Source organism: Nyctibius grandis, chromosome W (genome assembly GCF_013368605.1).
Source record: "Nyctibius grandis isolate bNycGra1 chromosome W, bNycGra1.pri, whole genome shotgun sequence".
Classification (NCBI taxonomy): domain Eukaryota; kingdom Metazoa; phylum Chordata; class Aves; order Nyctibiiformes; family Nyctibiidae; genus Nyctibius; species Nyctibius grandis.
In genome coordinates this window covers 4038257-4182435 of record NC_090694.1, presented here as the reverse complement: position 1 = coordinate 4182435, position 144179 = coordinate 4038257, and the positions used below count along the sequence as shown (strand labels likewise).

Here is a 144179-nt window from a genome sequence, read left to right as displayed (position 1 = left end):
CTAAGGTATTTACATCATCCTCCTTGTTCTTGGGGCCCCAACCATTTCATTGGTCTTCCACATTTCCCCCTTTTTTGTTTATTTCGATGACAAGGGTGGTCATGATGTGGGTTTCGGCTTTTTGGAGTCCTCTGATTGCAGACCAGGTAAAGTGAAAGACCTCAGAGTCCGCATCTCCGGCACTGGGCCCTGGCCACAGCCTCCCCAGCCCATGGCACGGCCCCACGTATCTCGCAGGTAGCCAACGAGGACCTGTTGGGAGTAAAACACAAGCATATCCCCTCCCCCATGTCAACAATTCTACTGGTCCACGCCAATCGGTCGGGCCTGGCAGATCTTTATACCAAACCTTAGGATTTTGTGTAAAGGGAACTTTACCCTGAAAATGTCATTCCACTGCCGTGGTATCTAATCGAGAAGATGACCGATTTAGAAAATTTAAAGTGAACACAGACATATCTAATTGTTCTTGAGGAGTTGTGGCTACAGGTTGGAAAGTTAAAACAGTTTTAATAAACTATAATAATGCAAAAGAGTATAATAATAATAATGGAAATAATTAAATATACACAAATATATACAAAACCAAGATCGAGCTCCCCTGATGTCGGTCACGCCACTACCGGCACTGCAGGGCAGGCTCCGGGAAGGCCCAGACTGGGCCCAGCGACAGACAGGAACTGGATTCAGGGATGCACAGATCGGGATCGGGGGCAACAGGAAAACGGACAGAGTCCTCTTCGGACATCGGCCGTAGCAGAAGGGGCAAGACCCTTATGATCCCTCAGCTTTATACTGAGAATGATGTGTATGGGGTGGAATACTTCGTTGGTCAATTTTGGGTCACCTGTCCTATCCGCTCCTCCCTGGAGGTGCGACCCTTCTATGGCTCTTCACTCGTAATCAGTGAGGAATTTAACAGTGACCTTGGTTTCTCTAAGAATAAGTACAGCAAGAGCCTTTCTGCATAACATCCCTACCGGTGCCTCAGTGATAACTACAAACTTCAAGCGTTATCAGTTCTGGAAGCAGAGACTGTCTGCAAAACATGCAGTTAGTTTCAGAAAGTGCAGTTACTTAGAGGAGACTTAGCTGAAAGTAAAAATCACTGAAAGGAAAATTGGCCTGTTTTAGTCCAAACCAGGACATTAAGGAAGATATTTATGCTTGATCTTTGATATGTTGCTTTTAATTAATAGCATTCTATCTTGGAACCAGAAGAAAAACAGATTCGTGCATCCATTTTAGACATGGTCCACTGTATAAGAACCTTCACAGAAGAAATCTCAGATTATTCCAGAAAATTAGTTGGAATTGTTCAGCATGTAGGAGGAGAACAAATAGTTGAAGATGGAGTTGAAATGGCCCATAGTGAATGTGTGTGCTTTTTTTTTTTTTCACATACACTGACTAAATGCTTTTTGTAATAACCAAGATGTAGTGTATGAGGTTATTTTTAATCTTCTAACAAATGAAGAATTTTTCAGGGCAGTAAATTATAACATGCCTTATTACAATGTGTGCCATTTTAAGGAATTTCTTTGAAAATGATACATAGGTTTTGTAAAACAAGACCTTAAATTCTTATCTCTGCCAAGTCGGTATTGAGGCTTAAGACAGCAGATAGAGGGGACCTTGTAGTCCATCACAATGTTTTTAGTCTATATGAAAATAGAGAGGCAGTAGGGAAATCTGTGTAACTGCAAGTACAATATTGAAGTACTGTGACAGATTACACATCTGTTCTCAGGTGCTATGATACTATTGAAGTGTTTTTCCTTGGTCATTTCTACTAAGGTGTGTATATATACAAATAAGCTACTTGATTATTGGAGTAACTTCTTGGAGGATCTTGGTCCTGGACTTTCTGTATAACTGGGACTTGAACTGTGAGGTAGCCAAGCATAACTTCTCACTCTTTCTCATTCCCAACGATTGCTATTCCTGGAGCAACCTGCTGCAACTTTGTAGCTAGGTATAATTTTGTGTGTTTTGTATTATCATTTATATTGGTTTCTTTATTTTATTAAATCTGTTTAATTTCAACCCAAGAGTCTCCCTCCTTTTCCCAAGTCCCTTCCTTGGTTGACGAAGGGACACTGGGTGAGAGAGCAACTGTTATTGTTTAGCCCTGGGTGTGGGCTAAACGTAGACAGGCTTAGACAACAGCAAGAAGACATGATCATCCTCTTGTCACAGGTTTCAACAGCTTGCCTTCATTGTGAAAAGACTTTACAACAGGTAGGTTGGCAAGTGAGCCGTAACATCAGGCAAGATACGTGGAACTGCAAATTAAGTTTAGGCTGCAAACAAAAAGGTTAAATGGTACTCTGCATTTTTTTTTTCTTTACAATGTTAAACCAATAATGATATAACATGAGATTGGAAGTATTCATTACAAGGGGGTGTTAGACAAGGATAATCAGTACAAAAGCATCAAGTTCTCCAGTTGCTGGAAATCCTGTGGTGTGACTCTCTCTAGTCTGGAGTAATTTCTGGTTATTTGTGAGGTTAGTGGGAAGGAGAGATAAAACTGAAGCAAAAAACCTACAAGATTTATGGGAAGGATTTTATAGTTACAGTTACAAGTATAAGTGTTGGAAGGTAGTTGTCATGTGAGGCTGTTAGGAAAAAATGTGTTTGGACTAAATAACTTCCTGTAGCACTTGCAATGCAAGTAATTCAAGATCATATCAAATGCGTGAAGAAAGTGGTATCAGAGTATCTGGTTGGTCCATTATTCATTTGATTGAATGACAGCAAAAAGTAGATAGTATATGTAGTGAACAGTTGTATTTGGTTTATGTGGCAAGGTTTTGGTAGGGGAGGGAATGCAGGGGAGGCTTCTGTGACAAGATGCCAGAAGCTGTCCCCATGTCTGATAGAGCCAGTGCCAGCTGGCTCCAAGACAGACCCACTGCTGGCCAAAGCTGAGCCAATCAGCTACGGTGGTAGCGCCTCTGTGATAACATATTTAAGAAGGGGAAAAAATGCTGTGCAACAGCAGCCAGGAGAGAGGAGTGAGAATAGGTGAGAGAAATAACTATGCAGACGCCAAGGTCAGTGAAGGAGGAGGGGGAGGAGGTGCTCCAGGCACCGGAGCAGAGACTCCCCTGCAGCCCGTGGTGAAGACCATGGTGAGGCAGGTTGTCCCCCTGCAGTGCATGGAGGTCCATGGTGGAGCAGATATCCACCTGCAGCCCGTGGAGGATCCCACGCCAGAGCAGGTGGATGTGCCCAAAGGAGGCTGTGACACCACAAAGAGCCTGCACTGGAGCAGGCTCCTGGCAGGACCTGTGACGTGCTCCCTAGAATGTGTGGATGACAGCTTCCTTCTCCAAGTGATAGAGGAGCCGACGAGGAGAGGTGCCATGCTGGACCTTGTTCTCACCAACAAGGAGGGGCTGGTGGGGGACGAGAAGCTTAAAGGCAGCCTTGGCTGCAGCGACCATGAAATGGTGGAGTTCAAGATCCATAGGGTAGCAAGGTGGGCGCGCAGCCAGCTCACCACCCTGGACTTCAGGAGAGCAGACTTTGGCCTCTTCAGGGACCTGCTTGGGAGAGTCCCTTGGGATAAAGCCCTGGAGGGAAGAGGGGCCCAAGAAAGCTGGTTAATATTCAAGGACCACCTCCTCCAGGCTCAGGAGCAATGCATCCCAACAAAGAGGAAGGCAGGCAAAAACACCAGGAGGCCTGCATGGATGAACAAGGAGCTCCTGGATAAACTCAGACACAAAAAGGAAGCCTACAGAGGGTGGAAGCAAGGGCAGGTAGCCTGGGAGGAATATAGGGAAATTGTCCGAGCAGCCATGGACCAGGTTAGGAAAGCTAAAGCCCTGATAGAATTAAATCCAGCCAGGGATGTCAAGGACAACAAGAAATACTTCTACAGGTATGTCAGTGATAAAAGGAAGACTAGGGAAAATGTGGGCCCTCTCCAGAAGGAAACGGGAGACCTGGTTACCCGGGATATGGAGAAGGCTGAGGTACTCAATGACTTTTTTGCCTCTGTCTTCACCAGCAAGTGCTCTAGCCTCACCACCCAAGTCGCAGAAGGCAGAGGCAGGGACTGGAAGGATGAAGAACCACCCACTGTAGGAGAAGATCAGGTTCGAGACCATCTAAGGAACCTGAAGGTGCACAAGTCCATGGGACCTGATGAGGTGCATCCACGGGTCCTGAGGGAACTGGCGGATGAAGTTGCTAAGCCGCTATCCATCATTTCTGAGAAGTCGTGGCAGTCTGGTGAAGTTCCCACTGACTGGAAAAGGGGAAATATAACCCCCATCTTCAACAAGGGAAAAAAGGAAGACCCGGGGAACTACAGGCCAGTCAATCTCACCTCTGTGCCTGGCAAGGTCATGGAGCAGTTCCTCCTGGAAACTATACTGAGGCACACGGAAATCAAGGAGGTGACTGGTGACAGCCAGCATGGCTTCACGAAGGGCAAATCATGCCTGACAGATTTGGTGGCCTTCTATGACGGGGTTACAGCACTGGTGGATAGGGGAAGAGCAACTGATGTCATCTACCTGGACTCGTGCAAAGCATCTGACACTGTCCCGCATGACCTTAAAGATCATCTAGTTTCAACCCCCCCTGCCATGGGCAGGGACACCTGTCCACTAGACCAGGTTGCTCAAAGTCCCATCCAACCTGGCCTTGAACACTGCCAGGGAGGGGGCATACACAGCTTCTCTGGGCAACCTGTGCCAGTGTCTCACCTCCCTCACAGGAAAGAATTTCTTCCTAATATCTAATCTAAATCTACCCTCTTTCAGTTTAAAACCGTTACCCCTCGTCCTGTCACTACTTGCCCTTGTACAGGCCCCCTTCAGGTACTGGAAGGCTGCTAGAAGGTCTCCCCGGAGCCTTCTCTTCTCCAGGCTGAACAGCCCCAACTCTCTCAGCCTCTCTTCATAGGAGAGGTGCTCCAGTCCTCTGATCATCTTCATGGCCCTCCTTTGGACTTTTTCCAACAGCTCCATGTCCTTCTTATGTTGGGGGCCCCAGAGCTGGACACAGTACTCCAGGTGGGGTCTCACGAGAGCAGAGTAGAGGGGCAGAATCACCTCCCTCGACCTGCTGGCCACGCTTCTTTTGATGCAGCCCAGGATAGGGTTGGCCTTCTGGGCTGCAAGCGCACACTGCCGGCTCATGCTGAGCTTCTCGTCAACCATCACCCCCAAGTCCTTCTCCTCAGGGCTGCTCTCAATCCATTCTCCGCCCAGCCTGGATTTGTGCTTGGGATTGCCCCGAACCACATGCAGGACCTTGCACTTGGCCTTGTTGAACTTCATGCCGTTCACACAGGCCCACCTCTCAAGCCTGTCAAGGTCCCTCTGGATGGCATCCCTTCCCTCCAGCGTGTCGACCGCACCACACAGCTTGGTGTTGTTGGCAAACTTGCTGAGGGCGCACTCAATCACACTGTCCATGTCACCAACAAAGATGTTAAACAGGACTGGTCCCAATACCGACCCCTGAGGAACGCCACTCGTCACTGGTCTCCACTTGGACATCGAGCCGTTGACCGTAACGCTTTGAGTGCTACCATCCAGCCAATTCTTTATCCACCGAGTGGTCCATCCGTCAAGTCCATGTCTCTCCAATTTAGAGACAAGGCTGTCATGCAGGACAGTGTCAAATGATTTACAGGTAGACGACATCACTTGCTCTTTCCCTATCCACCAGCACTGTAACCCCGTCATAGAAGTCCACCAAATCTGTCAGGCATGATTTGCCCTTCGTGAAGCCATGCTGGCTGTCACCAGTCACCTCCTTGATTTCCATGTGCCTCAGTATAGTTTCCAGGAGGATCTGCTCCATGATCTTGCCAGGCACAGAGGTGAGATTGACTGGCCTGTAGTTCCCCGGGTCTTCCTTTTTTCCCTTGTTGAAGATGGGGGTTATATTTCCCCTTTTCCAGTCAGTGGGAACTTCACCAGACTGCCACAACTTCTCAGAAATGATGGATAGCGGCTTAGCAACTTCATCCGCCAGTTCCCTCAGGACCCGTGGATGCACCTCATCAGGTCCCATGGACTTGTGCACCTTCAGGTTCCTTAGATGGTCTCGAATCTGATCTTCTCCTACAGTGGGTGGTTCTTCATCCTTCCAGTCCCTGCCTCTGCCTTCTGCGACTTGGGTGGTGAGGCTAGAGCACTTGCTGGTGAAGACAGAGGCAAAAAAGTCATTGAGTACCTCAGCCTTCTCCATATCCCGGGTAACCAGGTCTCCCGTTTCCTTCTGGAGAGGGCCCACATTTTCCCTAGTCTTCTTTTTATCACTGACATACCTATAGAAGCATTTCTTTTTGTCCTTGACATCCCTGGCCAGATTTAATTCTATATAGGGCTTTAGCTTTCCTAACCTGATCCCTGGCTGCTCGGACAATTTCCCTATATTCCTCCCAGGCTACCTGCCCTTGCTTCCACCCTCTGTAGGCTTCCTTCTTGTGCCTGAGTTTATCCAGGAGCTCCTTGTTCATCCATGCAGGCCTCCTGGTGTTTTTGCCTGCCTTCCTCTTTGTTGGGATGCATTGCTCCTGAGCCTGGAGGAGGTGGTCCTTGAATATTAACCAGCTTTCTTGGGCCCCTCTTCCCTCCAGGGCTTTATCCCAAGGGACTCTCCCAAGCAGGTCCCTGAGGAGGCTAAAGTCTGCTCTCCTGAAGTCCAGGGTGGTGAGCTGGCTGCACGCCATCCTTGCTGCCCTATGGATCTTGAATTCCACCATTTCATGGTCGCTGCAGCCAAGGCTGCTCTTGAGCTTCACGTCCCCCACCAGCCCCTCCTTGTTGGTGAAAGCAAGGTCAAGCATGGCACTGAGGAAGACCATCAGCCTGAAAACAGCTGCGCTTTACTTAAAGATCAAAGGATTCGCTTAAGAACACTGCATTGCGAATAGTTCTTGCTTGCTTTTAAGATAAAGGAGCCGTGACCAGTTCACAGGGCCCCTTGAGGCATGAAACAAGTAAACATGTGCTGAAGGTCATGTTCTGAAGACAGAACTGACAACAAAGAACGATTGTTGATGTTTTGAGCTGGGAACACTGTAGCTCCTGCCAGACTGGGTGATGTGTGCTTAGCCTGTGAATGTTGATGTTATCTTGAACTGCATAGTCCGGCTCCTGCTTTTAGCGTTTAAATAGGGTAGTAGAATAACAATAAATGTCTTTGCTTCCTTGAGCAGCAGATTCCGTGCCTTCTTTTCAGTTCGCCTCATGGCACCTCTCCTCGTCGGCTCCTCTATCATTTGGAGAAGGAAGTTGTCATCCACGCATTCCCGGAACCTCCTGGATTGCTTGTGCCCAGCTGTGTTGTCCTTCCGACAGATATCAGGGTGGTTGAAGTCCCCCATGAGGACCAGGGCTTGTGAACATGAGGCTACATCTATATCTGTCTATAGAGGGCCTCATCCGCTCCGTCTTCCTGGTCAGGTGGCCTGTAGCAGACGCCCACTATAATGTCTCCCGTCCCTGCCCTCCCTTTAATCCTGACCCATAAGCTCTCGGTTGGCTCCTCCTCCATCCCCAGGCAGAGCTCTGTGCACTCAAACTGGTCATTGACATGGAGGGCAACACCCCCTCCTCGTCTGCCCTGCCTATCCTTCCTAAACAGCCTTTCTCTTGTGATGGATTTGGATTTTATGAAATCTTCTGAAGTTTAGATTCTAAATTTCAAAGGTGCCAAAGCCAATGTAATTTTTCACAAAAACAGCAGCAGCCATGAAAAAATAAGGTGAAAACAATTATTTCAGTCTCTTACTTTTTAATGTTTCCTCACTTCTGATAAAGTTTAAAGTTCTATTTCTACACAATGTTTTTTTTTTTGTTTGGGTTTTTTTTTTGAGTACTGCTGTGCTGATGACCACTGTTGTGACTTATAGTGAGGCTTGTTGTACCTGAAAGGTCTGTGCCTGGCAACAGATTTCAGACAGAAATAAAATGGGATTTATCATCAGATCAAAAACTGTAAACTGTTATTATATCACTGAAAAAGTCTTTCTCAGGATCTCTCATGTGCTGAAGGCTGCATCCATTATAAATTTAAAAAAGCATTTCAAATAGTACCAGATCAAAGGAACATGACATTTCCATATCTGGTGAAGGTTATGGACTCAGAGATTTAAGGAGGGGAAGAAGTCCTTTTCACTATTCAAAATTAGTAGGTTTTATCCACATTGATTCACAGATGACATGAAAAACATGAATAGTGCTGTTTCTTCCTTATAAACCATCATTTTTTTTACTGCTTGATAAAGATGATAGTGAGAGATACTGGATTTGATTTTTTTTTTCTAGTTATGGTGTCTGCTCTATTGCAAAAGGGCACCTTCAAATGTTGCTCAGGATTTTTTTCTGGTATTAAAATCTAAACAGTGCTTTAAATTGTATCCAGAAGTTTACAGGTTCACATGCATAATGTGGTCAGCATAATGGCCCGCATAAAACAATACTTTTTTCCTGCCTCAAAGAGAGAAACTAGGCTTTGAAAACCTGTTAGAAAGGCTAGTTTTAGAACCTGGCATTGTGCGCTGCGCCATCACGCTGCAACACAGAAGCCCCTGCATTAGCTGGGATGGGGTCCTCTCATTCTGCATTGCTGTGACCCACAGTGAACATCCTCTGTCTCCGATGGGAGGGAAAAAGAGAAAAGAGGCGGAGGTGACTGTAAACCATCCTGTTCCTGTCCTGCAAAAGGAAGTAGCACTAGTTCTCGGCACTCTCTCATTAAAAATGACATGTCTCATTTTATTACTAATTCATTTAGCAGTGAAAATATATGCAGTGCTTTACAAAAAAAAAGCATGAGCATCTCTTGCACATTGCCTGCTAGGCAACAGAGGACTACCATTCCCTGTTTTCGAATTGTGCTACACGAGATAAGAAGTGCCAGATCATGAAACTGTACTTTCAAAAATGTTATCAGAAGTAAAAAGTTGATTTCCTCATTGCAAAGTGTCCCGTTCTTTGACTTCTGACTCTTTTTACAGGTCTCAGTCAGACGGACTGGACGAGGCATCTGTGTAAAAAGGTCACAATCAAAATCATGTAATGCCAAAAGTGAGCAGCTCTATCACAATATAGTTTTCTAGATAAAAGGTGTATATATGTGTATTTACTCCCTATAGTAGCTGAATAATTTATCTTCATTAAAAAAGATGCTTAATAGTGTGAAGCAACATATTATAGAAGTATTATGTAGCATGTGCAATATACAACAAAACTGAGAGCTGACTGCTCTGCAGTTGGACAATGCAGGTCTTTTTGCAGTCAAAATGATTGCTTTTTAATTACTTGTTGTCAGAGAAAAGGGGAACTCATCAGTTTGCACATTTGTGTATCAAAAATCTAAAAATATGGGGGGATCGGATTTTTTTTTGAACACCATCTCAGAAGAAACTGTGATTCTCTGATCAAGGGAAATGCCACATATAAAGCTCTGAAGGGAGGATTTGAAGAATTCCAGGACAAGACTCTGAAAATCTTTCATTAAATATGTTAGTATATAATATTTTTTCCAAATATTGTTAATATTTTTTCCAGTGGATCCTTTTTTACATATGCATTTATGAGGACTTTGATCAAATAGGGTTGAAATCTCTTCATTTATTTAGTTTGTTGGCAAGGAAATGGCTCCTTAACTAGGAGTGTGATCCTTGTTTGAAGAGAGAGATTGCTGCTGTGTCCTGGTCAAATGAGAGCAGTGGCTATGGAGTGTTATATATAGGAATAGCAATTGGTCATCCTAAATATTTGTGTATACATACTGGGGAGAGGAAAACCGATTAAGAAAACAGTACTTGAGACAGTAAAGAGCACTTATCCCTCACTGTTAAAGCAAGTATGGGAAACTGCTAACCCTTACCAATACCAAGAGTACCCAAGAAGACAGTAACCTAGCAGAGGGAAAGCACTTAACACAATCTTTAATTAAACCTATATACAGCTTTTGTCATGTCAACAAATTTCTTAACAGGGACAAAGGTCAAGGACAAAAAGCAAGAGATTCCAGCTGTTGTGTGGATTTTTCTTCTGCAGTTTCTGTACTGAGATTTAAGAAAGTACCAACAGTTATACTGAACAGAAGTCACACATGTTTTTAAGCATGCTATCAAGTTATGCACCTGCCAGAAATATAGACATGAAGGGGTTCTACTGGTCAGATTTTTTTAAATAACACTTCTGATTAAAAGTGCTGATATAGTTGATGAAGAGATTTTTTTAACCTGTCAATTTCTAGCTGTTATCATCAATAGTTGGTTATCTCTGACTTGTAATACAAGTGCTACATGTTGTTTTCTGAGTAGAAATTTGTCTTGCATAGTTCTTCCTGAAGTGACAGACCTACTCACACAAAAAGTGGAAATTTGATGTCTATTTCAGATTGCATTTTGATTCCTTTTGAGAAAGTACAAACATACTGAAACAACCTTTTTTTCGTTCTAAACCTTACAGAAAGCAAACTGCAATAGGATGGCTAAAACTGACAGAATCATTCATCTCCACTTCCCTGATGCTTTAAGCTGCCCAGGCTAGCACTGCCTCTGCCCTCCAGCTGTGGGAGCTATAGAGGTGACTGGTGCTTCTAGTGAAGCCCTGAGAGGATGGCCAGGCTGGCTCACTGTCAGCAAGCTCTGGCCATAGCCAGGGTGCCATCTCCAGCAAGAAACCAGTACCTTATCTCTATTCAGAACTGTCTCTTCTCCTTCCTCCTTCCTTTCAGGTACAGAGAAGAACTGGGGAGCTTCATACCCAGAAATTTTAGACAAGATCAGAACTGAGGCGTGAGTGTGAAAAGGGTGCTGGAGGCATGGCATTTTTTAGGTTCTTCAGTGCCTTTTGCATACTTCTTTGTGTTCTTTCTCTTTGCCTGCACCTTTCCTGCTGATGTGCTTGCCAAGAATCTGCCTGCAGGTTTTTCTTCTCCATAAGGAGATAACCCTTTGTGATAACATGCTGTGTTGCAATGTTGTCACTGAATTTGGCAACTTCAGCTCTGGATCAAAAAAATCTAGAAATTAGAGGAAATTTGTTAAAAAGAAAATAAGTCTCAATGTTTTATTTTCAATATCTCAAATATTCAACTAGTCTTTTGGTTTTGGAGCATGTGTCTTGTGTAGTATCGAAACTGTAGTGCTGATACTGCTCAGCTTGTATGAGGAGAAGGAACACGCCTCCACACAATCCAATGTGAATCAAAGTGAAGACGCTTTATTAAGCATAAGCTGTCCCTTTTATACATTTTGTACTTTCCCTGGCTGTAAGCATGTGCATTGCTACTGGTTAATATTACTAAACATACTCTTCTTTGATGTGTTGATTGGTCACTGCTCTGCCACTGGTCTTTTCTTAATTGGCTCCATCAGTTCTTGTTTCTTTTCCTCTGTGTTCGGCTCCCACCGGCTACTCCCTCAATTCTTGTTTGCTCAGCTACTGTTTTTCCTCATCTCTCCAAGGTCGGCTTGTTGACACTAGCTACATGAATCTTGTCACGCAGCTAGGCCCTCACTCCATACTCTCATACTTCTGGTTCATTACATGACCATTCTCCTCCAAAAACCCCTCTACACTTGTACAAGTTTATTTCAACAGATTCAAAGCAAATAAAGTAGGTTTTTCACAGCAGTTAGCTTGTAGAGTTCTATGTCAAGGATCTTCTGGGCCCTAAACGTCTGTGGTTTCAAGAAGTAAACAGACAGATGCATAGATGAATAATACATTAAGATCTGTTAGTTGCAGAAACTGCACTGTTGGCTCAGGAAGTCCATGAGCTGCGAGCTGATAGACACAGGGAGGGTATTTAGGGGAGTTATCACTATATGCTTTCCCTGTTCCTTACTTTCACATATGTTAATCATTACCCAGTTTCAGACAACATGCTATATTAGATGGACCTACTCCCTTTTTTTTTTTTGAAAGCAGTTTCTCAAGGTGTTTTTACTCTCTTTGGAGATTGCAATAGCATAAGGTCACTAAATTAAGCTGTATTGATTATTCTGGCAGTATGCTGCTTAATCTGTGACAGAGGGGAGAATGGAGTTGCACGTCATGATGACATACATCCAGCTATATAATGGATCCTCTCTCTCTCTGTCTTGTCACATGATGCAATGTTTATACATCTAGTCACACTGGTGCATATTGGTCTTGTACCAGGAGAGATTGTAGCATTTTTGCACATGATAAATAGCATTTCTAGTGCAAGAAGAAATAAAAAGCTGTGTGGGGTAGACACAGCTTTTCGTGCATTGCCCAGCACAGGTGCTGTCCAGATTTTGAAAGAAAACAAATACCTTGCCACTTAGTTCTGATGATTGAAACTCTGGTGTTTCATCAAGATAGCATTTCTAAGTACTTCAGAAATATGTTTCAGGGATACACGGTAATCTTAGCCCATGCTGTTTGTTTTACAGTTTACGTTTTGCTGCCTTATATTAGTAATGCCACTTAATTGCATTGTTAGCCTCAGCTCATTCAATACTCATGGTAGCTTGGTCTAAACTACAAATAGGAAGTTGATTTTTCTTTCCTTGACTCCAAGCAACACTTGGGGGGTTTTGTTTGTTTTTCTTCACTGTTTCAAATTACTGCTTAATGCTAATAATGTTGCAGTTGTAATGTGGTAAAGGATTGGAAGTGGCTTGAGGTGAAGAGGTGTAGCTATGGAGACTCCAGCAAGGAAATAATTCTGTAGGTGGGGGCATTAATAATGTGACAAAGCATAGTGGAAAAGCTACAAAAGCAACAGAGAGTTCTTTGGTCAGAGAATTCTAACTAATTGCTACAAACAACTCATCGTGGTGTTTGAGCCAAGAATGATAAAAGAATTTGAAATATTGTCAAGTACTAGCATGAAATTAGCTGTCTTTCTAAAAGAAATGTGATAACTCAGGAAGGAGTTACAGGTTCACTACAGAAATTCATAGAATCATAGAATGGTTTGGGTTGGAAGGGACCTTAAAGATCATCTAGTTCCAACCCACCTGCCATGGGCAGGGACATCTTTCCTCTAGACCAGGTTGCTCAAAGCCCCATCCAACCTGGCCTTGAACACTTCCAGGGAGGGGCATCCACAACTTCTCTGGGTAACCTGTTCCAGTGTCTCACCACACGCACAGTAAAGAATTTCTTCCCAAGATCTAATCTAAATCTACCCTCTCTCAGTTTAAAACCGTTCCTCTTGTCCTATCACTACATGCCCTTGTAAAAAGTCCCTCTCCCGCTTTCTTTTAGGCCCCCTTCAGGTACTGGAAGGCTGCTAGAAGGTCTTCCCGGAGCCTTCTCTTCTCCAGGCTGAACAGCCCCAACTCTCTCAGCCTCTCTTCATAGGAGAGGTGCTCCAAACCTCTGATCATCTTCGTGGCCCTCCTCTGGACTTGTTCCAACAGCTCCATGTCCTTCTTATGTTGGGGGCCCCAGAGCTGGACGCAGTACTCCAGGTGGTGTCTCACGAGAGCAGAGTAGAGGGGCAGAATCACCTCCCTTGACCTGCTGGTCACTGTCACATTATGGGTACAAGTCTGATATATGTGGCTAAGGGGGGGGAGGTTATGGATTTGACATTTGTCTGACAGAGCCCCTCCAAAGGCTTTCACTGAGACCATTTCGCAAAGCCAAAAAAATAGCTACTCGTCAGAATCAACATTTGCCTGTCAGAGCCCTCTCAAGGACTTTCACTGAAACAGCTTCCGCAAAGCTGAAAAGATGATTTATTAAAGCAACAGATACAACAATTTCGGAATTGCTGTTGATAAATGCACTTACTGCAAAATTAAACTCGAGCTAACAATTCAGCGCTTTTACTAACAATATTCTCCCAGGAAACATCCGATGTTGTCGGAGGTGCAAACTTTACCAAAGAGGCCTCCCTGCTTGGGGAAGAGAGAGTTCCAGGCCCATCAACCTGTCCCATAGTCAGTGTTCTCATCCTCAAAATGGAGGCTTCCGAATGCCAGATTTATATTCTTGGTGAAGTGGGACTAAGTCAGATATTGTGTGCCGATTGGCTCTTAGCAAGGGCTGTTTATTCTAGAAAGTTCCAACATTTCAGCATGGGGTGGGGAGTGCAGTACACATGTTCAGGAGCGGGGGAGGGTCTTTGTGGCTTTACTGAAGCAACATAGGGCTGTGAGGCCTCTGCCTTACCCCAGGTGTCACTATTTGAGCATTAGACCACAACTCATCTGTAAGCATGTTGCTCTAGTCAAACCCTGCTGCTCCCTGCTGACTCACTGTGACCTCTGCACTCGGCACCAACAAGCTCAGACAAGTCTGGTGTCCCACAGTCACACTTCTTTTGATGCAGACCAGGATACGGTTGGCCTTCTGGGCTGCAAGCGCACATTGCTGGCTCAGGTTGAGCTTCTCATCAATCATCATCCCCAAGTCCTTCTCCTCAGGGCTGCTCTCAATCCATTCTCCGCCCAGCCTGTATTTGTGCTTGGGATTGCCCCGACCCACGTGCAGGACCTTGCATTTGGCCTTGTTCAACTTCATGCGGTTTGCACGGGCCCACCTCTCAAGTCTGTCAAGGTCCCTCTGAATGGCAGAGGGATATAGTTATGGATATAGTGGTTTTAGCTGAAAACAGACAAGGTGCAGCATTCCAAAGTTTGCATAGTGAGAAGTAGTACTTGCCAGGTATGAACTTTAAATAGTACTTGAAATGAAAATATTAGTTAGCAACTTATAAAATACTACAAAGTTCTCCAACTTGTGACTTGGTATTGCAGTGTAATATCTAGTCATAGACTAGATAAACTGCTTGATTCTGAAAATATTGTTATAAATTATGTTGAATTGGCAATTCACGCTCTCCTGTAAATCCTCCATAGTTATTTTCAAATTTAGAATGGAGTTCCTCTTCGTAGAATCATAGAATCATTTTGGTTGGAAGGGACCTTTAAGATCACCAAGTCCAACCGTTAACCTAGAACTGCCAAGTCCACCAATAAACCATGTCCCTAAGCACCACACCTACACGTCTTTTAAATACCTCCAGGGATGGTGACTCCACCACTTCCCTGGGCAGCCTGTTCTACTGCTTGACAACCCTTTCGGTGAAAAAATTTTTCCTGATATCCAGTCTAAACCTCCCTTGGCGCAACTTGAGGCTGTTTCCTCTCGTCCTATCACTTGTTACTTGGGAGAAGAGACCAACACCCACCTCGCTACAACATAGGGATGACAAACATCAGTTTATGTGCTCCATTTTGTGCGTTATTTCAGCCTTCATTGCAAACTGAAACATTTTAAATTGCTCATCTTTTCAGACTTTTAAAAATTGTATTTTGGGGTTTCTGTTGTCTTCTTAAAACTTATCCTGCAAACACCAGTAGCATAGAATCATGTCTGCCTTGAATTTTAAGTTGGAGAGAAAGTCTAAGCAGTTACCCTGGTGCATACCTGCAGTAAGTTTTGTTTAGTTTTGGTATTGGGGTTTTTTTCATTGCAAAAAGCATGAGTTTAAATTCTGTCCTCTAGCTCTGCCTACCTGACTCTCCAGTCTTTCTGGCATCTTGGTTACTCTCTAGTGGACAGTAAAATCTACCACTGCTGTGTCGGGTCCATGGGAATCTTCTCTGGATTGTGTAGTCTGTAGCTCAAGGAAGCTGTGCCAATTTGGTTGAACCTGTAGATTTTACGGCCAGTTAAGGGAAATTGGAACAGTCGTGTGGGAGTTTATTGAGCATAAATGGATCAAGAAATGATTTAAACTGAGATACTCAATCCATACATGGTAAACCTGGTTTCAGAACTAAGCAGTTAAAATATCACAGCCTTTATGTTAGACTGTGCCAAAAAACTCAGACTTTTTTCCCTATTTTAGGATGAATTCTAGATTTTTGTCAAAAGTATAGAGGTATGTAAGGCATTTCTCAGTCTTCCTGGAGCTGAAATTGAAGTTATGCACTGCTGAGAAACTTCACATAGAAGGCTGCTAGAAAAAAAAAATGTTAGTTGAAAGCTAACTTTACAGAGTTCATATTTAAATGTAAAACATTTATTTATTGCTTTTTCTTTCATAGTAGTAGCGTTTGTTGTTGATAGCAGTCACAAAGACAGGGTCAGTGAAGCACACAGTGAACTTGCAAAATTGTTAACTGTCCTGGTTTGGCCTAAACCAGGCCAATTTTCCTTTCAGTGATTTTACTTTCAGCTAAGTCTTTTCTAAGTAACTGCACTTTCTGAAACTAACTGCATGTTTTGCAGACAGTCTCTGCTTCTAGGACTGATAACGCTCAGAGTTTATAGATATCACTGAGGCACCGGTAGGGATGTTATGCAGAAAGGCTCTTGCTGTACTTATTCTTAGAGAAACCAAGGTCACTGTTAAATTTCTCACTGATTACGAGTGAAGAGCCGCAGGAGGGTCGCACCTCCAGGGAGGAGCGGATAGGACAGGTGACCCAAAATTGACCAACGAAGCTATTCCATCCCATACACTTCATTCTCAGTATAAAGCAGGGGGATCATGAGGGTCTCACCGCTTCTTGCCCTTCTCGCCCCTTCTGCTACGGCCAATGTCCGAAGAGGACTCTGTCCGTTTTCCTGTTGCCCCCGATCCCGATCTGTGCATCCCTGAATCCAGTTCCTGTCTGTCGCTGGGCCCAGTCTGGGCCTTCCCGGAGCCTGCCCTGCAGTGCCGGTAGTGGCGTGACCGACATCAGGGGAGCTCGATCTTGGTTTTGTATATATTTGTGTATATTTAATTATTTCCATTATTATTATTATACTCTTTTGCATTATTATAGTTTATTAAAACTGTTTTAACTTTCCAACCTGTAGCCACAACTCCTCAAGAACAATTAGATATGTCTGTGTTCACTTTAAATTTTCTAAATCGGTCATCTTCTCGATTAGATACCACGGCAGTGGAATGACATTTTCAGGGTAAAGTACCCTTTACACAAAATCCTAAGGTTTGGTATAAAGATCTGCCAGGCCCGACCGATTGGCGTGGACCAGTAGAATTGTTGACATGGGGGAGGGGATATGCTTGTGTTTTACTCCCAACAGGTCCTCGTTGGCTACCTGCGAGATACGTGGGGCCGTGCCATGGGCTGGGGAGGCTGTGGCCAGGGCCCAGTGCCGGAGATGCGGACTCTGAGGTCTTTCACTTTACCTGGTCTGCAATCAGAGGACTCCAAAAAGCCGAAACCCACATCATGACCACCCTTGTCATCGAAATAAACAAAAAAGGGGGAAATGTGGAAGACCAATGAAATGGTTGGGGCCCCAAGAACAAGGAGGATGATGTAAATACCTTAGACACTTGACTAACCTAGTTATATAAATAAACAAAGGGGAGCCTTTATAATTTAGATGGCTATATCTCACTTCAGACAATGGGGCCTTGAGAAGATAGTTTTTAATTAGGATGGCTGTATTTCACTTCAGACAACTTGGCCTTGGGAAAACAGAGGCATGGAAACCTAAAGATAAGGGAGTTGCAACAGCTGCCTCGAAGGACATGGCCTACATGGTCTACGTGATCCCCGGACTGAGTTTGCGCAGAAGCAGGGGGTCAGTCAGCGAATACAGTGAGGAAGACTACCGGCCTTCATCTGAAGACCCCTGACGACCACCAGAGAAAACGACTGCACATGCAGAGCAGACATTTGCATATCTCATGGTTATGTACATGAATTCTCGGAAACCCTATGACTATGTATAACTTTACGGTATATAGTCTCTGAAAATCTGCCAAATCGGTGGAGCACTCATGGTGGATAATCCCCAGTGCTGCCCAGCGCTGCCATAAAGAATGCCTGCTTAATAACTCTCTAGTGTTATTGAGTTTTCTTTCGGACTCTTTACCCAGCCGCACCTAGCTTCCCACTTCGGTGAGGAAAGTTAGAAAGCAAGGGGGTTTGGAGATTTCCGATTTTTGTATCAGTTTTGGCGAGCCAGCCAGGAGACTGTCTGGCTGCAGGACCCCTGAGTCGGAGACTCCCTTGGCCGGCCCCAGAAACTTCTCTGGAGGAACTCCCCGATTCAGCGGATCCGTGCAGGGACAGACAAGGACCACTGGTAAGAGAAGGCATTCTTTCTGTTTTTGTTTTGGGACCGGTCATTTGAAGCTACTCATAAGTCACGGTTCGTAAGAACCCCGCCGGGTGGCATACATTTGCATGTACGATTTGTATTAATCATCCGGTTAGTGCGATCGTTTGTTTGTGCATTTGTATTTGATTTTGGTTTACATTTGCACGTATGATTCGTATTAATCTTCTGTTTAGTGCGATCATTTGTTTGTGCATTTGTTTGATTTACATATGCGTAGTAATACATATATGTTTGGTATACGCGTACTTGAAAATCTTTGAATAACCCATGTCGACATTTGTCATCTGAGGAGTAGCAGCTGTTGTTGTTAACTTTGTAATCTGTGTACCTTTGTTCATCTCCCCGAGGTTTTGGGGGGGGCGAGTGAATGTTTAGAGGAACATTTGGATTTAACTTGACTTTGTATCTGAACTTGTATGATTGTGTGAGTGAGACGTACAAATACGTACGAAGCGAGTGCGGAGTCCGGATCCGCGGTTCTGTTATCCCATGAGGGAAACAGCCGGAGAAGGATGAAGTGATTGATAAATGTGGGAACCTGAAATACTGTGTCTATAGTAATTGTTAATTGTTGTCTCTGTGTGTGTGTGTAAGTGTTCGGGCCCCAGTCCCTGTCTTTGTGTTTTATAAATTTTTTGAATGGGAAACCAAGAGGGTGGAGTTTTGAAAAAGAGCCCTTTGGGCTGCATTCTGGCTCACTGGAAAGATATTGGGGGACCACCTGGAGGAAGTGTGAGCCGTAAAACTTTGATAAAATATTGCAATCAGTGGTGGCCTTTATACAAGTTAGATGATGGAAAAAAATGGCCTTTTAACGGAACTTTGAGTTATAATACTTTGTCACAACTTATGTTATTTTTAAAGGGAAGGAAAATGAGATGAAGTGGTTTATGCAGATATGTGCTTTAATCTGTGGAATCACCCAGAGTGGCAAAAGGAATGTGGAATTAATTTAGCACCCTAGGACTCTATGGTCCTGGCAATAGAAAAGGAGAAAAATAAGCAAAATAGGAAGTTAAAAGGATGTTGCTCGGCTTGTAGCATTGGACAAAAGTGTTTAAAGGTTGGTGCACAGAATGGGAGATTAGAGGATGGGATAGAGAAGGAGATGCTGTGGGGAGTTATCGGGATGATCCTGAAAAGGTTGCTAAAGGATTTGAACTAATTGTGAAAACCCAGGATCCTGACTGGGAGGATGTGGATGCAATGCTGGATGCGGTGTTTAGTGAATCAGAAAAGCAGATGGTTGTGAAAGTAGCCAGAACCCAGGTACAGGCTCTGATTCTGGCTGGAACTCTGCCGGGAACAGTGGATATCTGTTTTTGGGACAATTGGCAGATGATATTAGGAGAAAGCTACAGAAAGTGCAAGGAATGGATGCGAGAGATTTAGAGAGGTTGCTGGAGACTGCATGGCAGGCGTATCTGAATGGGGAGACTTGGAGGGGGAGAGTGAGGGCGGAGCGGTTGCCGGTGTGGCAGTGGCTGCTCTGTGCACCACAGGGGGCCAGAGACCCTCTTGGAACTTACCAGGAAATAACCCTAACGCTGTGAGACGAAGTGCAAGTGCCTCACCGAGGGGAAATCACCCCCCCCCCCCGAAAGATCAGTGTGTGTATTGTAAGCAGATGGGGCATTGGAAAAAAGGATTGTCTGAAACTGAAATCGGTAATGGTTTCTGATATAGGAGCTGACTGATTGCAACCAGGGGAATCTTCCCTAGCAGAACCCTTGGTAAAAATGCAGCTAGGGAAAGGAGAGAAAACTGGAGAATTTCTAGTAGATACAGGTGCCACATTTTCAGTATTGAATCAGACCTTATTGCCAATAAGCAAACAAAATGTTAACATTGTGGGAGCAACTGGGCAGGTTGAGAAACCTTTCTTTTTGAATCCATTAGAATTCAAATTGGAAAAAGTGTAGGAATTCATAAATTTCTCTACCTGCCTGATGCTCCTAGACCACTTTTGGGAAGAGATTTATTAGAACAATTGAATGCTGAGATAAAATTTAAAAATGGAAAAATTGAGTTTAAAATACCAGGAGAGAATCACATATTGAAATTTTAAGTTTGGCTCTCACTGAACCCCAAATTAGGGGAAGAAGAAATTATACACGAAATCAAGGACCAGGTATATCCAGGAGCGTGGGCCTCAGGAATGCCTGGAAAAGCTAAAAATGCAGAATGGGTTGTTGTTAAACTTAAAGAGGGAGCACGGCCTGTTAGGATAAAACAATATCCCCTGAAACTGGAAGATAGGCAAAGAGTGAAAAGTATTATAGAGGACTTCATGAGATTTGGATTATTGATTGAATGCTCTTCAGAGTATAACACACCTATTTTGCCTGTTAAAAAGCCTGATGGCAAAACTTATCAATTGGTGCAGGATTTGCGAGCAATAAATCAGATAGTTAAAGATTTGTATCCAGCAGTGGCAAACCCATATACTTTGCTGACCAGTTTAAAGGAAACCTTTAAACTGTGACACTTAACAATCTTTTTTATTTTACTAAATATTTAAAAAAATATATTTTTTTTAGGAAAGACAAATAAGAATTTAAAACCATCTTGCAATTTAAAATGCAATCAGGAGTTACAGATTATGCTGAGACTAAGATAGGCTCTAGCAATTACACAAGTAAACACATGAACTTGCCTATTTCCCATAATCACTTATAAAAAAAGTAGGGTGGTTGGACTGCACTAGATTGTGTGAACCTAGTGTTTGCATGATGAAAAAAATTTTCAGACCTGGTGACTCGATGCTGTGAGAAGTTCAGAAAAGCATCAAATAAAGGGACTGTCCATCTTAATATCTAAATAACTGATTGTGGTCTTAGAAATAATGGGGTTTTTTTTTCCTTGTAATTTTACCATGGCATTAATCTGAAATGAAGGGAAAAGGAAAGAACAGTATGAAGTTACTTCTATAAAGACATATCAAGAATCTACCCTCCTTTCTTGATAATAATTTGTACTTTAATTGGATAAATAATTATGCAAGCCACTCCCATGGCATGACTAGAAACAGGTTCTTATAGCAGTACCTTATGACCTTGATGCTTCCCATATTCTTTGCAGAGACAACACATAAGAAGACTGGCCTGACAGCCCTCTTCTAAACAAACAAACTCAATAGCATGCACTTGGTCTTGGGAGCACATGGTCTTCCCATGAGGCTTATAAGCAAGAGGTATACGCCTGTCTTTTGCTAGTGTCTTTGTAGAATGAGTAAGCTGGGAACAGTCTACACACAGGTGAGTGGCACAAACAGTGCAATAAACAGATGCAATGCAGGCATCTTCATCGCAACGAATGATATTCTAACAACAACAACAAAAAAGACAAAACTGAAGTTGTTTCTTAATATTTGATCCCAAAAACTGGGGGAAAATCAGAAGACCTGCCACCAATATAAGCCCAAAAATACACTTTCCTTAAAAGTTACACGCTAATAAATATTTGGACTACTTTGAAAGCTTCATTTTAAGTTCTCAACAAATTTTAAAAAAATAAAAGTCAGTTTCCTTTACAGTCAAGTCCAATAAATTATTCTAGAGGTGTTCAGTGATTCTATAAATCCAAACTTCAGTGGAAGTTGTAAAGGTTTGGAGGCTAAAATAATTCAGGCTCCAGTCATTTCCTCCAAACCAGGCACTACAGAACAAAGAATTACAAAGTTACAGACAGGCAAAACACCAATGGACAAATATGCACTTAGGACAATTATCTATTCCTAGAATGGCACTGCATGATACTTTTTGCATACCAGTTGTTAATACTGAGATGATTAAAGCAGCCAGATTTGATAATGAAGTGCTATCACATGACGTAGTGATATCAAATGACTATAAAAGGCAACTACTTGGGAAGAAGAACTGAAGCCTTCAGGAAGAGTTTCCAAGAAGTTTTAGAAAACTATCCTTAAATCACTATAACTAAAATATCCAAATGAGTAACCTTTTCTAAGAATCTTAAAAGCTTAAAAAAGGGGAAAAGAGTATACATGCTTGGCAATACCTTTTTATTTTTATTTTCGAGACCATCTAAGGAACCTGAAGGTGCACAAGTCCATGGGACCTGATGAGGTACATCCACAGGTCCTGAGGGAACTGGCGGATGAAGTTGCTAAGCCGCTATCCATCATTTTGGAGAAGTCGTGGCAGTCTGGTGAAGTTCCCACTGACTGGAAAAGGGGAAATATAACTCACATCTTCAACAAGGGAAAAAAGGAAGACCTGGGGAACTACAGGCCAGTCAATCTCACCTCTATGCCTGGCAAGATCATGGAGCAGACCCTCCTGGAAACTATATTGAGGCACATGGAAATCAAGGAGGTGATTGGTGACAGCCAACATGGCTTCACTAAGGGCAAATCATGCCTGACAAATTTGGTGGCCTTCTACAACGGGGTTACAGTGCTGGTGGATAGGGGAAGAGCAACTGATGTCGTCTACCTGGACTTGTGCAAAGCATTTGGCACTGTCCCGCATGATATCCTTGTCTGTAAATTGGAGAGACATGGACTTGACGGATGGCCCACTCAGTGGATAAAAAACTGGCTGGATGGTCACACTCGAAGAGTTACGGTCAATGGCTCGATGTCCAAGTGGACACCAGTGACGAGTGGTGTTCATCAGGGGTCGGTACTGGGACCGGTCCTGTTTAACATCTTTGATAACATGAACAGCGGGATTGAGTGCACCCTCAGCAAGTTTGCCGACAACACCAAGCTGTGTGGTGAGATCAACACGTCAGAGGGAAGGGATGCCATCCAGAGGGACCTTGACAGGCTTGAGAGGTGGGCCCATGCGCACCGCATGAAGTTGAACAAGGCCAAGTGCAAGGTCCTGCACATGGGTCAGGGTAATCCCAAGCACAAATACAGGCTGGGCGGAGAATGGATTGAGAGCAGCCCTGAGGAGAAGGACTTGGGGGTGATGGTTGATGAGAAGCTGTCTCCATTTAGCCCGCATTCAGGGCTAAACAATAACCAGTTGGTCTATCACCCAGTGACCCCTCCCCAGCTGAGAAAGGGAATTGGGAAAAGGAGGGAGACTCATGGGTTGAAATTGAAACAGATCTAATAAAATAAGAAAACCCATATCAATACTAATACTGATACCAGACGGTTTAGTAAAAGTAAGCCTCAAAACAGGCCCTAAAAGGCCTACTCTGTATAACCTTTAGACAGAATCAACTTTTCATTCAGCAATTTTCCTTTCAGCTAAAATAACAGTACGTTCTCTGAAGCTAACGGCATGTTTTGAAGACAGGGTCTGCTTCTGGGACTGATAACACTTAGAGTTATAGTCGTCACTGATTCTTGCTTGCGCTTAGTCTTAGAGAATCCAAGGTCTCTGTTAAATTCCTCACTAATTACAAAGAAGGGCCAAAGATAAACAAGACTGTGAACAACATCTTTGTAGTGTCTAAATTGACTTGATTCACAGCTCTGGCACCAGAAGAAGAGATAAATCCTGTAAGAACCAGAACAGTATCTTTTCCTTGGAGCCACCTGCATGTGTCAACAGAAAGGCACCAACCACACTTGTGCAGAAGCGGGGTCATACAGCAGACAGCATAACTGTGGGGGGATTACGACCACCAGAGATCACCCAAGACCCCTTACCCAATTTAGTACACATGCGCAAAGACATTACATAATGTATTAGCATATTCATAAGGTTTCTTGGAATAGGTGGGCTTTACTCAGAATTGTATGAATATTCATTTTTCTATAATGTATATAATGAGTGTGCTTTTGTCCCTATGTGGACATGTTAGGTGGAGTGATCCCCCATGTCCCTTGGCCAAATAAAGTAATGCCTGCTCGTTAATGCTAAAACCTGGCGTTAAGGAGTTTTATTCCCCACATCAGTGACAGGACTAGAAGACTGAGGGGTGACCTCATTAATGTTTATAAATATGTAAAGGGCAAGTGTCATGAGGATGGAGCCAGGCTCTTCTCAGTGACATCCCTTGACAGGACAAGGGGCAATGGGTGCAAGCTGGAACACAGGAGGTTCTGCATAAATATGAGGAAAAACTTCTTTACGGTGAGGGTGACCGAACACTGGAACAGGCTGCCCAGAGAGGTTGTGGAGTCTCCTTCTCTGGAGACGTTCAAAACCCGCCTGGACGCGTTCCTGTGTGATATGGTCTAGGTAATCCTGCTCCGGCAGGGGGATTGGACTAGATGATCTTTCGAGGTCCCTTCCAATCCCTAACATTCTGTGATTCTGTGATTCTGTGACTAGGATTGGATCCAGTCACACCTAGACTCCTCTCTGAGGAGGAGTTTAGAAAGCAAGGGGGTCCTTTCTGAACCTCATGACTCAACAGGAGGGTCTTCCTTATTCGTTTCCCTTTTCCCTCTAACCCTGCACACTCCCAATCTCTGTATAAACCATTCTAACCCAATTCTACCCCAATTGCTCCTTCCTAGTACGTAATAGAGTGAACTTTGCCAAGTTGCAGGGAACTGACTTTCATTTTTTTAATCTAAAGATAATTTTAAGCAAATGTAAAAAACTTCTTTGCTTTTTTTAAAACTTACTACCTCTCCAGACAGACCAATGGCTGCTTCTTTTGTCCCACATTGCCAGCAGGTCCATTCTGCAACCATTCCAAGTGTTCCAACAAAGCAAAATTCTTTTTCAAGCCCCGGACACTAGATTCTCCTATTTTTGAGGAAGAGTTAAATGAAGGGGAGGAGAGGAAGAAAAACCCCAAGCAAATACAATCATGAGAAGCTCCACAAACCACAGGTAAGATTCTGACAAATATTAAGAGGACATTAACTACAGTGAGATACAACTACCACTTTTTCTATGTAAGCTCACACTACCTTTCCATCCTCTTCCTTCCTTCCATCACGGAACTATTTAATATTTATGCAGATTTTCCCTACTTAAAAGATGCCAAGATTATTAAGATTTACAAAAACTCAGTAAAAACACTTATACAATAATCTGTGATACCTAACAACTAAGGAAGACAGGGAATACACAAACTATAATGTGTATCATAAAAATTAATGCATTTTGCATAACTATGTACAATGAACATTTCTACCATACTAACAGAAGCTGTGAAGAATTCACACTGACAAACCTCATATTCCCTGAATCACAGGATGCAACACCTATTGCAGTTCTCAGTCCAGTAAAAATCTGAATAAGAGTTTGTCCTGGTTTGGACTAGGACAGACTTTTCAGTTAAGTTTCTTTTAAGTGACTTTACTTCCTGAAGTTGACTACATGCGCTTGTTGCTGTGGAAACTAGGGTCCCTGTTGGGTCTGTCTGTTCCACAAAGGAAAAGACCGTAAAACTGTTGCACCTGCAGAGAGGAGCGGACAGGACAGGTGACCCGAACTGACCAACAGGATATTCCATCCTACCCACGTCATCCTCAGTATAAAGCTGAGGGACCAAGAGGGTTGCGCTCTCTTTCCCTACGGCCAACAGCCTGGGAGGACTCTGCCCGCACTCCTGCCTTCCCTCCTGAATCCCGTTACCACCTGGCTACCGCATGTGCTCCAGGACTGCCCATCACCTGCCCTGCAGCATCAGCGGTGATGTGGTCGTCATCAGGTGGAGCTCAGTAGCAGTTTTGTATATAGTTCATTATTTATTATACTCTTTGTTTTTCTTGTTATTGTTTATTAAAGCTGTTTTAACTTTCCAAACCATAAGTCTCCCTCCCTTTTCTCTTGTCCTTTTCCACTCTGGGGAAGGAAAGGGTTAATAGAGAGCATTTGTCTTCTGCTTAACAGCCCGCTCAATCTTAAAAGATGACAGATTTATTGGCACCCAATGTGGGGCTTGAGGACTCTGACCAGTTGCCTGAAGAGTTTGCATTCAGGCTCCAGTAGGAGGAGACCCAGACAGCTCAGTTGAGGGAGTATCAGATTTCTTCCTTTGAGAGTCTCAAGGGGCTGGAAATTAAAACAGGTTGCAACATGCTGATTTCTTTGTCATTGGGCACAGTTCTTTATCATGTTTTTGTAGAGCTTTGTTCTAAGTGTCTTAATATTGCCTTACCTGCCGTATGGGTTGTTTACTGGCCTTTACGTGGGGTTTGTCAGGGCTGGGTGAAAGGCATTGTTTTGTTATGGATTTTTAGTGTTGATCTACTCCGTGATAAAGTGGGCCATTATCATCTCGATCACTTATCTCTATGGAACAATGACACACAGCACGGAACACGAGGGGGTAGCAGCGGCTATAGAGGGGTACTTTTGGAGGCACCTGTCAGCCATTTTTAATAAATACACTTCCAATTTTACCTTGGGGAATCATACTTTTCCTTTTTCTGCCAAGCTAATTCTGCCAGATTTTGGGAATTTTGGATTTTCTTGGGACCATCATAGCACCGTGCTCCTATTACTGGTTTTCCTAAATGTTTTTCAGGTGGGGTATAAAATTAAGTATCAGTGCAGGTGTAGGTGTTGTGAAGCCACCTCAACTCCTACAATGTGTGCTGCCTCACCAACATGCACCACAGCCACATCAACCCCCACAACGGGCACTGCCACTACCCCAACTCTAGCAACGGGCACCGCAGCTGTGCCAACCTCAGTGACAGCTGATATGGCCACCCCTACTCAACCCATGCCAGTACCAGTCACCCTTGTAACTAGGAGAAAGCACACAAAAGAAACACAGTTCATGTAGCAGAGGAAAGCGAGGATGGAAATGAGGGAGAAGGTCCTTCTCAATCAGGGCCATCACAGGATGAAGAGGCAGAGGTAACAGTCCACTCCCTGTCCCTGAAGGGGTTACAGAATATGCAGAAGGATTTTAGCTGCCATGAAGCTGAGCCACTAATCATTTGGTTGCTCCGATGCTGGGATAACAGGGACAATAGCTTGGACTTGGAGGGTAGAGAAGCCAAGCAGTTGGGATGCCTAGTGTCTCCATGTAGCCCACATCCAGGGCTAAACAATAACCAGTTGATCTATCACCCACTGACCCCTCCCCACCCGAGAAAGGGGGAAGACTCATGGGTTAAAATTTAAACAGCTTTAATAAAATAAGAAAACCAATATCAATACTAATACAAAACACACAAAATTATACTTAGCTCCTAGAGTGGTGGCAAGTCCCTCCAGGGACAGTAACCATTGAAAGAAGAGAGGAGGAGAATGAGAAAGAGGGAGAGGAGAACAGAGAAGAAGAAGAAAAAAAAACAAACAAAAAAAACAAACAAAAAAAACCCACCCCAGCCATCCCCAGCAAGCTCTCCAATTTATAGTGAACTTGATGTTAATTTTATAGAATACACCTGTGGGGTAGCCTGGGTCAGCTGCCCTGGCTTACTGCTAATGGCCTTGATCACCACAGCTGGCCACAAACTGAAACAAAATGTAACAGAAAATTGATTCTATAAATTTTATCCCTGCAAAACCAGGACACCTGGCCAGAGAAGGGGACGTTGATAAGACACTTGGGAAAAAGACAAACACTCTTAGCCTCTGGAGGCGACTCTTGTCAGCCGTAAAGATCAGATATCCCTTTAGGGATGATCTCGTGCGCCGCCCAAGTAAATGGACCAACATGGAAAAAGATATCAAGTTCCTGAGAGAACTGTCTGTGCGGGAGATGATCTATAGTGACCCACAAACAATTGTAGATCCTGATGAAATGCCATGCAGCTGGCCTATGTTGCACAAGTTGGTGCAGACTGCCCCATCGACATATGCCCACACGTTGTCAATATTAGTTTGGGGAGGAGAGGGAGAGATACCAACTGTGGGCGATGTGGCTAACCAAATATGACAGTATGAAGACAGTCTCTCCCCTCCCCTACAGGCCTGCATCTCGGCTGTGGAAAAACTGACTAAGAAATCTGAGAATTTATTTGGTAGACTGTTTGACAGATTGTCTGAGATGGAGAATAGATCCTACTTGCCACCTGCATGAACTTGCATCACAGCCATCAAGAGAAGATGCCCTCCCACATGATGGGCCCAAGAGAGATAGAACACGCCACGAGGTGACCTGTGGCATGCCCTGTGTTACTATGGAGTGGACATGAGCAGATGGGATGGAAAACCCACTGCTGCCCTATGGGCACGGGTACGTGAATTGCGAGGTAAAACAAACACAAGGGTTTTTTTTTTTCCAGGAAGGTGGCTGTACCAGTTTCTGGTGGGCAGATCTCCAGTCAGCGTGGATGGGATTCTAATCCCTCCCTACCAGGCACAGGTAAACAGGATTAGAGGGGCCCTGCCTCCAGCCAGGTGGAGGAGAGGGATAACCGAGTTTACTGGACTGTGTGGCCTGGAATGTCAGAACCAGAAGGGTATAAAGCCCTGGTAGACACTGGTGCACAGTGCACCCTAATGCCGTCGAATCATATGGGGACTGAATCCATCAGCATTTCTGGAGTGACAGGGGAATCTCAAGAGTTAACCGTATTGGAGGCCGAAGTGAGTCTAACTGGTAATGTGTGGGAAAAGCACCCCATTGTGACTGGCCCAGATGCTCCGTGCATCCTTGGCATGGACTACCTCAGGAGAGGGTATTTTAAGGACCCAAAAGGGTATAGGTGGGCCTTTGGTATAGCAGCTGTAGAGACTGAGGACATTAAACAGCTGTCTGCCTTGCCTGACCTCTCAGAGTATCCTTCTGTTGTGGGGCTGCTGAATGTTGAAGAACAACAGGTACTAATTGTTAACACAACGGTGCACCGACGACAATATCGCACCAACCGAGACTCCCTTTCCCCATTCGTACACTGATTTGACAATTAGAAAATCAAGGAGTGATTAGCAAGACTCACTCACCCTTTAACAGTCCTGTATGGCCAGTGCAGAAGCCTAATGGAGAATGGAGATTAACTGTAGACTATCGGGGCCTGAATGAAGTTACACCACCCCTAAGTGCTGTCATGACAGACATGCTAGAAATCCACTATGAACTGGAGTCAAAGGCAGCCAAGTGGTATGCCACCATAGACATTGCTAATGCGTTTTTTATCTATTCCCTTGGCATGAAAGTGTAGGCCGCAGTTTGCTTTTACCTGGAGAGGTATCCAGTATACCTGGAATCGATTGCCCCAGGGGTGGAAACACAGCCCTACCATTTGCCATGGACTGATCCAGACTGCACTGGAAAAGGGTGGAGCTCCAGAGCACTTGCAATACATTGATGGTATCATCGTATGGGGTGACACAGCAGCAGAAGTTTTTGAGAAAGGGGAGAAAATAATCCAAATTCTTCTGCAAACCGGTTTTGCCATAAAAAGAGGCAAGGTCAAGGGACCTGCACAAGAGATACTGTATTTAGGAAATAAGTGGCAAGATGGGCGTCATCAGATCTCAATGGATGTGATTAACAAAATAACAGCCATATCCCCACCAACTAACAAAAAGGAAACACAAGCCGCCTTAGGCGTTGTGGGTTTCTGGAGAATGCGTATTCCTGATTACAGCCAGATTGTACGCCCTCTTTATCAAGTGACCCAAAAGAAGAATCATTTTCAATGGGGCCCTGAACAGTGACAGGCCTTTGAACAGATTAAACAGGAGATTGTGCATGCAGTAGCCCTTGGACCAGTCCGAACAGGACAAGATGTGAAAGTGTGCTCTACACCACAGCTGGGGACAATGATCCTACCTGGAGCCTCTGGCAGAAAGTACCAGGGGAGACTCAAGGTCGACCCCTATGATTTTGTAGTCTGGGATACAAGGGCTCTGAGGCCAACTACACTCCAACTGAAAAAGAAATACTGGCAGCATATGAAGGAGTTAAAGCTGCTTCGGAGGTAATTGGTACTGATGCACAGCTCCTCCTGGCTCCCCGGTTACCAGTACTGGGCTGGATGTTCAAGGGTAAGGTTCCTACTACTTATCATGCAACTGATGCTACCTGGAGTAAATGGATTGCATTAATTACGCAGAGGGCTTGAATAGGAAACCCTAATCGCCCAGGAATCTTAGAAGTGATTATGGACTGGCCATAAGGTAAAGACTTTGGACTGCCATTGTTACTGGAAAATAGTAACCAAGAAAACCCTCCAAACCAAATGATAGTTTAGAAAGCCGACATTGGTTTATTGCAGCGCTGGGTCCATGGGAGATCTCTCCTCCTAGCATGCACACCAAGGGACAAAAGCACACTCATTATATACATTATAGAAAAATGAATATTCATACAATTCCAAGTAAAGCCCACCTATTCCAAGAAACCTTATGCATATGCTAATATATTATGTAATTGTCTTTGCACATGCTTACTAAATTGGGGAAGGGGTCTTGGGTGGTCTCTGGTGGTCGTAATCCCCCCACAGTTATGCTGTCCGCTGTATAACCCCGCTTCTGCGCAAGCATGTTCGAGGCCTTTTTGTTGACACATGCAGATGGCTCCAAGGAGAATATACTGTTCTGGTTCTTACAGGATTTATCTCTACTCCTGGCATCAGGGCTATGAATCAAGTCATTTAAGACACTACAAAGATGTTGTTCAGAGTCTTGCTTATCTCTGGCCCTTCTTTGTAATTAGTGAGGAATTTAACAGAGACCTTGGATTCTCTAAGAATAAGCACAAGCAAGAATCAGTGACTATAACTCTGTTATCAGTCCCAGAAGCAGATCCTGTCTTCAAAACATGCTGTTAGCTTCAGAACGTGCTGTTATTTTAGCTGAAAGGAAAATTGCTGAAAAAGTTGATTCTGTCTAAAGGTTACACAGAGTAGGCCTTTTAGGGCCTACTTTGAGGCTGGCTTTTACTAAACTGTCTGGTATCAATTCCCCCCTTTGGAAGTAGTTAGATTTATTATCTCACTACTTCCATATATTTTTCTCAATGATTCTCTTAAAACAACCTATGCAGATCCCTATAATAACTATAACAGTATAACTACATAAACTATTCCCTCTAACAATGTGGCTAACCATCCCTTTAAAGACAATCCACCTAGTTCTTGAAGGATTTTGTGGAGCCAATTATTTTTTTGGAATCCCTTTTGAGTGGCTCTTGACAAAGAGTCTATTTGCCAAGTCAAATCTTTCTATTAGCATCCGATTTTCTAAAGCCATTAGTCCTGGTAATAGAAAACTTTTAAATCCCCATTCAAGTTGTACATTGAGGCACCTCCAATTAGCTCTGCTAACGTTATAAATTGGTTTCATGCTCCAATTAAAGCACCAATCTATCTTGCCTATATATTTCCAATACCCTCCCAGAGATGTGGTCCAAGTTTTGAGTTTCCTTCTAAGGTTAGTACATTGCAGAGCAGTGGTCACATTAGGCATCACGTTATCAGTAACACAAAGTCTCAGTAACCCTATAGCTTGTCTGCTGGAGGCTGCTAATGCAGTTTGCAAAAACTGAGCGTTTAAGGGTTGCCATCCTCCGGGACACTGTTCCTTTGCACCCCTCCTGAATACTGTCCTGTTATCTCCTGATCTCCAATGAGTAGCATCTTGCAAAACATCACTACCTTTTTGTCTACGCTTATTCTCTCTGTCTAAATAATAGGAAGCATTAGCCTGTTTAAAGGCTTCTGTGATGTTATCATAAGTTTCCAATAAGGATGAATTTATTGGTATGATACCCCAGGGGATAAGCTGACTAACCAAATGAGGAATTGGGATACATGCTGTAACACTAGTAAGATTGCGCATCATACCGAACCCTTGTATCAAAGTTAGAATTAAGTTATCATCTATGTCTGTGTGGGCCTCCCCATCTGTATCAATTTCTGCCCTTCCTGACATCACTGCAAGAGATAACACCCAGAACTTTGTGATCCCCGAGTTAATCTTAAACGTAAAAGTCCTTCTTGTTTGACAGTCCATTCTGGTGATGAGGCTGGTTTGATCCTGCTGTGATGCATCCACGGAGTGAATCCTTCAGTTGTGTAGGTGGTGAGTAAAATCTGGAAAGGTCCTTTCCACTTCTCCTTTAACGGTTCGTCTGCCCACGCCCTCAGGTACACCCAGCCTCCAGGTTGGTATTGATGCACAGGCACGTCCAGGGATAGTGGTGCGCTCACAGTGACGTACCTGTGGAGAGAGGACAGAACCTTTCCTAGAGAGACAACATATTCTTTAATGTTTCCCTATGATCTCAGGATTAACTCCTATTTCTGTCACCTGATAGGGTTTACCATAAATGATTTCAAAAGGACTAACCTTTTCTTTAGTTTTAGGATTCGTAGCAAAGCTAAGGGTAAAGCACCTGGCCATTTTATCTGAGCCTCTTGGCAAATTTTACTCATCTGTCTCTTTAAGCTTTGATTCATTCTTTCTACTTTCCCACTTGATTGAGGCCTCTGTGGGGTATGGAGGTCCCATTTTGCCCCTAACACTTCAGCTAAATTTTGAACCGCCTCTGCTATGAAGTGTGGGCCCCTATCTGAAGATAGTCCTATAGGTGCCCCAAATCTCAGTATTATTTGCTTAAGTAATATTTTTGCTACTTCTCTTTCCTTGTTGGTGCGACAAGGGAAAGCTTCTAGCCAGCCTGTGAAAGTATCTATCATTACTAAAAGATACTGATACCCATTTTGCTGGGGTAATTTGGAAAAGTCTATTTGCCAATAGTCTTCTGGACTGTTTCCTCTCTTTGTTACTCCTGATAAAGGTCTCTGCTGGAGTATGTTTGTTCTATTGCCTGCAAACAGTCATTAGAAAGGTTGCTGGATTCAGGATCATAGTTATTTTGAGCTCCACAGCATCGTGTTCCAAAAGAACGGCTTGATATTTCAGCATCTGGCTTGGTGACAGCCAGTGTCCTTCTTTTTGTTCTAGAACAGTTGTAACTGCATGGGGTCCAAACACAGTTAGCTTTTGCCCAAGCATCAATTTTCAGGCCTCTTGGATCAGTAATACCGTAGTCAATCGGAGACATGATGGCCATCCTTTACTGACATTGTCTAGTTGTTTTAAAAAGTACCCCACAGGTCTTTTCCACAATCCCAGTCTTTGAGTCAACACTCCTAGGACAATATGCAGTCTTTCAGGTACAAACAGTTCAAATGGTTTTTCTAAGTTCAGGAGGCCTAGAGCTGGAGCACTCATTAAGGTCTGTTTTAGTTTTGCAAATGAATCTCTGCACTCCTGAGTTCAAACAAGGAGGTTTCCTTCCCTTTGTACAGCTTCATATAAGGGTTTGGCAATGAGTCTGAAATTCATTATCCACAGGCAACACCATCCGGCCATCCCGAGAAATCCTCTAAGCTCTTGTTTCGATTGTTTCCATCTTACCGGTCCGGCATTTGGTTTCGACTGGATGATTACCGGTTCTGCCGCTCAGGATCGTCTTGGTGTTCCTGAAGCCCATACAAGCAGTGTCACAGCGTTTTCAACTTCTCCTGGTATCTCCTGTAACTTGGCTTCCTTCTGTAATATAAAAACCTGGGCATCCAAAGCTTTATTTTCAAGAATATGAATTTGGATTTCTTCCTTTTGTAAAAGTAATTTGGGCATTCAATTTACTTAGTATATCCCATCCTAATAGCGGCATAGGGCAATCTGGTATATAGAGAAATCGATGGGTTAACACCCTTTTCCCAATTCCAAAATTCAAAGGCTGGAAAAACGGCCGATTTTCTTTCTGCCCTGTGGCACCAATAACTGACATGCTTTGATCACTCAAATTACCCTTGCATGTATTTAATACTGAATAGGTAGCTCCCATGACTACTAAAAATTTTACTTTCTCATTTTCCAACCTTAATATAACCAGGGGTTCTGTTGGGGAGGGTTCTGATTCTTCCCCAGGTCCTCCTCAGTCTGAATCTAACGTCAACATGTTATCAGCCTGCCTCAGCATTTCCTCAAGGCCCTGCTGATTTAATTGTGGACACTCCCTTTTCCAGTGCCCTTTCTGCCTGCAGAAAGCACACTGATCCTTTTCTAATGGTATTTCGGCCCTTAGTACTTCACCAGGAAACCTTCCCCTCGGGCCCTGATAGCTCTGTCCCCTGACCCTACCAGTTTCCTGGGCTATGGCTACTGCCAGTAGCTTATCTTTAAGCTTCTCTTTTCTCTGTTTTTCTTCTTCTACCTTTTTTCTATTGTTGTATACTTTCCAGGCATTTTCTAATATTTTATCCAACGAGCGAGCATCTGCCCCCTCTAACTTCTGTAATTTCCATTTTATGTCTGCACTAGATTTTCCCATAAAAATGTGGATCAATGAGACAGCATCCACCTAATTTTCTGGATTCAAATCAGTATATTTTCTTGCAGCCTCCGTTAGTCTTTCAAGGAAAGAAGAAGGATCCTCGTTCTTTCCTTGAATGACCTGATATAATTTAGACCAATTCTTTGACTTTGGATTAGCATTCTGGACACCATGCAAAACCAATCGTTGGTATTCGGTTAATAATAATCTTTGAGCAGGAACGTTGGGGTCCCAATTAGGGTTATTGGGAGGAAAATATTCATTTATCTGTCCTGCTTATGCGGCTTGAACATGCACTCGTTCCACCTCCTCTCTAGCCTTGGCCAAAATAAGTCATCTTTCCTCGTAAAACACTAAGTTATTTAAGATAATTTGCAGATCTTTCCAATCTGGATCATGATTTTCAACTATAGTTTCCATAACCTTTGCTATTCATTCAGGGTCCTCCCTATATACCCCTGCCATCTCCTTCCAGGATTTTAAATCCGATACCGAAAATGGCACCTTTACCCAAACTGGTCCCTCCAGTCCTGCCGCTTGCCTGAGAGGGGCTTGTATATTCTGAGCATTTCTCTGCCTAGTCCTACCTGCTACCGGACTGAAACCTTCCTCGTTGGAACTATCCGAATCACTATTCCTTTGTTCTCTCTGCTCTCTGTTCGCCCCCCTTTCATCCTGCGCTGCCCTTTCCTGTTCACTTCTTCTTGCCCCATTGCCCCTTCTCGGTCTGACCCGCATCTGAGGCACTTTCTTATTCCCTGCCTCTAAGGCTAATATATCACTTTCACTTGCCATCAAACCACATTCCTTACGTACATCATAATCATCCTGTAATGCAAAGGACAAATTCACGTACGGCATCTCATCCCACTTTCCCTCTCTTCTACAGAATAACATTAATTGCAATACTGTGTTATAGTTTATACTCCCAGTCTTTGGACATTTCTCCTTATCATCTAGGATATACAAAGGCCACCATTGATTACAATATTCTATAAGCTGCCTCTGGGTGAGAGAATCTCCCCCCCACACCTTTTTCCAATGTTTCAATATACATCCTAGAGGAGATTTTTCAGAATCCCCCTTCCGCTGAGGGTTTGTTACCCATTGCAAAATAATATCAGAACATAAAAGCAGTGTTAAAGCACATGAAGACACAAAAGCAATGACTTAACACAAAATAACAAGATGCTGGGGACTTGAACCCCTTATACCATTTTCAGTGGGACTCTAACCCACCCCTTCATCAGACTGTTTGTTTCCCATTTTACAAAGTTTCAGAATTAACATGAATACCCAAACAAAGTTTCACAGTTACCACAACTACAAATAAATCTGTCATGGGTCAAAGCCAGACTGGCTATTAAAACGGTGGCAGACGTTTCTCCCCCCCCGAAAAGGAAGGAACAGAGAAAAGGGAGAGAGACTCACAAGCTGGAAAGTTAACAGTTTCACTAAGCAACAAAGAATATATGTACAAATACATACAAAACCAATATCCAACCAAAATCCAGACTCCGGGCGTCCCCGTAGTAGCATACGGATTACCACAATTGTGCACACGAAGTTCCAATACCAATAGCTTAACAACGCATACTTAATTCAAATACGACTTATTTGTAAGCAACCAACATTTATGACCAAGTTCAAATACTGATACCCATACTTACAACCAATGTCATTAATCTCCCAGATAGCTGTCACAGAAACTCACCCGACCAGGGTATCGGAGGGCCTCCCCGAAAATACTCTGGTGCGCGCTGGAGTCCTCATGATTCCTCTGGTCTGCCGAGACACCGAAGAGCTTGTCCCATCTGGGTCGCCAAATTCTGTTACCAGAAAACAGTAACCAAGAAAATTCTCCAAACCAAATGATAGTTTAGAAAGACGGCATTGTTTTATTGCAGCGCTGGGTCCATGGGAGATATCTCCTCCTAGCATGCACACCAAGGGACAAAAGCACACTCATTATATACATTATAGAAAAATGAATATTCATACAATTCCAAGTAAAGCCCACCTATTCCAAGAAACCTTATGCATATGCTAATATATTATGTAATTGTCTTTGCACATGCTTACTAAATTGGGGAAGGGGTCTTGGGTGGTCTCTTGGAGTCTCTAGTGGTTGTAATCCCCCCATAGTTATGCTGTCCGCTGTATAACCCCGCTTCTGCGCAAGCATGTTCGAGGCCTTTTTGTTGACACACGCAGGTGGCTCCAAGGAGAATATACTGTTCTGGTTCTTACAGGATTTATCTCTACTCCTGGCATCAGGGCTATGAATCAAGTCATTTAAGACACTACAAAGATGTTGTTCAGAGTCTTGCTTATCTCTGGCCCTTCTTTGTAATTAGTGAGGAATTTAACAGCGACCTTGGATTCTCTAAGACTAAGCGCAAGCAAGAATCAGTGATGACTATAACTCTAAGTGTTATCAGTCCCAGAAGCAGATCTTGTCTTCAAAACATGCCGTTAGCTTCAGAATGTACTGTTATTTTAGCTGAAAGGAAAATTGCTGAAAGAAAAGTTGATTCTGTCTAAAGGTTACACAGCATAGGCCTTTTAGGGCCTACTTTGAGGCTTACTTTTACTAAACTGTCTGGTATCACCATCAGAAGAGGAGGTGACACATGCTGAAGAAGCCCCGCCGTTTAATGACCTACCAGAGGATGAGAAACAGTATGCCCTGTACACCGATGGATCCTGCCATCTTGTATGAAAATATCAGAAGTGGAAAGCTGCAGCATGGAGTCCTGTACAATGAGTCACAGAAGCCATAGAAGGACAAGGTGAATTGATTCAATTCACAGAGGTAAAAGCCATCCAGCTGGCTTTAGACATTGCTGAACGAGAAAAGTGGCCAAGGCTGTATCTCAATATGACTCATGGATGGTAGCAAATGCTTTGTGGGGGTGGTTAAAGCAGTGGAAGTGAAGCAACTGGCAGCGCAGAGGTAAACCTATTTGGGCTGCTGAATTGTGGCAAGATATTGCTACTCGGCTAGAGAAACTAATCATAAAGGTCTGTCATGTAGGTGCCCACATACCTAAAAGTCAGGCCACTGAGGAACAGCTCAACAACCAACAAGTGGACCAGGCTGCTAAAGTGTTTCAAATAGATCTGCACTGGGAACAGAGAGGTGAATTATTTCTAGCTCAGTGGGCCCATGAAACTTCAGGTCATCAAGGAAGAGATGAAACATATAGATGGGCTCGTAATCGAGGGGTGGACTTAACCACGGATGCTATTACACAGGTTATCCACAACTGTGAAACATGCGCCGCAATTAAGCAAGCCAAACAGTTAAAACCTTTGTGGTATGGGGGGGGCGGTGGTTGAAATCTAAATATGGGGAGGCCTGGCAAATTGACTATATCACACTCCCTCAAACCCACCAGGTCAAACACCATGTGCTTACCATGGTGGAGGCAACCACCGGATGGCTGGAAACATACTCTGTGCCCCATGCCACTGCCCAGAACACTATTCTGGGCCTCAAAAAGAAAATCTTGTGGTGACACAGCACTCCAGAAAGAACTGAGTTGGACAATGGGACTCATTTCAAAAACAATCTCATAGACAACTGGGCCAAAGAGCATGGCATCGAATGGGTATATCACATCCCCTATCATGCACCAGCCGCTGGTATAATTGAACAGTATCATGGGCTGTTAAAAACTACCCTGAAAGCAATGGGGAGGTGGAAGTTTTAAATATTGGGATAAGCACTTAGCACAAGCCACCTGGTTAGTTAACACCAGGGGATCTATCAATTGAGCTGGCCCTGCTCAGTCAGGACTTCTGCATACAGTAGAAGGGGATAAAGTCCCCGTGGTGTGTGGAAGACGTCTGTTGGGAAAAACCATCTGGGTTTTTCCTGCCTCAGGCAAAGGCAAAGCCATTCATGGGATTGCTTTCACCCAAGGGCCTGGATGTATTTGGTGGGTGATGCTGGAGGATGGTGAAGTCCGATGTGTGCCTCAAGGGGACCTAACTCTGGGTGAGAATACTCCATTTTTGAACTGCATGATGTTAATCACTGCATAATACTAACAGTGTTCAAGAAGTGTCTTCCAGGTTAATGCAGTAGTGATGAGACCGGAGCTAGCTTCATCAAGTGGCGTCCAGTAACCTCTTTGATGTTGAAGTCTTTAACCCGCATCCTGTGGGTACAAACTGTGACAAATTTCATACCATCTCTCCTGCCCTGAGAGACTGCTATGCCAGATGGAAACCCACATTCATAGACTAGTGATATCTGTATATATATTTGGAAATGAAAAAAAAAACAGTACTGAACTGAGTATAACATAAATGGTATGGAATAAGGGGTGGAATGTCCTGGTTTGGACTAGGACAGACTTTTCAGTTAAGTTTCTTTTAAGTGACTGTACTTTCTGAAGTTGACTATACAGGCTTGTTGCTGTGGAAACTAGGGTCCGCAAAGGAAAGGCCATAAAAGTGTTGCACCTGTGGGGAGGAGCGCACAGGACAGGTGACCCAAAACTGACCAATGAGGTATTCCATCCCACCCATGAGATATACTCAATTAAAAGCTGAGGGTCCATGAGGGTTGCGCTCTCTTCCCCCATGGCTGACATCCTGGGAGGACTCTGCCCGCGCTCCTGCCTTCGCTCCTGAACCCAGTTCCCACCTGCTGCCGCATGTGCTTTGGGACTGCCTAGCGCCTGCCCTGCCACATCAGCGGTGACGTGGTCATCATCAGGGGGAGCTCCGTAGCAGTTTTGTATACAGTTCATTATTTATTATACTCTTTCTTTTCCTTGTTACTGTTTATTAAAGCTGTTTTAACTTTCCAACCCATAAGTCTCTCTCCCTTTTCTCTTGTCCTTTTCCCCTCTAGGGAGGGAAAGGGTTAATAGAAAGCATCTGTGTCCGCTTAACAGCCGGCCCAGCCTTAAACAGTGACAGCATTACAAGGCTTGCTATATGTTATACCCCAATGGAAAAACAAATTTTGGCTGTAGTTTGGACAGTACAAGAAACTGAAAGAAGCACAGGCCAAGATAGCATGACTGTACACACGCCCATACCTATTCACGGATGGGTTGCTGATGATTCCGTTAGGGCCCATGCAGGGGTAGCTCAGGCAGCCACACATTGGAAATGGAAGCATTATTTACAGCAATGATTTCTACCAGGAAAACTACATGTAACCACTCCACACGCCACTCTTCTGGGAACTGTATCATTTAATCATATGCCCACACTAGGGGAAACTCTCCCCCTTGGAGATGATAGTCCCACATCTCCTGTGGAGGAGGCTCCCCCTTATGACGAGTTAATAGAAGAGCACAAAAAAGATGCCTGGTTTACCGACGGCAGTGCAACATACACAGCAACTGGACAAAGACAATGGAGAGCAGTTGCATATGCTCCCCTACCAGGAATTATATTGTGGCAAACAGGTGTGCAGGCATCTAGTCAGTGGGCTGAACTGATTGGAGCATCTCTTGCTATCCTGGAAGGGAGGGCACATTACCTATACACTGACAGTTGGGTTGTATACAGAAGTCTCACAATGTGGTTACCCCGCTGGGCCCAAAAAGATTGGCATCTAGACGTAAAGATTCATATAATAACCCCTGAGAATGCTATATGGTTTTGTACCCCAACTTCTCTTATTTTACATCCTTTGTTGATATCAGATTCTCGAGTTCTTGTATTTCAGGTATCTTCGACGAATACCTGTGCCTTATCTAGAGAAGAAAGCATTGGAATGGTGTTATTGGTATCATGAACCCAACATAGAATTGAAGTTCAATCTGAAAAAGCACAAGCCATAGCTCTCCAATCTGTGTGGGCAATTACTCCACATCAGGTTATCAAACCCGGAGTAATATTAGCTGAAGGAGCTGGAGCAACAGCATATGTATTACTGGGAAGAGATGACACTCCTGTTTTCCTCCCCTACCACAGGTTGGCTCGTCGTGCTTTATAGTCTTATACTACAAGCACATGCCCTGGATACATTTCTGCAAGATCAACATGTAAATACTAAGATTTGGTCAGCCTCTACTGTACCTAACTCATCTGCTTTTTACATTAAGGGAAGATTAACAGCTGCAGATCTTTTAACAATATGTTTCATTGGCTTGCCAGTAGCTGTATTACACAATTATATTATGCTAACTGATTGTGATGTTAATGTTTCTCATTGTGCAAAGCATTTGACACTGTCCCGCATGACATCCTTGTCTCTAAATTGGAGAGACATGGACTTGATGGACGGACCACTTGGTGGATAAGGAATTGGCTGGATGGTCGCACTCAAAGAGTTGCGGCCAACAGCTCGATGTCCAAGTGAAGACCAGTGACGAGTGGTGTTCCTCAGGGGTCTGTATTGGGACCGTTCCTGTTTAACATCTTTGTTGGCGACATGGAGAGTAGGATTGATGCGCCCTCAGCAAGTTTGCCGATGACACCAAGCTGTGTGGTGCAGTCGACACGCTGGAGGGAAGGGATGCCATCCAGAGGGACCTGGACAGGCTTGAGAGCTGGGCCTGTGTGAACCACATGAAGTTCAACAAGGCCAAGCGCAAGGTCCTCCATGTGGGTCGGGGCAATCCCAAGCACAAATACAGGCTGGGCATAGAATGGATTGAGAGCAGACCTGAGGAGAAGGACTTGGTGGTGATGGTTGACAAGAAGCTCAACATGAGCTGGCAATGTGCGCTCACAGCCCAGAATGCCAACCGTATCCTGGGCTGCATCAAAAGAAGCGTGGCCACCAGGTCGAGGGAGGTGATTCTGTCCCTCTGCTCCACTCTCGTGAGACCCCACCTGGAGTACTGTGTCCAGCTCTGGGGCCCCCAACATAAGAAGGACATGGAGCTGTTGGAATGAGTCCAGAGGAGGGCCATGAAGATGATCAGAGGGCTGGAGCACCTCTCCTATGAAGACAGGCTGGGAGAGTTGGGGCTGTTCAGCCTGGAGAAGAGAAGGCTCCGGGGAGACCTTCTAGGAGCCTTGCAGTACCTGAAGGGGGCCTCCAGGAAAGTGGGAGAGGTGCTTTTTACAAGGGCGAGTAGTGACAGGACGAGGAGTAACGGTTTTAAACTGAAAGAGGGTAGATTTCGATTAGGTCTTAGGAAGAAATTCTTTCCTGTGAGGGTGGTGAGACACTGGCACAGGTTGCCCAGAGAAGCTGTGGATGCCCCCTCCCTGGCAGTGTTCAAGGCCAGGTTGGATGAGGCTTTGAGCAACCTGGTCTAGTGGAAAGGTGCCCTTGCCCATGGCAGGAGGGTTGGAACTAGATGATTTTTAAGGTCCCTTCCAACCCAAACCATTCTATGATTCTATGATTGCTATTTTTTCTGAGCAGGTAACGACTGTATGCCAATGAACATTACAACATTGATTGACGTTGGACTATTTCCTCCTCCAACACCATAAATGCTACTCCAGCATCACTGATGAATCAACCAGCATAGAGGACAACATTCAACATCTCCAGGACTTATGGCATCCAATGGAACAATCTACTGATGGTGCCTGGCTGGCTGAGGGGTTTCATTCCCTGACAGGATGAATGGGACACCTGATTCACAGTATTATTCTATAGATATTTATGTTTATTCTTTTTTCTATATGAATTTATCGCGTGCCTCTGTAAATTACTCTGTGCTACACCCCACAAGCCCAAATGTACACATCCAGCTTTGCACTCCCCAGCAGAAGTGGTCTCTTGAGCAAGGGGGTGGAATGTGGGAATATAACAGAAGATTGGCGAGGATTGTAAACACACTCAAGTGACTTGCACCTGGGGTGTCGAAAAACACATATATCATGCTAGTAACTGTTGTTTAGTCTTGTGTGCCTGACAAGTAGAACATCTGCATTTAGATAACATAGGCCTGTGATAATACTCAGAGGCACCTGATCGTTCATGCCTGAGATTCCTGCCCTGCTGTGAGAAAGATCAAAGCACAGTCGAAGGCAGCAGGCCTGAAATCTCTCGCTCTCTCTCTAGCAGGAACCGAGCTCCGCGGTGCCTGTGTCCCTGCTTGCGTGCCTTTGCCCCGGGTGCTGCTTAGGAGATCCCTCGGTTTGCAAGGTAACGGGAATAAATTTGTTCTTTGCATTTTATCCGTGGTTTTGTGGTTGTTCCTGCGCCCTGCCTGTGTCGGCTCACACAGTGATAGAACAACTGCTTATTGTTTAGCCTCTGGTGTGGGCTAAACAAAGACACTGCCTCACCATGGTCCACCACGTGCTGCAGGGGAAATCTCTGCTCCAGCGCCTGGAGCACCTCCTCCCCCTCCTTCTTCACTGACCTTGGTGTCTGTAGAGTTGTTTCTCTCACCTATTCTCACTCCTCTCTCCCGGCTGCTGTTGTGCAGCAGTTTTTTCCCTATCACGGAGATGCTACCACCGTCAGTGATTGGCTCAGCCTTGGCCAGCAGCGGGTCTGTCTTGGAGCTGGCTGGCACTGGCTCTATCGGACATGGGGACAGCTTCTGGGATCTTCTCACAGAAGCCACCCCTATAGCCCCTCTGCTGCCAAAACCTTGCTGTGCAAACCCAATATGATTTTAAAAAAATACAATTTACCTGTTACTCTAGATATATCAACAAACCAAAACAGTAAAACCACAACTATCCACACAAAAAATGTTAATAGCTTTATTTATAATCTATTTTCAAGTTAAACTGACACAATTTGAAGGAGATATAACTATATGGTAATAAGATGTAGGAGAGCTACAGAAACAGTAGTCAAGTTGCATTTTGCCAGTATGACTATCTGTAGCCTTCAAACAGTGTATGAAGATTTCTTTCTAAGTTGCAGACTTAGTTCTTTCTCAGTATGAATGAGTGATTTTACTTTGTACTTCCTACAAAACCAGAAGTGCAACTGAAACAATTTCTACACTGAATATTTCATTAGCTGTTTTTCTTATCAGACATAGTTAGAAGAATATATTTCCATACAAGCAGGTTACAGGAGTTTACAATTTCAGTGCAAAACATTTTCTTCTCTAACAATTATCACACTTATATGCTGGAACAGTAATGATACAAAACCAATTAGGTGTTAAATGCATATTTGTTCAATCAAATGATAAACTGCAATCGACCTTAAATTATAGTAGTATTTACTGGTATTGTTGTTTACCACTTGATCTAGCAGGATGAAAAATTTTAGTGCAAAATAAAGTGCAGTTATTACACAGGAAAAGATCCCTTCCTTATCCTGTGATTAAGACGTATTGCATGACTGTGAAACAATCTAGCCTATTTAAGGCAAAATAGATCTTAGCATAAATGATCTCTCTGTTCCTGGCTTCAGTGGAAAAGCATGTAATGATAGCTCCTGTTATTGGTTTCACTGTTTTTTCTTTAGGCTATAAAGCCCTGTCTTTTAATATACAAGAAACAAAGAATGTTTCCAAGTTAAGTATTGTGCCAGTTGTAGCAAATTCCTAAAGGGTTAGCTAATGCCACAACATTTCAATAAATACTCTGGTTACATATGATCTGTACTGGAGTAAAACCTAAACATGACAATAGTGTAGTATGTGAAATGAAAGTTACTGCTCTATAAAGTTTATTTCAAGAGAAAATTTCTAACTAATAACTAACCAATGCTTCATTCCATTTAACCTTGGGATATTCTCCCATAAATCCAGTAAGCTACAGGGCTTATACTTGACAGTACAACTTCTACAGCCAGTCTTTGAATATTATTATATTTTGCAGTTCTTAAGGAACTCTGAAGAGGTTCTTGACACTCTTTCTGTTTTGAAGAAGAAAGGTAACCAACTGCATGAAGATTGCTGTCTGTATTGGGTCTGGCTGGGATGGAGTTAACTTTCCCCACAGCAGCCCTCATAGTGCTGTGCTTTGTATTGGTAGCTAGAAAGGTGTTGATAACACACCAGTGTTTTGACTACTGCTGAGCAGTGCTCCCACAGCATCAAGGCTGCTTCTCCAACATCCCCCCTCACCCCCAAAGGCCAAAGGGGACAGAGCCAGGACAGCTGACCCAAACTGACCAAAGGGATATTCCATATCATATTATGTCTGCTGAGCAATAAAAGCTGAGAGAAAGGAGAAGAAGGGGGGCATTTGTTATTAAGGCATTTGTCTTCCAGAGCAACCACTACATGTACTGAGGCCCTACTTCCTGGGAAGTGGCTGGACATTGCCTGCTGATGGGAAGTAGAGAATAAATCTTTTGTTTTCCTTTGCTTCTGCACATGGCCTTTGCTTTTCTTTATTAAACTGCCTTTATCTCAACCCATGAGTTCTTTTTCATCTTATTTTCTCCCCCCTGTCCTGCTGAGGAGGGGGAGTGATGGAGCAGCTTGGTGGGCACCTGACATCCAGCCAAGGTCAACCCACCACACTGTCACACAGTAAGGATAAGTTGAGTTTTGAGAGATCTTGCAGTGCTGTCTAGTCCACTCTGGATTTATTGATTCCCCTTATCAAAGTTAGTAGTGAGCAGTTGAAAATATGAAAGAGAAAACTAAGAACAAATATGAAGTTTAATAGGACATATGCTAGGAGCAATGCTTCTCTCTTGACCCAACACACTACTCCAAGCAATGTTTTTACAGTAGTTGTAGCTAACCTAGAGCCTCCATCAGTCTTTCTTGTAAATGGTATCCTGTCCTATTAAATGTGACTGAACTTAAGTAGCAGTTTTCTTGACTGGATTAGATTCAGAATTGGAACAACCTCTGAAAGATTATTCTTTGTCATCAGATGTTAAGTCAGCAGCTGTTATATGGAAATGTATTTAATGTAAAGCTGAAGGAGCTCTACAGCCTCAAAGAGGTAGCTACAGCGATTTATACAGAGAAGTTTTTTAAAAAAAACCCACACTTTAATGCTGTGTGTAAGTAAGCTCTATTGAATAAAATATGACATGTCTTAGAGTTAAGTTGCTCTATTAAGCTTTACCTCTTTATTTAACAGATGGTAATATAGATTTCCCATTTTTGTGTTTTCTCCGATTCTTTTAATTTCTCCTTGGATCCAGCTGCGTTTTCCCCCCTGTTGTAGTAGATGACTCATATAATAGATGCGCAACTAGCATTTGTTACAGTCAAGTGCCTGACTTAGCCCCAAATTTTGCATTTGCTTCTACTCAAGGTGCTGGGGGTTTTTTTTGACTACAAGATGAATCAGATAATGTCTGAGGTCCAGGAGTTCCTGTGTATTTTTCCATTTGGCAGTCTCTATTGGTACTCCTCCACAAACTTTCTCCAGGTTAACTGGCCAGCAGAGGTCACTTTGTCTTAGGAATCAAATTAGTTTTGATACACAAATTGGAAATTGGGAGTGTTGAGAACCTCCCTGGAGTAAAAACAAGTATACCTTGTAGTAGAAAGCAGTGTGAACAGTAAGCAGAATAAAAAAAGGTAACATAATAAAATACCGAAAATCAGTGGTCTCTGAAAGAGTAAGATTAGCTGAGCAGGGTAGGAAGAGAAATGCTGTAAACTGGAAAAAACTTTAACTTGGCCATATAACCATCACTTAAGACAGATATGTGTAATGAAATTTGAAAAAAAAATTCCTTAATTGTTTAAGAATAGAAAGAGAATCCTTCTTTCTAGGGCAGGTTTTTTTTTTGATAAATTACCAGTACTAATTATTTGTACAATCATAGGATCAGTTTTAGCTTATTACAGTTAAGAATTTTAAGCTTATATTAAAAACTGCATACATATGGAATGCAATACAATTTGCCATGCCTAGGAAAATAGTGCCATAATGCTGACCTCCCAAGGCTATCATCATGATTTGAGGGTAGACATGGCAGTAGAAAAGCCTAAAACTTCTTAATCTTCCCTTTCCCAAGCCAAGTTCTATTTTGGTTTCTGTGTATTATCCTACCCAGGATTAGTGTCTTCTCTTTCTCTACAATTTGTGGTACTCCTTCATATGCAGTCATCTACCTCTCCGAAATTAAGTTGAAAAGTATTTCATGTTACTAATGACAGCCCCTACACAGGCTTAAAGAAACAGACTTTTCATGCATTAGTTTTAAGTACATTCTATACTCCAACACTGATTTATGCTCATTATACAAGGGCACATCAGATGGGCCTATTGTTTCAATAGCATATTTGACAGGGAGTACAGCCATAACGATTTTCACCATAACAATGTGCCTTTTATACTAGGATTTTAGAATTAGCTGTTGTGCAAGATCAAAAACTCCTCCCCACTCAATAGCTCTGGAGATCAATCTAATACACATACTGAAAATGACTTGTACATAGGGATTTTAATAAACCACTTAATCTACTTAGTGTATTCATTTTCAGAGGAGTAACTATACATAAACAATATGTTCCAAGTTATGTACAATAGGACTGTTTTAATAGATTTATTCTTGTTTGCAAACATGCACAAAGAATTTTCTGTCTTCTACTCAAGCAGAAGTTACAATGGTGCTTTTGCTACTAACTATGGTATGCATTTTGGGGTTATATACCATTTCAATTCACATGCCTCCTTTAAGTCAGGAATGCTCTTCAGTGCTGCCACTGAAAGATCTGCTCCGGACATGATTTCTCAGTTGCTCTATGAGCTCTGGATTCTGCTGCTGTATCTGTTGTGCAAACTGCTGCCCCCTGTGTTGAAAAGTTTTAAGTAAAAACAACAAGTGGAAGAAAAAAAAAACACTGACAAACAGCATCTGTAAGAAAACAGGATACCCTAATATAACTAAAAGCTGCATTATAGGAAAGTTAAGACTAAATATATCTTGATTAATACTATACAGCAAGATAGTTGTAGTATTACCACTTTCTCTAGTTAAAGTCTCTCCAAACAGGACTATCATCAGGTCTTCACTTTCATTCTTTAAGACTTCTACTTGATAGCATGGAGGAAAAAGTATTATCTTACCTGCTAAAACTAAATTTTAGCAACAAACCTGCTCCAGTGATTTGCTCCCTTCTTTTTGAGAGGATTCACTCTAGTTGTTTAAGGTAACTACTCTTACAGTTGAAGTTCTAGTTTTTCCAGAAATACAGTATACAGCTGCCAGCTTGTACAGCCAACAAGATGTCATTAGTAGAAAGCAAGCATACAATTACACCTGTATGACTGAAGTAATGAAAGATCCATCTCCATAACAGTTGTAGCTTAAGAGTAAAATTAATAGGCGAGATTAATTCCATGTAAAAGATAAGCATAACCCTGGTTTACTAGAAAAAGCAAGTAAGTAAAACATATTAATCACAGAATCGTTTTGGTTGGAAAGGACCTTTAAGATCATCAAGTCCAACCATAAACCTAACACTACCAAGGCCACCACTAAACCATGTCCCTAAGCAACACATCTACTCGTCTTTAAAATACCTCCAGGGATGGTGATTCCACCACTCCCCTAGGCAGCCTGTTCCAATGCTTGACAGCCCTTTCCGTGAAGAAATTTTTCCTGATATCCAAACTAAAACTCCCCTGGCACAACTTGAGGCCGTTTCCTCTTGTCCTATCATTTGTTACTTGGGAGAAGAGACCAACACCCACCTTGCTACAACCTCCTTTCAGGTACTTGTAGACAGCAATAAGGTCTCCCCTCAGCCTCCTTTTCTCCAGACTAAACAACCCCAGTTCCCTCAGCTGCTCCTCATCAGACTTATGCTCTAGACCCTTCACCAGCTTTGTTGTCCTTCTTTGGACTCACTCCAGCACCTCAATGTCTTTCTTGTAGTGAGGGGCCCAAAACTGAACACAGTATTCAAGGTGCGGCCTCACCAGTGCTGAGTACAGGGGGACGATCACTTCCCTAGTCCTGCTGGCCACACTATTTCTGATACAAGCCAGGATGCTGTTGGCTGCCTTGGCCACCTGGGCACACTGCTGGCTCATATTCAGCCAGCCATTGATCAACACCCCCAGGTCCTTTTCTGCCAGGCAGCTTTCCAGCCACTCTTCCCCAAGCCTGTAGCATTGCATGGGGTTGTTGTGACCCAAGTGCAGGACCCGACACTTGGCCTTGTTGAACCTCATACAGTTGGCTTCGGCCCATCAATATAGTCTGTCCAGATCCCTCTGCAGAGCCTTCCTACCCTCAAGCAGATCAACACTCCCGCCCAACTTGGTGTCATCTGTGAACTTACTGAGGGTGCACTCAATCCCCTCATCCAGATCATTGATAAAGATGATATTAAACAGAACTGACCCCAATACCGAGCCCTGGGGAACTCCTCTTGTGACCGGCCGCCAACTGGATTTAACACCATTCACCACAACTCTTTGGGCCTGACCATCCAGCCAGTTTTTTACCCAGCAAAGTGTATGCCCATCCAAGCCATGAGCAGTCAGTTTCTCCAGGAGAATGCTGTGGGAGTCTGTGTCAAAGGCTTTACTAAAGTCCAGGTAGACAACACCCACAGCCTTTCCCTCATCCACTAAGTGGGTCATCTTGTCACAGAAGGAGATGAGGTTAGTCAAGCAGGACCTGACTTTCATAAACCCATGCTGACTGGGCCTGATCACCTGGTTGTCCTCTACATGCCGTGTTGTCACAGTTTAAAGCTGGGCCAGCTATTAACCCAGTGGCAGATGCTCTCTGTTAACCCTCTTCCCCCCCCCCCACCCTAAGGGAAAGGGAAAAGGGAGAGAGACTTACGGGTTGGAAAGTTAAAACAGTTTTAATAAACTATAGTAATGAAAAAGAGTATAATAACAATAATAATAGAAATAATCAAATATATACAAAACCAAGACTGAGAGCTTGGAAATCCTCCTCAGGCAGAGTTGCTCCCCCCAGCACGGGCAGAGGGGAAAATGCAGTAGCTCTCCCCAGCACAGGCAGAGGGGAAAAGGCAGTAGCTCCCCCTGCCATCACACCTGCAGGCTTGTAACTGGAAAATTGGCAAAGCTGGTACCAATCAGTGGGAGACAGGAGGGCCCCTCCCTCCTGGGCCCCACCTCCAGGAGGCAGTGGGTTAGTGATAAATAGGAAAGTGAGAATGACATGTATGGGATGGAATACCCCGCTGGTCAATCCTGGGCCACCCGCCCCGTCCGCCCCCCCCCGCAGGCGTGAGCCCCCCTCGGCTCTTCACTCATAAGAAGCGAGGAATTCAGCAGTGACCTTGGTTTCTCTAAGACTAATTGGCCTGGTTTGGGCCAAACCAGGACATTCCACCCCTTATTCCATACCATTCACATCATACTCAGATCACCACTACCTTTTCATTTTCAAATATATATACACATATCACTAGTTTATGATTCTTCTCTATACAAAAAGTTCATTAAGTTCATTTGGTTCAGGATTGTGGGTTTCCATCTGGCTAGCAGTCTCTCAGCAGTCTCTCTGGCTAGCAGTCTCTCTTTCGTCATGGTTCGTGCCCACGGGTTGCAGGTTAAAGATGTCAGACTCAAGGAGGTTACTGGACGCCACTTGATGAAGCTAGTTCCGGTCTCATCACCACTGTCTTAACCTGAAAGACACTTATGCAGTAACAACATACAGTTCAGACTTAAGTAGTCTCACCCAGAATCAGATCACCTTCAGGGACACATCAGACTTCACCATCTTGCAACATCACCCACCAAGTACATCCAGGTCCCTGAGCAAAAGCAATCCCACGAATGGGTTTACCTTTGCCCGTTGCAGGAAGAATCCAGACAGTTTTTCCCAATAGATTCCTTTCATGCACCACAGGGACTTTATCCCCTTCTACAGTATGTAGAAGGTCTGACTGAGCAGGGCCAGCTCGATTGATAGATCCCCTGGTGTTAACTAACCAGGTAGCTTGTGCCAAATGCTTATCCCAGTTTTTAAAGGTTCCACCCCCCATTGCATTCAGGGTAGTTTTTAACAGCCCATTATACCATTCAATTTTCCCAGAGGCTGGTGCATGATAGGGGATGTGATATACCCATTCAATGCCATGCTCTTTGGCCCAGTTGTCTATGAGACTGTTTTTGAAATGAGTCCCATTGTCCGACTCAATTCTCTCTGGCGTGCCGTGTCGCCACAAGATTTGCTTTTCAAGGCCCAGAATAGTGTTCCGGGCAGTGGCATGGGGCACAGAGTATGTTTCCAACCATCCGGTGGTCGCCTCCACCATGGTAAGCACATAACATTTACCCTGGCAGGTTTGAGGGAGTGTGTTATAGTCAATTTGCCAGGCCTCCCCATATTTATATTTCAACCACCGCCCCCCATACCACAAAGGTTTTAACCGTTTGGCTTGCTTAATTGCGGCACATGTTTCACAATCATGGATAACCTGTGCAATAGAGTCCATGGTTAAGTCCACCCCTCAGTCACGAGCCCATCTCTACGTTGCATCTCTCCCTTGATGACCTGGAGTGTCATGAGCCCACCGAGCTAAAAATAGTTCACTTTTATGTTCCCAGTCCAAATCTATTTGGAACACTTTAGCAGCTTGATCCGCTTGTTGGTTGTTTCGATGTTCCTCAGTTGCCCGACTTTTAGGTACGTGGGCATCTACATGACGTACCTTCACGACTAGTTTCTCTAGCCGAGTAGCAATATCTTGCCACAGTTCAGCAGCCCAAATAGGTTTACCTTTACGCTGCCAGTTGCTTCGCTTCCACTGCTTTAACCACCCCCACAAGGCATTTGCTACCATCCATGAGTCAGTATAAAGATACAGCCTTGGCCACTTTTCTCATTCAGCAATGTCTAAAGCCAGCTGGATGGCTTTTACCTCTGCAAATTGACTTGTTTCACCTTGTCCTTCCGTGACTCGTCGTATAGGACTCCATACAGCAGCTTTCCACTTCCGATGCTTTCCTACAAGACGGCAGGATCCATCAGTGAACAGGGCATACTGCTTCTCATCCTCTGGTAGTTCATTATATGGTGGGGCTTCTTCAGCACGTGTCACCTCCTTTTCTGGTGGCATTCCAAAGTCTTTGCCTTCTGGCCAGTCCATGATCACTTCTAAGATTCCTGGGCGATTAGGGTTTCCTATTCGAGCCCTCTGTGTAATTAATGCAATCCATTTACTCCATGTAGCATCAGTTACATGATGGGTAGTGGGAACCTTACCCTTGAACATCCAGCCTAGTACTGGTAATCGAGGTGCCAGGAGAAGTTGTGCTTCAGTACCAATTACCTCTGAAGCAGCTCTAACTCCTTCATATGCTGCCAGTATCTCTTTTTCAGTTGGGGTGTAATTGGCCTCAGAGCCCTTGTATCCTCGACTCCAAAATCCTAGGGGTCGACCTCGAGTCTCCCCTTGCACTTTCTGCCAGAGGCTCCAGGTAGGACCATTGTCCCCAGCTGCAGTGTAGAGCACATTTTTAACATCTTGTCCCGTACGGACTGGTCCAAGGGCTACTGCATGCACAATCTCTTGTTTAATCCCTTCAAAAGCCTGTCGTTGTTCAGGGCCCCACTGAAAATCATTCTTCTTTCTGGTCACTTGATAAAGAGGGCGTACAATCTGGCTGTAATCTGGAATATGCATTCTCCAGAAACCCACAACGCCTAAGAAGGCTTGTGTTTCCTTTTGTTAGTTGGTGGGGACATAGCTGTTATTTTGTTGATCACCTCTATCGGGATCTGGCGACGCCCATCTTGCCATTTAATCCCTAAAAACTGGATCTCCCGGGCAGGTCCCTTGACCTTGCCTCTTTTTATGGCAAAACCAGCTTTCAGAACAATTTGGATTATTTTCTCCCCTTTGTCAAAAACTTCTGCTGCTGTATCACCCCACACAATGATGTCATCAATGTATTGCAAATGTTCTGGAGCTCCACCCTTTTCTAGTGCAGTCTGGATCAGTCCGTGGCAAATAGTAGGACTGTGTTTCCACCCCTGGGGCAGTCGATTCCAGGTATACTGGATACCTCTCCAGGTAAAAGCAAACTGTGGCCTGCACTTTGGTGCCAAAGGAATAGAGAAAAATGCATTAGCAATGTCTATGGTGGCATACCACTTGGCTGCCTTTGACTCCAGTTCGTATTGAAGTTCTAGCATGTCTGGCACAGCAGCACTCAGCGGTGGCGTAACTTCATTTAGGCCACGATAGTCCACAGTTAATCTCCATTCTCCATCAGACTTTCGCACTGGCCATATGGGACTATTAAAGGGTGAGCGAGTCTTGCCAATCACTCCTTGGTTTTCCAGTTGTCTAATCAGTTTATGAATGGGGATCAGGGAGTCTCGATTGGTGCGATATTGTCGTCGGTGCACCGTGGTAGGAGCAATTGGCACCTGTTGTTCTTCAACCTTCAGCAACCCCACAACAGAAGGATCCTCTGAGAGGCCAGGCAAGGTAAACAGCTGTTTAATGTCCTCAGTCTCTACAGCTGCTATACCAAAGGCCCATCTATACCCTTTTGGGTCCTTGAAATACCTTCTCTTGAGGTAGTCTATGCCAAGGATGCACGGAGCATCTGGGCCAGTCACAATGGGGTGCTTTTTCCATTCATTTTTAGTTAGGCTCACTTCGGCCTCCAATACAGATAACACTTGAGATCCACCTGTTACTCCTGAAATACTGATAGGTTCTGTCCCTTTATGATCCAATGGCATTAGGGTGCACTGTGCACCAGTGTCTACCAGGGCTCGATACCTTTGTGGTTTTGATGTGCCAGGCCATCAAATCCACACAGTCCAATAAACTCAGTTGTCCCTCTCCTCCACCTGGCTGGAGGCAGGGCCCCCCTAATTAAGAAATGGATTCATGCTGCTCACAGGGACTGGACCTTCATTTCTCCTATTCACACTTGGGAAAAAGGAATTTGAGGCCCATCTACCCTGACTGGGGTCCTGCTCACTGGTAACTGGAGCAGCCATCCTCCCAGGAAAATTCTCTCTGGTATTTTAGCTTGCAACTCACGTACTCGTGCCTGTAGGGTACTGGTAGGTCGTCCATGCCATCTGCTCATGTCCTCCCCATAACCACGCAGGGCAAACCACAGGATACCTCGTGACGTGTTCCGTTTCTTTTGAGCTGGTCCTGTAGGAGAACGTTTTCTCTTAACAGCTGCAACGCGCGCCTGTGTAGGTAGAGAGTCAAATTTATTCTTGATCTTGGACAGTTTGTCTGACAGTTGTTTATGTTAAAGAAAATTGGCAGAGTCCGGGTCTCTAGGTTTGCTGGTTTTATTAACAACTCAGAGTTGGACCACCACCGCAGTGAATGGTACCTGATTCAAATTCACTACCGGTTTATATAGAAACTAATAATCAATTACATCATAAACATTTCATAAGCTTCTGTTAATAATCCACTAACTATTTCAATTCCTCTTTCTTTCTTCATCAAGAGTCCACAAAAGTCCATTCTTTTCCATTGTTTAGCTGATCTTTATGTTCTGGTTCCGCTCCGACTCCGGTCAACACCCCGTCCTCGATGTTCTTGCTGTGATCGGCGTCCTTAATGTTCTTGCTGTGATCAGCGTCCCGTCCTGATTCAGGTTGATCAGAGTCCGGTTCCCACCGCCAGTGTCTCCTAAACATTCAACCTTAACAACAACTAAAATTATATTTAAAACCTTATTTATACTAATTTTATTTCTAAATGTCCTATATTTCTTTTAAGGTAAAGAAAAGGTTAACCATACATCCCCTCTACTAAAATCATCAAAAGGTAATACTTCTAGGCCTACTCCTGCTTAGCTACTCATTAAGCTTTGATTGATGATTTGTTCAGTCCTAGGTCAGGATTACACAAGGAGCTTTGCGAACAATATTCGTGGACTGTGAAAGCCCACCTGTGTTTATTCAGATAGACTTATATTAATTATTCTATTCACTATTCTATTTCACCCCTATTGATTCTTGTTTCTCTAACTCATAAGAACTTTTACATTAATTATGTGAAAATTTCTATAACAATTCCCTCCTTTTGTTTTTTATTGCATCCCTGCAATTATTTGTATCTCCATGATGATTCTATTTTTGAAGCAAAGGAAGAAAAACATCTCACACAGCACTGTCCCAACACTAGTACAATCACAAGGACAATAATTATAAGCAAGACAATTACAATCAGCTTCTTTATCCATAAGGCCAAGTCTGGGAACCAAGATGTGAGCCAAGAGAGTGTTTCAGTAAATCCCCATGAGGTGTCGTCCCTTTCTACCTTTTGCATCACAGAACTCACTTCCCAAATTTTGTGCACATCTGTGAGTAGTTCTCCTGATCGGTCTGTGTACATACAGCAACTATCATTTAAAACTGTACACACTCCTCCTTGTGAGGCTAATATCATATCTAGAGCCATTCTAGTTTGAATTGTGATTTTAGAGAGCTCTGTAATTTCCTTTTGCAATGTCAGAAATCCGTGCATTGAGGCATTGGCTAATTTTTCTATCATCTCCCCAGATATATTTATTATTGGGTTTTTTCCAAATTGATAAATAATTCCTCTGGGCTCTATCTTTGGATAGCTACATGTAAAAATGAGTTCCCCAGTCTTTGTCTCAATTGCTATAAAGAAGCCTGCAGATCACCAAGAATAATTCTTATAAAGCACACGAGAGGCATTGGTATTGAAATCTTGGTAACGAATAGCAATCTTACACAAGGTGAAACAGCAACATTTATAGATGGAAAAAAAAAAAAAAAGGAACAAACTAAATATTTCATCTTTCCTCGGGTTCCTTGCGGACATGAGAATGATGGATCCAGGTTTCTTTCCCTGCAACTTTGACAGCATAAAAAGAGAAGTTAAAAGTACAACATAGGGTCCTTCCCATTTTGGTTCAAATCTATTTTTCCTTTTAAAGTTTTTTATTAATACTTTGTTTCCTGGTTGAATATTATGTACTTGTATCTCAGGAGATCCACCTTGATACCAATAGGCATGCTTTCGCATTTCAAAGAAAGAATTTTGTAAGTATAGTATATATTGTGTCACTCGTTCATCTCCATCCAATAAACTTTTTTTTTTTTTTTTTTTTTTTTTTCCTGGCAAATAAGTGCCTGGAACAGCCAAAACTCACCCAAACAATATTTCTGCTGGCAATAACCCAACAGGTTGTCTGGGTGTGTTCCGAATGTCCCACAGAACCAAATTCAAAGCCTCTGGCCATTTCAACCCTGTTGTTTTACACACTTTAACAATCTTTTCCTTTATGGTCCTATTCATTCTTTCTACCTGTCCAGAGGACTCAGGGTGATAGGGTGTATGTAAGTTCCCTGTGACTCCTAAAGCATTATAAACTTGGAACAGAATCGCTGCTGAAAAATGAGCTCCTCTATCCGAATCAATTACTTCAGGAACTCCATAGCGGGGTATTAACTCTTTCAACAGTGCTTTCACTACAGTTTTTGAATCATTCTTTCTTGCTGGGAAGGCTTCTACCCATCCTGATAATTGATCTACAATCACTAACAAGTATGAATACCCCATTGCCTTTGGCATTTCAGCATAATCACTTTGTAATCCTTGAAAAGGAAACACCACGGGCGGTCTTTTACCTTGAGGTGGCTGAATTCTAGTGGTAGCATATTGTCAGCAAAGTTTACAGCTTTCAGTAATCCTTTTCACTGCGGAGCAGACTCCGAGTGCAGCCCACAGCCGTTGAATTCTTTGTGCAAGTCCCTCAGGTCCCCCATGGCATTTTTTATGGAACCACCGAACAAGAGGTAGTAAATACCTTTTTGGGAGTAGAGGCTTGTTGGCCAATGTCCATTGTCCATCCTGTTGTTCCGCTCCAAGTTGTCTCCAAAATTTAATTTCTTCTTCTGGAAGAGCCTCATACATCTCCTCTGCACTTGGAAGCCTGTCAGGTTTCTCTGCTGCACACAGAACTGCCATAATAAGGTGAATTTGTTTGGCTGCAGCTTTCGCAGCTTGATCAGCCAAGCGATTTCCTCGCGACAGCGCATCTTGGTGGTTTGTGTGAGCTTTTATATAACTGTATAGCTTCTAAAAGGTCTCGTACCTCCTTCCCGGGTGCAATGGTTTTTCTAGCTGAAGTCAAAAATCCTCTTTCTTTCCACAGGGTACCTGTAGCATGACAAACTCCAAAAGCGTATTTAGAGTTTGTGTAAATGTTAGCTTTTAAACCTTTTGCCAACTTTGCAGCCTCGAAAGCGCTATGATTTCCACGCCTTGTGCCCCCACAGCACTAGGAAGAGGGTTAGCTTTTAACACAGTTTTTTCTGTTGTTACTGCAAAGTCAGTGTACCTTTTTCCTTCTTCGTAAAAAGACGAGCCGTCTGTCAAAAGGTTGATGTCTGGGTCGCTCAGGGGTTGGTCTTGAAGATCATTACGTGGCTTACTGGATACTGCTAATACCTGGGTACAGTCAGGTTGATCTTTTTCCCCTTCAGTCAGCAAAGGTATTGAAGTGGCTGGATTCAAAGTATTGCACCTTTGAAGTGTGATGTTGTCAGCCAAAAGTAAAACCAGTTCATATCTATGTGCCCCTTGTGGTGAAAGTGATTTTTCTGCATATTGTTTCAAAAATATTTCAACTTCATGGGGTACGCATACAGTTAGGGGATGTCCCAGCACTATTGATCTACAATTTTTCTACCATTTCTGCTGCTGCAGCTACTGATTTTATACAAAATGGTGTTCCTTGTATAACTGGATCTAATTGAGCAGAAAAATATGCTACTGGTCTTTCATGTGGTCCTAAAGTTTGGATTAAAACTCCTCTAGCATTTCCCTTTTGCTCATCACAATATAATTTGAAAGGTTTACTATAATCTGGTAAACCTGAAGCTGGTGCTTGCATTAAGGCACCTTTCAGAGTTGTAAAAGCTTTTTGCCTCTCCAGACCCCATTTGATGGACTGCAATTTTGATGGAGATGCTCAGTGACCTTTTACAACCAATTTATTACACAAATACCAAGTGTCTGTAACACAATCCTTCCTTGAACGACATACTAACAATAATTCATCTACATATTGTATCAATTCAGACTTACACGGAAAAAAACAGATCAGCCAAATCCCCTTTCAAAATCTGGGAGAATATAGTTGGTGAACTTGTAAATCCCTGGGGTAACCGAGTCCAGGTTAATTGTTTCCCTTGCCAAGTGAAGGCAAATATGTGCTGGCTTTCCTCAGCCACAGGTATGCTAAAGAAAGCTCCAGTCAAATCCAATACAGTGTAAAATTTTCCCCAAATAGGTATTTGAGTAACAATCAAATTTGGATCAGGTACCACTGGATGGGGAACAATTACAAATACAAATCTATATTCTGGATCCCCATCTTTGTAACTTTGACATTCTTTTAAAATCCCCTTTTCCAAAAATGATTTTATTTGTTTTCCAATACTTGGGATAGCTTCTGCCACAATTGGGTATTGTCTAATAGACGGGGGAGTCCCTCCTTTTGTTTTAATCACTACAGGTTCTGCAGATTTTAATGGTCCAATATCATCTCCAGAGAGACTCCATAATTTTTAAGATACATTCTTTAACTCTTTTGGGATTTTAAGCTCACCTTCTTGAATTTCTATAGTTTGCATTCCCATTATGATCAATCAAATTCCTTTGGGAGTTAAATCTATGCATGTTTCCAATTCCTGTAATAAATCTCTCCCAAATAGTGAAACAGGAGAAGTTGGCGAAATAACAAATCAACCTCATATCAAACGATCATCAAAAACAATAGGAAGGGGAAGAGAAAGCGGCAACTTCTCTTCACCCAAAATTCCAGTAACCTTTACAAATTCATCAGATAACTGTGACACATAAAAATTTAACAATGATAAAGTTGCACCAGTATCTATTAAGAATTTAACAGGAATGCCATTTACCTTAGCTGTGATAAGTCCCTCGTTATCTACCTTAATCCCAGAGTCCCGATCCATAAATTTCTCAGCGAGAATGTGGACGCCCCGGTCTTTCCGCTCCGTCTCTCCCACCATTGTTGGAAGGTGGTCTCAGAGGACAACACCGGACGATGTGCCCTAAATTACCACAGTAAAAAAAAAAAAACATTCCAGAGTATCAGTTCCAGAGGGAATGAATCTTTGTCTTCCTTGGTCTCCCCTTCCACAGCCTTGTGGAAAACCTCTTCTCCTGCCGCGCTGGTAATTCTGAGTAGTTGCGGTGCCGAAAGGTTGATCTCTCTCTCTCTCGCTCCTTTCTCTCTTTTCTTTGATCTTGTTTCTTTTGCTCTTCACTTTTCCCATCATATACAAAGGTTGCAATACCAAGAATCTTTGTGAGGCTTTCACCTTGTCACCATGGCATATGTTTTTTGAAATATTTATTAATATCAGGTGCAGATTGATCCACAAATACACTGATTGCAAGGGGTTCCTGAAAATTGTCCCTTGTCATTCCTCCATATTTCAGGAGAGTAACTTTTAACCGACTCCAGTAATCACTGGGATGTTCATCAGGTTTTTGCCTACATTTCATTACCTTTGTCCAATTAGTAATTTTTTTTTTTTTTTTTTTTTTTTTTTTTTTTTTTTTTTTTTTTTTGCCAGCTTGCCGAACAGCCTCCACCAGTTGCTGTAAGGCTTCTCGTTGGAGTCTGGCGCCATCCTCAGTGGCCAAATTCCAGTTTGGGTTTTGATCGGGCCAGGGCTGTAGCCCTTGAGTTTGATCTCTTTGTGCAATTTCCCGTTCCTTTTGTAAGGTTTTTTTCCTCTCTTCTGCTGTAAAGAGCTCTCTCATGAGGGTCTTTACATCATTCCAATTTGGAGAATAATCAGTAAAATTGCCAGATAGCATCTCAGCACATTTTTCAGCATCCTCTCTGATGCGTGGCATTTTGATTGCCAGTTTACTAAATCTCCTTGTTTCCAAGGTTCATGTCTCACAACAGGTTGGACTGGTGGAACCTCTGGCGGAGCTCCAGGTCCAGCTCTAGGGTTTGGGATGTATTCCAACCTCATGGGATACATGCCAAATCCCTTGTCAGTGAAAGGATTCGATTTCTCCAGCACAGGCGCTGAAGGAATGGAAGGTGTCACTTGTTTAGGCTCTTTTTTTTTTTTTGCCTTTCTTTGCATTTGCCCAATAGTACCAAATATACCAAAAATCAAGATCTTGACTCCCTTCATCCTCGAGGATTACCCTTAAGAATCTCAAATTATGCGCATCAAAGGTCCCTTTAAAGGGTCAGATGTCTCTAGGTCCTCCACCTCGGACCCTAGTTAAAAATGGCCATTCTTCTTGATACAGCAAAATAAATCTCTTTTTCCCACATGTCCCGGTCAACGGGATTCTATTCCAATATTCCAACACCTCAGCAAGGGGCGTCCCCCTTTCAATGCTGGGTCCAATTCCCATTTTACCTTTTCCTTAATTTCCCGGGTTACCTTTGTTTCAAAAAATTCCTCAGCAATTTTAAACACACAGGCTCCTAGTGTCTGAGTATACCCGCTCCCAAGACCACCAGGTGAACTCACCCTTGTTGCCGGCAATTAGGCGTTGGAGACGGGAATGCTCAGAGAATCAGAGCAGTGTCCTAGAGTCCCATCTGGGGTGCCAAATTCTGTTAAAGAAAATTGGCAGAGTCCGGGTCTCTAGGTTTGCTGGTTTTATTAACAACTCAGAGTTGGACCACCACCGCAGTGAATGGTACCTGATTCAAATTCACTACCGGTTTATATAGAAACTAATAATCAATTACATCATAAACATTTCATAAGCTTCTGTTAATAATCCACTAACTATTTCAATTCCTCTTTCTTTCTTCATCAAGAGTCCACAAAAGTCCATTCTTTTCCATTGTTTAGCTGATCTTTATGTTCTGGTTCCGCTCCGACTCCGGTCAACACCCCGTCCTCGATGTTCTTGCTGTGATCGGCGTCCTTAATGTTCTTGCTGTGATCAGCGTCCCGTCCTGATTCAGGTTGATCAGAGTCCGGTTCCCACCGCCAGTGTCTCCTAAACATTCAACCTTAACAACAACTAAAATTATATTTAAAACCTTATTTATACTAATTTTATTTCTAAATGTCCTATATTTCTTTTAAGGTAAAGAAAAGGTTAACCATACATCCCCTCTACTAAAATCATCAAAAGGTAATACTTCTAGGCCTACTCCTGCTTAGCTACTCATTAAGCTTTGATTGATGATTTGTTCAGTCCTAGGTCAGGATTACACAAGGAGCTTTGCGAACAATATTCGTGGACTGTGAAAGCCCACCTGTGTTTATTCAGATAGACTTATATTAATTATTCTATTCACTATTCTATTTCACCCCTATTGATTCTTGTTTCTCTAACTCATAAGAACTTTTACATTAATTATGTGAAAATTTCTATAACAGTTTAAATGAGTCCTTGTTTTCCTTAGTCAGTTTTTCCACAGCCGAGATGCGGGCCTGCAGTGGGGAAGAAATACTATCTTCATACTGTCGCATACAGTTAGCCATTTTACCCACAGTAGAATGTGCCATATCATCTTCTCCCCAGACTAATATTGACAATGTATGGGTATATGTCAGTGGAGCATTCTTCACAACCTTCCAGAACATGGATCGGTTGCATTCCACTTCATCAGGATCTACAGGATCTACAACTTCCCGTGGGTGTCTATAAATGATCTCTTGCACAGCTAGTTGTCTAAGGTAGTTAATACCTTTTTCTATAGTGGTCCATTTGCTTAGGTGGCTCATAACATCATCTTTATAGGGATACCTGCTCTTTACAGCTGACAAGAGTCGCCTCCAGAGACTGATAGTGTTTGACTTTCTTGCAAGCGCCTTATCAATACCACCATCTCTGGACAGGGATCCCAACTGTCTGGCTTCTCTGCCATCCAACTGCATGCTGTCTGCCCCATTATCCCAGCATCAGAGCAACCAGGTAATAATAGGTTCACTGTCATAACGGCTGAAGTCTTTCCTTATATTTCTCAGGTCCTTCAGGGATAAGGAGTGGTAGGTTATCTCTACATCCGAGTCCTCTTGTGATAGTTCTGCTTTAGAATGACCTTTCTTCTGTGATGGGTCTGCTTTAAAAGGACGATTGAGGAACCCCCATCTGTGTCAGGCCCTAACTCTGACTGAGAAGGGCCCTCACCTGGGTCATATGATGGCTCTGCCTTAGAAGGCTCTGAGTCATCATCCTTCTCTTCCCAAGCTGATTTCTTTTGGTATTTCTTCCTGGTTACAGGAGCAATTGGTACAGATTCAATAGATGCTGGGGTCTGAGTAGATGCAGTGGCTGTTGTGGGAGTGCTGAGACTTGTTAGAGTCTGAGTAGCTGCAGTGGCCATCTTGGGTGGTGTAGCAGCTGTGACGCAGGCTGCCGAGGTTTCAGTGGATTTAGTGGCTGTGGCGGCAGCACACGCTGTAGGATCTGAGGTGGCTGCATAACACCTATAACTGTCTCTGCACCGATATTTAATCTTATCCCACATCAGAAACACATTCAGGACAACCAAAAATAAAAACATGCCACCTAGACAGCACCATCCTAATTTCGCAAAATCTAGTGGAATCAGCTTGGCAGAAAAGGAGAAGGTACTATTTCCCAAAGTAAAACTGGAAGTGTAATCATTAACAGAATCAGCTAAAGGACGCCTGGAGCGTGCAAATGAAGTCGCTACTACTGATTCGTGACTAAAGCTGCCCATCATTGTGTCATAGAGATAAGAGATCGGAATAGGAACTGCCCAGTTTATCACAGCATAAATCAGTATCAAACCCCATACCAAAACAATACATTTCGACCAGCGCCCACTGCTAAACTGCATGTAAACATTCATAAGCAGCAAGCAATAACACAGTGCCCACGGCAGGTAAGGCATCATTGCAATACTCAATTGTGAAAGAAACTCTATAAAAAGACGAGATAACACAGCATTCAAAAATGACATCACCATTTTCACTATCTGTTTTAACTTTCCAACCCCTCGTAAATCTCAAAGGAAGAAATCTGATATTCTCTCAGCTGAGCTCTCCGGGTCTCCTCCCACCAGAGCCAGGATTCAACTTATCAGAGCAACCTGTTGGAGCTTCTCTTGAGCCCCACGTTGGGCGCCAATAAATCTGTCACGGTTTAAAGCTGGGCCAGCTATTAACCCAGTGGCAGATGCTCTCTGTTAACCCTCTTCCCCCCCCCACCCTAAGGGAAAGGGAAAAGGGAGAGAGACTTACGGGTTGGAAAGTTAAAACAGTTTTAATAAACTATAGTAATGAAAAAGAATATAATAACAATAATAATAGAAAAAAATCAAATATATACAAATATATACAAAACCAAGACTGAGAGCTTGGAAATCCTCCTCAGGCAGAGTTGCTCCCCCCAGCACGGGCAGAGGGGAAAATGCAGTAGCTCTCCCCAGCACAGGCAGAGGGGAAAAGGCAGTAGCTCCCCCTGCCATCACACCTGCAGGCTTGTAACTGGAAAATTGGCAAAGCTGGTACCAATCAGTGGGAGACAGGAGGGCCCCTCCCTCCTGGGCCCCACCTCCAGGAGGCAGTGGGTTAGTGATAAATAGGAAAGTGAGAATGACATGTATGGGATGGAATACCCCGCTGGTCAATCCTGGGCCACCCGCCCCGTCCGCCCCCCCCTGCAGGCGCGAGCCCCCCTCGGCTCTTCACTCACAAGCAGCGAGGAATTCAGCAGTGACCTTGGTTTCTCTAAGACTAATTGGCCTGGTTTGGGCCAAACCAGGACACGTGTGATGACACTCAAGATGATCTGCTCCATAACTTTCCCTGGCACTGAGGTCAGGCTGACAGGCCTGTAGTTCCCTGGATGTTCCTTCCAGCCCTTCTTGTAGATGGGCATCACATTTGCTAATTTCCAGTCAACTGGACCTCCCCGGTTATCCAGGACTGATGATAAATGATGGAAAGTGCCTTGGTGAGCACTTCTGCCAGCTCCCTCAGTACCCTTGGGTGCATCCCATCCGGCCCCATAGACTTGTGTGTGTCTAAGTGGCATAGCAGGTCGCTAACCATTTCCCCTTGGATTATGGGGGCTTCATTCTGCTCCCTGTCCCTGTCCTCCAGCTCATGGGGCTGGGTACCTGGAGAACAACTGGTCTTACTACTAAAGACTGAGGCAAAGAAGGCATTAAGCACCTCAGCCTTTTCCTCGTCCTTTGTCACTATGTTTCCTCCTGCATCCAATAAAGGATGGAGATTCTCCTTAGCCCTCTTCTTGTTGCTAATGTATTTATAGAAACATTTTTATTGCCTTTTACAGCAGTAGCCAGATTAAGTTCTAGTCGGGCTTTGGCCCTTCTAATTTTTTCCCTGCATAGCCTCACGACATCTTTGTAGTCCTCCTGAACTTCATGTTCATGTAGTCCTTCCCGAACTTTGTAGTCCTCCATTACTTCATGAATAGCCTGGCATGGCATTCTCTGCAACTTCTGCATTTTGCCCAAGTAGCAAATTATCAAGACTCCTTTAAAGCACAGTGCAGGTTCAAGGAAAGCCACCATTTTCATAGATCTAGGCATAGCACATGCTTTTTGTGAAAACAGCCCTTGATTTTGTGGGGACACATTCCTGTCTGTGATGTGAATTATAAATTACTTTTGCCCTGAAGGGGCAAAACTTAAAAATAGTCTGATACAGGCTAGAATGCTTAAATAAAGTAAAATTGTATGCTTGTTAAGAGGTTTTGCCATATAAGCAAATTGTTTTTGTGCAGACTCTTCCAGATGGATTATCGTTATTATGTTATAAAAGACTTGGGTTCTTGTTTTTGTAAAAGCCACTCCTCTCCTTATTATACTGAGTTCCCTGAAGCCTTCTTAGCCTAAATGGAGGGATGCCAGAGCGTGGTCAGTCAGGAGTCAACTTTAGAACTTGTTGAAACCTGTGCTAAATAAATCTGTAGTTTTTCTAACTAGTGTCTGGGATATCCAGTAATAAATTGATCAACACAATTTGAAAGCACATGTAGGAGTACCTAAAGGTTTAAAGGAACATTTTAAAGGTTTAAAGGAACATTTTTAATAACTGACATTTAGAAAGTAAACAGTGAATGAGAACCAGAAAGTGAAATTTAGCACACAGTTCAGTCATTCCAATTGATGGAAAGGTAGAAAGCAAACAAACAAGATAGTGGAAAATAAGTCTTCAAGTTCTCGGTTTTAATAATAATCAGGTATACAATGGGGACAGGCCACAGTATAATTGCCTTGACACTATCCCTTTTAAATAGATGGTGCACAATGATGCTTCTACAAATATAACAGTTAAAACCACGCCAATTCATAACACTTACGCATGGATCAGGCTAGACAAATCCGACAGGCCACCAACACCCGCAGCAGGGCCACCAATGGCGTTTGACATCATCCCTGACATCCTGAAACAGTTAGCAGAGTGTTAGCATTGGGGTATACAGGGACCTTTACAGTAAGCAATAAACTGTAGTTCTTTGTTGAATTGCTGGGAGGAAATAAGCTGCAAGAGGAAGAAACTGCAGTAGTTCTATTTACAGTAAGCAAAATGTCCAAGTGGACACCAGTGACAAGTGGCGTTCCTCATGGGTTGGTATTGGGACCAGTCCTGTTTAACATCTTTGTTGGCGACATGGACAGTGGGATTGAGTGTGCCCTCAGCAAGTTTGCTGACGACACCAAGCTGTGTGGTGCGGTCAACACGCTGGAGGGAAGGGATGCCATCCAGAGGGACCTTGACAGGCTTGAGAGCTGGGCCTGTGCGAACCACATGAAGTTCAACAAGGCCAAGTGCAAGGTCCTGCACGTGGGTCGGGTCAATCCCAAGCACAAATACAGGCTGGGCGGAGAATGGATTGAGAGCAGCCCTGAGGAGAAGGACTTGGGGGTGATGGTTGATGAGAAGCTCAACATGAGCCAGCAATGTACGCTCACAGCCCAGAAAGCCAATCATATCCTGGGCTGCATCAAAAGAAGCGTGGCCAGCAGGTCGAGGGAGAGGATTCTGCCCCTCTACTCTGCTCTCGTGAGACCCCACCTAGAGTACTATGTCCAGCTCTGGGCCCCCCAACATAAGAAGGACATGGAGCTGTTGGAATGAGTCCAGAGGAGGGCCATGAAGATGATCAGAGGGCTGGAGCACCTCTCCTATGAAGAGAGGCTGAGAGAGTTGGGGCTGTTCAGCCTGGAGAAGAGAAGGCTCTGGGGAGACCTTCTAGCAGCCTTCCAGTACCTGAAGGGGGCCTACAGGAAAGCGGGAGAGGGGCTATTTACAAGGGCAAGTAGTGACAGGACGAGGGGTAACGGTTTTAAACTGAAAGAGGGTAGATTTAGATTAGATCTTAGGAAGAAATTCTTTCCTGTGAGGGTGGTGAGACACTGGCACAGGTTGCCCAGAGAAGCTGTGGATGCCCCCTCCCTGGCACTATTTAAGGCCAGATTGGACAAGGCTTTGAGTAACCTGGTCTAGTGGAAAGGTGTCCCTGCCTGTGGCAGGGGGGTTGGAACTAGATGATCTTTAAGGTCCCTTCCAACCCAAACCATTCTATGATTCTATGATACTAAAAATAAAATTACATTTTCAGGAATACAGTACTATCCACCTTTTCTCTTATTAACAAACCCCTGAAGACATTTGTTTAAATGGTACTCCATTTTAATACTTACAATTTTTGAACTTGAGGATTCTGCATTAAGCTTGCTGCCTAGAATAGACAATATATAGCTGAAATAATAACACATTTACTACTTAGGTATCACTGAGGAAAATGGGGGAAAAAAAGAAAAACCCACAAGGTGTATTCTATGTTTTATCACAAAATTAAGCTAAGTTTATATGCACAGAGATGTATGGTCCCAACAAAAAGAATCATTACAGGAAAGTATTTCAAGGATATGAAGCTGAGACAATTTGTTACATGTTAGATAACAAATACTAGTTACAGATTCAGACATGAAAAATATGACAACAAGATATTAAGGATAAAAACCCAGTACAGGAAAACTTAAAAAAAAAAAAAATTAAAATTAACTTAAGACTTCCAAGGACAAAGGTTTTCTATTGGGGTTTTTGGAGAAAGGTCTGTATTTTGTTGATTCCCAGCCTGGATAAATCAGTTTTGCAACTATTATTACTAGTGGGTATATAAACTGTTAAGATTATGGCCACAAAATATTGCAGAGTAAACCAGTGGGGACTTACTTTGTATCATGGCTTTGTGGTAACATATATCTTGTGTGGTAACTTGCATATCTTCTTACTTTGTAGTAAGCATGAGGTTATTTAAATTTCTCATTCATAAGGTACCTCAAAAATTATATTGTGTTTACCATAGTGTAAGGGTGTATATGGACAGATACTATAGAATAATCCAGGTGATGATTTAAAGTTAGTAACATAATTCCTACAGAAATCAGTGTCTGTATGAATACAAGACCAATAGGCACAATGCAGTATCTGCTCATTCACTATCTTATTAAAGGTACTACAAAACCCAGACATATACAGTATTAATTTTATCGATTGATATATTCCCATATAACCTCTCAAAAGTAAATCAACTGTTTTCTCTAGTCTACAGTTGGATATAAAATACCAAATTCGGGTCAATTCTATGGGAAGTATAGGATTTTTTTCTCTCTTCCATCAGTAAGAAGTCTGATCTAAGTTATGGGCCCAAAATGTAGAAATAACTTTCTCAAGGTCAGACAGTGAGTCAATTTTTTTCCTTAAAAACAAAACAAAGCAAAAAAGCACACAACAGGAAAATCATCCATTCCTGGCTGAATGCCCCATGTTCTACCCATTTGACCATGCATCTTCTGGAAATGATGCAAAAATCCTTTCCCTATAGTTAGCTCCATATTGAAGAGTACACCTTTGTCTCTAAACAGATACAAACTGTCTGAATAAGTCATGTGGCCATTGAAGTGGTACATGGAGTTCTAGTGCTATTTAATCACTAATGCCATTGAAGAACTTGTTCACTTCTTCCTTGCCTACCATCTCTATTATTTGGACCACAGTATCAGACCAGATGTATTTATCTCTTACATGCAGTGCATTTCCATGCTAAAGAACTGGTTAAAATGTCCTGTCCTAATGAAGCTACCAGATGGTTAGTAAAGTTTTAACTGAGTTCTCAAAGGAAATAAGTATTTTTACTTTTTTTTCCTCTAAATACTATTCTTCAAAGTTAATTCATACAATTTGGCTAAGAAAGCCATACATAGAGAAAAACTACCGAGGGACAAAACCACAATTTGCCATTGTACTGGAAGTAAAGGAAAGCATTGTGTGTTTGCTATTCATTTAAGAGGCGATTTCTTTGTATTCACTGTTAACTGCTATGTGGAGAATAGAAAAGATATTTTCACCATGCTGTTGACATGTGTTTTGCTGTTCATACCATCTATAAAAGAGCATAGCTAATCTATGCACGTTGCTGTTCATAAGTAGGATAGAATCGATTGGAAATAAGACAGGCATTAGAGTAGATTTATGCTTCACTTCTTGGTTTGAGTGTAAAATGACTTAGAAAAGTTTAAATTCAGTATAATGAAAACATTGCCATTATAATAAGCATTAAAATCACTTGTGTTATTAAACAAGAGTTGTTCTTAAAACTTCAGTTTTAAAAACAATATAATGTAAGGCTAGAAATATACTCACCATACTAATGAAGGCAGGATTGTTTATCAAGCTTGCCATGTCAAAACTCAGTCCAGTTCCAGTCTACAAAAAAATTACAACTGAAGATAAGTTTACCTACAAAATCTCAGTTAAAACTATTGTAAATAAATAGATGCAGAGCTAACTTACAGGACTGGACATGGCTCTTAGTTTCTGTTCTGCTATTTTCAAATTTGACTTATAAGAGTCATTTTCTGGATCAAGATCGAGTGCTTTTTGGTAACTTGTAACTGCTTCTTCATATTTATTCACTGAGGTCAGAGCCAACCTAATGTGAAATAAAGAAATCCTGGGTAGAACATAAATGACCATCAAAAGATAACGATCCATTTTCTGTTCTAAGTAAATCAGTATCTCACAACTAATTTTTAGCTTGAGCACTAAGTTAAAGCAAGTTTTGCTATTGTGCTACTATTGCTTAGTGTAACCCTTTATTTTTGCAGAACAGATGAACCCTCAAGAACTTGTCTTGCACTGTTTGTTCCATATATATGCAAGTTTCATTAAAAGCTCTTTGGCATCATCAAGTGATTTAGTCTGTATTTGAGAGCACAAGCTGGATCCAGCATCCGTGACTTTTCGCATAAGCTTAGGAATTCCTCTAAATGTTTTCTCCAATCCTTTTGATCCAAGAGATTATTCACAAGGGTACATGGGTAAGTAGGGTGAAGATACTGCAGCTTCAAGAAACCAAATACTGGAACCACAAGTTTCAGCGTAACAGATTTTTGCCTTAGAATCAGTGCAAGATTCTCCTCTTGGATCTTCTACTTCAACAGCTTGACAAATTGGTTATACAGGATAGTAGTAACATCTGTAAGACTCTATAAGAAACCCTTGTATCGGGGAAGCCTGCTTAATGTTTTGAAAAAGATTCTTCTCCAGCAGCTCAGGAGGGCACAGGACAGATTATCTACTACTTCTGAAACAGTATTTGTTTTCAAATGTTATTAGCTACTACATTGAAAACATCATCTTTCTTTGAGCTATTCCAGAAGTCCATCTGGTTGCAGTTTCAATTCTGTCTTCTACTGTATTTTCAATTTATGCTGACCACAAAACTAAACTGATCTTTTCCACATTTTGTGAAAGATCTGTATAACCCACATTCAGCTATTCAGTACTCCAGTCTCCCTTTAGTATGTGCCGAGCTACACAGACTGGATTGATAAGCCTGTGCTAACACCCACTAACAGACCTTAGTCTTTTATCTCAGACAAGAGAGCTCAGTGTGTTAGATACATCGGTCACAGTCATTACTCTCAGTGACGACGAACTCAATAACAGTATGAAACTCCAGGAGATTCTAGTAACACTCCTGGAGAAACCCATGCAATATTAATGTTTTCTCCCTTAATACAGTTACTCCCATAAACAACATTCTCCCTACTGGGCCATTAATTTGCCAAAATAGTTTCTGACCAGACGAGAAATGCAATCAGGTATTTCTGCAATACATACTTTCTCTGTAAAAAAAAAAAAAACTATGATTGCAAAAATTTGCTTCTTGGAACACCGTACAAGTCAGAACGGCAGGCAACAGTTTCTTTGCTCACAATTCCAGGCCCACCTCCTACCTAGCCGAGTGCTCTCTCAGGGTCATGCTGGAAGAATCTCTTTAACTGTCTACATGGCTCCCATCTCTGCATATTTTTGTGGCACTGTCACCGAAATCGGGAAGCAGAAGCATTACTGACTTCCCTAAAGAGACAAATTGTATCAATAAAGATGCTAGAAATGGCAAGGAAGACGATTGCTAAATGTGAGGTTTGTTTAAAGAACAATCCATTAGTGAAAAAGAAGCTTCCAATGGGAGTGTTAAAATCAGGAATGGAACCAGGAGATTATTGGCAAATAGATTTTTCGGAATTACCTAGACAAAATGGGTATTGATACATTCTGGTGGGGGTTGATACTTTTTCAGGATGGCCAGAAGCCTTTCCCTGTCAGACAAATCAAGCAAAAGAGGTAATTAAATGGTTGTTACAAGAAATCATTCTGAGATTTGGAGTACCTATTGGAATTTCCTCAGATAGAGGTCCACATTTTATTGCAGAGGTAGTGCAAAATATCAGTAAGGTGTTGGGAATTACTTGGGATTTACATACACCTTGGAGGCCACAATCTAGTGGAAAGGTAGAAAGAATGAATCAAACAATGAAGAGACAAATCAGTAAAATATGTCAAGAAACCAATTTGAAATGACCTCAGGCTCTTCCATTAGCCCTGTTACGGATACGGGTTCAACCAAAAAGTGAGACATTAATTAGTCCTTATGAACTATTATATGGAAAACCTTATGAATCTCCTGAACCAAATGTAGATATGCATTTAAAAGGGAAACAAAATGTATATAACTATCTGCTTTCTTTAGGAAAAACTCTAACTGCGCTTCGGAGTGTGATTGTGTGGAACAGACCTCTGTCTTTAGAAAATCCTGTTCATGATTTTCAGCCGGGAGATTACGTTTATATAAAGACCTGGACCTCTGAACCTCTTCAGGAACGTTGGAAAAGACCTTTCCAGGTGTTGCTGACTACATTCACCGCCATAAAGATTGCTGAATCAAATGCGTGGATACATTATACCATAGAGAAGAAAGCTCCGCCAGCGTGGAGGATTGTTAAAAGGGATGCTGGAACTTCAAAATTGACTCTGAAATATATCTAACTTTGGATATTAGTTTGTAATACTTGTGAAATTAATATTGATTCAGGAATTATTGTTAGTGGGAACCTGGTTTGAGACAAAAATTGGACAACATGGTGTAACAAAAGGGTATGGGGACACAGGCCTTCAAACAGAAACAGAACAGTTGATATATCTCCCAAGGAAAACTCAGGAAGAAAATTTGATGTTAGAATTAATTACACAGATTCCAGGGCAGTGGATGAACCAATTCCATGAGGAATTTTAACTATATTGGCTGATGCATATACTCCAATAAGAGGCAAGAGATTTAGTTGTAGAAAAGATACTATTCAGAGCCCAGGACATCTAGTTTGGGTGATGAGTAATGGAACTTGGACAACCCACTTACCTTTAGATGGGAAAGTAAAACAAATAACATTAGGCATGCCAACATTATGCCCAATTTGGAAAAAGTCTCCCTTTAAGGGACCACTTGAAAATTTGAAATTAAAATGTGTAAAAAGGTCAGAAAAAGAAGATAAATGGAATGAACCATCAACTGGGGTAAAAGTGAGCTGGTTTTTGGAATCCCTGTTAACTCCTTTATCAACATACAGGAATAGAGAATGAATATATCAGTAACAGGACAGGTAGAGAAATTGGCAAATGTGACCAGAAAAGGATTTAGAGACTTAAATTTACAATTACAGGCAACATCTAGAATGACTTTACAAAATAGAATGGCATTAGATATGCTCTTACTTAAAGAACATGGGGTTTGTGGATATCTGAAAGATAGGGTAGACCACTGCTGCATACATATCCCAAATGTGACTCAAGATATGGAATACGATTTAGATTTATTGGAGAAAAAAAACTGATAGCCAAAACTTCAACAGGACATGCAAGAAAAATGGATAGACAAAATTTTCAGTGGATTAGGATGGGAACTGAGTTCATGGGCCAAATCATTGATTAGCACCACATTAGTTTTGCTAATAGTCTTTATGACTATTTTTCTGATCTATTATTGCCTAAAGAAACAAATAAACAACAAAACTGCCTTCAATCGGATGATTATTCAGGCAGTAACCAGACCACAAGATGAAAGATAAATGATTTTAAGGCTCCCACCAACAGCATTGAGTGAAAATGTATTAATAGATAAACTTTAGAGATAAAGGTGAAAGTCTTGAAGTGATTTTCAAAACTTTCAAAGGGGGGAAATGTTACAAATATTTGAAATTAAATAAAATTCAATTTAATCATAAGAAGATAAGTTTAGTAGAATAGGTATAATGGTGGAAGGGGTTCTGTGTTCTGCCTTAGAGTCTATGAAATTAGCTATAGGATTGTTGAATTTTAACAGGTAACCATGGAAACCCCACTAGGTAAGTTACTGGACTTCTTGTCTTATTAGAGACCGTCATGGACACTAGTCGAATACAATAGGGTTACTGGACTTCTTGCTTTAAGACCAGCCAGAACTGGTCTTGAGGCTTGATTAAGAGCCAAGGTACTACCACGCCTGCGCAAGAAGGAAAGGTGAAAAGTGCACAGTGAGGAAGACATATGGCCTTCATCCTAGAGACCCCGGCCCACGACCACTAGAAGAAACTGCACGTGTGCAATCGGGAGGAGCTACAGGTGGAGAGTATGGAAATGATTTCCTGGAACTTATTATAATAAAGACCGCCTTTTTGGGGAGAAGTTATGAATATGTATAGGCATCCTTGGAATTGTGATGAATATGTAATATTTTACTACATAAATACAAGGTGAACTACCGAGGGGGGCACGCACGATTTTGTAGGGACTACCCCCCGTGCTGCCCAGCGCTGCAATAAAGGTGTGCCTGCTTCTTAATACTACATTGGTGTTAAGAGGTTTTATTCCCGATTTCGGTGACAGCACTTCTGCTTCTTTCTGTGACATATACAGAGTTTCTGTCAAATCCTCTGAAAAACTGATATACCTGCATAATGCAGTCAGAAAATATAGCTTTCTCATAAGGATTTTTTGTTGAGAAGGTGGTTTCTGCACTTTTTTCAGTTATTACTAAAAAAGCACTGTTTCCTCATTCAGCCTATGCCAAATGTATTATTATACCCATCTGCTGAGTTAAGCAACAGCCTGTAGCTCAAAATATATCCTCTATCAAAACAACCAGACAATCAACAAAAAAAAGAAAAAGAGAGGTTTGCCCAAGAATGATCACGCTTACATTGTGTATCAAAAGGCACACTGGTCTTACACCCAAAACTCTAAAATAACATCCAATTTGCAATTAAATCAACCTGTAGCTTCCCTCCATTTTACTGAAATCAAGGGATCTCAGGTTGTGCTATATGAAAAAACAATCTAAAGAGAGTTAAATAGGACAAAACCAATTCAACAGTCCCTAAAATTTCAAAGTGAATTAAAACATCTCAAAAGCCAGTCAGGCAACATTTGCATTAGTAAAATAAACTATATCAGGGTGTCCTGGTTTTGCTGGGATGAAATAATAGAATCAATTTTCTGTTACATTTTGGTTTAGTTTGTGGCCAGCTGTGGTATGGTGCTCAATGCCATTAGCAGCCAGGTGCTAAAGCTATGAGAAGTGAAAGCCAGGGCAGCTGACCCAGGCTGGACCACAGGTGTATTCTATACCATAAACATCACATTTGCTATAAATTGGAAAGTTTAGTGGGGATAGCCAGCCCTTTTTCCTCTGCTCTTCTTTGCTTTCTTGTTCCCCCTCAATGGTTGCTATCCCTGGAGAGTTTCACCACTACTATATGGGCTAAGTATAACTTTATGCCTTTTGTATTAGTATCGATATTGGTTTGAAATTTAAACAGCTTTAATAAAATAAGAAAACCATGAGTCTCCCTCCTTTTCCCAATTCCCTTTCTCAGCTGTGGAGGGATCTTGGGTGATAGAACAACTGGTTGTTGTTTAGCCCTGGGCACAGGCTAAATGAAGACAGTTTATTTGGCACCCAGTGTAAACAGATCACCTGGAGAACCATAGACTTTTGATCTAAGAGTCTCAGAGGGCTGAAGTTCTCACAGATTTGACCAGATTTGCTATGAGCATTCATTATTTTGGTGTCAGTAGGATGGTTGATGGGTAGAATTCTCAGATATTTGTTTCTAGAGTTGCTTTTGGGGTGACTAACTAAATTTCTGGCTTTACGAATGTTTGTTACTGGTTTTGTATGGTTTATTATTTCTGGGCATGGACTTAGAGGTATCACCCTACTATGTTGTTTGGCATTGGTTTATGGTATTACAAATTCTTTTGGAACTGTGCCCATTTCTGATTTCTATGGAATGGGAATGGGTGACATGTACTTTCCTTTTCCCTCAAGGCTGATTTCAACTGCTTTTGAAAATTTTGAATACCCATGGGATGTTTCAACCACCATGCTCATATTGTCAGGCCTTGTAAATGTCTTTCAGTTCTTGGTCTTACTCAGAGTACATCAGTATAGGGGTGGATACAGCATAGTTGCTGCAACCACTGTGATGGGACCCACAGCAGCCCTTGTACCCACAACCAGCATCACAGATACTCAGACCCTGCCAGTCCCTACAGCAGACATCCTGGCTACCCAAGAGGCTATTCAGATCTCTGCACTGGATACTGCAGTTACCCAACTCCAGGAAGCACTTGCTACGATTACCCAGACTTTGGTGACAAGGGCTGCAGCTATTCAGCCCCCAAGTGATGGGTGATGCAGCTAACCTAGGGACTCAACCAGTGCCAGTACCAGTCACCCCTGTACAGAAGACAAAATACACAAAAAGAACAGGTCATGATGGCCTACCAAGGACATCAAAGGAGGATGAGCCAGAGATAACCACTCAATCCCTATCCCTGAGTGAGCTGCGAGATATATGTAGAGATTACAGCTGTCATGAAGGTGAGCAACTTGTTACTTGGCTGCTCTGCTGCTGGGATAATGGAGCTGAAGGTTTTGACTTAGATCGTAGAGAAGCCAAGCAGCTGGGACCAATGGCTAGAGAAGTGGGTATTGATAGGGGTCTTGCAACTGGTGCACAGCCCCTCACTCTCTGGAAGTGACTCTTGCTAAGGATGAGGAAGAGGTATCCCTTTAGGGATGATGTCATATACCACCCAGGCAAGTGGACAACCATTGAGAGAGGTGTTAAGAATCTCAGGGAAATAGCTGTGTGGGAGCTGATTTTTGCAGACCTGGATGACCCGCAGACACCACTAGATCCAGATGCACTCAGAGTTACTGAACCCATGCGGCACAAGTGAGCATGCCACTACTGTATGCCAACACATCAGAATCACAGAATCACAGAATCACAGAATCACAGAATCACAGAATCACAGAATCACAGAATCACAGAATCACAGAATCACAGAATCACAGAATCACAGAATCACAGAATCACAGAATATTAGGGATTGGAAGGGACCTCAAAAGATCATCTAGTCCAATCCCCCTGCTGGAGCAGGATTGCCTAGACCATATCACACAGGAACGCATCCAGGCAGGTTTTGAATGTCTCCAGAGAAGGAGACTCCACAACCTCTCTGGGCAGCCTGTTCCAGTGTTCAGTCACCCTCACCGTAAAGAAGTTTTTCCTCATATTTATGTGGAACCTCCTGTGTTCCAGCTTGCACCCATTGCCCCTTGTCCTGTCAAGGGATGTCACTGAGAAGAGCCTGGCTCCATCCTCATGACACTTGCCCTTTACATATTTATAAACATTAATGAGGTCACCCCTCAGTCTCCTCTTCTCTAAGCTAAAGAGACCCAGCTCCCTCAGCCTCTCCTCATAAGGGAGATGTTCCACTCCCTTAATCATCTTCGTGGCTCTGCGCTGGACTCTCTCTAGCAGTTCCCTGTCCTTCTTGAACTGAGGGGCCCAGAACTGGACACAATATTCCAGATGTGGCCTCACCAGGGCAGAGTAGAGGGGGAGGAGAACCTCTCTCCACCTGCTAACCACACCCCTTCTAATACACCCCAGGATGCCATTGGCCTTCTTGGCCACAAGGGCACACTGCTGGCTCATGGTCATCCTGTTGTCCACTAGGACCCCCAGGTCCCTTTCCCCTACGCTGCTCTCCAACAGGTCTGTCCCCAACTTGTACTGGTACATGGGGTTGTTCTTGCCCAGATGCAGGACTCTACACTTGCCCTTGTTATATTTCATTAACTTTCTCCCCGCCCAACTCTCCAGCCTGTCCAGGTCTCTCTGAATGGCTGCGCAGCCTTCCGGTGTGTCAGCCGCTCCTCCCAGTTTTGTGTCATCAGCAAACTTGCTGACAGTGCACTCTATTCCCTCATCCAAGTCATTCATGAATATGTTGAATAGTACTGGTCCCAGAACCGACCCTTGAGGGACTCCGCTAGACACAGGCCTCCAACTGGACTCTGCCCCATTGACCACCACTCTCTGGCTTCTTTCCTTCAGCCAGTTCACAATCCACCTCACTATCCAATCATCCAGACCACACTTCCTCAGTTTAGCTGCGAGGATGCTGTGGGAGACCGTGTCAAACGCTTTATTGAAATCGAGATAGACCACATCCACAGCTTTACCATCATCTATCCACCGGGTTACGTCCTCATAAAAGGCTATCAAGTTGGTTGAGCATGATTTCCCCTTGGTGAAGCCATGTTGACTGCCCCTAATGATACCCCTATCCTTGATGTGCCTAGAGACAGCACCAAGGACAAGTTGTTCCATCACCTTTCTGGGGATGGAGGTGAGGCTGACCGGTCTATAGTTACCCGGGTCCTCCTTCTTGCCCTTTTTGAAGACTGGAGTGACATTCGCTTTCCTCCAGTCCTCAGGCACCTCTCCCGTTGCCCACGACTTAGCAAAGATGATGGAGAGTGGCCTAGCAATGACTTCCGCCAGCTCCCTCAGCACCCACGGGTGCATCCCATCAGGGCCCATGGATTTATGGACGTCCAGATCGCTTAATTGGTCCCTGACCCAGCCCTCATCTACCAAGACAGATTCCTCCTCTATCCTGACTTCTTCTGGGGCCTCAGGGGTCCGGGGCTCCTCAGGACAGCCTCCAGCAGTATAGACAGAGGCAAAGAAGGCATTCAGTAACTCCGCCTTCTTTTTATCCTCTGTCTCCAGGGCCCCCACCTCATTCATCAGTGGGCCTACATTGCCTCTAGTGTTGGCTTTACCTGCAATGTATTTGAAGAAGCCCTTTCTGTTGTCCTTGACCTCTCTTGCAAGGTTTAATTCCAAGGAGGCCTTAGCTTTCCTAGTTGCCTCCCTACATCCTCTGACAACAGACTTATATTCCTCCCAAGTGGCCAGCCCCTCCTTCCATGATCTGTACACCTTCTTCTTCCACTTGAGTTTGCCCAGCAGTTCCCTGTTTAACCATGCAGGTCTCCTGGTACCCTTCCTTGACTTCCTACCTGCTGGGATGCTCTGATCTTGAGCTCGGAAGAAGCAGTCCTTGAATGCTAACCAACTATCTTGGGCCCCCTTACCTTCTAGTACCCTGTCCCATGGGATTTCCCCTAGCAATTGCTTGAAAAGGCCAAAGTTGGCCCTCCTGAAGTTCAGGGTTGTGATTCTGCTAGCTATTCTGGTCCTGCCACATGAGATCCTGAACTCTACCATCTCATGGTCACTACAACCAAGGCTGCCCTCAACCTTCACCTCTTCAACCAGACCCTCCTTGTTAGTGAGGATAAGATCCAGCAGCACTCCTCTTCTAGTTGGCTCATCCACCATTTGCATCAGAAAGTTATCATCAATGCACTGGAGGAACCTCCTGGACTGAGGATGGCTGGCTGAGTAGGCCTCCCAGCAAATATCAGGGTAGTTGAAATCCCCCACAACAACCAGGCCCTGTAATTGCGAGACTGCTCTCAGCTGCCTGTAGAAGGCCTCATCACCCTCCTCATCCTGATCCAGTGGCCTGTAATAGACACCCACAACAGTATCACCCCTGCCAGCCTGCCCCTTAATTCATACCCACAAACTCTCAACTTGCTCCTGATCCACCCCTGGACAGAACTCAATACATTCTAGCTGCTCACTCACATAAAGAGCAACTCCACCATCTCTCCTTACTGGCCTGTCTTTCCTGAACAGGACATAGCCATCCATGACCGCATTCCAGTCATGCGAGGCATCCCACCAAGTCTCTGTGATTGCCACTAAATCATAGCCCCCCCGACCGAACACGGATTTCCAACTCCTCCTGTTTATTCCCCATGCTGCGCACATTGGTGTACAGGCATTTCAGGGAACGAGCTGAGCACACCGATTTCACCCTAGGGGGATGGGAGGCCTCCTGGTCTACCTCAACACTAGAGCGTTGCCCCAGTGGTGCAAGCCCAGTTACTACCCCATCCCCCTTCGAATCTAGTTTAAAGCTCTCCAAATGAGCCCTGCTAATTCCTGTCCCAGAACCCTTTTGCCCCTACGACATAAACCTTTCCCATGTATTACCATCACGCCTGGTGTCTTATAAAACCAGCCATTATCAAAGAACCCAAAGCCCTGCCTGTAGCACCAGTCTCATAGCCAGGCATTTATAGAGAGAATCCTACTATTCCATCCCACGTCATCACCTGAAAATGGAAGGAGGGAGGAGAAAACAACTTGTGCCCCAGACTCTTTCACCAACCGTCCTAGGGCCTTGTAGTCTTTCTTCATCCCCCTCAGACAACGGGATGCAGCTTCTTCCCCACCTGTCTGGAAGATCAGCAGGGGGTAGTAGTCTGTGGCCTTCACCAGGTTGGGGAGTTTCCTGGTGATATCCCTGATTCGGGCTCCAGGCAGGCTGCAGACCTCCCTGTGATGGGGGTCAGCTCTGCATATTGGGCCCTCAGATCCCTTTAGGAAGGAGTCTCCAACCACTAAAACTCTTCTCTTCTTCCTTGTGGAGGAGGTAGCTATACACCTGTCAGGTTTTTCTGACTGTGGTGGGACCTCTGATATAGGTTGCCTCTCCACCACATCCCCATTGGACCGGCTGTATTCCACTAGGGCTTCATATCTATTGCTCAGAGGCACCTGTGGAGGCAAAGTAGGCAAGGAGTGCACTCGCCTTTTGCCACAGCCATAGACTTGCCTCCACTCACTCCTCTCCTCTGAGTTATTGTTTTCCACCTGAGAGGGGCAGAGTACAGGTGTCCTTCCATCCTGGGAGCTCTCCAGCAGGTGCTCCCATTTTTGTTGCAGGGAAAGCAGAGCCTGGCTCCACCAGTCTATCTCCATTTCAGCCTCCCTAATGCTCCTAAGCCTTTCTACTTCTGCTTGAAGCCTTTCAACATGGCTTTGCAGCTGTGCCGCTCAGCCGAGCAGATCATCTACCTGCTCACAGCTCACACAGCCCCCTGACATCACAGAGACACTGTAGCATTCCCTGCAGCCGGCAACCTGCACCATTGCCTCCTTCTGTGGGAGCTCTATCTGGGTTCCCACATCCATTTTGGTCTTCTTCCGCCGGGTAGATACCATTGTTCTTTCACTGAGCTGGGAAATACCTGTTGGTGACACCCCTGGTTCACAGCTCCTTGGCACCTTCCTCGCCTTGTGCACTGGGAGGGAGTCAGCGCCCTCCCCAACGAGCTGCAAACGACTGTGGCCTCTCCTGCCCTGGGACACACCCAGTCACTGCTGACTCACACAGTCACTGCTGACTCTCCCTCTAACCCCTGGGCAGGGACTAGTCCCTGTCCTCCAGGAGGCTTTTTATCACCCAATCAATCACCACCCCCAATCAACAGGGGGAGGTGCGTTTAAATCGCCCGCAGTGCCTCCAGCTACGCCCCCTCCTCTCCTGATTCATTGCTGGGAACCTCCGGGTCCGGGGTGGGGGGGAAGCAGCTCAGGGCTGCTGCTCCAGGGGGGTCAAGAGTACGAAAACCGCCCGGTTACAGCCCGATGCCGCCCTCGACCCCACACTAACCTCAAGTCGCTGTCGCTGCTGCCGCCACTGTCAGCTGGAAACATGATGATGTACCAACAGTGGGTGACACAGATAATCAGATGCCGCAGTATGTGGACAATCTCTTTTCCTCCTCAGGGGCCAGCTGTGGAATAACCATCTGACAAATCCACCGAACTGCTTGGTAAGGTGTTGGAAAAATTGTCCCAGATAGAGGACAGGCCCTGCTCCCTGCCTGTACTAATGAATATCTCGGCCATCAGGAGACAGCGTTCCCCTGCAAGACCTGCTCAGAAGAGACTGTACACATCATGAGACACCCTATGGTTTTTCCTGCATGACCATGGAGAAAACATGAGAAAATGGGATGGAAAAACCTACATTGGCTTTACAGACACATGTACATGAATTGCGAGATTAACCAATTACCAAAGGGGGTTTGTCTTCTTTTAGCCTGCACTTGGGGCTAAATAGCAGTTTTTCTCTCACCCAATGTCCCTTCCCCAAATGAAGAAGGGAATTGGGAAAAGCAGAGAGAGAACTTGTAGGTTGAAGTCAACCAAATTTTAATGAAATGAAGAAATCAATATAAATGACAACACAAAACACACAAAAGTATACTTATCCACAGATCACTGGCAAGTTGCTCCAGGAATCATAATGATGAACACAAAGGAAAAGCAAGAAGAGCAGGAAAAGCCCCACCTCTCCTTAGCAAACCCCCTCTTTTATAGTGAGCTTGATGTCAATGATATAGAATACACCTGTGGGCCAGCCTGGGTCAGCTGCCCTACATTTAATTGCTAAGGGCCCTGATCACCATGGCTGGCCACAAAATGAAACCAGGACAGAATTCCACCCATTATTCTATATCATTTACATCAAGTCACTACTATTTTCCCCATCCCTCAACATACATACACATCCACATACACACACAGATACTCTCTCCAGTCCATGGGCCATCTCTCCAAGAAGTCCACTAAATCAATTCAGTCTGAATTCATGGGTTCCATTTCTCAGAATATTTCTCAGGAACGGAAAAAACATTGGTGTGGGATCCACTCAGTTAGCAGCTGGGACCAGGCCTCAATACAGTGTTATGGACTGTTGAAGTTCAGCACAGCAGGATGGTGTATTGCATCTTGATCTTGCACCACATATATCTGCTGCAGCCCATGTTCAGGGTCTGGGGTGATTCTTACTATAATAAAGGACACTTAGCATCATACAGTTACTGGCTATTTTCACCCAGAATCAAATCTCCTTGGGGTACACATTTAACTTCCCCATCCTCCTGCATCATCCACCAGGTGCACCCAGGTCCTTGAGCAAAAGCAATTCCACAAATGGGTTTGCCTTTGCTCGAGGCAGGAATAATCCAAACTGTTTTCCCCAACATAATTCTTGCATAAACCACTGGGACTTTATCCCCTTCTACAGTGCACAACAGTTCGGATTGAGCAGGACCAGCCTGACAGATCCCCTGGTATTAACTAACCAGGTGGCCTTTGTCAAGTGTTCATCCCAGTTTTTGAAAGTCCCATCACCCATTGCTTTCAGTGTTATCTTCAACAGTCCATTGCATCTTTCCACTTAGCCAGCAGCTGGTGCATGGTAGGGGATGCGATATATCCATTCAATACCATCCCCTTTAGCCCAGGTGTCTATGAGGCTATTTCAGAAATGAGTCCCCTTGTCTGACTCAATTCTTTCCAGAGTGCCATGTCACCACAAAATCTGCTTTTCAAGGCCCACAATAGTGTTACAGGCAGTGGCGTGAGGCACAGGGTATGTTTCCAACCAGCCAGTACTTGCTTCCACCATCATGAGCACATAGTGCTTGCCTTGGCGGCTTCGTGGAAGCGAGATGTAATCAATCTGCCAGGCCTCTCCATACTTATATTTTAGCCATCATCCTCCATACCACAGGGTTTTTAGCTGTTTCGCTTGTTTAATTGCAGCGCATGTTTCAGATTCGTGGATGACCTGTGCGATGGTGTCCATGGTCAAATCCACCCCTCAGTCACGGGCCCATCTCTGTGTAGCATCTCTGCCTTGATGGCCTGATGTATTACAGGCCCACCGAGCTAAAAATAGTTCACCTTCATGCTGCCAGTCCAGGTCTACTTGAGCCACTTTGATCTTAGCAGCTTGATCCACCTGCTGGTTGTTTTGTTCCTCAGTGGCTCTGCTCTTGGGTAACTGAGCATCTACATGACGTACCTTCACAACCAGCTTCTCTAATCGGGTAGCAATATCCTGCCATAATTCAGCTGCCCAAATGGGTTTGCCTCTGCACTGCCAGTTGGTTTTCTTCCAGTGCGTCAGCCATCCCCACAGGGCATTTGCTACCATCCATGAGTCAGTATACAGGTAGAGTACTGGCCATTTTTCTCACTCAGCAATATCTAGAGCCAGCTGGATGGCTTTTACTTCTACAAACTAACTCAACTCACCTTCTCCCTCAGCTGCTTCTGCCACTCATTGCATAGGACTCCACACAGCAGCTTTCCACTTTTCCTGCTTGCCTACAATACGACAAGGTCCATCAGTGAACAAGGCATGATGCTTCTCATTGTCTGATAGTTTATTGTATGGTGGGGCCTCTTCAGTGTGCATGACCTCTTCCTCTGGCAACATTCCAAAATCTTTCCCTTCCAGCCAGTCCATGATTACTTCCAGAATTCCTAGACAACTGAGGTTCCCTGTGCAGGCCTGCTGAGTAATCAATGCAACCCACTTACTCCACATGGCATCAGTTGCATGATGTGTAGAGGGGGTCTGTCCTTTAAACATCCAGTTCAACACTGGCAATCAGAGCACCAGGAGGAGCTGTGCCTCAGTGCCAATTACTTCTGAGGCAGCTCGAATGCCTTCATAGACTGCCAGTATCTCCTTTTCAGTTGGAGCATAAGAGTCCTCCGATCCTCTGTATCCCTGGCTCTAAAACCCCAGGGGTCGACATTGAGTCTCCCCCAGTGCCTTTTGCCAGAGGCTCCAGGTAGGACCATTCTCCCCGGCTGCAGTATAGAGGATGTTCTTTGCTTCTGGTCCTGTACAGACTGGTCCAAGGGCCACTGCATGGACTACCTCTTGTTTAATTTGCTCAAAAGGCCTGTTGTTGCTCAGGGCCCCATTTAAAGTCATTCTTCTTCCAGGCGACTTCATAGAGGGCTCACAATCTGACTGTAATGGGGAATGTGCATCCTCCAGAAGCCTACTACACCTAGGAAAGCTTGTGTCTCCTTTTTGTTAGTTGGTAGAGACATGGCTGTTATTTTGTTGATCACATCCATTGGGATCTGACAGCAGCCATCCTGCCACTTGATCCCTAAAAACTGGATCTCTTATGCAGGTCTCTTGACCTTACTGCATTTGATGGCAAAACCAGCTTCTAGAAGGATTCGAATGACTTTTTCCCCTTTTTCAAAAACTTCTCCTGCTGTATTACCCCATACAATAAAGTCATCAATATATTGCAGGTGTTCCAGAGCTCTACACTTCTCCAGTGCAGTCTGGATCAGTCCATGGCAAAGGGTGGAGCTATGTTTCCACCCCTGGGGCAATCGATTCCAGGTGTACTGGATACCCCTCCAGGTGAAAGCAAACTGTTGCCTACACTCCACTGCCAAAGGAATAGAGAAAAACACATTTGTGACGTCAATCGTGGCATTCCACTTGGCTGCCTTTGACTCCAGTTCGTAATGGAGTTCTAACATGTCCAGTACAGCAGCACTCAGTGGTGGTGTGACTTCATTCAGGCCACGATAGTCCACAGTTACTCTCCATTCCCCACTGGACTTTCACACTGGCCATATGGGACTGTTGAAGGGGGAGTGGGTTTTGCTGATCACACCTTGGTTCTCCAGTTGACAGATCAGCTCATGGATGGGGATCAGTGATTCTCTGTTAGTCAGATATTGCCATTGGTGGACCGTTCTAGTAGCAATAGGCACCTTTTGCTCCTCAACCCTCAGCAGCCCCACAATAGAAGGGTCCTCTTATAGACTAGGCAGGGTAGACAGCTGTCTAATTCCTTCCATCTCCACAGCCGCTACACCAAACGCCCACCATAACACCTCGCATCCTTGAAATACCCTCTCCTCAAGTTATCTATACTAAGAATGCATGGGGCATCTGGGCCAGTCACAATAGGGTGCATCTGCCACTCAGTCCCAGTCAGACTCACTTCAGCTTCCAATACAGTCAGCTCTTGGGAGCCCCATGTCACGCCAGAGATATAAATAAATTCTGTCCCTTTAAAGTTTGACAGTATTATGGTGCATTGTGCACCAGTGTCCACTAGAGCCTTATACTGCTGTGGTTCTAATCTGCCAGGCCATTGAACCCACACAGTCCAAAACACACGGTTGTCCCTCTCCTCCACCTGGCTGGAAGCAGGGCCCCTCTAATCCTGAACATAGTCTTTGTTATCGACATCTCGGTTCGAGCAGCTCAGGTAGATTCAATCCCCAGTATTCACATTTGGTAGATAGGGATCCAAAGCCCATCTATGCTGTCTGGAGAGCTTCCCATTGGAAACTGGAGCAACAAATCTCCTGGAAGAAGCCCTATTCCAAATTGGTTCACCTTGTAACTCACGTATGCGTGTCCGTAAAGCCGAGGTAGGTTTTCCATCCTATTTCCTCATGTCTTCCCCATGGTCACGCAGGAAAAACCACAGGGCGCCTCGTGATGTGGTACGTCTCTCCCGTGTAGGTCTTGCAGGGGGATGCTGTCTCCTGATGGCTGAGACATTCTTCAGTGGAGGTGGGGAGTGGGGTCTGTCCTCTATCTGGGACAATTTTTCCAATACCTTACCGAGCAGTTCTGTGGATTTGTCAGAGGGTTTTTCCACTGTGGAGACAGTGGCCCGTGTGGAGGAAACTAGGTTGTCTGCATATTACCGCATCCAATTATCTATGTCACCCACTGTTGGTGCATCAGCATCTGCCCAGCTAAATAATGCTAATGAGTTGTCATATGACGGTTGCACGGTCTGTACCCACTTGCGCCACATGGGTCCAGTAACTCTGAGTGCATCTGGATCTAGTAGTGTTTGCGGGTCATCCAGGTCATCAAAAAATCAGCTCCCACACAGCTATTTCCCTGAGATTCTTAGCCCCTCTCTCAACGGTTGTCCACTTGCCTGGGTGGTATAAGACATCATCCCTAAAGGGATACCTTTTCTTCACGCTTTGCAGGAGTCGCTGCCAGAGAATGAGGGGCTCTGCACCACTTGCAAGACCCCTATCAATACCCACTTCTCTAGCCATTGGTCCCAGCTGCTTGGCTTCTCTACCATCAGCTCCATTATCCCAGCAGCAGAGCAGCCAAGTAACAAGTTGCTCACCTTCATGACAGCTGTAATCTCTACATATATCTCGCAGCTCACTCAGGGATAGGGATCGAGTGGTTACCTCTGGCTTGGCCTCCTGTGACGTCCCTGGTAGGCCATCACGACCTGCTTTTTTTGTGGTTTTTGTCTTCTGTACAGGGGCAACTGATACCAGCACTGGTTGAGTCCCTAGGTTAGCGGCATCACCCATCACTAGGGGCTGATTAGCTGCAGCCCTTATTGCCAAGGTCTGGGTCATTGCAGCAAGTGCTTCCTGGAGTTGGGTAATCACAGTGCCCAGTGCAGAGATCTGAATAGCCTCTTGGGTAGCCAGGGTGCCTGCTGTAGGAACTGGCAGGGTCTGAGTATCTGCTATTCCAGTTGTGGGGACCAGGGCAGCTGCAGTGTCTGTTACAGTGGTTGCAGCAGCTGTGCTGTATCTGCCCTTATACCCATGTCAAAGTGAGAGCAAGAACTGAAAAACATTCAAAAGGCCTGACAATATGAGCATGGCGACCGAAACGTCCCGTGGGTATTCAAAATTTTAAAAAGCCAGTGAGATCAACTTTGAGGGAAAAAGAACATACAGGTCTCCCATTCCCATTCCCTAGAAATCAGAAATGGTCCCAGTTCCAAACAAATTTATAATACCATAAACCAATGCCAAACCACATAGCAGACCAATACGATACCTTTAAGTCCACATCTAGAAGTGACAAACCACACAAAACCAGTAACAAACAACAGCAAAACCACACATTTGATTAGCCATCCCAAAAGCAACTGTAAAACCAAACCCCAGAGAATTCCACCCAGTGACCCTGCTACCGACACCAACATGATGAATACTTGTACCAAAACCAGTCAAATCTCTGAAAACTTCAACCCTCCAAGACTCATAGACCAAAAGTCTATGGTTCTCCCAGGTGATCTATTTACATTGGGCACCAAATAAACTATCTTCATTTAGCCTGCACCCGGGGCTAAACAACAGCAGTTTTTCTCTCGCCCAATGTCCCTTCCCCAAATGAGGAAGGGAACTGAGAAAAGGAGGGAGACTTGTAGGTTGAAGTTAACCAGATTTAATGAAAAGAAGAAATCAATATAAATGACAACACAAAACAGACAAAAGTATACTTATCCACAGATCACTGGCAAATTGCTCCAGGAATCACAATCACTGGAAATAAGGAAGAGAGGAGATAGATGTAAGGAGAGCAGGAAAAGCACCACCTCTTTCCCACAAACCCTCTCTTTTATAGAGAGCTTGATGTCAATGATACAGAATACACCTGTAGGCCAGCCTGTGTCATCTGCCCTGGATTTAACTGCTAATGGCCTTGATCACCATGGCTGGCCACAAACTGAAACCAAATCCCAGTGAAACCAGGACAGGGTTCTTCCAGGAAACTCACTGCTCCAGTTTCCAATGGGAAGCTCTCCAGACAGCATAGATGGGCTTCGGATCTCTATTTACTAGACAGGAATAATGGGGATCAAATCCACGTGAGCCACTCAAAGCGAGATAATAGAATCATAGAATGGTTTGGGTTGGAAGGGACCTTAAAAATCATCTAGTTCCAACCCCCCTGCCATGGGCAGGGACACCTTTCCACTAGACCAGGTTGCTCAAAGCCCCATCCAATCTGGCCTTAAACACTGCCAGGGAGGGGACATCCACAGCTTCTCTGGGCAAGCTGTGCCAGTGTCTCACTACCCTCACAGTAAAGAATTTCTTCCTAATATCTAATCTAAATCTACACTCTTTCAGTTTAAAACTGTTACCCCTCCTCCTATCACTACATGCCCTTGTAAAAAGTCCCTCTCCAGCTTTCCTGTAGGCCCCCTTCAGGTACTGGAAGGCTGCTAGAAGGTCTCCCCAGAGCCTTCCAACCCCCAAGTCCTTCTCCTCAGGGCTGCTCTCAATCCATTATCCACCCAGCCTGTATTTGTGCTTGGGATTGCCCCAACTCACTTGCAGGATCTTGCACTTGGCCTTGTGGAACGTCATGCGGTTCACACAGGCCCGCCTATCAAGGTTCCTCTGGATGGCGTCCCTTCCCTCCAGCGTGTCGACCACACCACACAGCTTGGTGTCGTCGGCAAACTTGCTGAGGGCACACTCAATCCCATTGTCCATGTTGCTGACAAAGATGTTAAACAGGACCAGTCCCACTACCAACCCCTGAGGAGTGCAACTTGTCACTGGTCTCCACTTGGACATAGAGCCGTTGACCACAACTCTTTGAGCGCGATCATCCAGCCAATTACTTTTCCACCGAGTGGTCCATCCATCAAGTCCCCGTCTCTCCAATTTAGAGACAAGGATGTCATGCGGGACAGTGTCAAATGCTTTGCGCAAGTCCAGGTAGACGACATCAGTTGCTCTTCCCCTATCCACAAACGCTGTGACCCTGTCATAAACGGCCACCAAATATGTCAGGCACGATTTGCCCTTAGTGAAGCCGTGTTGGCTGTCACCAATCACCTCCTTGATTTCCGTGTGCCTCAGTATAGTTTCCAGGAGGATCTGCTTCATGATCTTGCCAGGGACAGAGGTGAGACTGACCGGCCTGTAGTTCCGCAGGTCTTCCTTTTTTCCCATGTTGAAGATGGGGGTTATATTTCCCCTTTTCCAGTCAGTGAGGACTTCACCAGACTGCCACAACTTCTCAAAAATGATGGATAGTGGCTTAGCAACTTCATCTGCCAGTTCCCTCAGGACCTGCAGATGCGCCTCATCAGGTCCCATGGACTTGTGCACCTTCAGGTTCCTTAGATGGTCTTGAACCTGATCTTCTCCTACAGTGGGCGGTTCTTCATTCTCCCAGTCCCTGCCTCTTCCTTCTGTGACTTGGGTGGTGTGGATAGAGCACTTGCCGGTGAAGACTGAGGCAAAAAAGTCATTGAGTACCTCAGCCTTCTCCATATCCCAGGTAACCAGGACTCCCATTTCCTTCTGGAGAGGGCCCACATGTTCCCTAGTCTTTCTTTTATCACTGACATACCTGTTGTCCTGGTTTCATGGGATAAAATTTATAGAAGCAAGTTTCTGTTAGATTTTGTTTCAGTTTGTGGCCAGCCATGGTGATCAAGGGCAGCTGACCCAGGCTGGCCCACAAGTGTATTCTATATCATTAACATCAAGTTCACTACAAAAAGCAAAGCTTGGTGGGGAAGAGGGGGGCTCTTTTTGCTCTCCTTTCCCCTCTCCTCCCTCTTTCTCATTTCTAACGATTGCTATCCCTGGAGCAACTTGCTGCAACTCTGTAGCTAAGTATAATTTTGTGTGTTCTGTATTATCATTGATATTGTTGTCTTCATTTGGTTAAATCTGTTTAACCCACGAGTCTTCCTCCTTTTCCCAGTTCCCTTCCTCGGTTGGGGAAGGGACATTGGGTGAGAGAGCAACTGTTATTGTTTAGTCCTGGCTGCGGGCTAAACGAAGACACCTATAGAAACATTTCTTGTTGCCCTTGAGATGTCGATAATGGACGCTATGTTCAGGATTAGAGGGGCCCTGCCTCCAGCCAGGTGGAGGAGAGGGACAACTGTGATTTTTGGACTGTGAGGATTCAATGGCCTGGCAGATTAGAACCACAGCAGTAAAAGGCTCTAGTGGACACTGGTGCACAATACACCATAATGCCATCAAACTACAAAGGGACTGAATCAATTTGTATCTCTGGCATGACAGGGGGCTCCCAAGAGCTGACTGTATTGGAAGCTGAAGTGAGTCTGACTGGGACTGAGCAGCAGATGCACCCTATTGTGACTGGCCCAGATGCCCCATGCGTTCTTGGTACAGATTACCTGAGTAGAGGGTATTTCAAGGACCTGAGGGGGTACTGGTGGGCGTTTGGTGTAGTGGCTGTAGAGACAGAAGAAATTAGGCAGCTGTCTACCCTGCCCGGTCTATCAGATGACCCTTCTATTGTGGGGCTGCTGAGGGTGGAGGAGCAAAAGGTGCCCATTGCTACTATAACCGTCCACAGACCGCAATATTGGACTAATAGAGACTCCCTGATCCCCATCTATGAGCTGATCTGTCAACTGGAAAGCCAAGGAGTAATCAGCAAAACGCGCTCACCCTTCAACAGTCCCATATGGCCAGTGCGAAAGTCCAGTGGGGAATGGAGAGTAACTGTGGACTATTGTGGCCTGAATGAAGTCACACCACCGCTGAGTGCTGCTGTACTGGACATGTTAGAACTCCATTACGAACTGGAGTCAAAGGCAGCCAAGTGGTATGCCATGATTGACATCGCTAATGCGTTTTTCTCTATTCCTTTGGCAGTGGGGTGTAGGGAACAGTTTGCTTTCACCTGGAAGGGTGTCCAATACACCTGGAATCGACTGCCCCAGGGGTGGAAACATAGCTCCACCCTTTGCCATGGACTGATCCAGACTGCACTGGAGAAGGGTGGAGCTCCGGAACACCTACAGTACATTGACAACATCATTGTATGGGGTAATAGAGCAGGAGAAGTTTTTGAAAAAGGGGAAAAAGTCATTCAAATCCTTCTAGAAGCTGGTTTTGCCATCAAATGCAGTAAGGTCAAGAGACCTGCATAAGAGATCCAGTTTTTAGGGATCAAGTGGCAGGATGGCTGTTTTCAGATCCCAATGGATGCGATCAACAAAATGACAGCGATGTCTCCGCCAACCAACAAAAAGGAGACACAAGCTTTCCTAGGCGTAGTAGGCTTCTGGAGGATGCACATTCCCCATTACAGTCAGATTGTGAGCCCTCTCTATGAAGTGACTCGAAAGAAGAATGACTTTAAATGGGGCCCTGAGCAACAACAGGCTTTTGAGCAAATTAAACAAGACGTAGTCCATGCAGTGGCCCTTGGACCAGTCTGGATGGGACCAGAAGTAAAGAACGTCCTCTATACCGCAGCTGGGGGAATGGCCCTGTAGAGGGGTTTTTGGAGGAGAATGGTCATGTAATGAGCCAGAAGTATGAGAGTATGGAGTGAGGGCCTAGCTGCGTGACAAGATTCATGTAGCTAGTGTCAACAAGCCAACCTTGGAGAGATGAGGAAAAACAGTAGCTGAGCAAACAAGAATTGAGGGAGTAGCCGGTGGGAGCCGAACACGGAGGAGAAGAAACAAGAACTGATGGAGCCAATTAAGAAAAGACCAGTGGCAGAGCAGTGACCAATCAACACATCAAAGCAGAGTATGTTTAGTAATATTAACCAGTAGCAATGCACATGCTTACAGCCAGGGAAAGTACAAAATGTATAAAAGGGACAGCTTATGCTTAATAAAGCGTCTTCACTTTGATTCACATTGGATTGTGTGGAGGCGTGTTCCTTCTCCTCATGGCCCTACCTGGAGCCTCTAGCAAAAGGCACTGGGGGAGACTCAAGGTCGACCCCTGGGGTTTTGGAGCCAGGGATACAGAGGATCAGAGAACTGTTATACTCCTACTGAAAAAGAGATACTGGTAGCTTATTAAGGCATTCAAGCTACCTCAGAACTATGAGTAGGAAATATAAGTATGGAGAGGCCTGGCAGACTGATTACATCTCGCTTCCACGAACCCGCCAAGGCAAGTGCTATGTGCTCATGATGGTGGAAGCAAGTACCAGCTGGTTGGAAACATACCCCATGCCACCACCTGTAACACTATTATGGGCCTTGAAAAGCAGATTTTGTGGTGACATGGCACTCTGGAAAGAATAAAGTCAGACAAGGGGACTCATTTCTGAAATAGCCTCATAGACACCTGGGCTAAAGAGCAGGGTATTGAATGGATATATCACATCCCCTACCATGTAGGGGATGATCGACAACCGGCTAAACATGAGCCAGCAGTGTGCCCAGGTGGCCAAGAAGGCCAGTGGCATCCTGGCCTCTATTAGGAATAGTGTAGCCAGCCAGTCTAGGGAAGTGATCGTCCCTCTGTACTCGGCACTGGTGAGGCCGCATCTTGAGTACTGTGTCCATTTCTGGGCCCCGCACTTCAAGAAAGATGTTGAGGTGTTGGAGCCAGTCCAGAGGAGGGCGACCAAGCTGGTGAAGGGTCTGGAGGGTCTGACCTACGAGGAACAGCTGAGGAAGCTGGGGTTGTTTAGCCTGGAGAAGAGGAGGCTCAGAGGTGACCTTATTGCAGTCTACAACTACCTGAAGGGAGGTTGTAGCGGAGTGGGAGTTGGCCTCTTCTCCCAGGCAACTAGCGATAGGACAAGAGGACACAGCCTCAAGCTTTGCCAGGGGAGGTTCAGGTTGGACATTAGGAAGAATTTCTTTTCAGAAAGGGTTATTAGACATTGGAGTGGGCTGCCCAGGGAGGTGGTGGAGTCACCATCTCTGGATGTGTTTAAGAAAAGACTGGACATGGCACTTAGTGCCATGGTCTAGTCGACAGGGTGGTGTCAGGGCAACGGTTGGACTCGATGATCCCTGAGGTCTCTTCCAACCTGGTTGATTCTGTGATTCTGTGATGTACCAGCTGCCGGGAAAGTGGAACAATGTTGAAGACAACACTGAAAGCAATGGGTGATGGGACTTTCAAAAACTGGGATGAACACTTAGCAAAGGCCATCTGGTTAGTTAATACCAGGGGATCTGTCAACCGGGCTGGTCCTGCTCAATCCGAGGTGTTAGGCACTGTAGAGGGGGCTAAAGTCCCCGTGGTGCATGCAAGGAATATGTTGGGGAAAACAGTTTGGATTACTCCTGCCTCGAGCAAAGGCAAACCCATTTGTGGAATTGCTTTTGCTCAAGGACCTGGGTGCACCTGGTGGATGATGCAGGAGGATGGGGAAGTTAGATGTGTACCCCAAGGAGATTTGATTCTGTGCGAGAATAGCCCATAACTTGAACTGTATGATGCTAATTGTTACATGATACTGCTTGTCTTCATTTCTCTAGTTATTTATTACAGTAAGAATCACCCCAGACTGTGAACACGGGCTGCACCAGATATGAGCTCCAGATACAACACATCATCCTGCTGTGCCCAACTTTACCAGTCCATCACACCATATTGAGACCTGGTCCCGATCTGCCAACTGAGTGAATCCCACATAATTTTTTCCTGTCCTGAAAGACTATTATGACAAATGGAACCCATGGTTTTGGACTCAATTAATTCAATGGACTTTTTAGAGAGATGGCCCATAGACTCAAGGAATGATATCTCTGTGTGTGTGTGTGTATATATATATATATGTTGAGAGATGGGGAAAAAATAATAGTGACTTGGATGTGACATAAGTGATACAGAATAAGGGTTGGAATCCTGTCCTGGTTTCGCTGGGATGAAATAATAGAATGGATTTTCTGTTACATTTTGTTTTAGTTTGTGGTCAGCTATGGTGATCAAGGCCATTAGCAGTGAAAACCAGGGCAGCTGACCTAGGCTGGCCCACAGGTCTATCCTATACCATAAATGTCATGTTCACTATAAATTGGATGGTTTGCTGGGGCTGGCTGGGGCTCTTTCCTCTGGTCTTCTCTTCTTTCCTCTCTCTTCCCCCCTCAATGGTTGCTATCCCTGGAGAGTTTCACCACTACTATATGGGCTAATTTTAACTTTGTCTTTTGTATTAGCATTAGTATCGATACTGGTTTTCTTATTTTATTAAATCTGTTTAAATTTCAACCCACAAGTCTCCCTCCTTTTCCCAATTCCCTTCCTCAGTTGGGGAGGGGTTTTGAGTGATAGAACAACTGGTTACCCTGGGTTCACACTAAACAGAGACACAGGCAATGTTTTCAAGTGACAGAATTCCATCATCTTTGATCTTAAGTAAATGCCTCCTGGCATGGTTTTGTCCCAAGCCAACAAGCATTATCCCATAAATTCTGAACCATGCCCCAAAACTGTAACACAAGCCAAGGCAATTTAGCAATAGGCAGTTTGGATGTGGTCACTCCATACTGCAAACTAGATTTTAATAATATGGACCATTTTGTGCCTTAAGCAGCATTCAGCCCACACCCACAATATGTTTGATTACTGAAAATGCAAAGCTACATATCTCGGAAGAACGACCCTTCACTCAAGGAGATCTCTCATGCAGGAGAACATTCCTGACCTTTTTTTCTTCAGATAGCACTTCATCAGACCCACCCCCTAAAGGGGCAATACTGTTAATCTCTCAGACATGACTGAGAAAAACTACTAAAGGGACATAGCTTAGTCTTGCTTAAATATCTGCTTCCTGAGAGATATTCAACAGAAAAATTAAGCCTCTATTCTTGCTAGAGTGAAGCCTCAATACTTTTAGGATCCTGTTCTATAACAGCATCATTAACAGATTCACTGTTCCAACTGCAGAATTTTTATTACTCATAACTAGGTAGGAGGTAGAAAAACACAGCATAACTTCCTAAACTAAATTTGCAAAGTTTAAGTTTTTTTCTTGCAGATAAACTGAAAGAAAAAAAAAAAGGCAAACTGACAAAATCTGATATAAAAATGCTGAGATCAACTACCTATATAAAATTTAAAGCTGACAGCCTGATAGGGTCATCTTCAGAAAACTGCTGTACTTTCAGAACAAGAATATCAGCTAAGTAAAACAACATATTTCCACTTATTTCAGAAAATCTGTTGATTTACACTTGGTCTTAAGGTCTTCAGCTTTACTCAGATTTGTATCAGCTTACCCCATTTTCCCATATGCTTTGCTGTACTTTGGATCTATTGCTATGGCGCTCTCGCAATCCTTTATTGCTTCACTGTAGTTGTTGAGCTTACTTTGAGCAGCAGCCCTAAGGGGAAGAGGGGAGGGAAGGGACAGAGCTTTAAAAAAAAAAAAAATAAGAACAACAACAACAACAAAAAAAAAACACAACAAACACACAACACAACCCCACCAATAACAGCAAAAAAAAAATAAAAAAAACACACCCAAAGCAGCTTAGATATTCACAAGTCCATGACTAACTTTAGACTTGTTTAATCTTACTGACTTTTCATTCACTATTTAGGCAATGCCTCATCTTTCCTCAATTAAGCAGGACAAGCAAATGTTCCTAATTAAGTATGTGCTTAAGTGCATTGCTAGACTAGGGCTTTGGAGAACACACACTCACCTTTGAAAACCTAAAGGATAAATAATTCTAAGTAACTGTTTTAGATCCAGCATATGACTATGCACAAAAAAACATCATAAAACCTATTACAAGAAGTGAAACTCTCGAGTAGTAGTTTAAATAGAAGTATTTTATACAATTGTGCTTTTCCAGTAAGAAGTATAGTTTTATTGCCACTCAAAGGAATGCTGCAATTTTTCCCTGCTCAGTTTTTTAGCAGGCAACTCATTGCTTGCAGGTAAATCGGGATAACATTTCTCAATAATCTCTGAATTACTAAATTAAAATTGCATCTCTATACCAGAGAAATACTAAATGTTGTGGACATTTATACAATAAGACTAAATACTTTCTGTGATTCTTGCCCAAATTAAAAAGGACATTGGAACAGATTAGTACTCAAAATTTTACCTGCTTAAAAGGCCTCAAAACACTCTAATTTGTTCTTCCTTGATTAAAAAGCTATAGTAGAAATGACAATATTTCCATCACAAAGCATTTTACATTTTTATTAGGAATGCTAGATGCTACAATCATCACTGTATTCAGTCTTTTCTCCTGTGATAACCTCCAAATTGCATGTTTTTTTTCTGAATTTGATTAAAATCTCTTCTGAATGGGACTACTTGTATCTTTTAAATACTCAGGCTACTTAACAGTTGTCCAACTCCACAGATGCCAGTGAAGACGTATGGATAAAAATTGGGGATGATGCTTAGTCTCACGTGTGTTTGAACAGAAAATATTTTTTCCATGTTTGCAAAAAAAAAAAATTATATGGCCAGTTAAAACTTCAAGGACATCTCAGCTCTCTTTTTCCACTGCTGCGAGTAAAAAGCAATACTGTTGAAGGCAATAATTCTCCATTGCTTCCATACTACCTTAAGAAAGATAAGAATAAGGCTTGTGTTTACTCAGATACCACATCATCCTCAAAACTCCAAGCAACTGCCTGTCTTCTTTTAAATAACTTTGTACAATACCATGCTCACTGACATCAAGATTCATTTTGGTCCCCACAAATATAATATGTGATGATGTAGCACACAGTGAAGTATTTCTACTCTTTTGCCAATTACAGATTTGGTGCTTAAGCCCATTCAGTGATTTTGGGAGGCTTTTGAATCAGGACTTACATTACCATTTGATACCTGAAATCACATATGTGGTCAGTTTTCTCAAGGAAAATGGATGATTTACACTTTGAACTACTGTCTTAAAAGACATAAAATATTAGTAAAACGTGTATTCCCTTTCTCTTTATGCTTGCCATGAAACACTGAATCATTCACTTGTATTTATCACAAGCTAAAATCTGAAGTAATGGAAGCACAGCTCCAAAAATGGAAAAATCCACTGGGTACAGTGCCACAAGGCCAGATTAACTGCACTTAAGTCAGTAAATCCTTCCAGTAACAGAGGCACTGAAAAGCATAGAGCAGAGAGAGTCTAGAGGCAGGCCAGTTCCAGTAGGGCTCATAGACTATACTGCCTTTGTTCTTATGCTGGTCTTCAGGGCAGTATACTGAAAGAGCATATGGCTACTACTGAGATAACATGCCCTTCCAGACTTCCTCTGGTCCCACGTCAGTACTATGGTGAAGAACTGATTATAGAATGAAACTACAAGTGTCTTGTTATTTTTCAAAAGGTCATGCATAAAAATGCTGAGTATACAATGCTTGAAATCTCCAAAATGGTATACCCGCATTGATATTTTTTCCATGGAAAGTCAATACTAGGGGAGATATAGATGGCAGCTGAGTCACTGGAACATCAGAAAAAAAAGGTTCTTACTACTCTCAACAGACAGGAAACCACAGCCTAAGTTATAATTTAATACAGACATCCTAACCCACAAAAAACTGATTTCAAGCTGTTACAAACAATTTTAAAGCCCATATTACACCTTTAACTGATACAGATATACTGACTTAGCTCACTTTTCCTTTAAATCTGTTACAAATTTAACATGATAAATTTCTGAATTGCAGGTTTTTTCTAGCCTCATGTTGTTTTCATCTACTTCACAATTTATCTTTAATACTCCTGAAGTTTCGGAATGAAAAGTGTATATTATTTTGTTTTTACCTGTTGCAGTAATAGACTGCATTATTTGGATCCAGTTCTATAACCCTAGTATAACAATCCACTGCAGCACCATAATTTTCTTCTTTCATATGATTGTTACCTGAAATAAATTATAAAAAGCTCTTAAGTAGTTAAAAGATACAGTGCTAGTTTGAAAGAAATAGAGCAGCCACATTATAGCATCTATATCAGGCAATTATGAATGTACTTTTTTTGAGATACATTCTTTTAAATAGAATTGGCATGGAACAATGCAAATAAAAATATCTAGTATGTCTATAAAGTTTATTATGTACATCATAATGCAGGGCTACGATCTTACTAGCATCACAGAGATGCAGGGGGATGGCTCCTATGACTGGAGGTTGGAATAGAAGGGTATAGGCTCTTTAGGAAGGACAGGCAGGGGAGATGAGGAGGGGGTGTCACCCTCTATGTTAATGACCAGCTGGAGTGCCTGGAGCTCTGCCTGGGGATGGAGGAGGAGGAGCCAACCGAGAGCTCATGGGTCAGGATTAAAGGGAGGGCAGGGACTGGAGACATTATAGTAGGCATCTGCTACAGGCCACCTGACCAGGAAGACTAAGCAGATGAGGCCCTCTATAGACAGATAGGTAGAGCCTCATGTTCACAAGCCCTGGTCCTCATGGGGGACTTCAACCACCCTGATATCGGTTGGAGGGACAACACAGCAGGGCACAAGCAATCCAGGAGGTTCCTGGAATGTGTGGATGACAACTTCCTTCTCCAAGTGATAGAGGAGCCGACGAGGAGAGGTGCCATGCTGGACCTTGTTCTCACCAACAAGGAGGGGCTGGTGGGGGATGTGAAGCTCAAGGGCAGCCTTGGCTGCAGTGACCATGAAATGGTGGAGTTCGAGATCCTTAGGGCAGCGAGGAGGGTGTGTAGCAAGCTCACTACCCTGGACGTCAGGAGAGCAGACTTTGGCCTCTTCAGGGACCTGCTTGGGAGAGTCCCTTGGGATAAAGCCCTGGAGAGAAGAAGGGCCCAAGAAAGCTGGTTAATATTCAAGGACCACCTCCTCCAAGCTCAGGAGCAATGCATCCCAACAAAGAGGCAGTCAGGCAAAAACGCCAGGAGGCGTGCATGGATGAACAAGGAGCTCCTGGATAAACTCAGGCACAAGAAGGAAGCCTACAGAGGGTGGAAGCAAGGGCAGGTAGCCTGGGAGGAATACAGGGAAATTCTCTGAGCAGCCATGGACCAGGTTAGGAAAGCTAAAGCCCTGATAGAATTAAATCTGGCCAGGGATGTCAAGGACAACAAGAAATACTTCTACAGGTATGTCAGTGATAAAAGGAAGACTAGGGAAAATGTGGGCCCTCTCCAGAAGGAAACGGGAGACCTGGTTACCCGGGATATGGAGAAGGCTGAGGTACTCAATGACTTTTTTGCCTCTGTCTTCACCAGCAAGTGCTCTAGCCTCACCACCCAAGTCGCAGAAGGCAGAGGCAGGGACTGGAAGGATGAAGAACGGCCCACTGTAGGAGAAGATCAGGTTCGAGATCATCTAAGGAACCTGAAGGTGCACAAGTCCATGGGACCTGATGAGGTGCATCCGCAGGTCCTGAGGGAACTGGTGCATGAAGTTGCTAAGCCACTATCCATCATTTCTGAGAAGTTGTGGCAGTCTGGTGAAGTTCCCACTGACTGGAAAAGGGGAAACATAACCCCCATTTTTATAAAGGGAAAAAAGGAAGACCCAGGGGACTACGGGCCAGTCAGCCTCACCTCTGTGCCTGGCAAGATCATGGAGCAGATCCTCCTGGAAACTATGCTAAAGCACATGGAAAAGAAGGAGGTGATTGGTGACAGCCAACATGGCTTCACTAAGGGCAAATCGTGCCTGACATATTTGGTGGCCTTCTACAACGGGGTGACAGCACTGGTGGACAGGGGAAGAGCAACTGATGTCATCTACCTGGACTTGTGCAAAGCATTTGACACTGTCCCACATGACATCCTTGTCTGTAAATTGGAGAGACATGGACTTGACGGATGGACCACTCGGTGGATCAAGAATTGGCTGGATGGTTGCACTCGAAGAATTGCGGTCAAGGGCTCGATGTCCAAGTGGACAACAGTGACGAGTGGCGTTCCTCAGGGATCTGTACTGGGACCGGTGCTATTTAACATCTTTGTTGGTGACATGGACAGTGGGATTGAGTGCGCCCTCAGCAAGTTTGCCGATGACACCAAGCTGTGTGATGCGGTCAACACGCTGGAGGGAAGGGATGCCATCCAGAGGGACCTTGACAGGCTTGAGAGCTGGGCCTGTGTGAACCGCATGAAGTTCAACAAGGCCAAATGGAAGGTCCTGCATGTGGATCGGGGCAATCTCAAGCACAAATACAGGCTGGGTGGAGAATGGATTGAGAGCAGCCCTGAGGAAGACTTGGGGGTGATGGTTGATGAAAAGCTCAACATGAGCCAGCAATGTGCACTTGCAGCCCAGAAAGCCAACCATACCCTGGGCTGCATCAGAAGCAGCATGACCAGCAGGTCGAGGGAGGTGATTCTGCCCCTCTACTCCGCTCTCATTAGTCCCCACCTGGAGTACTGCGTTCAGCTCTGGGGCCCCCAACATAAGAAGGACATGGAGCTGTTGGAGCAAGTCCAGAGGAGGGCCATGAAGATGATCAGAGGGCTGGAGCACCTCTCCTATGAAGAGAGGCTTGAGAAAGTTGGGGCTGTTCAGCCTGGAGAAGAGAAGGCTCTGGGGAGACCTTCTAGCAGCCTTCCAGTACCTGAAGGGGGCCTACAGGAAAGCAGGAGAGGGACTTTTTACAAGGGCGAGTAGTGACAGGACGAGGGGTAAGGGTTTTAAACTGAAAGAGGGTAGATTTAGATTAGGTCTTAGGTAGAAATTCTTTACTGTGAGGGTGGTGAGACACTGGCCCAGGTTGCCCAGAGAAGCTGTGGCTGCCCCCTCCCTGGCAGTGTTCAAGGCCAGATTGGATGGGGCTTTGAGCAACCTGGTCTAGTGGAAGGTGCCCCTGCCCATGGCAGGGTGGTTGGAACTAGATGACCTTTAAGGTCCCTTCCAACCCAAACCATTCTATGATTCTATGATACACTGTAGTCCACCACATAAACCTTCACCTTCTCATCTTGCTATTTCACACTTCACAGAATCACAGAATCACAGAATCACAGAATGTTAGGGATTGGAAGGGACCTCGAAAGATCATCTAGTCCAATCCCCCTGCCGGGGCAGGATTGCCTAGACCATATCACACAGGAACGCGTCCAGGCGGGTTTTGAATGTCTCCAGAGAAGGAGACTCCACAACCTCTCTGGGCAGCCTGTTCCAGTGTTCGGTCACCCTCACCGTAAAGAAGTTTTTCCTCAAATTTAAGTGGAACCTCCTGTGCTCCAGCTTGCACCCATTGCCCCTTGTCCTGTCAAGGGATGTCACTGAGAAGAGCCTGGCTCCATCCTCTTGACACTTGCCCTTTACATATTTATAAACATTAATGAGGTCACCCCTCAGTCTCCTCTTCTCTAAGCTAAAGAGACCCAGCTCCCTCAGCCTCTCCTCATAAGGGAGATGTTCCACCCCCTTAATCATCTTTGTGGCTCTGCGCTGGACTCTCTCTAGCAGTTCCCTGTCCTTCTTGAACTGAGGGGCCCAGAACTGGACACAATACTCCAGATGCGGCCTCACCAGGGCAGAGTAGAGGGGGAGGAGAACCTCTCTCGACCTGCTAACCACACCCCTTCTAATACACCCCAGGATGCCATTGGCCTTCTTGGCCACAAGGGCACACTGCTGGCTCATGGTCATCCTGTTGTCCACTAGGACCCCCAGGTCCCTTTCCCCTACACTGCTCTCCAACAGCTCTGTCCCCAACTTGTACTGGTACATGGGGTTGTTCTTGCCCAGATGCAGGACTCTACACTTGCCCTTGTTATATTTCATTAAATTTCTCCCCGCCCAACTCTCCAGCCTGTCCAGGTCTCTCTGAATGGCTGCGCAGCCTTCCGGCATCTCAGCCACTCCTCCCAGTTTTGTGTCATCAGCGAACTTGCTGACAGCGCACTCTAATCCCTCATCCAAGTCATTCATGAATATATTGAATAGAACTGGTCCCAGAACCGACCCTTGCGGAACTCCGCTAGACACAGACCTCCAACTGGACTCTGTCCCGCTGACCACTACTCTCTGGCTTCTTTCCTTCAGCCAGTTCACAATCCACCTCACTACCCGATCATCCAGACCACACTTCCTCAGTTTAGCTGCGAGGATGCTGTGGGAGACCGTGTCAAACGCTTTACTGAAATCGAGATAGACCACATCCACAGCTTTACCATCATCTATCCACCGGGTAACATCCTCATAAAAGGCTATCAAGTTGGTTGAGCAAGACTTCCCGTTGGTGAAGCCATGTTGACTGCCCCTAATGATCCCCCTATCCTTGATGTGCCTAGAGACAGCACCAAGAACAAGTTGCTCCATCACCTTTCCGGGGATGGAGGTGAGGCTGACCGGTCTATAGTTACCCGAGTCCTCCTTCTTGCCCTTTTTGAAGACTGGAGTGACATTCGCTTTCCTCCAGTCCTCAGGCACCTCTCCTGTTGCCCATGACTTAGCAAAGATGATGGAGAGTGGCCTAGCAATGACTTCCGCCAGCTCCCTCAGCACCCGCGGGTGCATCCCATCAGGGCCCATGGATTTATGGACATCCAGATTGCTTAATTGGTCCCTGACCCAGCCCTCATCAACCAAGACAGATTCCTCCTCTATCCTGACTTCTTCTGAGGCCGCAGGGGTCCAGGGATCCTCAGGACAGCCTCCAACAGTATAGACAGAGGCAAAGAAGGCATTCAGTAACTCCGCCTTCTTTTTATCCTCTGTCTCCAGGACCCCCACCTCATTCATCAGTGGGCCTACATTGCCTCTAGTGTTGGCTTTACCTGCAATGTATTTGAAGAAGCCCTTTCTGTTGTCCTTGACCTCTCTTGCAAGGTTTAATTCCAAGGAGGCCTTAGCTTTCCTAGTTGCCTCCCTACATCCTCTGACAACAGACTTATATTCCTCCCAAGTGGCCAGCCCCTCCTTCCACGATCTGTACACCTTCTTCTTCCACTTGAGTTTGCCCAGCAGTTCCCTGTTCAACCATGCAGGTCTCCTGGTACCCTTCCTTGACTTCCTACCTGTTGGGATGCTCTGATCTTGAGCTCGGAAGAAGCAGTCCTTGAACGCTAACCAACTATCTTGGGCCCCCTTACCTTCTAGCACCCTGTCCCATGGGATTTCCCCTAGCAATTGCCTGAAAAGGTCAAAGTTGGCCCTCCTGAAGTTCAGGGTTGTGATTCTGCTAGCTATTCTGTTCCTGCCACATGAGATCCTGAACTCTACCATCTCATGGTCGCTACAACCAAGGCTGCCCTCAACCTTCACCTCTTCCACCAGACCCTCCTTGTTAGTGAGGATCAGATCCAGCAGCGCTCCTCTCCTAGTTGGCTCATCCACCATTTGCATCAGAAAGTTATCATCAATGCACTGGAGGAACCTCCTGGACTGAGGATGGCTGGCTGAGTAGGCCTCCCAGCAAATATCAGGGTAGTTGAAATCCCCCACAACCACCAGGCCCTGTAATTGAGAGACTGCTCTCAGCTGCCTGTAGAAGGCCTCATCACCGTCCTCATCCTGATCCGGTGGCCTGTAATAGACACCCACAACAGTATCACCCCTGCCAGCCTGCCCCTTAATTCGCACCCACAAACTCTCAACTCGCTCCTGATCTGCCTCTGGACAGAACTCAATACATTCTAGCTGCTCACTCACATAAAGAGCAACTCCACCACCTCTCCTTACTGGCCTGTCTTTCCTGAACAGGACATAGCCATCCATGACCACATTCCAGTCATGCGAGGCGTCCCACCAAGTCTCTGTAATTGCCACTAGATCATAGCCCCCCGACCGAACACGGATTTCTAACTCCTCCTGCTTATTCCCCATGCTGCGTGCATTGGTGTACAGGCATTTCAGGGAGCGAGCTGGGCACACCGATTTCATCCCAGATTCACCCCCTGATTTACCCCTGATTTACACTTCCCAGATAGTTTCTGCTGTTAAGCAAAGATCACTTTGTTGAGAAGTATAATTGTAATTGCAGTTCCACTCCAATATAGATTCATCAGTTTTAACTATCTTTGCAAGCCTCATAATCCAATAGGCTATATGTTAATTCCTTATTGGTCTCATCTTCTCATATCCCCCAACAACCTGCTTGTAACTACCCATATAACATGGAAAAATCAAAACGAAGTGCGTAAGCCCCACTTCTGTGATGTTGTCACATAATTCATTCATTAAGATAATGAAAAGCACATATAGCACAGGCAATCTAAGATGATTCAGAGTTAAAATTTCTCACCTTCAAAACTCAGAACTTCTGCTCTATAATGAAGTTTCATATTTCATGTTTTTTAAGCCTAGTACAGTGAAAAAAACTAGAGAAATATAACTTTTCTATGGAAAGAAAATTCTGGAGTAAGGTCTTTCAAAACAGAATATATATTACACATTCTTTCCTCCCCAAGACAGTGCAGTCCTGGTAGTTTCTTTCTTTCCTCATGACAGAGTAGTAGAAAAAAAAATAGTCCTAGTTCAGAATGCCCAAGCTTAAGGTTGTCCCTGGTCCCACGCTATGGATCCTTGGCCTGCTAGATCCTACAGAAGCCTTGGTTCCCCAGCAACATCAGGAAATTGTCAGGAAAGTTTTAGACTTTCACTGACTTCCTTGTATTTTGGCAAAATATTTCAATCCTCTCCCAAAACAAGCAAGAGAAGGGATAGGTCAACAGGTTACTACAGATGTATAAAACTGCATAAGCAAAGGCTGGAAAATTTCAGTCAGTGCAACATTGTATCTCTGCTAGAAAGCAAGAGGCTGTGGAACAAGCAGTTCTAGGTGCCAGTACTAAAGGAAAACAACTATACTTGTACTTATTTGTGAACATGCAGAGCTTAATAAACAAAATGAGATTTAAGTAACTATCATCAATGGAGTACAAAATCACCTCTTCACAATCGTGATATACTAGTCTCTAATTACAGTCAGCAATCCCTGCCAGTGAGAAGGCAAAGTGAAGCTGTAATTGCATGTATACCTTCAAAATATACACAAAATGTAACCATATCTGCCTCATTTTTACAGGCCCACTATCCACACACCTTTCCTTTGTTCTAAGGTAAAGGTCTGCACACTAAATCCTATTGTCAGTTAAAAAACTTGCAAGTTAGCTGTACTCAGCAAGATTGCAGCAGTTAACATTTCTCTAAAAAAAAAAAAAAAAAAAACACAACACCTGCTATCAATGACTATCAAAGTTAGAATTTCTGATACTGTTCTGAACCAAAGATGACATGGGATACGGGGCTAAGTTGGAGCTAGTATCAATGGGTATCATTTTTGCGCTCTCTCTCTCTCCAGCTCTAAACTGGCTAAAGGAAAACAGAAAAATAGCTAGACCTGCTATTTCTGCTGAGATTAAGCAATTTGGGACAATAGGAAAAGCAATTGTAATATTTTATTTTAATGCCAGACAAAAATTCTTAAGACAAAAAAAGAAACAAATGGTTATACTGTTGAATGTGTGTCCTTTATAATAAAAATACTACCTATTGTTATAATTTATACTGAGGTAATACCCAGCTCCTCTAAGGATTCAGCCACAGTTACACTATACAAACCCACACACAATCTGTGCTCTGCATAGCTTACATAAAGCCAAAGTATCAAGTGATAGGCAAATAAAGTATTTACTAGTCCAGAGGGTATATTGCTTCCTGGTTTCATTATGACCAAAAAAGAAAACTCAGCTATCTGATTTGGTTTCATCATTCATTAGCCAATTTCTACAGGTACCAGGGCTGGTTTGAGAGCAGAGGAGGAGCAGGCTGGTAGCCAAAATGGTGAGGGAAGTTATTCCATAGGTAAGGACATACAGATAGAAACAAGGAAATGACAAAGGTATAGAATTACAGTATTATAGAAGATACGACGCAAATGGACTTCATTAAGTTATTTACCTCCCTAACCCCAGGCAGAAAAGTATTCATACCTGAAAAGCATGATACTGGTGACATATACACGTGTGAAAATCAGAAGGATTAATATGACAGAGCAGCACTAGAAAACAAGACAAATAGTTTTAATTTTATTATGGGAAATTAACCAAAAGCATTTCAACCAGTTGTTCTCCAGGTACCCAGCCCCATGAGCTGGAGGACAGGGACAGGGAGCAGAATGAAGCCCCCATAATCCAAGGGGAAATGGTTAGCGACCTGCTACGCCACTTAGACACACACAAGTCTATGGGGCCGGATGGGATGCACCCAAGGGTACTGAGGGAGCTGGCAGAAGTGCTCACCAAGGCACTTTCCAACATTTATCAGCAGTCCTAACCAGGGAGGTCCCAGTTGACTGGAGGTTAGCAAATGTGACGCCCATCTACAAGAAGGGCCGGAAGGAGGATCTGGGGAACTACAGGCCTGTCACCCTAACCTCGGTGCCAGGGAAGGTTATGGAGCAGATCATCTTGAGTGCCATCACACGGCACATACAGGACAACCAGGCGATCAGGCCCAGTCAGCATGGGTTTATGAAAGGCAGGTCCTGCTTGACTAACCTGTTCTCCTTCTATGACAAGGTGACCTGCTTATTGGATGAGGGAAAGGCTGTGGGTGTTGTCTACCTGGACTTTAGTAAAGCCTTTGACACAGTCTCCCACAGAATTCTCCTGGAGAAACTGGCTGCTCATGGCTTGGATGGGCATACGCTTCGCTGGATAAAAAACTGGCTGGATGGCTGAGCCCAAGAAGTTGTGGTGAATGGAGTTAAATCCAGCTGGCAGCTGGTCACAAGTGGTGTTCCCCAGGGCTCAGTGTTGGGGCCAGTTCTCTTTAATATCTTTATCAATGATCTGGACGAGGGGATCGAGTGCACCCTCAGTAAGTTCGCAGATGACACCAAGTTAGGCAGGAGTGTTGATCTGCGGGAGGGTAGGAAGGCTCTGCAGAGGGATCTGGACAGACTATATCGATGGGCTGAGGCCAATTGCATGAGGTTCAACAAGGCCAAGTGTCAGGTCCTGCACTTGGGACACAACAACCTCATGCAATGCTACAGACTTGGGGAAGAGTGGCTGGAAAGCTGCCTGGCAGAAAAGGACCCAGGGGTGTTGATCAATGGCTGGCTGAATATGAGCCAGCAGTGTGCCCAAGTGGCCAAGGCGGCCAACAGCATCCTGGCTTGTATCAGAAATAGTGTGGCCAGCAGGATTAGGGAAGTGATCCTCCCCCTGTACTCAGCACTGGTGAGGCTGCACCTTGAATACTGTGTTCAGTTTTGGGCCCCTCACTACAAGAAAGACATTGAGGTGCTGGAGTGAGTCCAAAGAAGGGCAACAAAGCTGGTGAAGGGTCTAGAGAACAAGTCTGATGAGGAGTGGCTGAGGGAACTGGGGTTGTTTAGTCTGGAGACAAGGAGGCTCAGGGGAGACCTTATCACTCTCTACAGCTACTTGAAAGGAGGTTGTAGCAAGGTGGTTGTCGGTCTCTTTTCCCAGGTAACAAGCGATAGGACGAGAGAAAACGGCCTCAAGTTGCACCAGGGGAGGTTTAGATTGGATATGAGGAAAATTTCTTCATGGAAAGGGTTGTCAAGCATTGGAACAGGCTGCCCCGGGAAGTGATGGAGTCACCATCCCTGGAGGTATTTAAAAGCTGTGTAGACATGGCATTTAGGGACATGGTTTATTGGTGGACTTGGCAGTGTTAGGTTAACAGTTAGACTCTATGATCTTAAGGCTCTTTTCCTACCTAAATGATTCTATGATTTAAAACATGCATTGCTATAATACCCACACCTGGAAAGTGCTGTATATCCCTACAGTCGAATAACCATACTGAGTGCTGCAGGTACTCTTCACTTTCCATGAGCTGGCAGTAACAGACAGCAAAATTAAAAGCCAGCATCCACAGCAGGTATGTTATAACTTACAAACTAATTTTCACTTGTGACCTAACCTTGTTTGAGCTCTTATCCTCAGGATTAAAGAGCTAATGAGCAACTTCAACAATTAGCAAAACTTACTTTCAGAGCCAGTAATGGACTGCATTCATCTTAAAACTGGTTATCTGTAGTCATAAGACAGACATGGAACTTGTTCTCAAATACAGTAGAACTTTTTCCATGTGATTATCCTGAAATTTTTGAGAGGATTACATCTCTCTTGCAATTAAAAACCTACTTTTTTTTTCTATAAAGCTCAAATATCTGAAAAAAACAATAGGTCACAAAAAATGTGATTTATAAAACATCTATCCACCTGATACCAATTCATATCCGTTATTGGTGCCTACATGCTACTTTTTTTTTTTTTTAGGGGTAATAAAATAATAAAATGGATTCCTTCTTGGGTAGCATTAGTTAAGACTTCTATGGTACAGCTGCTTTTCCTCATGTCAACAGACATAACATCTGTCAAAGGGAAAACAAACAACTGGCTTTTCTGCCATTTTATAGAGCACACAAGTTATTTCACACATGTGAAATACTAACCCTAGTAAGCTGACAGGGATTTTTCCGTTGTCTTCAGTTACCAATGTTTTAATATTCAACTAGCATATAATCCTTAACATCACACAACCTTTTCAACATAAAGTAGGAACTTCTATAGAAGTCCCACAGACAGACACATCTATAATATACCAAACAATAACTGTTCATTCTTTAAAGCTTCTACTACTCAGGAATGTTGCCCAGGACTTCATGTGTTATCCCTTAGTTTTTAAGCAACCTCCTGAACAAGGGAGAGAATAGACTATATTTTCTTAAACCCCAAATGGAGCAAATCACTTAGCCCTCTTACAACATAACAATCTCCAGAGAATATAAGTTGAAGTTTTTGTGCATGGTGTGTGTTGCCCAGCTGCTATACTATCACTATTCATGATAACCCAAAAATCATAATAAAATCATAATAAAAGCATAAGATGTTTATTTCTATGTTTATTACAAACCTTCATCCTTCAGTTGGTCAGCCTTTTCAACATCCTCTGGTAAAGAATCTGAGAGAGGCAGCATGTCATTCTGTATGTAAACAAACCAAGATTTTTTTTTTTTTTTATTAAAATATAAGCCCTGATTATACTAGGAAGTTATTTCATCCTGGGAAGCATTGTATCAACAAGCAACCAGATTTTCTGTAGTGCACAGGAAGTATGAAAGAACTAAAACATCCTTAGAAGAGAAAGACAGCTTGCTTTCTACTACTAAAGAAACCTTAAGGCTCACCACACATTTTAAGGAAGTCAAGAGGAAGAGAGTTAACATGTCTCTACAATCTTTTTTTTTTTACTTCTGACTCTCCTATTTGCCATCCTGGTGGTTCCTGTGCTTCCTGTACTGGGGACTCTCAGATAGAACATATTATTAGTACACATTTTTAAAGTTCCCATTTTAAGGTTAACCTTCATGGGGACATTTTTAAAACTGAATGACTAAATTATTTCCAGAAGGGAGTGAGAAGCATCAGAAAACTGCAGATGACCTCAAGCACTTTGCAGACATTTATCTCTGGAAATTGCAAAATGGTTAACTGAAGGATAAAATGCTTCAAGTGAGAATGAGACATCCACTGTTGAATAGTTTTTATATGGAATTGTCCTTGTCTAGCTGAAATTAATTCCTCCCACTGCCCCAAAAGATTCTCATTCTGCTAGCTTTTATGGAAATGTCACTTTTTTCATGTTTTCCTTATGTTTCCTCATCATTTTGACCTATACAGCACTTTAAGATTGTGTATACAACAGGAAATCTTAGCACGTACTGGCAAAATAACTCTAAAATCTAAATTAAATTCTTACCTTGTGAAAAGAATTGGTGAACATTTCCATCAAATGCTGTGGAGGTGCAAGATGATCATCTTCCAGGTTAACCTTAAAAACAGTCTCCAGACACTGAATTGCAACTTACAAGAAAAAAAAAAAAAGAAAGAAAAAAAAAAAGTCACCAGTTTCTTAGAAGTGTAATTTCATTAATTTATTTATAAAGCTGTGATTCACTTCCTTATTCAGCTAGTAAAAGCAGCTCTTTGGAACACATCATAAAACAAAGAGAGGCTACCTGATCCCTACAGAATTGACTGCCTGAAAAACAGTATAAGCTATACAGAATCTATACATAGTTTGGCCATTGTTCTTAAGCCAATTTAAAACTTTAATTTCAATTCTTTCAATCATTTGATGTCTTTTTTCCTTCCCCCTTTTTTTTTTTTTTTGACATAAAAAATATGAGTATATAACAAAAGCACCACAATTCATAATACAACTATGTATGTGTCACACACCTCACCCCAAAACACCACAACCAAAATGCCATATATTTGTGTGGCATAATAGTTGGAAGAAAATGGCTCATCTTTATTGTAAAGAATAAATGCCTGATATTTATTACTCTTACCTTTTCTGGAATTAAATATATTCAGTTGAAGACACTACTTAATAATAAAATGCTTCATTAATCACAAGCCTTTATCCTATAAGAAAATACATCTGCAGTATCCTTTCACATGTTCTGTTGCGTAAGGATTAAATGGCCCTCCCAATCCTGCAATAATGCAAGTACATTCACAATAAGCAATTCTGAAAAAAGTAGAACCAAATACCAAAGTGAAGTTTTAAATGTGCTCACATATTTTTAGACAAAAGATAAATGGCAATTACTATATACAATCCTCTATATACATGTATTCTGTTAATTATAATATCTCAAATTATATTAATATCATAGAATGATTTGAGTTGGAAGGGACCTTAAAGATCATCTAGTTCCAACCCACCTGCCACAGGCAGGGACACCTTTCTACTAGACCAGGTTGCTCAAAGCCCCATCCAATATGGCCTTAAACACTGCCAGGGAGGGGGCAGCCACAGCTTCTCTGGGCAACCTGGGCCAGTGTCTCACCACCCTCACAGGAAAGAATTTCTTCCTAAGATCTAATCTAAATCTACCCTCTTTCAGTTTAAAACCCTTACCCCTCGTCCTGTCACTACTTGCCCTTGTAAAAAGCCCCTCTCCCGCTTTCCTGTAGGCCCCCTTCAGGTACTGGAAGGCTGCTAGAAGGTCTCCCCAGAGCCTTCTCTTCTCCAGGCTGAACAGCCCCAACTCTCTCAGCCTCTCTTCATAGGAGAGGTGCTCCAGCCCTCTGATCATCTTCATGGCCCTCCTCTGGACTTTTTCCAACAGCTCCGTATCCTTCTTATGTTGGGGGCCCCAGAGCTGGATGCAGCACTGCAGGTGGGGTCTCATGAGAGCAGAGTAGAGGGGCAGAATCACCTCCCTTGACCTGCTGGCCATGCTGCTTTTAATGCAGCCCAGGATATGGTTGGCCTTCTGGGCTGCAAGCGCACATTGCCGGCTCATGTTGAGCTTCCCTTTCATTTTGACAATCTAGTAGAATGTTTTTATTAAGGTATATCATCTAAATGTTTTAGACTGAAAACTGAGAAGGAACAAAGAAGAATCTTTGTAAAGCCTAGTTTGAACAAAAAAATTAGTTTTATGTTATATTTTATTTTACAGATATGACTTTTTTAACCTGAACTAGAGATAACCAGGAGTAGGTGAATTCAAATTAAGTATCAGTAAAAACTGAGTCTTAGAATTTAAACTGAATTTCAGTCCAATGTTAATATAATAAATGTCATTTGAATTCTTATTTGATTATAATGAACCTGAACACCAACCTAAAATTAGAAAAGTAAAATTACTTAAAAGTTAAAAACAGTAAGGCAAGTTTGAGGAGCCTATTTTCTACATCACAGCTGGGAGAAAGGAGGAAAAAGACTTGTAAAATAAATAGTAAAACTTGGAAGAGGTAATATTTTTTTAAAACTCTGATAATATACAATAGAAATTGTTAAGAAAAAGTCAAGTATGATACAAATTTAATGTTGATAATGATATCAATCACCTAGTGCTTATTGTTATTTAGTGCTTATTGCTGAGTTAAAAGTTAGCCATGGCTTTTGCAGGTGAGCTAATTAGGAAAACAATAAACAATTACTAAGTTCAGGTGAGCTAATAAGGACAACAATAAACAATTGCTAAGATAAGGCCAAGAACAGGTAAACTGAGTTCTGGAACATCAAATTCAGAACAAAGATATAAGATTTCTTGTGCAGGTGGTCAACTTGGGAAAGAAAGCAGGGATTTAAGTATCCTTAGCTGAACTACTTTCATTATACTACTAAAAATCACACCCACAGGTCAAAGAGACCCTTGCCCAGGTGAAGACCCTTCCCCTGAGCATGCATAGATTCTATAAGTATGACTAAGCATTTATGTTAATTGTAATCAGATATATTAACCAATGAAAAGTATGTTATGCAAATATAGGGATGATTTAATGCAATTCTTTGTGTATAAAAAGGTGTTGGGATTTGCAGCAGGTGTGCTTGATTTGTGGATGATTCCACCAAGCACCCTGCGCAGAATAAATATTATAACTCTCCTGAGGGCGAGAATGGTTCATTGCATACCCGGCACGAATCTGCTTTTTGGACAACAATAACATGTAACACTAATAGAATACATGGCTAAATATGCATACGACTTGCTCCTATAACCTATAAATGCTACAAATGTATCAATTTGCCAGGTTCTAAATTACTCGGAGTGCTGAAGGATTTCGGTTAAAATCCTTTGTCTCCTACTATGTAGGAAAACTTAATTATAGTAAAGTGAGCACTGATTATGCTGAATTCTGAATTATATATTAATAGTACTTCTTACCAGGCTTATCATAAAATCAGTGGAATTACAGATCTTGTTTTTCTTTATATGACTTAATAGGAAGCCACTGCCTATAGTGCCAATTTTTCCCTCAGACTTATTTTCACCTGAAGGCATTCCCTTTCCTGAATGCCTCACCTCATTTTTAGTTTTGCATAAATTTAAAATAGAAACCCTCCTTTATCTTTCTCAATGCATTAAGTCTGTGACATCAACTCTCTATCATACAGGAGATTTTTGCAAAGGGCAGCAGTGCAAATTATGCTTAAACAAAATAATCCTGAGGATAGTTCCTGGATGAGGGAAAGGCTGTGGGTGTTGTCTACCTGGACTTTAGTAAAGCCTTTGACACAGACTCCCACAGAATTCTCCTGGAGAAACTGGCTGCTCATGGCTTGGATGGGCATACGCTTCGCTGGATAAAAAACTGGCTGGATGGTCAGGCCCAAAGAGTTGTGGTGAATGGAGTTAAATCCAGCTGGCGGCCGGTCACAAGTGGTGTTCCCCAGGGCTCAGTGTTGAGACCAGTTCTCTTTAATATCATCTTTATCAATGATCTGGACGAGGGGATCGAGTGCACCCTCAGTAAGTTCGCAGATGACACCAAGTTAGGCAGGAGTGTTGATCTGCGGGAGGGTAGGAAGGCTCTGCAGAGGGATCTGGACAGACTATATCAATGGGCCGAGGCCAATTGCATGAGGTTCAACAAGGCCAAGTGTCAGGTCCTGCACTTGGGACACAACAACCTCATGCAATGCTACAGGCTTGGGGAAGAGTGGCTGGAAAGCTGCCTGGCAGAAAAGGACCTAGGGGTGTTGATCAATGGCTGGCTGAATATGAGCCAGCAGTGTGCCCAGGTGGCCAAGAAGGCCAACAGCATCCTGGCTTGTATCAGAAATAGTGTGGCCAGCAGGATTAGGGAAGTGATCCTCCCCCTGTACTCAGCACTGGTGAGGCTGCACCTTGAATACTGTGTTCAGTTTTGGGCCCCTCACTACAAGAAAGATATTGAGGTGCTGGAGTGAGTCCAAAGAAGGGCAAGGAAGTTGGTGAAGGGTCTGGAGAACAAGTCCTCTGAGGAGCAGCTGAGGGAACTGGGGTTGTTTAGCCTGGAGAAAAGGAGACTCAGGGGAGAGCTTATCCCTCTCTACAACTACCTGAAAGGAGGTTGTAAGCAAGGTGGTTATCGGTCTCTTTTCCCAGGTAACAAGCGATAGGACGAGAGAAAACGGCCTCAAGTTGCACCAGGGGAGGTTTAGATTGGATATGAGGAAAAATTTCTTCACTGAAAGGATTATCAAGCATTGGAACAGGCTGCCCCAGGAAGTGGTAGAGTCATCATCCCTGGAGGTATTTAAAAGCTGTGTAGACACGGCATTTAGGGACATGGTTTATTGGTGGACTTGGCAGTGTTAGGTTAATGGTTGGACTCGATGAAAGGTCCTTTCCAACCAAAACGATTCTGTGATAGTATTATTACCAGTATGCATTTCCATGAAAGAATCAGTTGTTACAGTGAACTCCCACTTTTCTCCTTTAACTGAAAAACTGAATTTATAATCCTTATAATCTATCCCAGGCATAACAAAATTAGGAACTCTTAGGGGATGAATCTGTAGGTTATAATAATGTCCTGGTTTGGCCTAAACCAGGCCGATTTTCCTTTCAGTGATTTTTACTTTCAGCTAAGTCTCCTCTAAATAACTGCACTTTCTGAAACTAACTGCATGTTTTTGCAGACAGTGTCTGCTTCCAGGACTGATAACGCTCGAAGTTTGTAGTTATCGCTGAGGCACCGGTAGGGATGTTGTGCAGTAAGGCTCTTGCTGTACTTTTTTCTTAGAGAAACCAAGGTCACCGCTGGATTCCTCACTGCTTACAAGTGAAAAGCTGAAGGGGGGGGGGGTCGCAGCTGCAGGGGGGAGCAGACAGGGCAGGTGACCCAAAATTGACCAACGAGGGTATTCCATCCCATACACGTCATTCTCGGTATAAAGCGGGGGGATCACGAGGGTCTCTCCCCTCTTGCTCGCTCTTGCTCTTTCTGCTATGGCCGGTGTCCAAGGAGGACTCTGTCTGTTTTCCTGCTGCCCCCGATCCTGATCTGTGCATCCCTGAATCCAGCTCTCGACCGTCGCTAGGCCCAGCCTGGGCCTTCCCGGAGCCTGCCCTGCAGTGCCGGTGGTGACGTTGCTGACATCGGGGGAGCTCGATCTTGGTTTTGTATATATATTTGTATATATTTGATTATTCCAATATTATCATTATACTCTTTTTCATTATTATAGGTTTATTAAAACTGTTTTAACTTTCCAACCCGTAAGTCTCTCTCCCTTTTCCCTTTCCCTTTCCCTTCGGGTGGGGGGGGGAGGGTTAACAGAGAGCGTCTGCTGCAGGTTTAATTGCCAGCCCAGCTTTAAACCGTGACAGATTTATTGGCGCCCAACGTGGGGCACGAGAGAAGCTCCAACAGGTTGCTCTGATAAGTCGAATCCCGGCTCCGGCGGGAGGAGACCTGGAGAGCTCAGCTGAGAGAGTATCAGATTTCTTCCTTTGAGATTTACGAGGGGTTGGAAATTAAAACAGATAGCGAAGATGCTGATGTCATTTTTGAATGCTGTGTTATCTCATCTCTTTATAAAGCCTTTTACAGAGTTAAGTGTAATGATACCTTACTTGCCGTATGCGCTGTTTGTTACTGTTTATGTGCAGTTTATCACTGCTGGGCACTGGTCAATGTGCATTGTTTTGTTATGGCGTTTCATACTGATTTATGTCGTGATAAACTGGGCTGTTACTATTCTGACCGCGGTAGCAGCGATTTTATCTGCGGGCTCCGGGCGTCCTTTAGCTGATTGTGTTAATGATTACACTTCCAGTTTTACTTCGGGAAATAGTACCTTCTCCTTTTCTGCCAAGCTGATTCCTCTAGATTTTGTGAAATTCGGATGGTGCTGTCTAGGTGGCATGTTTTTATTTTCGGTTGTCCTGAATGTGTTTCTGATGTGGGATAAGATTAAATATCGGTGCAGGGACAGTTGTAGATGTTGTGCAGCCACCTCAGATCCTACAGCGTGTGCTGCCGCTACAGCCACTAAATCCACTGAAACCTCGGCAGCCTGTACCACAGCTGCTACACCCCCCAAGATGGCCACTGCAGCTACTCAGACTCTAACGAGTCTCAGCACTCCCACGACAGCCACTGCATCTACTCAGAGTCCAGCATCTAACGAATCTGTACCAATTGCTCCTGTAACCAGGAAGAAATACAGAAAGAAATCAGCTCGTGAAGAGGAGGATGATGACTCAGAGCCTTCTAAGGCAGAGCCATCACATGACCCAGGTGAGGGCCCTTCTCAGGCAGAGTCAGGGCCCGACACAGATGGGGGTTCCCTTGATCGTCATTTTAAAGCAGACCCATCACAGAAGAAAGGTCGTTCTAAAGCAGAACTATCACAGGAGGAGGACTCGGATGTAGAGATAACCTACCACTCCTTATCCCTGAAGGACCTGAGAAATATAAGGAAAGACTTCAGCCGTTATGACGGTGAGCCTATTATTACCTGGTTGCTCCGATGCTGGGATAATGGGGCGGATAGCATGCAATTAGATGGCAGAGAAGCTAGACAGTTGGGATCCCTGTCCAGAGATGGTGGTATTGATAAGGCGCTTGCAAGAAAGTCAAACACTATCAGTCTCTGGAGGCGACTCTTGTCAGCTGTAAAGAGCAGGTATCCCTATAAAGATGATGTTATGAGCCACCTGAGCAAATGGACCACTATAGAAAAAGGTATTAACTACCTTAGACAACTAGCTGTGCAAGAGATCATTTATAGACACCCACGGGAAATTGTAGATCCTGTAGATCCTGATGAAGTGGAATGCAACCGATCCATGTTCCGGAAGGTTGTGAAGAATGCTCCACCGACATATACGCATACATTGTCAATATTAGTCTGGGGAGAAAATGCTATGGCACGACCTAGTGTGGATGAAATGGCTAACTGTATGCGACAGTATGAAGATAGTATTTCTTCCCCACTGCAGGCCCGTGTCTCGGCTGTGGAAAAACTGACAAAGGAAAACAAGGACTCATTTAAACAACTGTCAGACAAACTGTCCAGGATCGAGAATAAACTTGACTCTCTACCTACTCAGGCACGCGTTGCAGCTGTTAAGAGAAAACGCCCTCCTACAGGACCAGCTCAAAGGAAACGGAACACATCACGAGGTATCCTGTGGTTTGCCCTGCGTGGTTATGGGGAAGACATGAACAGATGGCATGGACAACCTACCAGTACCCTACAGGCACGAGTACGTGAGTTGCAAGCTAAAAGAAATACCAGAGAGAATTTTTCTAGGAGGATGGCTGCTCCAGTTACCAGTGAGCAGGACCCCAATCAGGGTAGATGGGCCTCAAATTCCTTTTTCCAAAGTGTGAATAGGAGAAATGAAGGTCCAGTCCCTGTGAGCAGCACAAATCCATTTCTTGATTAGGGGGGCCCTGCCTCCAGCCAGGTGGAGGAAAGGGACAACAGAGTTTATTGGACTGTGTGGATTCGATGGCCTGGCACATCAAAACCACAAAGGTATCGAGCCTTGGTAGACACTGGTGCACAGTGCACCCTAATGCCATCGGATCATAAAGGGGCAGAACCTATCAGTATTTCAGGAGTAACAGGAGGATCTCAAGTGTTATCTGTATTGGAGGCCGAAGTGAGCCTAACTAAAAATGAATGGAAAAAGCACCCCATTGTGACTGGCCCAGATGCTCCGTGCATCCTTGGCATAGACTACCTCAAGAGAGGGTATTTTAAGGACCCAAAAGGGTATAGATGGGCCTTTGGTGTAGCAGCTGTAGAGACTGAGGACATTAAACAGCTGTCTACCTTGCCTGGCCTCTCAGAGGATCCTTCTGTTGTGGGGTTGCTGAAGGTGGAAGAACAACAGGTGCCAATTGCTACTACCACGGTGCACCGACGACAATATCGCACCAATCGAGACTCCCTGATCCCCATTCATAAACTGATTAGACAATTAGAAAATCAAGGAGTGATTAGTAAGACTCGCTCACCCTTTAATAGTCCTATATGGCCAGTGCGAAAGTCTGATGGAGAATGGAGATTAACTGTGGACTATCGTGGCCTAAATGAAGTTACGCCACCACTGAGTGCTGCTGTGCCAGACATGCTAGAACTTCAATACGAACTGGAGTCAAAGGCAGCCAAGTGGTACGCCACCATAGACATTGCTAATGCATTTTTCTCTATTCCTTTGGCACCAAAGTGCAGGCCACAGTTTGCTTTCACCTGGAGAGGTATCCAGTACACCTGGAATCGACTGCCCCAGGGGTGGAAACACAGTCCTACTATTTGCCATGGACTGATCCAGACTGCACTAGAAAAGGGTGGATCTCCAGAACATTTGCAATACATTGATGACATCATTGTATGGGGTGATACAGCAGCAGAAGTTTTTGACAAAGGGGAGAAAATAATCCAAATTCTTCTGAAAGCTGGTTTTGCCATAAAAAGAGGCAAGGTCAAGGGACCTGCCCGGGAGATCCAGTTTTTAGGGATTAAATGGCAAGATGGGCGTCGCCAGATCCCGATAGAGGTGATCAACAAAATAACAGCTATGTCCCCACCTACTAACAAAAAGGAAACACAAGCCTTCTTAGGCGTTGTGGGTTTCTGGAGAATGCATATTCCAGATTACAGCCAGATTGTACGCCCTCTTTATCAAGTGACCAGAAAGAAGAATGATTTTCAGTGGGGTCCTGAACAACGACAGGCCTTTGAACAGATTAAACAAGAGATTGTGCATGCAGTAGCCCTTGGACCAGTCCGTACGGGACAAGATGTTAAAAATGTGCTCTACACCTCAGCTGGGGACAATGGTCCTACCTGGAGCCTCTGGCAGAAAGTACCAGGGGAGACTCGAGGTCGACCCCTAGGATTTTGGAGTCGAGGATACAAGGGCTCCGAGGCCAATTACACCCCAACTGAAAAAGAGATACTGGCAGCATATGAAGGAGTTAGAGCTGCTTCAGAGGTAATTGGTACTGAAGCACAACTTCTCCTGGCACCCCGATTACCAGTACTAGGCTGGATGTTCAAGGGTAAGGTTCCTACTACTCATCATGCAACTGATGCTACATGGAGTAAATGGATTGCATTAATTACACAGAGGGCTCGAATAGGAAACCCTAATCGCCCAGGAATCTTAGAAGTGATCATGGACTGGCCAGAAGGCAAAGACTTCGGAATGCCACCAGAAAAGGAGGTGACACGTGCTGAAGAAGCCCCACCATATAATGAACTACCAGAGGATGAGAAGCAGTATGCCCTGTTCACCGATGGATCCTGCCGTCTTGTAGGGAAGCATCGGAAGTGGAAAGCTGCTGTATGGAGTCCCATACGACGAGTCACAGAAGCCACAGAAGGACAAGGTGAATCAAGTCAATTTGCAGAGGTAAAAGCCATCCAGCTGGCTCTAGACATTGCTGAACGAGAAAAGTGGCCAAGGCTGTATCTTTATACTGACTCATGGATGGTGGCAAATGCCTTGTGGGGGTGGTTAAAGCAGTGGAAGCGAAGCAACTGGCAGCGTAAAGGTAAACCTATTTGGGCTGTTGAACTGTGGCAAGACATTGCTACTCGGCTAGAGAAACTAGTCGTGAAGGTACGTCATGTAGATGCTCACGTACCTAAAAGTCGGGCAACTGAGGAACATCGAAACAACCAACAAGCAGATCAGGCTGCTAAAGTGTTCCAAATAGATTTGGACTGGGAACATAAAGGTGAACTATTTTTAGCTCGGTGGGCTCATGACACTTCAGGTCATCAAGGAAGAGATGCAACATACAGATGGGCTCGTGACCGAGGGGTGGACTTAACTATGGACTCTATTGCACAGGTTATCCATGATTGTGAAACATGCGCCGCAATTAAGCAAGCCAAACGGTTAAAACCTTTGTGGTATGGGGGGCGGTGGTTGAAATATAAATATGGGGAGGCCTGGCAAATTGACTATATCACACTCCCTCAAACCCACCAGGGTAAACGTTATGTGCTTACCATGGTGGAGGCAACCACCGGATGGCTGGAAACATACTCTGTGCCCCATGCCACTGCCCGGAACACTATTCTGGGCCTTGAAAAGCAAATCTTGTGGCGACACGGCACGCCAGAGAGAATTGAGTTGGACAATGGGACTCATTTCAAAAACAGTCTCATAGATAACTGGGCCAAAGAGCATGGCATCGAATGGGTATATCATATCCCCTATCATGCACCAGCATCTGGGAAAATTGAACGGTATAATGGGCTGTTAAAAACTACCCTAAAAGCAATGGGGGGTGGAACCTTTAAAAACTGGGATAAGCATTTGGCACAAGCTACCTGGCTAGTTAACACCAGAGGATCCATCAACCGAGCTGGCCCTGCTCAGTCAGATCTTTTACATACAGTAGAAGGGGATAAAGTCCCTGTGGTGCATGAAAGGAATCTGTTGGGAAAAACTGTCTGGGTTCTTCCTGCTACGGGCAAAGGTAAACCCATTCATGGGATTGCTTTTGCTCAAGGACCTGGATGTACTTGGTGGGTGATGCTGCAGGATGGTGGAGTCCGATGTGTCCCTGAAGGTGATCTGATCTTGGGTGAGAATACTTAATTCTGAACTGCATGATGTTAATTGCTGCATAATACTAACAGTGTTCATAAGTGTCTTTCAGGTTAAGACAGTGGTGACGAGACCAGAGCTAACTGCAAGTGGCGTCCAGTAACCTCCTCAAGACTGACATCTTTAACCTGCAACCCGTGGGCATGAACTGTGACAAAACTCATACCATGTCTCCTGCCCTGAGAGACTCCTAGCCAGATGGAAACCCACAATCCTGAACTAAATGAACTTGATGAACTTTTTTTTTCTGTATAGAGATGAATCATAAACTAATGTTATCTGTATATATTTTAAAATGAAAAGTTAGTGGTGATCTGAGTATGACGTGAATGGTATGGAATAAGGGGTGGAATGTCCTGGTTTGGCCTAAACCAGGCCGATTTTCCTTTCAGTGATTTTTACTTTCAGCTAAGTCTCCTCTAAATAACTGCACTTTCTGAAACTAACTGCATGTTTTTGCAGACAGTGTCTGCTTCCAGGACTGATAACGCTCGAAGTTTGTAGTTATCGCTGAGGCACCGGTAGGGATGTTGTGCAGTAAGGCTCTTGCTGTACTTTTTTCTTAGAGAAACCAAGGTCACCGCTGGATTCCTCACTGCTTACAAGTGAAAAGCTGAAGGGGGGGGGGTCGCAGCTGCAGGGGGGAGCAGACAGGGCAGGTGACCCAAAATTGACCAACGAGGGTATTCCATCCCATACACGTCATTCTCGGTATAAAGCGGGGGGATCACGAGGGTCTCTCCCCTCTTGCTCGCTCTTGCTCTTTCTGCTATGGCTGGTGTCCAAGGAGGACTCTGTCTGTTTTCCTGCTGCCCCCGATCCTGATCTGTGCATCCCTGAATCCAGCTCTCGACCGTCGCTAGGCCCAGCCTGGGCCTTCCCGGAGCCTGCCCTGCAGTGCCGGTGGTGACGTTGCTGACATCGGGGGAGCTCGATCTTGGTTTTGTATATATATTTGTATATATTTGATTATTCCAATATTATCATTATACTCTTTTTCATTATTATAGGTTTATTAAAACTGTTTTAACTTTCCAACCCGTAAGTCTCTCTCCCTTTTCCCTTTCCCTTTCCCTTCGGGTGGGGGGGGGAGGGTTAACAGAGAGCGTCTGCTGCAGGTTTAATTGCCAGCCCAGCTTTAAACCGTGACAAATAATCACAGAATCACAGAATGTTAGGGATTGGAAGGGACCTCGAAAGATCATCTAGTCCAATCCCCCTGCCAGAGCCGGATTACCTAGACCATATCACACAGGAACACATCCAGGCGGGTTTTGAACGTCTCCAGAGAAGGAGACTCCACAACCTCTCTGGGCAGCCTGTTCCAGTGTTCAGTCACCCTCACTGGAAAGAAGTTTTTCCTCATATTTATGCGGAACCTCCTGTGTTCCAGCTTGCACCCATTGCCCCTTGTCCTGTCAAGGGATGTCACTGAGAAGAGCCTGGCTCCATCCTCATGACACTTGCCCTTTACATATTTATAAACATTAATGAGGTCACCCCTCAGTCTCCTCTTCTCTAAGCTAAAGAGACTCAGCTCCCTCAGCCTCTCCTCATAAGGGAGATGTTCCGCCCCCTTAATCATCTTCGTGGCTCTGCGCTGGACTCTCTCTAGCAGTTCCCTGTCCTTCTTGAACTGAGGGGCCCAGAACTGCACACAATATTCCAGATGCGGCCTCACCAGGGCAGAGTAGAGGGGGAGGAGAACCTCTCTTGACCTGCTAACCACACCCCTTCTAATACACCCCAGGATGCCATTGGCCTTCTTGGCCACAAGGGCACATTGCTGGCTCATGGTCATCCTGCTGTCCACTAGGACCCCCAGGTCCTTTTCCCCTACGCTGCTCTCCAACAGGTCTGTCCCCAACTTGTACTCATACATGGGGTTGTTCTTGCCCAGATGCAGGACTCTACACTTGCCCTTGTTATATTTCATTAAGTTTCTCCCCGCCCAACTCTCCAGCCTGTCCAGGTCTCTCTGAATGGCTGCGCAGCCTTCCGGTGCGTCAGCCACTCCTCCCAGTTTTGTGTCATCAGCGAACTTGCTGACAGTGCACTCTATTCCCTCATCCAAGTCATTAATGAATATATTGAATAACCACTGCTTAACATGCAAGCCAACAATAGAAACCTGTGTAAAAATAAACATAGCCAAAGCTGAAACTTTTCCAAATCAGAAAATGTATTAAGTTGTGACAAGATCAGTAACTACCCTGTTTTAACGTGAAGTAAAAACCTGATCCCAGTAAAGTCAAAGGGGTGAAGATTTGTTTTTGTCTGAAAAGTGTCTCAAGAGACTCAGCTGCCAGCATCTCACAGAATCACAGAATGTTAGGGATTGGAAGGGACCTCGAAAGATCATCTAGTCCAATCCCCCTGCCGGGGCAGGATTGCCTAGACCATATCACACAGGAACGCGTCCAGGCGGGTTTTGAATGTCTCCAGAGAAGGAGACTCCACAACCTCTCTGGGCAGCCTGTTCCAGTGTTCAGTCACCCTTACAGTAAAGAAGTTTTTCCTCAAATTTAAGTGGAACCTCCTGTGCTCCAGCTTGCACCCATTGCCCCTTGTCCTGTCAAGGGATGTCACTGAGAAGAGCCTGGCTCCATCCTCTTGACACTTGCCCTTTACATATTTATAAACATTAATGAGGTCACCCCTCAGTCTCCTCTTCTCTAAGCTAAAGAGACCCAGCTCCCTCAGCCTCTCCTCATAAGGGAGATGTTCCACTCCCTTAATCATCTTCGTGGCTCTGCGCTGGACTCTCTCTAGCAGTTCCCTGTCCTTCTTGAACTGAGGGGCCCAGAACTGGACACAATACTCCAGATGCGGCCTCACCAGGGCAGAGTAGAGGGGGAGGAGAACCTCTCTCGATCTGCTGACCACACCCCTTCTAATACACCCCAGGATGCCATTGGCCTTCTTGGCCACAAGGGCACACTGCTGGCTCATGGTCATCCTGTTGTCCACTAGGACCCCCAGGTCCCTTTCTCCTACGCTGGTCTCCAACAGCTCTGTCCCCAACTTGTACTGGTACATGGGGTTGTTCTTGCCCAGATGCAGGACTCTACACTTGCCCTTGTTATATTTCATTAAATTTCTCCCCGCCCAACTCTCCAGCCTGTCCAGGTCTCTCTGAATGGCTGCGCAGCCTTCCGGCATCTCAGCCACTCCTCCCAGTTTTGTGTCATCAGCGAACTTGCTGACAGCACACTCTAATCCCTCATCCAAGTCATTAATGAATATATTGAATAGAACTGGTCCCAGAACCGACCCTTGCGGAACTCCGCTAGACACAGACCTCCAACTGGACTCTGTCCCGCTGACCACTACTCTCTGGCTTCTTTCCTTCAGCCAGTTTACAATCCACCTCACTACCCGATCATCCAGACCACACTTCCCCAGTTTAGCTGCGAGGATGCTGTGGGAGACCGTGTCAAACGCTTTACTGAAATCGAGATAGACCACATCCACAGCTTTACCATCATCTATCCACCGGGTAACATCCTCATAAAAGGCTATCAAGTTGGTTGAGCAAGACTTCCCCTTGGTGAAGCCATGCTGAGTGCCCCTAATGATCCCCCTATCCTTGATGTGCCTAGAGACAGCACCAAGGACAAGTTGCTCCATCACCTTTCCGGGGATGGAGGTGAGGCTGACCGGTCTATAGTTACCCGGGTCCTCCTTCCTGCCCTTTTTGAAGACTGGAGTGACATTCGCTTTCCTCCAGTCCTCAGGCACCTCTCCCGTTGCCCACGACTTAGCAAAGATGATGGAGAGTGGCCTAGCAATGACTTCCGCCAGCTCCCTCAGCACCCGCGGGTGCATCCCATCAGGGCCCATGGATTTATGGACATCCAGGTTGCTTAATTGGTCCCTGACCCAGCCCTCATCTACCAAGACAGATTCCTCCTCTATCCTGACTTCTTCTGAGGCCGCAGGGGTCCAGGGCTCCTCAGGACAGCCTCCAACAGTATAGACAGAGGCAAAGAAGGCATTCAGTAACTCCGCCTTCTTTTTATCCTCTGTCTCCAGGACCCCCACCTCATTCATCAGTGGGCCTACATTGCCTCTAGTGTTGGCTTTACCTGCAATGTATTTGAAGAAGCCCTTTCTGTTGTCCTTGACCTCTCTTGCAAGGTTTAATTCCAAGGAGGCCTTAGCTTTCCTAGTTGCCTCCCTACATCCTCTGACAACAGACTTATATTCCTCCCAAGTGGCCAGCCCCTCCTTCCACGATCTGTACACCTTCTTCTTCCACTTGAGTTTGCCCAGCAGTTCCCTGTTCAACCATGCAGGTCTCTTGGTCCCCTTCCTTGACTTCCTACCTGCTGGGATGCTCTGATCTTGAGCTCGGAAGAAGCAGTCCTTGAACGCTAACCAACTATCTTGGGCCCCCTTACCTTCTAGTACCCTGTCCCATGGGATTTCCCCTAGCAATTGCTTGAAAAGGCCAAAGTTGGCCCTCCTGAAGTTCAGGGTTGTGATTCTGCTAGCTATTCTGTTCCTGCCACATGAGATCCTGAACTCTACCATCTCATGGTCGCTACAACAAAGGCTGCCCTCAACCTTCACCTCTTCAACCAGACCCTCCTTGTTAGTGAGGATAAGATGCAGCAGCGCTCCTCTCCTAGTTGGCTCATCCACCATTTGCATCAGAAAGTTATCATCAATGCACTGGAGGAACCTCCTGGACTGAGGATGGCTGGCTGAGTAGGCCTCCCAGCAAATATCAGGGTAGTTGAAATCCCCCACAACAACCAGGCCCTGTAATTGCGAGACTGCTCTCAGCTGCCTGTAGAAGGCCTCATCACCGTCCTCATCCTGATCCGGTGGCCTGTAATAGACACCCACAACAGTATCACCCCTGCCAGCCTGCCCCTTAATTCATACCCACAAACTCTCAACTCGCTCCTGATCCGCCTCTGGACAGAACTCAATACATTCTAGCTGCTCACTCACATAAAGAGCAACTCCACCACCTCTCCTTAGCGGCCTGTCTTTCCTGAACAGGACATAGCCATCCATGACCACATTCCAGTCATGCGAGGCGTCCCACCATGTCTCTGTAATTGCCACTAGATCATAGCCCCCCGACCGAACACGGATTTCTAACTCCTCCTGCTTATTCCCCATGCTGCGTGCATTGGTGTACAGGCATTTCAGGGAGCGAGCTGGGCACAGCGGTTTCATCCCAGATTCACCCCCTGACTTCACCCCAGGGGGATGGGGGGCCTCCTGGTCTACCTCAACACTAGAGCATTGCCCCAGTGGTGCAAGCCCAGCTACAACCCCATCCCCCTTCGAATCTAGTTTAAAGCTCTCCGAATGAGCCCTGCTAATTCCTGTCCCAGAACCCTTTTGCCCCTACGACATAAACCTTTCCCATGTATCACTGTCACGCCTGTTGCCTTATAAAACCAGCCATTATCAAAGAACCCAAAGCCCTGCCTGTAGCACCAGTCTCGTAGCCAGGCGTTAATAGCGAGAATCTCACTATCCCATTATCAAAATGAGGTGCTGTCAGCTGTCGCAAGCTCAAAGTCATCAGTAAATTGTGAAAGACTTGCTGTACCATATGACCTATTAATCTAAGATTTTTCCTGTGTCTGATTTCAGAGGCCAAAGCTATCTGTTCTCCCTATTACCTCCATCATCACACACACTTTCAGAAGTCTATGCAGTTGCTGAAGCTTGTACTGACCACCTTGCAAACCAGTACAGATACCTACCCCCCTGTTGAACAACCGGGGCTCGCACAAACACCTACTACCTGGCAACAAGAGCACTTGGGCTATGCTGGAGCCCAGCTCAGCATCCTCAGCACCACACAGCTCCAGGATCTTTTGCACAAGCTGCAAGCAACATCAAGGCATCACAGCACACATGCAGGCTGTTGATCACTGAATAATTAATATTAATTGGGCTGCCGATGCTCCTTTAGTACTCGATATCATCTTGCTTCATTTTACACATAACCTTCCCCCATCTCAAGTATTACATGCATCCCTCACCTTAAAGGGTGCATCCTACAGTTTTGGAAACACTGCCTTAGAGAAATTCATTGCGGTACACTGAACTCAGAAGAAAGAAAAAAATAAATCACAGCCTTGTGCATGTTGTAGGGAGTTTCTGCTTTAATCCCACAGAAATAGGTGCTATAGACAAGAAAAAAACCTAGAAACTGTAAACAGGAAAGGGAAATAACTGCCATTTAAACACACTATCTAAAATATAACTTGAAAGAAGTGAAGTTGCTAGTTCATACAATAGTGTTGAGCATTAACCACCTGAGATCTATCTCACTGCTCTAGATCCTAGATTATTGGGAATATATTTCTCCAGTCTACCTTCCGATTACTCTGTTTTCTCAAATTAAGACATTTTTATTCATCAAGTAAGTACAAAATTCCTAGAGGAAATTTACACTATCATTGACATAATTTTATAATTCAAACATGCAGAATGCAGGTTATCAATCTAAATGGACTTTGAATACATGCTAGATTTCTATTTTTATAAAGTCTAAATTTTATTTATAATGTTCTAGCTTTTTTTTATTTTCTGGGGAATGGGAACTGTTTAAATTACTTCTTGGCACGTACATTTAATCATACAGTGTTTTTTTTTATCTTTTCATAGGCACCAAGAAGGTACATAAGGTACCAATGAAAAATATCAGTCATTCTTTAATCCCTTATATCTCCACCTAACATTAACCACTTCAATGGGTGGGATTTGGGCTATTGCTATTCCACATGCACTGAAGATATTTTGCACAACTGAGTCAATTATTCAGAATGCCTGCCTCTGATCCTCTAACACATAGCATATGGTATCAACACTTTTGGCAGGGTACAGCTCTAAAGTTAGGATTTCATTTCTGTATTAAAATGGTATTTTTTACATCAGCATTTAAGCACAACTCAAGTTTTATAATATTTTTTGTTCAGAAAACAGAATCTTAAAATTGTTCATACCTTCATATAGACATTGGCCAAGGCTGCTCTAAGATATGTAATCAGGTAAACCTTTATAGTCACAACCCAATGTTTATCAGTTTTATTATAAAAACAAAAGGAATATCTTCATTTCTCATTATATGATTTCCAAAAACATTGCTTTCTTTCTGAACACCATCATAACCTGATACAGGTTAAATTCATAGATACCACTTTTCAAATCTACAAAATGCTCCAGATTCTGATGTAAAACCAAATCTTTTTGTTTTTATTCTTTTGGAAATATCCTTTGAATATCATGGTATAAATGTTTCTTTCTTGCTTACATTAGTGAACAACTGCACTGTAAAACCAATAGACACTGGAAGGAAGAACATTCCAGCTTTATCTTTTTAAGTTTATGCCTCTGAGAAGCAGGACTTGCTTTGCACCTGTGGAAAGTCTGCTCCGCACACCTCAGATTTCAGGTAACTCAATGATCAACTGCCTGGATGTTGTCTATTGCACTGCTGGTCCTAGACTTCCCCCTCTTACCTCCAAATTCCTCCTCTGGTTGAGTCATACAACCAAAGACTGCTTGAAACAGTGCACAGGTCTTTTAAACAGATTCTATGAAAAGTTCATTGCAGAATTAAGACTCTCTTTGGTCTTCTCCTGCTTAATTCCACATTGTGATACCACCTCCCATGAAGTCTCCAGGAATTAGGGAAAAGGAATGAGAGCAATATGAATGAGAAAGATAGATACTATGAAGTTACAAAGACTTAATGAATGTCTGTCAACAGAGTAATACACACAGAAGCCCATCATTCTGTAGCTATGTCTTCTGTTAATAGAAACTACACCATACTAAAAATATTCACTACCACATGCTCTTTGGAATCACTATTCAAGTGAAAAAGCGATGCAAAGCATTTATTTTATTTTCTGTATTCTTAGGATCTCTTAGCTTGCCCTCATAAATTACACGGAATTCTTGCAAGTATAAAACAGGAGTTCTTCCCATATACCAAAACCGATATATGGTAATTGTTTTACTTCCTCCGTGGCCAGCACAGCTACCACCACACACAAAATGCAGAAAGAAACCAGAGAAGTAAAGTAAAAAAGAATCAGCTGGCAAAAAGTTGTGGGACACATACACAAACCATCCTATAGTCTGCATTATGGCACTGCCTAACTTGATGTGATTCAAAGTACCTGTTGCTCAAAATTAGGAAAGTACAAATTTCATAACTTTAGAACATTTTTTAAGTGAGAGATGTTTTAAAATTAATAATCTCAGAAATATTAAAATCGTGATCTTGTTCACAGATATGTGGTGGCAGTTTCAGTTAGGTCACTCCAGTTACTTTGATAATATACATCAAGCAATTTAACACATGTATGTATAATACCTACCCGTGCATTAGCACCTTTATCACTTACCTTCTAAGCTTTCTTGTTCATCTGGAGTGAAAGTATCCATCTGACTCTGCTCTCTCAAGAAATAGATGACTGCATAAACCAAGCGTTTGACTGATGACATTTTGAAATTGATGAATTTCTCCTATATCTTGCTTAAAATAAGAACAGGATCTCTTATTTTAAAAAAATTAAGAAAAGCTTTAGAATATGACATAACACCTGCTTTGGTGTCATGAATCCGTGAAATCCGTGAATTCCTTGAGTATTCCAACCTCCCACTGACCTCAGTAAGAAGTACACACAATACACAAAAACTTATCCTTCACCAGAAAGCCCAACAAAGCAATGCCTTGAAGCAAGTCATTAAATTGTATAGATTATAGAAAACTCCTGTAATCATTTAATTTAACTATCAGCAAAAGAGCACAGATTTCCTCAGATTCATTCCTGGGGGAAGAGTTCATCAAGGATAATTTAACAACTTTTTTTCTGAAGGACATAGTTTGGATTTTATTTTCCAAGACACATGCACTTTGAAGCAGGAACACTACTTAAGAAATGATCATTTAAAAAGCTGCATTGATAAATATAATGACATAATGAAACATGCTTTAATAAAAGCTATTCTATTTTCTGACATTGTGCTGCTGAATGATTTATATTCACTTTGGGAAAAAAACTGTGCCACTGTGACCTCAATGCACACTTGTGATTAGTGACACTACTGGCTCAGTCTAATTTGCATTCAGCATCAGCTGGGAGTTACATAACTTTGAGGAAAATTTTAGTTCCTGTTTTCCAAGTTATTTTTCCTTAAACCATTTCGATTTAAAAGGGCACAACCTTATCCAGTCGCCGGGGGAAAGCAGGTTAAAAAAAGAGCATAAAATGAATAGCAAGACCAGGGCCAACCCTCGCTAAGTTATTTTCCCTCTACAACCCCCCGGGCAAACCGATGTGCAGCCAAACCCACGCCGAGCAACGGCCACCGCGGGGAGGCTGCCAGAGGTGCACAGTGGCGGTGCCCACCGTATTTGGGCTCCACGCACAGAAGGGTCGAGGAAGCAGCCGCCGCCGTGCCCCACTCCTCACCGAGAGGCCCCACCAGACGGGCAGCACGGGGCCCCGCTGGTTCAGGCGGGTCCCCACGGGCATAGCCGGTGGCCACGATCTGTCCGCAACCACGCGCCCCGCGGCATGCCCAGGCGCATGGCCGCTCGCTCACGCCCCGAGAGCACGTCTGCCCCAACGCCCACGGGACCCCTCAGCACCGCGGGGACAGCGGCCGCGCTGCCAGCCCCTCCCGCCGCCTCGGGCCCAGAGAGCGCCCAGACGGGGCCCAATCCGCCCCACCATCCCCGAGCTCCAGGGACGAGAGGCTCTAAGGAGAAGGCGCGCAACCTCCCCACCCCCCAGAGCAGGGCTTCCTACGGAGACAGAACATCGCCCTTACCGTGCGAGACCCAGTGAACCCCACAACAAACACCATCCCAGTCCCTAACAGCGCCGCCGCTGGGTGGGAGAGAGAAGGGGCGCGAGGGCGAGCGCGCGTGCCGCCGCGGCGGGAGGGGGAGGAAGAAGGCAGGAAGGGCATGTGCGGTGGATGCGCGTGCTTGCGGCGGGCACGCACTCGCTCAGTAGCAGCGGGAAGGGCGTGAGGAGGTGGAGGCGCAGATCGGCAAGCTATACCTGTGGAAGACCCTCAGCCTGCAAACAGCTGTGCTTTACTTGGGGAGCATAAGATTTGCTTGGGAACACTGCACTGAGAATAGTTTTTGCTTGCTTCTAAGATAAAGGAGCCAAGACCAGTTCACAGGGCCTTTTGAGGCATGAAAGAAGTAAACATGTGTTGAAGGTCAGTTCTGAACACAGAGCTGAAAACAAGGAATGGTTGTTGATGTTTTGAGCCCAGGACACTGTGGCTCTTCCCAGAATGGGTGATGAGTGCTTAGCGTGTGAATGTTGATGTTATCTTGAACTGCCTAGTCTGGCTCCTGCATTGTAGCAGTTAAATAGGGTAGTAGCATAACAATAAAAAGCCTTAGGCCTTTCGGCTTCAGGCCCTTGCATCCTCAATCTCAGAGTCTGTGCCTTCCTTGCCGCCCGCCCCATATACCCACGGCAACTAGAACGAAACTACCCATCCCTCCTCCAACCCCCGCCTCCCCTTGCGTTGTCCTCCTTATGCTGGTCCTGTGCGTAGGCACGGCTCGCGGGTAGGCGGGGAGTAGGAAGTAGGGGAAGAGTGGTCGCCAGTGCGGGAACTACCTGTCTGGAAGCTGTGAGAGCCCTGAGCCGCCCGCAGCTGACAGAGAGATCTTCGTCCCTTGGGGAGATGGGCCTGGGCTGTGGCCGGGCGTTCTGGTGCGGCGGTGGGGTCTGGCTTACCTTCGTGCGGCCGGGCTGAGGGGGGAAGCTGCCGAGCAGCTCTAAGAGAAACGCCCGCTCACCTGCAGAGCGGGGCGGGGCGGGTGATGGACTGCAAGGTGTGCGGGGCGTGCTCCGAGGGGCAAAGCAAACAATAGGGCAGGAAACTTTACTTCCTGTGGGGTTTATTTCCTTATCTCTTGGCGTGTTTCCTGCAGTCTGCTTTCCCTGAAATAACCACCGTTATATACAGCTTCTAGGTGGACAGTGTGGGTGAGGTGAGGTGAGGTCAGGTCTCTGTCTTATAATTCTTGTACCGAGTATCAGACGTACCACAGGAGAAATAGACAGGAAAGAAGTAGTGAGGCTAAGGCTATAGCAGTGGGGATTTCAACAAGGTATGTGTGAAGCAAGACGGGGGAATGTGTTTTTAACAACTTTATAAAAAGGCATGTCACTATTTAACATTATATGAGGAGTAAGACATGTACAAATATATTATTGGTTTTAAAATAAGGCGGTAATTGTTTTCTCTGTAATGAATACTAGGTCTAAATGGACCCAGAAAACAACTGTGGAAGAAGGCTTGTAGGCAGTACTAGATGAACTAGACAAATGAGAACCTGAAATTAGCATCACTGGAGAAATTGAGAGGCCAGAAGAACATAAGCAAAGGACCAGGTTTAATAGAGAATATGGAAATAGTTGAAAGGTCACAATGTAAATGCATTGTGGTGATGATGAAAATGGAGCTGAATTTGAGTGTAAAATGAAGAAGATTGTTACTGATACCCTGTCCAGCTGACCTTATCTCTGTGGAATATATTGTCTGAGAAGCTTGTGAAACCAGCCTTGTCGCCAAAATTAGCATTTTGAAAGAACAGACTCATTCCAAGAAGAAAAGAAGGAGTCACATCTCTTGATAAGGGACTTAGTCTGGCTTAAACCAGTTTGTAAGAAGGCACTATAGCAAGATTGATACCAGACAGTTTAGTAAAAGTAGGCCTCAGAACAGGCCCTAAAAGGCCTACTCTGTGTAACCTTTAGGCAGAATCAACTTTCTTTTCAGTAATTGGCTATTCTTGTCCAGAATCAAATCTCCTTGGGGTACACATTTAACTTCCCATCCTCCTGCATCATCCACCAGGTGCACCCAGGTCCTTGAGCAAAAGCAATTCCACACATAGGTTTGCCTTTGCTTGAGGCACGAGTAATCCAAACTGTCTTCCCCAACATATTTGTTCTTTTCTCCTTCCTCCTTCCATTTTTGGGTGATGATATGGGATGGAATAGTAGGATTCTCTCCATAAATGCCTGGCTACGTGTGGAAGACCCTCAGCCTGCAAAGAGCTGTGCTTTACTTGGGGAGCATAAGATTTGCTTGGGAACACTGCACTGAGAATAGTTTTTGCTTGCTTCTGAGATAAAGGAGCCGAGACCAGTTCACAGGGCTCTTTGAGGCATGAAAGAAGTAAACATGTGTGGAAGGTCAGTTCTGAACACAGAGCTGAAAACAAGGAATGGTTGTTGATGTTTTGAGTCCAGAACACTGGCTCTTCCCAGAATGGGTGATGAGTGCTTAGTGTGTGAATGTTGATGTTATCTTGAACTGCCTAGTCTGGCTCCTGCATTGTAGCAGTTAAATAGGGTAGTAGCATAACAATAAAAAGCCTTAGGCCTTTCGGCTTCAGGCCCTTGCATCCTCGATCTCAGAGTCTGTGCCTTCCTTGCCGCCCGCCGTAAATGGCGCCCGAACAAGGTTGAAGATTAACGAAGAAGCGGCGGCGACTCTGATCGAAGGATTGTCAGGGGCTAGCGCGCGCCAGGACCGGAGAGTCCCCAGGACCTGAGAGTCTCCAGGATCGGAGAATCCCCAGGACCGGAGAGTCCCCAGGACCGGAGAGTGAGTCCCCAGGACCGGAGAGTGAGTTCCCAGGACCGGAGAGTCTCCAGGATCGGAGAATCCCCAGGATCAGAGAATCCCCAGGACCGGAGAGTCCCCAGGACCGGAGAGTGAGTCCCCAGGATCGGAGAATCCCCAGGATCAGAGAATCCCCAGGACCGGAGAGTGAGTTCCCAGGACCGGAGAGTCCCCAGGATCGGAGAATCCCCAGGATCGGAGAATCCCCAGGACCGGAGAGTCCCCCGGACCGGAGAGTCCCCAGAATCAGTGAGTTCCGCGATCGCAATAAACATGGGACAGGCTAGTTCCCAAGAGCATAAGCTCTACACTGAGGTATTACAGCGTATATTACGCGAACAGGGCTATAAGGTCCAATTAGCGAAATTGGTGCAGTTATTAGTATGGATCAAACACAACTGTACCTGGTTCCCTGTATCAGGGACTTACGATGCAAAGATTTGGGCGAAAGTGGGAGTAGAAATACAAAAACGGAACACGTTGCAGTCTGATATTCTAAAGGATTTAGAAGCAACGTGGAGGGTTGTTTTTACAGCACTCTCTGCACTCCAGCCTGCAGAGGAGTATTTGCAATCTCTGGCATCCACTCCTATTAACGCCTTAGTGGATGTGACGGAGCAACAGGAGCCTGTATATGAAACAGTCTCCGGAGAATCAGACGATCCTTACGATCTTGATTTCACAGATCCAGACATACAGTCCAATTTATACCCAGCATTAACATCGGTAAAAGAAACGGCTGCAGCCGTCCCTTCGGTGCGGGGGGTCTCGCAGCCGGCAGCAGCAGCGGCAGCGGCTACGGCCAGAGCACAGTTAACACCAACAGCTCCTCCGTATCCTGCGTCTGCCGAGCCACCTATTGGCTTTGCTGAAAAGGCATCAGAGTCTCATGTAACAAAATACAAAACGCTGGCAGAAAATTGTAGAGAGGAAGCTGCTCGTAAAGGAGATTTTGCCATGCTGACGGCGATGCCGGTAATCTATCGTCCATATCATTCTCCTGAGTATCAATACCTTAGTTATGAAATGATTAAGGAAGTACGGGCCGCGGTGAGAGACTATGGTTTGCACAGTAACTATACTTCAAATTTAGTAACAGTCATTGGGGAATCCTATACTATGACTCCACATGATTGGAAGTCACTTTTACGGATGATTTTAACACCTGCACAGTATTCAGTGTGGCTGGCAGAGTACCAGGAGGCTGTTTCTGCAGACACTTTGGAAAATAGGCAAGAATATTTGGGAATTAATCAGTATGCAATACCAGAGGTACAGGCACGGTTACCTCGGCAGCGTTTACAACAGATCTCTGCACTGGCTTTAAAGTGCCTGAAACGCGTTCCGGAGGCAGGGAAACGCCAGCCCTCTTTTGCGGCAGTCAGGCAAGGAGCTCAAGAACCCTATGTTACATTTATTGATCGTTTACAAACAGCACTGAGCAGGCAGATTGATGATGAAAATACAGTAGAAACGCTGTTATTACAATTGGCTTATGAAAATGCAAATGCAGATTGTCAGAGAATTTTGGGCCCTCTAAAAAACTCTTACAAAAGTATAGCAGAATTTATTAAAGCTTGTCAGAATGTGGGTTCTGAAGAGCATAAAGCTACTTTACTTGCAAGTGCCTTGGCTCAGCAACTCGTTGTGGGACGAGCAGAAATGAAATGTATTGAGTGTAATCAAATGGGGCATATTAAAAAGAACTGCCCAAAGCCGACAGTAAAGAAAAAAGATGAGCAGAAAGGAAGGTTCTCCCACAGGGCATGATGAACAGTCCCACAATTTGTCAGTTAGTGGTCTCTGCTGCAATAGAGCCGACTCGAAGTATTTTTAAACAGTCTCTTATTTACCATTATACGGATGACATTCTCATTGCAGCTTTGACACAGACAGAACTGATGAAAACTGTAAATCATCTAAAAGACTCCTTACAACAATTTGGGCTTCATATTTCCCCAGAAAAAATACAAACAGAACCGCCCTGGAAGTATTTGGGATGGGTACTGTTTACCAGAACCCTACGGCCACAACAACTTCGTTTGGTAAACAATATCTCTACATTAAATGATTTGCAGCAACTACTAGGGACAATTAATTGGATTCGTCCTGTGCTGGGTATTTCTATTGAACAGTTAAGTACCCTGTTTAACACCTTGAAGGGGGATTCAGATTTAACTTCGCCTCGAATCCTTTCTGAAAAAGCAAAACAGGAATTGGCATTGGTAATTCAAAAACTTACAGCTTCCCAAGCAGGACGTATAATCTTACACTTGCCTCTTCTATTTTTTGTGATTCACACGAAATTCCAGCCTTATGGGCTATTTGCTCAATTGACAGAATCACACCAATTAGTTACCCTGGAATGGATTTTCTTATCACACACCTTTACAAAAAGAATTACGACTCCTTTGGAGATGGTCATTATGGTGATTCAGAAAGGACGGTTCAGGATACAGCAGCTGACAGGTCGAGACCCCGACATTATTTACCTACCCTTTCATAAGGAAACGCACATTACTCTGATGAGGGACAGCCTTGAATTTCAGGCTGCTCTGGCTGATTATTTGAATGATATCCATTTTACTTTGCCACGGAATAAAATCTTGCAAGCCTTACCTTCCCTCTGTTTACAGCCACAGAGAGTGATGGTGCCTCACCCTATACCAAATGCAAAACCGGTTTTTACAGACGGCTCAGGTAAAACAAAGAAGGCCGTAGTGGCCTGGAAAGAAAAGGCACAATGGCAACACACCTCAATTACTGTGGAAGCGTCCACTCAGATTGTTGAATTGTCTGCAATACATTTAGCTCTGACATCGTTTGCAAGCAAACCTATTAATATTGTATCAGATTCACTATATGCTGTTGGCGCTATTAACCGCTTAGAAGCTGCATTTATCAAAGAAATTAGCAATCAAGAGCTGTATAAACTTTCCTTGCTATTGCAACTCTGCTTCAGCAACGACAGCATCCTTGCTTTATTGTTCATATTCGGTCTCACACTCGCTTGCCAGGACTTCTGGTAGAAGGGAATGCAGTAGCTGATAAGTACACTGTTTTGCCCATAACATCATCCTCCCTTACTCAACGATTTCAACATGCACAATTATCTCACTCCTTTTTCCATCAAAATGCTCGCAGTTTACAGAAAGAATTTGCTCTGACAAAAACGCAGGCTCGTGATATTATTCGGGCATGTAACGATTGTCAACTATATAATACTGCAACTTATCATGATGGTGTAAATGTCAGGGGACTGAAGGCTAATGAAATTTGGCAAACAGATGTTACACATTATCCACCTTTTGGCAGGCAAAAGTATGTTCATGTTACTGTGGATACTTTCTCTGGTTATGTTGTTGCTTCTGCAGCTACAGGGGAACGGACTCAGGATGTTAAGAAACATTGGGCAAGGTGCTTTGCACTTATGGGCCTCCCTAAACAAATAAAAACAGACAATGGACCTGCCTATGTATCTCAAGCAGCGGCCTTATTCCTACAACAGTGGGGTGTGTCTCACGTTACAGGTATCCCGCACACCTCCACCGGACAAGCCATAATTGAACGGACACATCAAAACTTGAAACACATGTTGCAAAAACAAAAAAGGGGGAGTGTAGCCACAGCTCCTCAAGAACAATTAGATATGGCTGTGTTCACTTTAAATTTTCTAAATCGGTCATCTTCTCGATTAGATACCACGGCAGTGGAACGACATTTTCAGGCTAAAGTACCCTTTACACAAAATCCTAAGGTTTGGTATAAAGATCTGCCAGGCCCAACTGATTGGCGTGGACCAGTAGAATTGTTGACATGGGGGAGGGGATATGCTTGTGTTTTACTCCCAACAGGTCCTCGTTGGCTACCTGTGAGATGCGTGAAGCCATACCATGAGCTGGAGAAACCACAACCAGAACCCGGTACCAGAAATGCAGACGCTGAAAGCACAGGGACCACGCAAGCGACGTAGAACAGTCAACCCGACACCAGGCATTACTTGGGGAATGCTGAAATGACTGGATGAGCACGCAAGTAGCATGCGGCGAGAGGTCTTGGGTGGTCTCTGGTGGTCGTGGTCCCCCCATAGTTGTACTGTCCGCTGTGTGACTTCGCTTCCACGCAAGCGTGGTTAAGGCCTTTCTGTTGACACATGCAGGTGGCTCTGAGGAGAAGATACTGTTTTGATTCTCACAGCAGTTATCTCTTCTAGAGCGTGTGAATCAAGTAAATTTGGACACTACAGGGATGTTCACAGTCTTGTTTATCTTTGACCTTTCTTCGTAATTAGTGATGCTACAGCATTATTGTATAGATATCTATGTTTATTCCTTTTTCTGTATGTATTTATTGCATGCCTCTGTATATTGCTCTGCTCTACACCCCGCAAGCCAAATGTGCACGTCCAGCTTTGCACTCCCCAGGAGAAGCAGTCTCTTGAGCGAGGGGGTAGAATGTGGGAATATAACGGAAGATGGGCGAGGAGGATTGTAAACACGCTCAAGTGACTTGCACCTGGGGTGTCAAAAAACACATATATCATACTACTAACTGTTATTTAGTCTTGTGTGCTGGACAAGTAGAGCATCTTCATTCAGATAACATAGGCCTGTGATAAGACTCAAGGGCACCTAATTGTTTATGCCTGAGATTCCTGCCCTGCTGTGAGAAAGATCAAAGCACAGTGGAAAAATGCCGCCTGGCAGAAATCCCTAATATACAGGCGAAGGCAGCAGGCCCGGAATCTCTTTCACTTTCTCTCTAGCAGGAACTGAACTCCGCGGTGCCTGCGTCCCTGCTTGTGTGCCTTTGCCCCAAGTGCTGCTTCAGAGACCTGGTCTGCAATCAGAGGACTCTGAAAAGCCGAAGCCCACATCATGACCACCCTTGTCATCAAATAAACAAAAAAGGGGGAAATGTGGAAGACCCTCAGCCTGCAAACAGCTGTGCTTTACTTGGGGAGCATAAGATTTGCTTGGGAACACTGCACTGAGAATAGTTTTTGCTTGCTTCTGAGATAAAGGAGCCGAGACCAGTTCACAGGGCTCTTTGAGGCATGAAAGAAGTAAACATGTGTGGAAGGTCAGTTCTGAACACAGAGCTGAAAACAAGGAATGGTTGTTGATGTTTTGAGTCCAGAACACTGGCTCTTCCCAGAATGGGTGATGAGTGCTTAGCGTGTGAATGTTGATGTTATCTTGAACTGCCTAGTCTGGCTCCTGCATTGTAGCAGTTAAATAGGGTAGTAGCATAACAATAAAAAGCCTTAGGCCTTTCGGCTTCAGGCCCTTGCATCCTCGATCTCAGAGTCTGTGCCTTCCTTGCCGCCCGCCGCAGAGCTGTGCCTCAGTACCAATTACTTCAGAGGCAGCTCCAACTCCTTCATAGGCTGCCAGTATCTCTTTTTTCTGTTGGAGTATAGCAGTCCTCTGATCCTCTGTATCCCAGCTCCAAAACCCCAGGGGTTGACCTCGAGTATCCCCTGGTGCCTTTTGTTAGAGGCTCCAGGTAGGGCCATTCTCCCTGGATGCAGTATAGAGGACGTTCTTTACTTCTGGTCCCATCCAGACTGGTCCAAGGTCCACTGCATGGACTATCTCTTGTTTAATTTGCTCAAAAGCCTGTTGTTGCTCAGGGCCCCATTTAAAGTCATTCTTCTTTCGAGTCGCTTCATAGAGAGGGCTCACAATCTGACTGTAATGGGGAATGTGCATCCTCCAGATGCCTACTACGCCTAGGAAAGCTTGTGTCTCCTTTTTGTCAGTTGGCAGAGACATGGCTGTTATTTTGTTGATCACATCCATTGGGATCTGATGGCGGCCATCCTGCCACTTGATCCCTAAAAACTGGATCTCTTGTGCAGGTCCCTTGACCTTACCACATCAGATGGCAAAACCAGCTTCTAGAAGGATTCAAATTACTTTTTTCCATTTTTCAAGATCTTCCTCTGCTGTATTACCCCATACAATGATGTCATCAATATATTGCAGGTGTTCCGGAGCTCCACCCTTCTCCAGGGCAGTCTGGACCAGTCCATGGCAAATGGTGGGGCTATGTGCTGCGAACTGAAAAGTAGACTCGTCTCTGCTATTCAAGGAAGCAAACACATTTATTGTTATTCTATTGCCCTATTTAAATGCTTCAAGCAGGAGCCAGACTAGGCAGTTCAAGATAACATCAGCATTCACACGCTAAGCACCCATCACCCATCCTGGCAAGAGCCACAGTGTTCTGGGCTCAAAACATCAACAACCATTCCTTTTTTTCAGTTCTGTGTTCAGAACTGACCTTCAACACCTGTTTACTTGTTTCATGCCTCAAAGGGTCATGTGAACTGGTCACAGCTCCTTTATCTTAAAAGCAAGCAAGAACTATTCTCAATGCAGCGTTCCCAAGCAAATCCTCTGCTCTTCAAGTAAAGCGCAGCTGTTTGCAGGCTGATGGTCTTCCACATTTCCCCCTTTTTTGTTTATTTCAATGACAAGGGTGGTCATGATGTAGGTTTCGGCTTTTCAGAGTCCTCTGATTGCAGACCAGGTAAAGTGAAAGACTATAACAAAAAATAAGAGTATAAAACCTCCCACTATTGCAAACATCCATAACCGTAAGTTTAAACCCGTAAACCAGTTCTTTGGATTTAACCACTTAACATTGTCCGATATATCATCCAAGACACTCTTTTTGCTAATTCCTTAAGATTAGATAATTGATTTTGTAGGGCAGCTTTTAGGTCTTGCACTTGACCATTTTGAATCATTGGTCGAAATAGGGATTTCAGGATCCCACCATGTTATGGGTGCAAACAATAGGGTTCCAACATGTGTGCCCAATAAAGCGTATCATCTGCCACACTCCCTTGAGGACAGACCGAAAAGAAACAGCTTATTATAATCACCTTTGAATTTGCAGAGATCAAGGCAAAATAAGCTAAAGGGGTGTTACAGCCTCAACCTGATACCAGACACTTTAGCAAAAGCAGGCCTCAGAGCAGGCCCTAAAAGACCCACTCTGTGTAACCCTCAGATAGAACCAACCCCCCCAGCAATTTTCCCATTTATGGAAATGGGAGGCCCATAAGTGCAAAGCACCTTGTCCAATGTTTCTTAACGTCCTGAGTCCATTCTCCTGTAGCTGCAGAAGCAACAACATAACCAGAGAAAGTATCCACAGTAACATGAACATACTTTTGCCTGCCAAAAGGTGGATAATGTGTAACATCTGTTTGCCAAATTTCATTAGCCTTCAGTCCCCTGACATTTACACCATCATGATAAGTTGCAGTATTATATAATTGACAATTGTTACATGCCCGAATAATATCACGAGCCTGCGTTTTTGTCAGAGCAAATTCTTTCTGTAAACTGCGAGCATTTTGATGGAAAAAGGAGTGAGATAATTGTGCATGTTGAAATCGTTGAGTAAGGGAGGATGATGTTATGGGCAAAACAGTGTACTTATCAGCTACCACATTCCCTTCTACCAGAGGTCCTGGCAAGCGAGTGTGAGACCGAATATGAACAAGAAAGCAAGGATGCTGTCGTTGCTGAAGCAGAGTTGCAATAGCAAGGAAAAGTTTATACAGCTCTTGATTGCTAATTTCTTTGATAAATGCAGCTTCTAAGCGGTTAATAGCGCCAACAGCATATAGTGAATCTGATACAATATTAATAGGTTCGCTTGCAAACAATGTCAAAGCTAAATGTATTGCAGACAATTCAACAATCTGAGTGGACGCTTCCACAGTAATTGATGTGTGTTGCCATTGTGCCTTTTCTTTCCAGGCCACTACGGCCTTCTTTGTTTTACCTGAGCTGTCTGTAAAAACAGTTTTTGCATTTGGTATAGGGTGAGGCACCATCACCCTCTGTGGTTGTAAGCAGAGGGAAGGTAAGGCTTGCAAGATTTTATTCCGTGGCAAAGTAAAATGGATATCATTCAAATAATCAGCCAGAGCAGCCTGAAATTCAAGGCTGTCCCTCATCAGAGTAATGTGGGTTTCCTTATGAAAGGGTAGGTAAATAATGTCAGGGTCTCGACCTGTCAGCTGCTGTATCCTGAACTGTCCTTTCTGAATCACCATAATGACCATCTCCAAAGGGGTCATAATTTTTGTAAAGGTGTGTGATAAGAAAATCCATTCCAGGGTAACTGACTGCTGTGATTTTGTCAATTGAGTAAATAGCCCATAAGGTTGAAATTCCATGTGAATCACAAAAAAAAGAAGAGGCAAATGTAAGATTATACGTCCTGCTTGGGAAGTTGGGAGTTTTTGAATTACTAATGCCAATTCCTGTTTTGCCTTGTCAGAAAGGATTCGAGGCAAAGTTAAATCTGAATCCCCCTTCAAGGTGTTAAACAGGGTACTTAATTTTTCAGTAGAGATTCCCAGCATAGGACAAATCCAGTTAATTGTCCCTAGTAGTTGCTGCAAATCATTTAATGTAGAGATATTGTTTACCAAACGAATTTGTTGTGGTCATAAGGTTCTGGTAAACAGCACCCATCCCAAATACTTCCAGGGTAGTTCTGTCTGTATTTTTTCCTGGGGAAATGTGAAGCCCAAATTGTTGTAAAGAGTCTTTTAGATGATTTACAGTTTTCATCAGTTCTGTCTGTGTCAAAGCTGCAATGAGAATGTCATCCATATAATGGTAAATAAGAGACTGTTTAAAAACACTTCGAGTCGGCTCTATCGCAGCAGAGACCACTAACTGACAAATTGTGGGACTGTTCATCATGCCCTGTGGGAGAACCGTCCATTGGTATCTTTTCATAGGTGCCTGATTATTAATGGAAGGTACAGAGAAAGCAAAATGTGGCTGATCATCAGGATGGAGAGGTGTAGTAAAAAAGCAGTCCTTCAAATCAATTATATATAACTGCCAATCAGAAGGGATCATTGCTGGACTGAGCATAGCTGGCTGTAAAGCCCCCATATGTTGCAGACTGCTTTCCAATGTTGAAGCAGGCTGGACAAAGCTCAAGGCACTAATTGGTTTTCACAATCTATGCCTGCTTGTTCTGAGGAACGTCACGGAGTTGTTACTTCTCCGCAGTAGCCGCGAATGCTAATGCTTCTACTGCTCTGGAACTGTTAGCAGCCCCTCTCTCCTTGAGCCTGGAGACATTTTATCTCTTGATTGCTGGGTGTGGCATCATCTGAGTCAGCAAGAGCAGCAAGTAGCTTCAGCTGTTCCTCTTGGCTCTTGCTCTGGCATAATAGGCTTCCCACATTTCCCCCTTTTTTGTTTATTGTAACATATGTGTCACAAGCAGTAAGTTTACCAATCAAGTCTGATGTTAAACCAGCAAATAAGGCAGTAAAGATTTCTCTGATAAATGCATGCGTCCCCAGAGGTCAGTGCTCATCAGCATGTATTAGCTCTAGAATTACCACAGTTACCTAAGGAGCAGCAGAGGAGCAACCAAAGGAACCATAACTGATTTAACGAGCCATTCACAGTTTCACTGTACTGCCCATGTGTACTTAGACATGCATGGCTTAAGCTTTGAGACAAGCATATACTACTGGCAGGATCAACCAGGTAAGTATTGAAAAGCAGTTTTACTTTACATTGCTCTGCTTGTAACCCCCTCCCTTTTTTTTTATTTTTGTGGTTTTTTTAATTATTATTTTTGTTTGTTTTATTTATTTATTTATTTGGGGTTTTTTCCTTTTCTTTTTTTTGTTTTTTATGATCATTGACTATCATGAGCTCCAGATATCTCATTTCTTCAAAGATTCCACAGGATACTGCTCTCTTTCTTCTCTTCTCCTCAGCCACTGTAGTTCAGACAGAAATGGCCATTCAGAACTAGATTCAGTCTCAAGGTCCTGCAACTGCTTGGAAGCTTGTGTTCCATAAGTTCTTTGGAGGATATGTGGAATGCTCATATTCTTTTATCATTCAGCCTTGTATCGGTGGCTGAGGCCAGATCCAACCTGCTGGCAACATGTTCTGAGGCTGTTTGCTTGTCAGGTTCTCGGATTGAGTATGTACGCAACAGACCCTTGCACCCCTCTTCCGGTTTCCCTGGATGGGGTTTCCATCTTTATCAAATTTCTATCAACATAAATTGCTCCAGTGATAGCCTTTTTTACACCTAGGACATACTCTTTTGGGTGTTTTAGGTCTTTGCTCATCCTCTTTCAGATTTGGACAGTTCTTTCTAATATGTCCCATTTGGTTACATTCAAAACATTTTACTTCTGCTCATCCCACAATGAGTTGCTGAGCTAGGGCACTTGCAATTAAAGTAGCCCTATGCTCTCCAGTGCCTACATTCTGACAGGCTTTGATAAATTCCGCTATACTTCTATAAGAGTTTCTTAGAGGGGCTAAAATTTTTTGGCAATCTGCATTTGCATATGCCAGTTGTAATAACTGTTTCTAATACATTTTCATCATCAATCTGTCTGCTTAATGCAGTTTGTAAACAGTCAGTGAATGTGACATAGGGTTCTTGGACTCCTTGTCTGACAGCTGCAAAAGAGGGTTGGTGTTTCCCTACCTCCAGCACATGTTTCAAACACTTTACAGCTAATGCAGAGATCTGTTGTAGTCATTGTCAAGGTAGTGTTGCCTGTACTTCTGGTGTTGAAAAGTGATTAGTTCCCAAATATTCATCTAAGTCATCCATATTTTCTAAACTGTCCATAGAAGCAGCCTCCTGGTACTCTTGCCTGCCACACCAAATATCGTGCAGGCATTAAAATAAATCATAAGAGTGATTTCCAATCATGTGGAGTCATAGTATATGAGCCCCCAATAACTGTTATTAAATTCAAAGTATAATTACTATGAGAGCCATAATCTCTTACCACCTTTTGTACTTCCTTAATCATCTCATAGGTGAGGTATTCATATTCAGGGGGATGATTTGGGCAGTATATTACTGGCATTGCCATCAGCATGGCAAGATCTCCATTACAAGCAGCCTCCTCTCTGTATCTTTCTGCTAGTGTTTTATATTTCATTGTATGAGACTCTGGTATCTTTTCAGATTTCATTACATGAGACTCTGGTGGGTTTTTTGAGAAACCAATAGGTGGCTTGGCAGACATGGGATACGGAGGAGCTGTCAGTGCTCTGGCCGTAGTCGCTGCTACTACTGCTGCTGGCTGCGAAATCTTTTGCACAGGAAAGACGGCAGCAGCCGTTTCTTTAACTGATGTTAATCCTGTGAAATCCAGATTATAAGGATCATTTGATTCTCCAGGGATTGTTTCATCTGCAGGCTCCTTCTGCTCTTTCACATTCACCAAGGTATTAATAGGAGTGGATGCCTGAGATTTCAAACACTCATCTGCAGGCTGGAGTGCAGAGAGTGCTGTGAAAACAACCCTCCATGTTCTTCCTAGTTTTTGTATTTCATCCCCCACTTTCACCCAAATCTTTGCATCATAGGTCCCTGATGGAGGGAACCAGGTACAGTTATCTTTGATCCATGCCAACAATTGCATCAATTCCACTAGTTGAACCTTATAGCCTTGTTCTCACAGTAAACGCTGTAATATCTCAGTATGGAGCTTATGCTCTTGGGGACCAGCCTGTCCCATGTTTATTGCCATTGTGGAACTCATGGGTTCCTGGGAACTAGCAGCCTGCCCCATGTTTATTATTATCATGGAACTCACCAGTTCCTGGGGTTCTCCCTGGTCCTGTGGGACTTCGCTCACAAAGTAAGTCCCTGTTCAGGCACCAAATGTTGCAGACTGCTTTCCAATGTTGAAGCGGGCTGGACGGAGCTCAGGCACAGATTCATTTTTGTAATCTGTGCCTGCTTGTTCTGGGGAACATCAGAGTTGTTATTTCTCCACAGTAGCTGCAAATGCTGCTGCTCCGGAACTGTTAGCAGCCCCTCTCTCCTTGAGCCTGGAGACATTTTTCTCTCTTGATTGCTGGGTGTGGCATCATCTGAGTCAGCAAGAGCAGCAAGTAGCTTCAGCTGTTCCTCTTGGCTCTTGCTCTGGCATAATAGGCTTCCCACACCCATAGGCTGCATTACTGCATTAACAGCTCTAAGATCCTGCAATAATCACCATTTGCCAGATTTCTTTGGTATCACAAATATAGGGGTATTCCAAGGACTAGTTGAGGGTACGATATGTCCAGCCCTTAATTGTTCATTTACTAATTCCTCTGCCCGTTTTTGTTTCTCCCCGTTAAGGGGCCGCTGATTTACCCAAACCGGTTTTGTTGTTAGCCAAGTCAGTTTGAGCCGGGGTAAGAGATCAGTGACCCTTGGGTTAAATGTGTCATCATAGTTGATAATATAATTCCCCACTGAGCTAAAAGATCACTTCCCCACAGTGTAAAAGGAACTGAAAGAACAAAAGGAACTAAGGTTGCCATTTTTCCTTCAGGGCCCACCACACACAGAGTATGTGCACTTTGCAATGGGATTTGCAACCCTCCTACTCCCTTCACAGCAGCAGCTACTTGTTTAAGAGGCCAATGTGACGGCCAGTCATTTTTGCTGATGATGGACACGTCTGCTCCAGTATCTAACAGACCTGTGAATAACCGTCCATCAATTTTTATTGTGAGCATAGGCCGATCATTAGTTACCTTTTGATTCCACAACACCTGTGGTGTATTAGTACTGCCAAATCCTCCTGTGCTTCGTGGATGTGGATTAGCTGCCAGCACAGTATATGGTGTCAATAGAAACTGCTCCACACACTGGCCTTTAGGTATAAAACAAGGTGGTTCTGATGTCCATAACATGATTTGAATTTGACCCATATAATCTGTATCAATAACTCCAGGTATGACAAATATATTTTGGTTTCCCACAGAGGAACACCCAAAAAAAAAAAAAAAAAAAAAAAAAAAAAAATCAATCCTACCACTCCAGAATGGGGAGGCCCATATACATTGGTATCTATGATCTTAGTCCTTTTATCATTCAATTCTGTATTGGTGGCTGAGGCCAGATCCAACCCAGCACTACTGGCTGTGCTGGCAACAAGTTCTGAGACTGTCCATTTATTGGATTCATGGCATGCTGGCAACAGCAATTGTGACTTTGCTGTTGCAGATACTGAGCATGTACACAACAGACCCTGTTGTATTGGGGGGCACCGGGCCTTGCGCCCCTCCTCCAGTTTCCCTGCATGGGGTTTCCATCCTTATCAAACCTTGATCGACACTGATTGCTCCAATGATAGCTGTTTTTACACTTAGGTCATAATTCTTTGGATGTTTTAGGTCCTTTTAATCTTTTCTGCTCATCTTTTTTCTTTACTGTCAGATTGGGACAGTTCTTTCTAATATGTC

The 144179-nt window shown here is 44.2% G+C and overlaps 1 protein-coding gene across 1 annotated transcript; it reads right to left on the bottom strand.

Moving 5' to 3' along the window:
* Positions 1-46719: 46719 nt before the first annotated feature.
* LOC137675742 (small glutamine-rich tetratricopeptide repeat-containing protein beta-like) lies at positions 46720-126729 on the bottom strand. Its single transcript, XM_068421941.1, has 10 exons — positions 126630-126729; positions 107628-107731; positions 106782-106851; positions 95726-95825; positions 93206-93310; positions 67831-67969; positions 67681-67743; positions 65676-65713; positions 64331-64414; positions 46720-46831 (listed from the first exon to the last, which is right to left on the bottom strand). The coding sequence occupies exons 1-10, from the start codon at positions 126727-126729 to the stop codon at positions 46720-46722; spliced, it is 915 nt and encodes a 304-aa protein (XP_068278042.1).
* Positions 126730-144179: the final 17450 nt, after the last annotated feature.

Bases quoted from the DNA above. Each gene is read 5' to 3' on its own strand.
- LOC137675742 (XM_068421941.1), bottom strand. From the start codon at position 126,729: ATGTCATCAGTCAAACGCTTGGTTTATGCAGTCATCTATTTCTTGAGA. The intron at 95,826-106,781 runs GTTTGTAATAAA...AATTTATTTCAG, and splicing joins TGACCAACTGAAGGATGAAG to GTAACAATCATATGAAAGAA. The intron at 46,832-64,330 runs GTAAGTGTTATG...TTTTCAACACAG, and splicing joins TTGTCTAGCCTGATCCATGC to GGGGCAGCAGTTTGCACAAC.